The sequence below is a fragment of the Tinamus guttatus genome, unplaced genomic scaffold (assembly GCF_059628265.1).
Source record: "Tinamus guttatus ecotype Peru unplaced genomic scaffold, ASM5962826v1 Tinamus_guttatus_pri_ptg000207l, whole genome shotgun sequence".
NCBI lineage: Eukaryota > Metazoa > Chordata > Aves > Tinamiformes > Tinamidae > Tinamus > Tinamus guttatus.
This window is the reverse complement of record NW_028288741.1, coordinates 581,643-725,821: the sequence shown is the minus strand read 5'-3', so window position 1 is coordinate 725,821 and position 144,179 is coordinate 581,643.

Below are 144,179 nucleotides of genomic sequence, written 5' to 3'. Positions count from 1 at the left end.
ACCCATAGGATAATATATCTTTAACAGCACTAGTAACCCTTAGTCTTTATTATTTTCTATACCCCAGTGAAGTACCGAGAGAATTCTGCCTCTAACTTCTTGCTAAACCACAGAGACAACCCATCTTTTTCTTACTAAGAATCAAGAGATCTTTTTTTAAAAAGATGTTTGGCCAACCAAGCCTTAGTGCACCTGATAGTGCTAACATAATAAAGTGCAGAAAAATAAACTATTACAGTCCAAATGGAATTTAGGCCAAGGTCCCTAAATTCTCCATTCCTACTGGCTTATAATGCTATGTGAGGACTGAACCTATTGGTAAATGATGTTTTGTTTCCAAAATGCATCGTCAGCAACTGAAAAATGTGACATCCATGAGAACAGAGCACCCTCCATCTGCCAATGCCAAGGAGTTTACTCACTGTAAACTTAGCAGCTCACAAATATCGTAAGTGAAATATATAGCATTATCTTCCCCTTTGAAAGTTGGCTCATTCTGATCAACAAACTACCACAGATAAGATGCCCTGAAAAATTTCTCCTGAGGAGGCAATACCATAAGGTGCTAGATTCTTTTAAGACCTCATCCCATTTCTTCATGACTCACTATAAAGACAAAGGCAAATGCTGATACCACAAGCAATTTGGACACACAATGACCTGGCTGGATGGCAGAGCTCAGAGGGTGGTGATCAGCGGTGGAGAGTCTGGTTGGAGGCCTGTCGCTAGCGGGGTCCCCCAGGGGTCAGTCCTTGGTCCAGTCCTGTTCAATTTATTCATCAATGACCTGGATGAAGGCACAGAGTGCTCCCTCAGCAAGTTTGCTGATGATACCAAACTGGGAGGAGTAGCCGATACCCCAGAGGGCTGCACTGCCATCCAGAGGGGCCTGGACAGACTGGACAACTGGGCGGCGAAAAACCTCATGAAATTCAACAAGGCCAAGTGCAAGGTCCTGCACCTGGGGAGGAATAACCCCAGACACCAGTACAGGCTGGGGACTGACCTTCTGGAGAGCAGCTCTGCAGAGAAAGACTTGGGTGTCATCGTGGACTACAAGTTGACCATGAGGCAGCAGGGTGCCCTCGTGGCCAAGAAGGCCAATGGGATCCTGGGGTGCATTAAGAAGAGAGTCTCCAGCAGGTCGAGGGAGGTGATCCTGCCCCTCTACTCAGCCCTGGTGAGGCCGCATCTGGAGTATTGTGTCCAGTTCTGGGCTCCACAGGACAAGAGGGATGTGGAGCTGCTGGAGAGAGTCCAGCGCAGGGCTACGAGGATGATCAGGGGCCTGGAACATCTGCCCTGTGAGGAGAGGCTGAGGGAGCTGAGCCTGTTCAGCCTGGAGAAGAGAAGGCTGAGAGGGGACCTGAGCAGTGTCTAGAAGTACCTCAAGGGAGAGAGTGAGGAGGATGGTGCTGGCCTCTTTTCAGTGGTGGCCACCGACAGAACTAGAGGAAACGGTCACAAACTGAAGCACCAAAAGTTCCACAGGAACTTAAGGAAAAATTTCTTGGCAGTGAGGGTGATACCACTAGAAATTTAAACACACTCTTTCCTTTTGAAAGTCAAATGCAAAGGATTCCCATTTGGAGTGTGCTAAGGTGCTTGGAGTTATTAGGGGGCCTTCAGTCTTAGGTGCTCAGCTTCAGAGAGTTAATAAGTGGTTTTCAGAATCCAGACTCCCCACATTATCTAAAGCCAGACCACCAAAACCCAGAGACATTCAAAATCCCTGGTGCCCCCAGTCTGCCTCCTCTTCCCATATGAAGAGAAATGTGGCATTCTGCATTACATTGTCACTTCAGGTCTTTGTGCAAGGAGACGAGCAAAGTGACTACGGGTGTAAGTGGCAGGGGCAGTGCAAGCAGGAGAAATTGTCCCCCTTGGATTTTTTAGTGCTCTGCTTTCAGCCTGAGGAAGAGGGCACATATCAAAGACCCCAGCAGAGCCAAACACGTGGTTTTGATGACGCACCACTGATGAGCAGCAGGACTTGGGCTCTATCCTCCCTTTGGTATTCACATACAGCTCAGCTCTGTGTCGAGCTCTGAGAAGGAAGCACTGGCCTCTGCCAAACATGCAGGTGTGGGAGCAGAAGCACTTCTGCACCGATGGCTCTGGACACCATGTCAAGGCCAAAACAGAGTCCACAGCTGCAGTCTGGTAAGAATTAAGTATGAATTAAGAACCTAGTTTGTTGGTTCCTCAGTGCAGTAGAAGCAGCATAGTCCTCATGTAAGGCCACTGCATGAGCTCATGGGTCATCTGCTCTTGGTCTCCTGAAGACAACGAGGCAATTTATGTACTGAGCCATGAACCACAGGCCAAGCTTCATTTATCTTCTCTTGTGCCTGTGGTTGATTCTGGATCCTTGCAGCCACACAAGATACCACCTAGCCTAGAAGTTTTTGCTACAAAGAGAATCACAGAGGACTCCAGTCTAGTACCATATTTCTACCCATTTTAGACAAGCTGATTATCCTTTTTGTGCCTCCTTTTCTCCTTCTCTGCTTCCTGTCATTTAGCAAGGCCATGAACTCTTCATATGCAGAATACCTTTTCATTTGTTGGTACGGCAACAAACAAATCAAATTTCAGTTGTCTTTTTTTTCCCTTCCAGAATAGCTAGCACTCAAAGGTTGGTTGATTGACTGCAGAAAACCACAGGCTACCTCTCTTTCACCTACAGACATCCTAAATCCCATGCAAATGAGGGACGGATATATTTGTTTATCTGCACAAGCAAGGACTTTAAATTCAAAGAAAGTGACAGCAATTCAGATAATACACAACCACCGTGCAAAATTATGTGCTGGGCTGCTGCCATTACTCTTTTACTAATCTGCAAGATGCAGAAACTTGGAATTTAATGAGCTTCATCACAATTTTGTTCTCCAAAATCCTTACTTTTTGGTAATGTCATTACTTGAAATGGTAATTTTTACACAATTTACCTAGTCAACATGTCAATTTTCTGAAAGATGTACCTAAATATCCGGAGCTATTCTGAAAATATCAGGAGGAGGAGAGGTTGATTTATCTTAAGGACTTTGCACCTTAAATAGACAGTAAAATATTAAACATACCTATCAATAACAGGTGGACCATATTATAAGCTTCCTTGTAACTTGAGTTCTTAGGAATAAAATGACATCTTCCCGAAAAGGTGTCAAGAATTTCATTTTGTCCTTTTTATAGTGGGTACTATCAATCCATCTTAATGTCTATTGGAGAGAAAATAATTGTCTTTTTTTGTGGCAATGGTATTTCAGTACATGCAGTGGGATAAATAGCCGCAGTTCATTGCAAAACAAGATGAAAATGCGCCTTTATTTTTTCCTGAGATTTCTTTTCTTCTTAATGATAAAGAATTATAATTAAATTAATCTTGATTCTGCTTTGAATGCTCCTCTTCAAGTGAAAGCAGAGAAATGATCTTAGTTTTCAAAGTTGTTATATCCCAATTGATCTTCCGCACATTGGCATTATTATCTGATTGTGAAGATATATGCATTTATCAAAACCTAGAGCCATCTGTCTCAATTCTATGTAATTTCATTACGTATTCATCATTTATCTAGTCTGAGTATGTGACATGGGATCCTACTGACTAGCAATTCTGTGCTTATTATCACTTCACACCGCGTGTGGATGGACACAAGGCTGTCGACTTCCATTAATCTACTTCTGATGTAAAAATCATCATCCTGGGATAAGCCTCAGAGCTTCTGAATAATCAGGCAGCACTGCTACGTAAATAGGGAGGCACTCACATTTTTATAAGGAAGCCTGCAGCATTTATTGCTGCTTGTCTTTCACCATCTGCAGATAGATGTCACCCTGAAGATGCATCTGGGGAGTGGAAGGATAAATGCGTGCAGGGTTGCACATCTGGATTTGCAGACGCCTTTTCCAAAGGCTGTTGTTACAGGGGCAAGTATGACCCTCCTGAAAGTGCATGTGAGGTAACACACGTAAGGGAAAGTTCTCTAACTTGGGGAAAGGCACAGTGGCTGGAAGCACTAGAGTAATTTAAGAGTAGGGGCTGCACTGGCCCATTGCAAGACTCTGGTTTAATGTTTTCAAACTGCTGATCTGCTTCAGAACAGAGTATGCAAAAACCTAACACTATTCCAAAGTGCTCCTGGTCCCTCTATTCCCATAACGCAGCCATCCCTTTTGCTCCACGTGTGTTTCCAAGGGAAGAGGCTTCAAGCCAGATCCTCCCGGAGCACCAGGGGCTGTCAGAGCTCCAGTCAGGGCTCCAAACACTTCCCTCGCTCATGAATTATCCACTGCATTGAAACAAAGGAGATGGGGCTGACAAAGGCTGGTTCATTATTCATGTGCAACCTAGCTCTGCTTTTGAAAACAAAGTGATGGCATCTCCTGAACAGAATTATTTGTATGCTTCAAATGAGTTCTCTTCAGCTGCGACGAATGCCACGCTGCGACCCCCTGTTGCGAACAAGAGTACAAGCTTAAACTTAAGGCTATTGAGGAATACTTACAGAGATAGAATTTGGTTTGGTGAACATGCATATTCACACTGGAAATCTCATTTTAGACTCATCTCTGGAAACACAAAGGTAGGTTGTCAAAAGGATATATAACAAAACGTTTCCAGCTGCACATCATGCACGCTTGAAATTTAGGTAGCATCTGTAAGAAAGTTAAGAGATGGGATTTTACTTGTGTTCAAGTACTAGTCTGAATAACTAAATTTCTCCCCCTCCCCCCCCCCCCTTTTTTTTCTGTAAAGGGAAATTGTTCCTTTATGTACTTTTTCCTGCCTCATACCATTCCACCAAATGGCACTATGCTGCCCAATAATGGCATTCTTTACCTCAATTATTTGGCCAGATTTTCACGGCTGACCAACTTATTCTGTGCCTATTCAAAGGTGCTGCCCTTACTGAACCTGCAAAGTGCTTTGGACTTGGAAAATAACAAAACATATTTTAGCAAATGGAATATTTGAGATATTTAAGTCGAAGATTTGCTTCACTTGTGCCGGGGAACACACATATGCCTTTACCTAAATCAAGGCTCTGGCAATGAACCTGCTGTTGCTATCGTGTTTAGACACATGCAGGCCCCGATTAGGAGGGCAGCAGTGCTGGTCACTCGTAACCACTGGCTCTCATCTTTAATGACACGGCTAAGATTTCTTTAACCTCTTTGCCAAGTTTTCCTGTTAGTTCTGATAATTATAGCAAATGCTCACTAAAAATTAAGCTACCTACACAAATCTGTCCCCCAAAATAAGTACTGGGAGCAAATTATAACATCTCCCTGTCATTTCATGGATATCTGTATTGTCACTAGATTTATGTTCTAATGCTACATTATTACCTATTACCATAGTTGTTAAAACCTTACTTTTCATGCTAATGAAAATGATGAAAGACAGGGGTTTTGACATAAATACTGTAATAAGAACCATATTAACGTGACAGATGATTGCTCCTCTGTGACAGGCTATGAAATCCCATGCAAGAGTTACAGGAGGATCATTTACATGCCTGCTCATCCATCTCTCCCTGCAGGGAAGCACAGGATTCATGTTCAAGATTGTGGAGGGATGGGAATCAAAAATAAGATTACAGAGAGGCACAGACAGCATCCTAGAAAGAAACATCTTCTGAGGTGCAGCTCTCTGCAGTGCCTAGAGGCAAAAACTGTTAATTATATGACCTAAGCACAGAATGGTTGAGGCTGGAAGGGACCTCTGCACATCACCTTGTGCAACCTCCCTGCACAAGCCCATTGCACAGTACCACATACAGGTGCCCCTTTGCTCCAAAACCACAACTTGGCAGCCCCTGTCAGCTCTGGAACCACCCAAGTGACCATGCCTGAGTTTAGGGGTCTAAGTTTAGGCTTCATTTTCTAATACAAGGCCAATTCTGACCTTGGATCCAACTGATTAAGCTGGGGTTTTTCTGTCGGTGCTGACCGGTTTTGCAGTATCTCAGTCAAAAAAGGTGGATCAGGAAAAGGTGCATCATTAAGGAAAACAGAGAAGACAAGTGACAGGCTCTGGAGTAAGAAGGTAACTTCTCTGGCATGAGAGGAAGAACATTCCTCCCTGGAAGCAAAGGAAAAGGAACAGTGCCTGCTTCAGACAGGAAGAAACGGGATCCCATGCTATCCCCTTTTAATGAGAAAATTCTTACCAGTTCTGCATCAGCTGTTACCCCACTGATTTCAATCCAATGAATAAATTGGATTACAGACTATAGACTATATAGAATCACAGAATTTAAGTAAGAAAGAGAGCAGATATAAATATACTTGCTTTTTACTAGTAAAGTAACTAGTTGACTGTTAAAATAACTGTTACAGCAGCATTTCAAGAGTTTTTCACCTTGCAAAGAGAAAGAAGAGAGCAAAAGAAAAGAGCAACCACATATATAACTAATAAAATCCTGATTTACTACCTGCATTTGTAAGAGAGCGGTTCCCCCTTTTTAAAAACATAAAAGCAACACCTGCTGGAGGGACTTGCTGGAGGTTGCTTGCCTTTTCCATTCTCTGCAGTCTTGCTTTTGGTCCCTTGTCCCTATTTTTGATTGCCTTTCTGCAATGCTACAATAACACAAGCAAACTTTCTAAAGATCTGTTGCGCTCATTTCTTTGCTCTTGGGCTTTCTTGAAAAAGTCACTAGAACTGGATTATAATTCATCTTCAAAGGTGAGTTTATTATTTTCCTCAGTAGGTGAGAAAATCAACTATAAAAGAAGTTCTCTCTCATCAGCTTCTTATCCTTGTAATAGCAAATAAGTGAAAATTCCCAGGGTGCCGGTGGCATCACCTTCACTCTGCAGTTTAGCACATTCTCCTTTAGCAGCAGTTCAGAAGTTCACTAAACGAGAACTGATGCCTTCAGCTTGTGACAAATATTTGTGGCACAGTGTGAAGTTAAAGAGGTTAAATAATTACAGCATGCAGCAACCCACAGAATCCATAAAGTTAAGCACTAGCTTGAAACAGCAGCATACAAGAAGTCAGCAAGCATTGATAAAGCTGTGAAGTGAGGAGCTGTGCACCACCACGGGGTTAGCTTGGGACCCACAACTCCAGCACACCGGGGAACGCAGCCCTGACAATGATTTATTTGTCAGTGCATACACTGACAGCCAAACCAGCCGGAGAGCAAACAAGAAATAAAAGGGCAGAGGGAAAATATTTGGGTTAGAAATTGTTCTGAAATTTTCTAATAAAAAAAATCAATTACAAAACAAAGAAGTGGTGTGCAGTGTCTAAGGCTATGCACGTTGGCCTGCGGCGAGGAGCAAAGTCATTTATCTTCAAGGCAGTGATGCCCGACAAAACAGGAGAGCCGGCTTTGCTCTCTACTTGAAAACCCTAGGCAAATTGGGTTGCTAATTTCATTGTGCCACTTGCGAGAAGCCATTTCAGTTATTGGTGCTGTGGGTTTGCAGTACCAACTGTCCAACCACTTTCAACGTTTGTTTCTTAGAAAATCGCTGTGTCCTAAGATGAGAGCTAACAAGAGTGCTCAAAAGTAATAATAAAGCAGTGGAGAGGAGCAGTGCTGCTTGTGGAAAGACAACAACCTAAGCCTCAGCAGATTAAGGTTCGACTTCTCCATCTAAAGTGTTTAGCAAAGCACTTGTTCAATGTTCAACCACTTCAAGATAGCAACTTTTGACGAGGTCTGCATTAACCATATGCTCTTTTGGACGCAGACCTGAGCGCTTGTTACAGCACAGAAAGGCACAAAAGCCACAGGATTGTATCTTAGGTTGCAAGGCTGAACTCCCAACGGCTCTGCGATGTTTTCCTCCACTCAGCAACACAGTAAAGGGACGTTTTTGCTCCACTTAGTGTGCTGCACTTCACCATCTATTTGTTTCTTGAACAAAATACATCACCAACATAATTTTAGTTTATTATAATAATTTATAATAATTATTTCAATAGTTTTTGCTACTCTTCAGTCTTAAGAAGAAGAAAAAAATATCTTCAGGGCTTTAGTCTAAAGATGTTTATGGTGTGTAACTCGAAACAGCATTTGCTCTTGCACTAACTAGAAAAACAAAATTAGACTTCCCATTATCAGACCTTTTTAAACTATGTATTCAAACAGCAAGAGAGGTGATTCTCCGTTCATCCTTCCAAAGCAAAGATAGAGGCAGCCACCACTTACACGTGAATCTTGCAAGATTCGTCCTGAGAGGTGGTCATATAAAAACATGATCTTATTCAACAGAATAACTCTGCTTGTGTATTCAGACACACTTGCTTATTTTCTTATGGGAAAAAGAAAAAAAAGCATTCGTGACCTATATTTTCTGACAACTACTGGAACAAACTAAAGCCTATTCTGTCCTGAAGCTCATGAACCATCTTTCTACCCCTCCTTGTGTGGCCATTCTAAGTATCTACCAATTACAAGTTAGGCTGTGCAATTAGGAGATGTCCTAATATGCTTTTTTTATCCTAATATGCTTTAGGATATGCTTTTTGGATACTTCCAGGAGCATAGATATTAAAAGTGGTGGGAAGCAAAAGGAAACAAAATCACCATGTAAGGTAAAGTGAATTGCAAGCACCTCTTTTTGGCTAGAGACTGTCTTGATGCAGAAAGATGAAATGAAAGGAAAAAAAGTATCACAAGAACCATGATAAATTCCCAAGAGATGGAAGGGCAGCACTTGGAGCAGGGCAGACCCAAACATGCTCTGACCTGCAGCTCTGGCCTATGAAAATCATCCAACAAACTGTGAGTGCTTTCCAGCTCGAGTAGCTCAGGAAAGGGGAGAAATACAGGTGGGATGGCATCTAGCCGCCTTGCTTTGCAAGCAGCCATGGTGAAATCCACTGCAGTCACCGCAGCTGGGAGCTTACCTTTCACAGCAGGCACTGCTGTGCATATAAATACTGTAAAACACACCTTTGTTTTTGATGTGAAAGCTGTTTATGTAAAAGCTAAAATGACTGTGCCTATATCCAGGTCACAGCAGAATGAAGTATGCGACTAAAAGAGAAGCGTGAGCCGTCTTTCCATTCATATTTATGAACTTCAGCACGGAAACGAAGCTGCAAGTGATCCGAACAGATGTGATGTTGATGGGACCCTGCTCTTCCTCTAATATCACATCGGGCTATCATAGGCAGCTGGGAGACTGCAGAAACTGCCTTCACAAAACTCCCTCAGCAGCCCTGTGTGCAGCATGTGAGATACACAGGCCTCATGTCACATTTTGCTTTTTTTCTTTAAATAGCAAATTGTTTATAACACACACACACACACACATAAAAAGGCCCCAGAGATACAAAGCTTTAAAAAGATAAGTATAAAATAGCTTCTGCCTAAAGGATCAATGAGCAATCTGCGATTTCCATCATCCTAACATAAAACCAGGAAAAAGTGCGCTCCCACTGGGTACAAATATGGAAATGCCCCATTTAGCGGTGACATAGCTGCAGCGGTATTATCCTGAGACAGAAGGGAGCTTTCGCACGATGTTTTAGCATTTTAATTAAGATAAGTTAGCTGCTTCTGTAACCTTTATGGTATGCGGCACTACCGTTTGCAAGAGGCAGTCCAGGGCCGGCAGCGCGGCCCTCGCGTGCTAGTAAAACCCGTAACAACAGCTACATCGTGAAGGGCCGTCTCACAAGTTTGCTGCCAATTAATTGGGTGGTAATAAATAGAAACAAGCTCCACAAAGACTCAGAATATTAAACTCTCTGAAAAATTATCTGCTCTATCAAGCAGCACAACGTCCCAGATGAAATTCTGCAAGAACTGTACTTTGGCCTGGAAACCCTTATTGTGGTGAGGTTGGGAGGCCTTCTCCATCTTAACATGTAATTGAACTTAATGGGAAACGTTAATTAAATGAAGGAACATGAGAAAAATCCCCGCAGGCGACCAAGAGTTCTGATTAGAGCGCTGTGGTAAGCCTAAACACAGCATAACAGACCGTAGGGCGCAGAGGGCCAAATCTTCTGGTCTATATTTGAACGGTTACTGTTTTTAAACAGGCAATTAGAAGTCGGAAGTGTTAAACGCGCTCGTGCCAGGTTCACAGGGGGAATCTCGTCAAGTCCTAACTGAAGGGCTCCCACCGTGTGCGCACGCTCCGTGCTAGGGAAACGCCGAGCCCCACGGCTAACATCTGGTGTCAGGTTTTGGGAGCTGGGGCACCAAGAACCAAAGACCGGGCTTGACGTTGTGTCCAAAACGGACCCAAATCAAGGTCCACTTCTCTCCTAACGCTCGGGTCTACCTCTTCATACTGAAAGGCAGGACGTGCTGCCTGAACGCCAGAGGTAAAAGTGCCCAATAAAAGGAAAATGAGAAATTCCTTGGAAAAGCAGGCCAAGATTCAACAGCAAAAGGAGTTTTAAAATTCCCACGGTGGGGAAAAATTAAAAAGCAGATTATAAACAAAAGGAAGTGTAAGAAAACCAATAATGAACACAAAGCTTAGAGAGGACTTAAGGATCTGGGCAAAAATTCATGTAAGACAACAGGACTCTACTGGGGTCAAACAGGAAAGGTCTCTCTGATTTAAGTGGCTCCACTGACACTCCAATATTTTTGCAGGAAGTTTCTGTGAATTCCATACAAGCATTATCTAATCTTATTTTCACCCTGAAATACCTGAAAGTCACTAGTGAGCCACTAATTTCTGGCACAACTCCACTGAAACAGAGAAAGCCAAGTCACTTCTTGCCCTTGGATTTTCTAAATATTCCAGCACCAACATTACCAAGGTTTTCATGTAACGTTCAGAGGAGGGGGAATGTAAGAAAAACACTTATTTGATGACACTAAAACATTTCATAAATTCAAGTGAGCTTGCTAAATTGTTTAGGTTCACTTATATTTTATATTCTCCCCATTTTTTTCAGCTGTACTTTTTGTTACAGTAAGTTTGATACCAGAAGTCTAAATAATTTTTTTTACTCATATAGATATACATTCAGCTCAAAGGTAATCACAGCTTTGAATGTCAGCGGAAGACTTTGTGTTTTAGAACTGTACAAACTGGAAAACTATTGCAAGCAAAATTATCATTTTTGAATCCCATGGTCTTCTCAGGGTAATCGCTCACCACTTCTTTCACCAAAATTCTGCTTCCTCTGTCATTTCAGAAGCACTCATAAATCATCGCTACATCAAACAAAACCCCTGCTGTACTAAAAGCAAGTATAATAAAGAGAAGAGCATTTTAATGAGACACACAATTATGCTATACTGTACAATGCCTGAATGGCTTCTTTTGATTTTTTTCATTAGCTCATCTTATCCCTCAAAATGATTTTTCCTTTTGGCTGCTCCCCCCAAGCAGCGTGTTTGAAGAGCCTCGCAATTGCTGGGAGCCCCTCTCACTCCAAGAGCATATTTAGGCCCACTTTCTAAGCATGCAGCAACTTGCATGAAGATCCATAACTCAAATGGATGCAGTCCCTGCCTACTTTTTTCTGATGTGCAGTAGGTAAGCAAACAAGCAAAAAATGTTCCAGTGTTAAGGAGAAATTCAGGTATCGGAAGACATTTTTGTTAATCCACCCTACATTGGTGATCGTGGTGGGAAAAGTTATCCAGTATCTTCAAATAAGAGTTTGCGAACACTGCACAGGGTTAAATCCTTACAGGCAAGACTGATCTGAATGTAGACTATGCAGGTGCAATTATTTTGTATAGAAAAAAAAGAAGGAGAATTAGATTTAAATCCCATGTCTGGCAAAAAGATCTGAAAGTTGCCTAATTTTCCACAGAATTACAGTTGAAGCACGAGCTATACTATTTGGAACACTTTTCACTTCTTTAAAAAAGTTTTAATTAGAAGCATAATTATTTGCATCTTCACAGGGACAGAGACTGTTCTAGTAAAGCCTCTGTCGCCATCCTACGCTCGTCAAGCAAGAGGAAAGGAAAAGTATGAACACCCCTTGAATTTGGGGCTTTAAAACACCAAGAGCTCAGGAGGTGCTGCAAAAAAAAAGCTTAATTTGAACCTGCACTGTACATAATTCCTCTATATATGAAGAATTCTGAAGGAGCAAATATAATTAAGCAGCACATCAAGGGTCTTGGGCGTGTTTGGCATCTCCAGATCCTTTTATTTGCTTTTTTTTTTTCCCTCGGGTGTAGTCAGAGCACCTGGCAGTGCATTTAAGTATGTTGGGGTTTTGTGGCATACGACGCAGGGCCAACAAGCACAACACAACCCTGGCAAGACATGGATGGAAAGGGATGAGAGAATTATCCACAGGAAGACGGAGCTCAGTTCACATGTCCTTCCTGGACCTGTCATCTACACGCACAAGCAAAGCCTGACGGCTGAGACATCATCCTAATATCTCAAGAAACTGCCAAATTATTCTAGAGAAACAGCGCAAAGCTGTAAAAGGAACTGGATAAATGGTTCTGGAGACCTTCGGGGGCATCGCACTGCCTGGGAAATCACAACTGACTCCAGCTTCAAAAACATTTCACCCCTGCATTAGTGAGCTTCAAACACGCTTACTCCTCCAACTGGAGTCAAGAAGTGAAACTGGTTCCTTTCTGCCACACACACTCCAAGGGCTGTAAGTAATGATATAGTATAGCCCGAATATGCACTTCATTAAAATGCTCTTCTTTCTATATACCTTCAGTAGAGATTAGATTTGCTCGAGTGAGGGATCCTGTCTCATGACAGCACAACTCCTGAGGGCTCCTGAAAGGACAGCAAAAGGAAGCGGCATCTCTCTTTGTTTTTTTTTTAAAAAAAAAAAAAGGGAGGAAAAAAAAAAAGAAAAAAAAAAGAGGTCTGAGTGTCTTGCCTTGTAAAACCTCGGGCTTCTAAAATATTAACTTTACTTGACAGTAGATTTCCAGTTTGTGCAGCTTTAAGCTTAACTGTCTGTCAGAAAATTATATAAATCTGATTGCCCCTGTCAGAGCCAGATATGCTTTAGCTCTCAGACTTCCCAGAAACGACATTACTTATCCTTTAGAGACGGAAGTGGTGTGCTGCCAGCACAACCAGCATCTCATTATGGACCCTGAAGTCATTAGTGCTGTTCTTGCACAGAGCTGCGTTCATTTGAGATGGCAACAAGGGCAGTAAAAGCCACCACCCAGCACCCAGAGAAGGCCACCAGCGACTGCTCTGCCTGGTGCCACCTAAGGTAGGGGTGGGAGGTTGCAGAAAACCCTGATTCTGCACAACAACTTTGGCCAGGAACTCAAATAGAAGTAACAGCTAGAGAGGAATCAGTTGGTCCAAAAAGGAGCAGGATTCTGGGCTCAACTGTTTAGGTCAGGATAACGTGGTTAATACTCCTGTCTTTGCCTCTGAGCTGAACGTATTTATTTTCACGTATCCTCTCCCAGAAAACTAGAAGAATTTCTGTGGTCTCTAGTTGGGAACGAACCCACTCATGGGGCAAAATATATTCAAGAGCGCAAAGCAAGTTCCAGACAGACTTGTGGGAATTTTTCCATTTGGATCACTGAATTAAATAGACAATTGTTCCCACTCAGCTTTAAACAAATCTTCCTCCCATGCAGTCGTAGTTAGGTTCCGTTGCACATATGCATTTTGACAGCCTTTAATTAAAGAACCATATGTTCCATTTCTACAGGGTCTCAAAATATTAGCTTACATAGACCCCACAGATTGAAAAGACTGAGGGACCTCCATAAGCTGAAAGAGTTGCTTGAGCTGAGAGACTTTTGACTGACTGATCTGTTCGGTCTGTACGTTGGTGGTTCACGTCGTTAATGCTAAAGGGACCATCACATCTGAGAATAGCACTTTAAACAAATCAGCAAGAAATTAGAAGAGCAACACTAATAACCGTTCCATGGAAGCCTACTCCTTAGAATAAAAATAACATTAGCTCTGATCAGGTTCTGTGTTTTTCTAGCGTCGTTTTCCATCTTTGAGTAACGACTTTGGTATAAAACAAAGCTGCTAATTTGCGACGCTCGAGTTTTCACTCTCACAACTGCTGTGCTTTAAGCTGTGTGCACTGAAACCTGTATTTTGCATATGCCTTAGCAAGGTATTACTGTACCACTTCTGAGAGCTTTAAAAGTGCTCAAAAAAAAAGGTTAAGGTCCCCCAATGCCAAGCCATACTGCACGAATTCTCCACTTACTGGTAGAGAAGCTGCTAAAACCCTTTGGGTCATTATTCAGTTTCTCAATTTTTCTTTAAAGATGGGATAAAATTACAAACCTTTAAAGTTTTTCAGACAATGCTACTAAAGCTAGTCCTTATAATATATGCGCCCAGTGAATTTATTAATGGAAAGAGGCCTATCAACAACACCTCTGCCTTAACACAAAGGTCTATAAGTTAAAGATTAATGTAGTTTGGAGAATATTGTGAAACTCAAGACTACTTTATTCATTTTTAAAAAATTCTCTGACCTATCTCAGGTGGTATTTAATCTTGCAATTCCTAGTGCATTCTAGTGTATACATCGTGAAACCTTGATAGTTATCTGCATTCCATCACTTAGTTTAGGTCTAAAAATAGAAGGTTTGGAGCTATAACAGCTTTCAGATATTTCCCCATTAGCAAAAAGCTAATTTCTGAGCTCATTCCAGGGCCAATTAAGTTCAAAAGGCAATTAAGGCTTCAGAAATCCCTGATGGTAGGAAAGGTTCCACCTAATATCCACGAGCACTTTGAAACAAAACATATTTTAGGATTATTAGGAAAATGTGGCCTCAGACTGTGGCCAAGAGCTCGCAAGAGCAGGGTTATTAATAATCTTGTTGTGTGAAGCACGTTTCCACAGCAGGGGGCACACAGGTCTCGTGAAGCAAATTGGCAGCTCAGTGCTGCATCACTCCATGCCATGAGGAAAGCTCAACAAAATCTCTTGCAAGAGGACAGACATCACCTAGGCCTTCCATTTAGCCAAAGTTCTGCTACTTTCTGAGAGCTCCTATCTTCTGCGAAGCCACTGAGGTGCTTCCCAGCTTCAAAAGGCCCTGTTAAGCCAGGCGGTTTCTCCAGCATCTGTAACAGCAGCAGCTTTGGTTGCCTCTGCTTTCACAGTCCTGCCATTGGGAACTGAGCTTTGCAGTGCACAGCCACTCTGTGAGCAATGCCCATTCCTCCCCACTCTCTGTCATATGATCGCAGAATCACAGAATTATAGAATCATTATGGCTGGAAAAGACCTTCAAGATCATCAAGTCCAACCGTAAACACTTCAACACCCTGTCTGCTAAACCATGTTCTTAAGTGCCTTGTCTACATGTTTCTTGAACACTGCCAGGGATGGTGACTCCACCACTTCCCTGGGCAGCCTGTTCCAATGCTTCACTACTCTTTCCATGTAGAAATTCTTCCTAATGTCTAACCTGAACATCCTCTGGTGCAACTTGAAGCCATCTCCTCTTCTCGTATCAGTAGTTATTCTGGAGAAGAGATCAACCCCACCTCACTACAACCTCCTTTCAGGTAGTTGTAGAGAATGGTAAGGTCTCCCTGAGGCTCCTCTCTTCCAGACTAAACAACCCCAGCACCCTCAGCTGCTCCTCATAAGGTCTTTAACCAGCTTTGTTGCCCTTCTTTGGACACACTCCAGCTCCTCCATATCCTTGCAGTGAGGGGCCCAAAGTCGAACACAGCGTTCGAGACGCAGCCTCACCAGCACTCACTACAGGGGAATGACCCCTTCCCTGCTCCCGCTGGCTGCACTGTTCCTGGTACAAGCCAGGAGGCCGTGGCCTTCCTGGCCACTTGGGCCACTGCTGGCTTATGTTCAGCCGGCTGCCACCCAACACCCCAGATCCTTTTCTGCCACACAGCTCTCCAGCCGCTCTGTCCCCGGCCTGTCGCACTGCATGGGGTTGTTGTGACTGAAGTGCAGGACCTGCCCATTGGCCTTGTTGAACCTCATACAGTTGGCCTCAACCCATCGATCCAGCCTGTCCAGATCTCTCTGTAGAGCCTTCCTACCCTCAGGCAGATCAAGTTTTCCTCCCAGCTTGGTGTCATCTGCCAGTTTGCTGAAGGTGCACTCTATCCCCTCATCCAGATCATCAATCAAGATATTAAAGAGGACCAGCCCCAACACTGACCCTTGAGGAACACCACTTGTGACCCTTTGCCAGATGGATTTAACTCTATTCACCACCCCTCTCCGGGCCCAGCCATCCAGCCAGTTTTTCACGCAGCAAAGAGACCACCTGGCTAAGCCATGAGCTGCCAGCTCCAGGAGAAGGCAGTGGGGACTGTGTCAAAGGCCTCACTAAAGTCTAAGTAGACCACGTCCACAGCCTTTCCCTCATCCACTAGGCAAGTCACCTGGTCATAGCAGGAGATCAGGTTAGTGAGGCAGGACTTGCCTTTCATGAACCCGTGTTGGCTGGGCCTGATCCCCTGGTTGTCACACACATGCTGTGTGATCGCCCTCAAGATAATCTACTCCATAACTTTTCCCGATGTTGAGGTCAGGCTGACAGGTCTGTAGTTCCCCGGATTCGCCATCCAACCCTTCTTGTAGATGGGCGTCACACTGGCAAGTCTGCAGTTGTCTGGGATATTCCTCTTTACACAAGTCTAAGAAGGATGGAGAGGAAGACAATTCATTTTTAATGCACAAGGTAACTGACGGCCTGCGAAGGGAGCCTGGGGAGAAGGCTGGGAAGAAGAGCACATGAAAGAGCAACTTGTGTGCAAAGAATGTAAGTTATGTTCATGCAGGGACTAAAAGATGCAGAGCAGAAATATAGGCTTTAGTCTGAAAGCCCTTGGATATCTTCCACATGAAAGTGCAGAGCGACTCCATCTCTTTGAATATGTACACATGCAGGAACCAGGCTTCAAACTTGCGTGAGCTTCCTCCCCACACAGCTTAAGTAAGTTTAGAGATTCAGCCAATCCTTTTCCTTGAACCTTTTAGTCAGCGTGAATTTCCAAGGGAGACTGAGACAACCTCACGCACAAGCTTTCTTGTGAAAGTGCCAGTATTTCCCAGCAGCTGCCAAATTGTGAAACAGTAAAATATGCTCCATCACAGTGCTTGGGTCCTGGAACAGGTCCCAGCTGGCACCTGGAAGCACAGATGCAAACACCAACAGATCAGAACTAGAAGAAGAAGGGCCCAAGTTGGCAGAACTACTGTAACAGCACAGGCTACACAGCACCTAAGATCCAGGCCTCTTCATAACAAACACCTGAATTTCACAAATACAGAGAAGAAATGTCTCCCTAGCCAAATTGCTCAGCAGTGCTTTTATTTGGCTGAAGGGAAGGAAGCAACAACAGTGTGTGTGGGAAGAGGATAATACATGCTAAGGAGGACACATAATAAAAACATTTGCCAGTGTCAATAACTGATGCTGGCTCTCTCTGATCAGAACCTGGCCTAAGCCTACCAACACATTTCCTATGTATTAAGCAGCCACAATCTATATGTTATTGTAGCCATAAACTATGCATGTTTTATTGGCTGCAAGACTGTTAACCCCCCTTCAGAATTAGACAGTTATCATCTAATAAATGCTTTAATCGTCACTCTCACACACCCATGCATCGAGCTGTGTCACAGTCTAACACTTCAGCGAAGAGACGCCATCTGTGAACCCAAGCCAGTGTATGTCAGCTGAACCTCCAACACAACTGTGATTCCCTGTCCCAGAACGTGCGACCCTTGGCACTCCGCACTGTAGGGTTTCTCTGCAGCACTCAGTAAAATGAAATGCTCACAGCCTCGCTGATAGCATAGAGCAAATTAGTTATGCTTCGCATCTTCTTTATGTATTTTTTTTATGCTGGAATTTCTTGGCATAGTGGCCTACAGATTTGAAACACATCAACAAATGCACAAGCTCTCAACTAGTCTTGCACCCAGCTAAACTGCACATTCCCATACCAATCAGTCCCAATAGCGTGCTCAGTACAGGAGAACCTCCACCCTCTTCTCACATGGATGAAGGCGTTTGACTGAACACCTTCTGGATATGCCTGGGCAAGCAAGAAATGCAGATCATGTTGTCACTTTCTGCTCCAGTCAAGTTCCATAGAAATGACCTGAATGAAGATACCAGTCTGCCTGGTAAGGATAATAAAGTTGATGAATAATGATACATCTTCTGTGATAGCAATTTCATTCACTGAACAGATTTGACAGTACAGTGAGGTTATTATGCATTATTTTTAGTACTAGAAATCAATGGCACTATTGTCCTTTTCAGTTCAGTTTGATTTAGATGAAGCTCAGTGTGCAGAGAGAATAATGAGGAGCACTACCTCACATTAAATGGAAACAGAAATCATGTTCTTAGCAGGGTGTGTTTTATGATAAGGTGATTGTTCTGCAAGCAGCTTCTTATTTCAATATTTTGGATGTTTAAATAAAGTGTGAGCTCAAGACAGATGGGAGTCTTGCAGGAAATATAATTCACCATCAGAAAAATGTCTTTTTTTTTTTTTGGTGAGGAGAGTTGTTGTCGACATAACCCTCTGTGGTCCACAGTAGATTGTACATCCGCAGAGGGACACTGGGCTCATAAGAGAGAAAGACCCCAGGGAATACTAATCAATTGATTTGGGCATTTCCCCAAATTGCAGAAAGCCGGGGTTCATGTTTCTTGCTGTAACAAGAGCTTGAACCTGGGTCTTCAATCTTCTGAACGAGTACCCCAACCTATCTTACTGCCTGCTATGCTTGCTGAAAAACTCTGTAGAGTCCTGGTTTTATCTTAGTGCAGAACTGATCTTTTTATTTCTCAAACTTTTCTGCAAGTCAGAAGAAACATTTCCTGCCAACCAAGGGAAGAGGCAAGGCAAGGTTTCCTTACTGAGTTCTGTCAGAAAACCTCAGTTCTCAGCTGTTGATGCAAATGAATGAAAAGTTCAAGCTTCTTGCCTCCACAAGAACTAAATTACCTCATCTTCTCTTCCAAGGAAGAAAAAAGAAAAAGAAAAGAAAAAAAGAAAAAGAAAAATGCAGCTGCTTTTCCCTATGACCCTGGGCATCAAATTCCCCAGCCATACTCTGCCTTTCCCAAGTGCCAGGAGACACAGCTGTCTCATACTCAAGTTGCCCCCCAGCTGTAAGTTAAAACTGCAACTGTGCTTCACAGAACTGAAAAATGATTCTGGGGCAGCAGCAGGAAACAAAGTGAATTTAATAGAATGAATGAGGAACCTGGTGCTCATTACATTAACACAGCTTCTGCTTCATTAAATACATTTATTTTTACTTAAAAAATATCCTCCTGGCTTGTACTCCTTTGAAAAGGCAACTGGATCTACTCCCTACTCTGTTGGAGTATTAAAATCCCCAAGAGGAGCTTCCTGATACATGACGCCACACGGAGCAGTGACAGCACAAGCAATACCTGTGGCAGAGCCAAGGGCACACAGTGTTGGAGATGACGGGTGAAACAGGGCCTCCCAAAACCACCCATCGACCTCCTTCGCACGAGATCTGCCACACGAGATTTCCACAGACTTTGCAAGCACTGGAAAAGGACTAAACTCTGTGACATGCTGGAGAGCTGCAGCTAGGCAGGTTCCCTGTATGCAGGGCTCGCCTGGAAGCCACTTGGTGCGAGCTGCAGCTAGTCCTTGCTGGGCCCGAAGATGCAGCCCTCGGCACACCGTGTGCCAGTAGATGGCACTCTATTAATGACCTACACGCAGTTGGAGCCGCTCGCTGTTCCTTAAGGATATAGAGAGCCCACAGTTCTGTGTCTGCGGCCCGCAAGAGGCAGCATTTTGAGAGCAGAGGCCCAGCCTGTCACCAAAGCTCCCAGGAGCAAAGCAGAATGCCACAGTGCTTGAAGTGCATGTGGATGTGAGCTAACCGCAGCACATCCTGATGACCTCTGCTTCTAGCAGAAACCCAGGCGCTATGGACCCATGACACAGCACCCTGGCAAAGACGCTTTCTCATCATACCCATCATCACCACAGATTACAAGCAGCACTCAGGTCTGCTGCAGGGATTCATTGCAAAATAGGTTAACGGATTCTTCTGAAAACATGATACCTCATGTTTTGTCTCATGACACCTCATGAGTCTGTAAAACTCAAGAATTTCGCAGCCATTTTGCTCTTCGGCACAATCGGTTCTACTGAGGCTCGTCTCAAAATTGCGATGAGGTCGAGTGTTTTAAGTCAGCAGGGCACTAAAACAGCAGCATTATTTTATCCTTGTTAGCCTCACCCTAGTTTAAACCACTTCTGTCCTCTTACGTGACAATCTTGACTCTGTGGGCAACACTAGATGCCACCAAACAGATTATCTTCTGCCAAAGCAACACTCTTGTGGCACTAAATAAGACGAGAGACACAGCTGTCTCATACTCAAGTTGCCATCTTTCTCTTATCCCATCTTTCCCTTCTTGGTTCCTTATCCCATCTTCCTCTTATCCCATCTTTCCTTATGGGAAAGGAGATCCCATCTTTCTCTTCTTGGTTAGAAAGTAGCAAATAATTCTCCTTCATTTTGAGCCTACTTGGCAAAACTATGATCCTTTACTGGCCTTCGTATTATTACGTATGGAGGGCAAAAAATAACAACTACCAAAAAAAAAAAGGAATTACAGAAGGCTCTTAGAAAGATAGGATACAGCAAGTGCATCCGCTAAAATGAATATAAACTAGAGGGTGACAATTTCCACATGCTCATGCCTTTTTGTTTATTCCAAAAAACTGCCTCAACTTTGATGATCTGCCCAAATTCTAGTGCTCAATAGCACGCTAAAAGCTGGCACTCGATCAAATCTTATGGTTACATTCCCATTTCTCCTTTATGAAGCTGAATTTCCAGGTCTGTTATAAAAAGGGGATGTAATTTATTGCCCTCTCAGTTTGGAAACATCAGAGAAATTCAGTTCTGCAGTTCATGTGTTTGGCACATTTTTCCCTGCAACTAGAAAGCTGTTTTCCTCTACTACAGCCTGAAAACAAACACTTCTGGTAGCAGGAAAGCTTTCAAGTAATGAGGCTTCAGGCTGCATTACCAATCAAAATCCATTAACTGGTCTATTTAATGTAGCAGAAAAAAAAAGCACAAATATGCAAATCAAGCTTAATAAAAATACAAACATTTCTGGATAAATAACTTCCATTTCTAAGTATCGGCAAAGACTCTCACCCAATCTGCCTTCCTTCTGTGCATGAAGATAAAATGCGCTCTGGTAAATCCAGGTTAGATCTCAAGCTGAGCTTGTGCCAGTAACATCTTGCTACTGCAAACAGGTAATGGTTTAAGTCATACATAAAGAAGCAGCGAGCCTATCTGATAGGTAAACTCATTCTTTGCCTTGTTCCACATTGGCCTTAGCTCACTTTAGGTACTTGTGCTCCAAGAAAGCTACTGACTAATATCAAGGAACCCAGAAGAGATTAAGAAAATCATCAAGTACAGAAAAAACACGACTTCTAAGGAAAATCTGCATAACAAGCCAACTGTCAGCAAAATCATCTCCATGTGTATTTTAGTATAAAGCCTGAAAATATTTTTGCCCAGGCATTTCCTCTAAGCATAAGCACTAAAAGTGATCATCTCCAAAGGCCAACCATGTTTTTACATATAAAAGCGAGCTCATTAGAAATATATATATGCAAAACCCCTGAAGCTGCCCATAAACATATGAATGCTTGAGCTCGGTTTGCAAGTAAATACACAAATGTGAGGGGAACACCACTACAAATCCCTGCAGTAACCATATTACCATTTAAGGTACACGGAGCTAATATATAAGAACTGCTTCTAACAGACAAACTGGATTTTTTTATTTTCAGTGCCCATTTCTGGGGTGAATTGCTACTTCTGCTGTGTAACTTTTTGCTGTCCTTAGTGTATTTGTCAGGGCAGAGATTTTGCAAACCCAACAAAGAGTATAAAACCTAGGTATTTTTCACACCTGCTTCAGTGGTGTAGAATGAAATATTGTACCCACAATCACTAGGCAGGAGTTATTGGTCAAACCTGGGCTTCTAGAGCAATTTCAACTGCTTTTCTTCTAAGATTTTCTTTTCACCTTTTACTTGCTACTGATTTTCAAGTCTCCTTAGTGTCCATTTGTGAGAGAGCAATGATGCCCCATATACCTTTGGAAAGGCTGCCACCAGCCTTATACAACTGCTTGTGAGGCAGATGCATAGCTGTGCACGTGTATTTATAAGGGTCATGCATTCAATCATGCGACTTCTTGTAGCTTCAGAAGGGACTGTTTCTCTGGCCGTAGAAATACCCACCCTGTATACAGCTAAGCTCTTTTAGGTACCAGATTGCAGAGTTAAACTTCATGGATGAAAGTTGGTCTCAGAAGCCACCAACTTGTCATCTCCTTTACTGAAGGTTTTTTGTGCCCATTGAATGCAAAGTCCATGCTGCAAAACTTGACAGATGAAACCTGGACTGTTGACTTTTTAAAACGAATTTTCCTGAAGAGGATGAGCAAGCAAAGAGGCACTTAAATTACCACATCGCTGAGCTGATATACTACAATTTTACAAAGCTAATTAAAGGTGGAAGAATGTGATGATCAAATTAAGGTCATGATTAAGATCAAATCAATAAATCACTAAGTTCAAGTGACAAAAATCGCCAATACATCAGAATGTAAAAATAAGGCAAAGCAATTTAGAATAAAAATTAATTCTGTTTCTCAAGCCCACCTTTAGAACATGGCACAAAAAACACACTTTATTTCCAATCCACTTACAGAAGTGCACTGACCTATCTGGGGAAAGGCAGAGATGGATGGCCCTGTCCTACAACATAGGTTCATTCTGGTCTAACGTGCTCGCCAAACTACAGCAGACTCTGTAGAGCCCTTTAGGTTCGAGCAAACATTACCTTATCTCTGCTGCGCCTCCAAGAGACTTTCCTGTCTCCTCTTGCCCCCCAATCTGATTCCATCTGCTCAGGGGCTGGGGAGCTGTATGCTTGGAGGTTCCTTCTTCTACTACTTGTAATTTTAGCACAGCCAAGAAGATGCCTTGTCATTAGCCATGTACAATTGTACCAAACTTCAGGTACCTGAAAATATAGTCACATTCATTCAAACATGTAAAATAGCAAAATTGCAAAGACATCAGAGATGAAATGAAGAACAGCCACGCTCAAGCTGCTTATGTTAACTCAGAAGACTCTCTCCCTTTTAACCAGCTGATCTGTTGTCCTAACAGCTGGCCTATCAAAGCATTCTTCACACACACTTATGTTTTGGGTGAAACCCTAGCAGGAGTTCACTTAAGGAGCACTATAGCCCTCCGACACAATCTCTTTTTCCTTCTTTCCCAAGGGATCAAGATAGGCTTGGAGACACAAACAACTCATTTTATCTCCCCTTTCTAACTCCTCGGACAGTCTATACATTTATTGTAATTAAAATGAATGTGCTTTCCTTTCCTTGGGAAAACTGATACACTTTTTTTTAGGCTGGGCATTATCTATACTTGAGTAGCGAATCAGTAATTGACTCATCAAAAGAAAAACTTTTTTCCTTTAGTTATATAACTCATTGGCCTATTTCAGTGTTAAGTGTCTACCACTGCATCTTCCACATATATCCTACACTCCACAGTACAAGAGGGATGTGGAGCTTCTGGAGAGAGTCCAGCGCAGGGCCACAAGGATGATCAGGGGCCTGGAACATCTTCCCTATGAGGAGAGGCTGAGGGAGCTGGGCCTGTTCAGCCTGGAGAAGAGAAGGCTGAGAGGGGATCTAATCAGTGTATATAAATACCTCAAGGGAGGGAGTGCAGAGGACGGTGATGGTCTCTTTTCAGTGGTGGCCACTGATAGGACTAGAGGAAATGGCTGGAAACTGAAGCACCAAAAATTCCATAGGAACTTAAGGAAAAATTTCTTAACAGTGAGGGTGACAGAGCACTGGAACAGGCTGTCCAGAGAGGTTGTGGAGTCTCCTGGAGATCTTCAAAACCCGCTTGGATGCAGCCCTGTGCCACGTGCTCTAGGTGACCCTGCGTGTGCAGGGGCTTGGACTAGATGATCTCTAGAGGTCCCTTCCAACCCTAAGCATTCTATGATTCTATGATTCTATGAGGCCAGTTCTATCCTGTCTTGGAAAGACCAAGTATGACTGTATTTTGTGTCAGTCTCTGCATTAACAAATAGTTAAGAAATGTAGAATCATAGAATGCTTAGGGTTGGAAGGGACCTCTAGAGATCATCTAGTCCAAGCCCCTGCACACGCAGGGTCACCTAGAGCACGTGGCACAGGGCTGCATCCAAGCGGGTTTTGAAGATCTCCAGGAGACTCCACAACCTCTCTGGACAGCCTGTTCCAGTGCTCTGTCACCCTCACTGTTAAGAAATTTTTCCTTAAGTTCCTATGGAATTTTTGGTGCTTCAGTTTCCAGCCATTTCCTCTAGTCCTATCAGTGGCCACCACTGAAAAGAGACCATCACCGTCCTCTGCACTCCCTCCCTTGAGGTATTTATATACACTGATTAGATCCCCTCTCAGCCTTCTCTTCTCCAGGCTGAACAGGCCCAGCTCCCTCAGCCTCTCCTCATAGGGAAGATGTTCCAGGCCCCTGATCATCCTTGTGGCCCTGCGCTGGACTCTCTCCAGCAGCTCCACATCCCTCTTGTACTGTGGAGCCCAGAACTGGACACAATACTCCAGATGCGGCCTCACCAGGGCTGAGTAGAGGGGCAGGATCACCTCCCTCGACCTGCTAGAGATGCTCTTCTTAATGCAGCCCAGGATTCCATTGGCCTTCTTGGCCACGAGGACACACTGCTGCCTCATGGTCAACTTATCATCCACCATGACACCCAGGTCTTTCTCTGCAGAGCTGCTCTCCACAAGGTCGGTCCCCAGCCTGTACTGGTGTCTGGGGTTATTCATCCCCAGGTGCAGGACCTTGCACTTGGCCTTGTTGAATTGCATGAGGTTTTTCACCGCCCAGTTGTCCAGTCTGTCCAGGTCCCTCTGGATGGCAGCGCAGCCCTCTGGGGTATCGGCTACTCCTCCCAGTTTCGTGTCATCAGCAAACTTGCTGAGGGAGCACTCTGTGCCTTCATCCAGGTCATTGATGAATAAATTGAACAGGACTGGACCAAGGACTGACCCCTGGGGGACCCCACTAGCCACAGGCCTCCAACTGGACTTTGCACCGCTGATCACCACTCTCTGGGCCCTGCCATCCAGCCAGTTCCTAATCCATCTCACTGTCCACTCATCTATCCCACACTTCCGGAGCTTGCCCAGGAGGATGTTGTGAGGGACGGTGTCAAAAGCCTTGGTGAAGTCGAGATAGACGACATCCACCGCTCTCCCCTCGTCTATCCAGCCGGTCTATCCAGCCTCCCCAAGGGCTGCTCTCCAGCCACTCTCTAAGTATTCTTCCAGTGCAAGTTAGGTTCTCCAAACAGATTATAAACTCTATCTTGGTTCCGCTTAGGAGGTTATGCAGTTATGTGTATCTAGCTTTATAACCTCCTGCTTTAATTTCACTGTTCCAAGTCACATATTGAGTGTTTGTTGTTTTCTGTCTTTAACACAGCAACACAGAAACTTAAATCATCCACAAGTACAGTTTCAGCATAGCACTGGTTTTTAACCCAGGAAAAATCAAAAAAGAATACCACCACCACCACCCTACCATTAAATAGTTACAGGTCATTATTTGTTTGCATAAGTCAATTTAAGGTGCCAGCCCCTGAAATGCAGACCTTACTCATGCGTTGCTTTGCCCTCTCTGTCTATGCAATTCAGCAACTTGATAGGAGAGGGCTTGATAGGGTCCCACATCCCAGGAACTGGCAAAAAGCAGTAAATGCATTCATGAACGCATTTTCACACAAAGGATGGCTAGTTGACATACCCTATCTGTTACAAAAGCATTGTTGTCTGCTACAAATATGCTGCAAATTAACATTTCTGGGTAGAAAATGAGAAATTAATTCGATCAGTGTCAAGTTTGGTTCACGCCACGATGCTCCTGGCGTCATGATCCATCATGAGCAGATTAGCAGTAGCGTTGTGTGGATCAGATTCATTTTTGTCAGAAACAAAAATGCAAATTTTTCACGGAATATATTTACTCCGCCTAGGATGAAGTAGCTTTCTACAATTAGATGTATGCTGTGGTCATGGCTGCATTTTCTTTTTCCTGATCCAATCGGAACTGGCTGTGGCTGCATGGTTACCAGACAAAGCAATTGCTATACACCTCCCGTTGACTACAGAAATAACCAGGCATTTGAACAAATCAAACACAAAGCTACAGATATTAACCCTGGAAATCTCCAGCAGAAGCATTTTTTAATCTAAGGTAGGACAGGCTCATAAATAATTTACAGGGAGTTATGACTTTATATTATCCAAGTAGTATATCTGGGAGGCAAGACTAGAATCCGTGGTGTGGGCTATTCCCCTTTGAGATCCGCAATAAATTTCTTACATTATAATCTGTTGTGAAAAAATATTCAGGTTGTCACGCTCCATACACTGGAGGCATTCTAAGTGGCCTGCCACTCCGTCCCCACTGGATGATAATACTGCCCAAATTTCTCATCATTTTACACTTTCGCTCCATGGCTGTGTGCTTGTTACAGCTCGCTGCTATAAAAATGATTTTTAATGGAAAAAGATCTGACAGGAACTTTATGCTTCCTTGACAAAATTTTTATTGGGCTGAATACTGGAATATTACTGACGTAGCTTTGGACAGGCAGCTCTGAGCTGAGGAATTGCTCTGGGAGGAGGGTAGCAAGGAAGTCTTTATTGCTGTACTTACACCTCCAAAATGAAATGCCCTCAGAGCAGAGGAGGCAGCTATCAGAGAACAGTATAATCCCTTGAGGCTTATCACCACGCTTACACCATCAGGTGCAAAGACTCCAGTTTTTCCACTTAAGTTTAACACACACCCCAAACCTTATGCCCACTTACTGCTATTGTACTTAAATGCCTCCCAGTCTTGTGCTTATCCACAGCTGACAACTATGAAACTCAAAACTGAGGTATTTGAAACCTTTGCTCCCACAGCAGCATCAGTTGATCCACTTAGTGATGGCCCCAGTCCCAACTCATCTTTGTCCTCCCCCCAAGCAGCATGTCTTTGGTGCCAACAGAGCTGTTTCGGAGCAATAAAAAAAAAGTTAATGCAGTCTAAAATCCAGAAATATCCTAAAGATGTTAGGTCTGGATTTACAAAGATATTTAAGGGCTTAAACATGCAGATACATACAGTAGCTGGCTTCTGGAAAATGCCTAAGTACCTAATATTACAAAATTTCTTTGAAACTCTCACTAGTTTCATCTCTGTATTTTGAAATGCTTAATGCTGAAAAGTTCCCAGTCCCCCAAAACTTAAGAAACACTGCTAAAAGATCTGGCCTTAAAGAACCAGGGGCTTTTAAAAAGACTTAAGGAGTTTGGCTCAGACCCTGAAAAGGATTTACATGCCTTGAAACACGTAGACACTTTCCTGTCTTAAATCTGGCCTTTGGTCTACATGTTGCTGTCTCCCTGCTTTTTATGGTGCTATTTTTTTTTCCAGGCAGTATAGTGGAGTATGAAAATTCCAGTGCTTCTTTGCTGGCATCTTCAAGGTAAACACATAGGAGAGCTTTTTGATAAAGCCAAATGCATGGGAATTGAAATTATATGCTTAATCAGAAGTATTGCACCAGGCTATATAAAGGCCTCTTACTGCTCCCTGAGTGTATGTTGACCTTGTAGGAATAAGCACCTATTAACTAAAGATTAATTAAAACTTATAAACAGATTTTACAACCATTAGATGTCTCTCAAAGTGCTCTGAAAAACATCATTCACTAGTAAAAAGTATTTTAGAAACTTCAGCTAAGAAATAAAGAATACATGGCTCCATGACTTACTTCAGGATACAACCTTTTGGTCTAAAGATTTCTAGCATAGGTCATAAGACTTAAATTTGTAAAAATTCATGCTTTTTGCATTCCATGTGACTGACTCACCTTTACAAGACCAGCACAACCCGCAGTCATTTGGTGCACTTTATGTAGTGAGAATGGCAGGATGCGAGTTATTTATCCAAGAATTATGTGATGGCCACAGCTTCCTCAAAACACACTTACTAAAAACGTTATCTCCTTGCTTTATGAGCAAAGCCAGAGGCACATTTACTTCACTTGCTTCCCAGATTGTGGAAGATAGCAAGATAATGTGGTTGGTTACTATTAGAAGCACATATATATATATACACATATACATATATATATATAAAAACGGGGGGGTTCTTATTTAGTAGCAACAGTAAACATGGGTGTGTTATTGTATTGAAGCAGATTAAAAAGGAAGTTAAGCATCAACTGCACACTACCCACAGGGAGTGCTAAGCACTGAACGCTTGAACCTGGCCCTTCCTCCTCGGAATACCACTAGCAGCTATGACAACACCATCCCAATGGCACTGGCTACAAGACTTCTTGCTGGGGTTGCAATGGTGAAACTGGGAGAGCTTTAACATCTGGCAATACGTGCTCTTTGCCCCGTGGTATTCATGTTGTACATGCTCAGCTGGCTGCAGAGACTCTTTGACACAAGTGCATTTTGTCTTGCTGTAAATAGGACCATGATAGAGTTAGGCACTGGCCACCAGCTGCCAGCAGACCCGAGCAGAGAAAATCCAGGGCCTGGATTTACTTTCTGGGCAAGCGCTATTCACAACAACAGATTTGCAGTGCCAGCAATTTTTGGTCATCAGTTCTTGTCTTCCAGATGGGCCTGCTGTATTTCATTAGAAATGCTGAGACTTTGACGCTTGGTCTTGTTCCACAAACAGGAGGGTATTGAGAACTTTCAAGCAAAAATTACAAAGCAACATGCAAGCTGAACACATCTTTGCAGAGTGGCCAAAAGCAATCACCTGGGTTATGAGAGAGAAGAAAAATGCACAGAGCTGCAAATGTAGCTGAACACAGCCCTGCTGAATGCCCCCAAGCTATTGAATCACTCTCTCTCTCTCTGCATAAATGCCTATTTGGTGTGTCCATGAAGAAGAAACCCAACACGAGAGCCTGCAGAAAAGCAGTATTTGAGTCCCTATTCCCAATTATGCTAATCAGGTCTTTATGCCTTGCAACCATAGGCAGGAACACTAACAAATTAGCTGTACAGAGGGGCCTGCTTTTGCTTAACAGCTCTAGCCAGAAATCTCTCAAGTCTGCAGTAAACTTGTCTTGGGGGAAAACAAACACACGCACCTCTGATACACAACCTCATCAACCCCCTGGATCCGAGAGAGGATTCTCTCTCTTTCACAACACCAACAGGAACCATTAAGAAGTTGCATTATTTAGACTGAAAACTGGGCAGGAAGAAAAACCAAGGCTAGCCAAAAAAAAAAAAAACCCACAGAAATAAACACCAGCCTCAGCCAGCATTATAAAAACTGAGGGAAGAAAAGCACAGCAATTCAAAAGAATTTATGTTTTCATTTATTATCGCAGTACCTTTCTTTTCTCACAGGGCGATTGAAAATAAATGATGTGCTCAAGTGAAATACTGAATGGATCAGGTTTTTGTGTTGCAAATATAAAATTGCGTCTGCTTTAAAGTGCTCTGAGAGAATGGAAGGTTGAGATGAAATTCAGTGTTTTCATTTTCCGATAAAGATTCCTTTGCAATAGCAACGGGATGTACACAATGGAGATCGAAGTGGACAGGTCAGGGACAGTTTGCTTTGGCTCACTTGTCCCCTCCTCAGCAGCACCCTTGCTGGTCCCCAGGCTGAGAAGTTCACTGCTTTAGTGTCCTGCATTGACAGGTTCAAGCCATAGAGCAGAGAGTTGCAGTCCACATTTTAATGCACAGAAATCTCAAACTGCTTAAAAACATACAAACAGCCATGTGGGTTTAGAGTTGGCACCTAACCCAGGATCTCATCTTTGCCAATGGCCAGGACCAATGCTTAGGAAGCAAGTGCTGACAGAACACCGATTATGTTTGAGAGAGGTTTCTCCTAATATTGGCCATTGACAGGATTTAGAAATCCTGGCTGAGCAGGGAAAGAGATCAGATAATGCCTCTGGTGGTTAATAACAAGGTAATACCACTGGTGGGATTCCTCCTCCTCTCTGCTGGCTAGCTGACGTGAAAAGCTCATGATTCTGTTGCTGTCTGGGGATAACAAGTCTCCTTTCATGGCTCACTAATGCTCGTAAGTTCCTCACTTCAAACCCTGCTGTCGATCTGAGCAAGATGAGTTAGCAAAGCTGACCCAAATAGGCTGAATTCGATGGTCCTCTGCAAAAGCCACTTGCCCAGGGAGCTGATAGGTTCCCAGAGACAGCTCATTAGTGTGATGATAATTTGCGTGTGTAGCAGAGTCACTGGCTGACCAACTGCATCTTCTGCAAACAACTGCTTTCCAAAGCTGCTGAGATTATATTAAAGGACCTTTCTGGTACATGTCAGCATGCCAAGAGCTCCAGGGCCAGCATCATGTGAGAATATGAAAGGGAACAGTGCAGAAACAACAACTGACACAGGAATCCAACCTCCAGGCCTATGAATTAAGTCTGTAACTCTCCCAGGAGAAATTAGCCCGTATTGGCTCTGTGTTGCTTCGACATGACAGCAACTAAAACCCCCCAAACTCACCAGCTGGGGATCTGTGCCCTTCTTTCACCCACTGCTAGATGGGAAAACCGCAGGAAAGACTAACAATCCCTGAGGTGCTGATTCCTACCTCACAAGGTCCATGCTCTTGGCTTATGTCCCATAAACTTGGCAGCCACGCTTGCTGAAAAGGACAGCCAACAGACACTGTGAACCTTAACACCACAGTGCGTACAGGCAAAATGTTGTCCTACAACGTGGGAAGCCCCACATGGCTTTTAACACACGCTTTCAAGGTCAACTTTAAAACATTTCTACTCTCTACTAATTCCCCCTAAAAAAAAAAACCTCAGCAAGTTTCTTTTCCTAACACACAGACCTATGACTTAGAGACATCATATTTTTATATACCCAAACGCATTCTGAGATGTAAACAGATGCAGAGGGAGACAGGGGATTATGTGATGATGCCTCATGGTCCTTCCCAGCGCGCGAGGCCAGCGGAGGTGCGTTGCCCGAGGCAATACTGCAAGGGCATGGCACGCTTCCCACGCCTTGCCCATCCAGAAATGCTCGCAGCACCCCTTCCTCTCCGACTATGTGTCTTCTTAACATGCCCAGTGACGTTCAGTAACTCTGGAGGGTGAATGATGCTTTTTACTTGGACATTGCATGCTGCACTCAAGAGATACCCGCCAGGCAGAGTAATAGTGACCTTTACAGAAAGGTCTACATGAGCCTATGTTCTAATGTAAGGTCTGGATTCTCTTCCAGCAGTCCAGGCCCATATGGTTCAGGCAATACAGGCAAGCTCCGTTCATATCCATTTGTTTCCTGATTAGATTTGGAAACTTCCATGCTATCAATCTAAATAACTGCTATCAATCTGAGCAATGCCTTTCACAGGATTTATATTCCTTTCAAACTCAGACACTAAAACAATTAAATACTCATTTAAGGGGAACAATGTTTCCCCTGTAATTCCTTCTGATATTACCATTTCCATACAGCATAGCAATGGCTTAAAAAACTCTACCAGTCTATAAAGAATTCACACTGTTTCACACCTGCATTAAGGTGTCTTTGCAGGTGACTTAATTGTGTACTACACTCAACTCATCAGGTCAAAAGGGGTGTATGACTGGGGCTTTTGAGACGTTGATTTAATGCTCGTACGCTTGACACATCAAGTAACAGTGACTGGAAAAAAAAATAAAGAGTATTTTGAGCCACTTGACCTATACCTGTGCTTGTAATGTCTGTGCAGATATACTTGTTAAATGACAAGGAGAACATGTTCCTGCCTTGCTTACTGCCAGCTAAGCAGAACTTGCTGTTCCTTAGTTATAAATAAGGCCTGCTACATATCAGCATGGGACATGGATGTACTAGTTTAGTAGGTTTGGTGATGTACCTCCAAATACTTTCTTATTACATTAAAGTATACAAAGCTGGAATATACAGCTAACAGTATTTGCCTTTGATAAGATTGCTTTGTCTAAAGTAAGGAATAGTTTCTTAATTTCAAAACCCTGAAAATGAAACTGCAAACTCCTGTGAATACATCTCCTGCTATTAGAAAAGTATGCATTATTTGCACAGTATACATGTGTAGTCACACATCTGGCAAGAAAATTTCAGTATCCAGGTGTAATTGACAACACCATCCAAAATAAGTCCAAATTTTCAATATAGTTCAATACATGGTATGAACTAAGCTAAAATTCACTAAAACATGTGTTATGTATTGTTGAATTCTCAAACATGGAGAAAAGTAGCCTGAGCTAACAAAGAACTGGTTGGAAAACAAAGTGATCATTTCAGTCTGGGCAGATCTCATCCTGTGTTGTCCATAAGGCAGCCAACCACATGCTCCTTGTCTTTGCAAGGGATCATGCAAGGTGCATGTACTGCCTGCTAGGCAGCAGAACCAATCTGATCCCCATCTGCAAGGCCAGAGCCCCGTGCAAGCCATCCTAAACTCGCACCAAGCCTCCAGCTCCAGCCCCTGTCCGGACACAGGATTTTAATGAAACCTGAACTCCTTTCTACAAGGCAGCATCTTTCCACATCCAACAGCCAGGATCGCTTCCAGCGCCTTGTAAACGGCTTGTGCTGCTCAAGAGCAGACGACAGAGGAGGGAGATGGTCACGCTTGCCAATGTCTGTATGTACATTCAGCTCAATCCCACTTCTTTCAAAACCCCTTGTTCTGAAGGCAAAGAGAAGAACCTGAGCACTGTGAACATCCCTTTGCTTGGCATGACTATTTGCAGCGTGAGGGACAGGGGGAACCCACAATAAAACAAGAAAAAAAAAACACACACACACACACACAACTGATGAAATTCATTCCAATTTTGGGTAGCCAGGTAATGTACGTGAAGAAAGCCTTTATTCTAAATCCTGAAGTTCCACGCATGTCATTACACTGGAGTTGCACCTCCTATCCCCCTGACTCTTCACTCAAAAACAGCATTTGTTGTGGCTGCACTCACATTCTTTTTGTGCTCCCTTCTCCTACAGATATTTCTGGCAAGTGAATTTCCTGGCAGGGATGTTAATGGAAGCAGCAAGTTTTAATTTAACATTGCAAAACGCTGTCAGAAAGTGGGTTTTAGAACTCACGAAGACAACTATTCATAGAAGAAACTTGCTTTTAAAAATTACTCTCATTATAATTTGGACTCAGGAAAGTACTTGGGAACATTCTTACCTTTAAGCATTTTCTGAAGTCCCTTTGAAATCACTTTCGTATTATTTCCCTGAACTGGAACCTCCATCAGGGAGAGAAACAATACCTTGTTATAAGTGATGCGTTTAATAAAAATGAATCAGCACAGCTTGCATTTTGATTGCCAATTACTTGCAATCAACTGCTCGGAAAAACTTGCTGATCAAGAAGATACTTCTAGAGGTATTCATTAAAAATATATATATTTGTGAAAAACAAAGTGAATACAGGAAAATGTACAGCTACAGCTATTGACTATAAAAAACAAAATGTAAATATACTGCCACATAAACCATAAAATGAAGTTTCATATACTTTACTGAACTCTTTTCTATCAATGATGTACCAAGTTGTTATTTTAAGCCTATTCAAACTAAAAAATAATTTCATTGTTTGAATCATTATCAGTGCAATTAATACTGACTAGTTTTGGAAAAATGTTAGAATAAAATGATTTATTTTAATAAATCTATGTTCACCAAAAAATCATTAATTCTCCATTACAACTGTTCCTCAGAAATAAAGTTAAAAGGAATATATATCATAAATGCTGAACTAAAGATTAAACCTATAAAAAGTATCAAAAGTAATAAGAATGGGAAGCAAGATGAATATTCAAATGCACTTCAATTTCTTTCTCACTTCTGAATAACTATTAGAGTGGAAAGTATCAAAAAGGCTAAAATGGCCATTAAAAAAATATCTCTGCCCTAAAAAGTGGCCCCAAATTGAGCTGAAATACGCTTGTTCAGCATCTCTGTTATGGAAGAAAGTTTAAAAGATTCCAAGATAGAAACATTCAGGTCCCAGTGAAAACTAAAAGGCTTTTGCAAACCTAACAGTCATTTGGATCTTAAGGTCCTCCCCCTACTTCTTTAGAAGATGGATAAAACATCAAATACAAATTAAAAGTTAAATTGTTCAGTTGTTCCAGACACTTCTTTTTTGAAAAGGAGAAAGTGGAAATTTCTAAAGGGAAATTTGTTATTTTAACAGAAATATTTGAAGCTTTTGATTAAGGCAAAAGAATAAATTAGACATTTTGTTGAATTTATCAAGTTCTGAAAAAAAAAAAAAAGGTTTTTGTTTATCTGGGGGAAATAAATACTGCTCTGGTGAGAGACACTCGATCGTCTATTAAAAATGCCACTTAACCAGTGACTAGTTCTAGGTTTAATTCAGTGTTCAGGATCCCATTAAAGGTTATGCCATCAGCTAGATCAGTTCCATCCAGGTTCACTGTCTTCTGAAGTATCTGATAGCTGCACAATATACTAAATGGTCATGGCACATTATAGTAGTCCACTGCCACAGCAAAATCACGGCAAAATTCACAGCACATTTTAATTGCTAAAGACAAAAGGCTTGTACCACTGCTCCTACTGACTTTTCTGCTGCTGTCTTACAGTTTGGCACCATTTACCCTTCTATTATTTCCTTCGTAAGAGCAAAATATCATTTGTATTAAGTAGGTGACAAAAGCTTTAACTTCCTTTAAGAAGGGGAATGAAATTAGGAAGGGGAATTGGATAATGACTGTATTATTCATAGGAACACATACCTAATTTATATAGTGCTGCTACTATGCCATCTAAAATTGCTATAACTCCAATTAAGCCCATTTAAGTAATGAAAAGGACTACTCTACTGTGTCTGAATATTAATTTCATGATCCGTTTTACAGATCAGGAAGTAAAGACATATTCTTAACTGACATAGCCATTTTACAATAATTACCAACAAAACTTTCCAAGGTGCAAAGGTCCTTCCAACCAGTATCATTCCAAGACCCTACAGCTGAGAGTTCCAAATCCTAGACAACCCAAGTGGACATAAATATCACAGATATATTAAATCTCCATAAAGGTAGTTCAATATCTTATGTTGGGAGGAGGGGCAATTTTTAATGCACATTAAGTAGCCCCCAAAGGCCTAGAATTATCTGCAAAATCAGACAATAGCTTTGAATAAAGTGGGCATTAGAGACTCTTTAGAAAAAGCAACATGGGATAGCAAGTACAGAAGAGCTTAGTCCTCTCAGTTTTTATAGAGTTATATTTTTCTCTAAAACAAGAGATAACCTCCGTGTTTCTGAAGTACAGGATAAAAAGAAGGAAATTCATTAAAGAATGTGTTAAGCAAATGTTTAATTCTGCCTTTTACCTTGCTCCAGAATGTGTACCCCATTACTCTTAATAGCCTTGATGCTCTGCAGAGCAGTGTGCATGCTCTACTTTAAGCAAACAACTTTGACACTCGTGACACAATTAAGTGTATGCATGAGCCTTTGCAGGATGGGGTCCAGTATCACCAAGGAAACAGAAGAACTGAAGAAAGGAAAAATTGCAGAAGGAGCCATAAAGAACCGCAAGCAACTCTTTAGCTAGCTAATGATTCCCACTGGTGTACATCCGATTCGACTCAAGTAGGAACTCAAGCATCCACTATTTGTTTCTGTAGTATTCACAAACTTAAAAGCATTTGCGCCTCTTTTTCCAATCCATTAGTTCCCTCTTGGTAAGTAACAGGGCAAGTCATTTTCCTTTATTTGTTCCCTTTCTTATCCTTAAGGCTACCTCTAACAGGCCATTTCTCCTTCTATTTCTTGCTAGGAATAGAGCAAAGCAAGCTATGAGGCACAGAGATCATGGCATTTTGGAAGACAGAAACTTACTCTACTGAGCATAACACAACAGCAAAACGTGGCACCCAGCAAGCCAAGGGAAAAAGAAGCTGAGGGCAAGACTGCTGTACTCCTTACCGCTATTTTCACAATAGCCAAAAGTAGGAGAATCTAAAGCAAAAAGTTGGGGGCTTCATCAGTTATGTTGCTAGTGAATCACAAAAACCTTTGGTATCCCTCAGTTTGCACTTTCAACTGATGGCCAGACTACCAAACACGTAAAACTTGTGTGCGCGACTGGAAGAGGCAGAGTCACTTTCTGCAAAATCCTGGTATCCCAAAAGATACCCCAAAACTTCTGTGCTTCACATTCTGATATCAGAAAGAAACAGACAGAAAAGCAAAGGAAAAGCTTGCCTTAGCATACCAGGCCATAAAAACAGATGATCTGCAGGACGAGCTCTAGACACAGAAGGCTTAAGGGGGAATGAAGATGGCGGAGTTGAATGCCTGCAACATTTTTCTAGAGCTTTGAGTGACACAAGCGTTGAATGTACCACCTTTAGCACAAGGCACACAATTCCCAGCTCACTGTCACTACACCATCAGGTTCCCTGTGGTCAGCCCAGCCCACATTAACTCAGAGCCCCCTGAAACAGCCCCACAGTGATGCCCAGCCTAGGCCTTAGAAGATACCCTCAGACCCTGCACAGGGCCTGTCTCCCCAACCCAGATGCTTCATGTTCACCCTCTCCTGTCCTCTGCCATTAGTGCCTATGGACAGACTTGATTCTCCTCGTGTTTCACATGGGATTAGGGAAAATCCGTTTTTCTATTTGCACAGTCATTTTTCTCCCATTTTTCAGTACGGGAGCTGGCACACCCAACCACGAATTCCTGTTCCAATTTATTCTTCTTGAAGCAAAGGGGAGCCTCTGATAGCCCACCTGTACCTGAGAGTGAGGATGAAGAGGGTTCCTCCAACCCTGGTTTCATCTCCCAGACATCAGCCAGGCCCCAGCACAGGGAGACTGGCAGCAGCCAAAGCAACCACCTGGGCTGTCCCAATTTCGAGCACACCAGCAGCACATGAAGCTGGCTACTTTTCTGCCCATGACCAGGTTTCTGAGGGCCACACTAGAGGCTGCTCGCTGAACCAGGATGGCTACGAGCTGCCTCCAGCAGATCAGATCCCCACCTTCACCCCTGGGAGCCAACAGCTGCTCTGAAGAAACAGGGCCCATGCCCTCCTCCCCTTCCTGCTTGCCCGCTGGCTGCCACAACCAGCCGAGCCAGCATTGGAGCGAACAGGGCAAGCAAACATGTTTTGCAGGCACAACCTGAGGAAAATAAACAAATAAATAAATGTATTCATGCCTGAACACTATTCATTCATGAACACGGTCACAGGCTTGAATCACCCCATGGCTCTGGGGGGTCAGCCAAGAAGGATGATTGCAGCCAACACACTACAAGAAGGAACCGGGTGGTCTACTGTTCCTCCCTAATAGCCATTATTTCTACAAAGTTGTTAATGCCTGAGAGTTGGATGCCACGTAAGCGCATCAAACTCGTTTCAGGGATCTCCCCCCCACTCTCTGACGCTGGGGCTACAGCTTTTCTTCAAGGTAGGCTTGCCTGCACGGTGGCCGTGGATGCAGCTGCTTTCAACACCGGCAACTCCAGGCTAGCTAAGACACTACCATACAGCAGCACAGGCCACAGTGCGAGCGTAGAGTAGAGGCATCACTGCAGAGTCAACCAGTGCTACAGGAGACACCAGATAAAGAGCACGTAGAACAGCAGGCACAGGCATGACCACATGGCCATTCAATGCCTGATTTTACGCACCTGAACACAGAAAACAGCAACGAGTTACCTCGAAGAGCGAATTTGCAGGATTCTGTCCTTATTCCAAGCTTTCCGAGCGCTCCCACTTATTTTCCAGACAATGCGGCTCAGTACAAGTGAAAAGTGGGGATGGCTGAGACATGGAGAGGAAAAAAAAAAGTAACAGAAAATAATTACATATTAAGTATCCATTAATACTCACATTTTATAAGTACTGAATTGAACAGTTAAGGTCACTCAAGCTGTTAAAAAATGTGATTGTCTCACATTTGTGCCAAGAAAACTTTAAACTAAGCAACACTGCTTTGTAGAGTATTAAAGAGAGGTCAAGAATTAGATGCACACATTCATCTTGTGATGAATGGATTATAAATAGACTTTTAAGATGGCAATAAAATCATCATTACAGTCTTTAAATGAAAAGTTGGAGTCAAAAAAGCAGTCAGAGCAATAATTGCTATGAATAGCCACAGCTGGCAAGCAGCTGGATTTCAAATGGGCTTTCTTTCCCAAATGCCAAAAGCACTAATTCATTGCTGTGGCTCTGCCTTTGTGAGTTACAACTTTTGCAAACACTGTCTATTGGCAAGATATACACAGCCCCCTATGTGTTCTGCACAGAGGTATCTGTGCACCGTATTAATCTGTAAGATGGCAAAATACAGGGGAAGAGTATGAAGATCAAAGCCATCTCCATAAGATTGGCACTGACAAAACTTCATAGCCCAGATAAGCCCGTTTCTGAGATCGTCCTGCTGGAAGCAGAAGTTTCTGAAAGAGAAGGTAGCCCCCTCCAGTAAAATTAAAACCTTTCACCTGCACTCTTGAGAAAAATACTCCACTCCTGAAGGCTATGATTTTTCAGACTTATACAGCAGTGGAATCATACACAGAAGCCCAGACTCCCAGGCAGCTAAAGAGAACATAATTGATCCAAACTAGCAGAGTAACAATGATTTACACTGAGGTTTTCTCCCCTTGCATTAAGCACCTTTCTCCGATGACCGCTGGGAGTATTTATCAAGCGTTCATCACTGTGCAAGTGAGTGGTACCCAAAATGTATCACCTCTTCTGCTCTAATTGCACAAAATGAACTATGGGTGCCTGCTGGCAAAGGTCAAGGTCTTCAAATATTCTGGAAAAGCCATGGAAGAGATTGCTTTGGGAGTCTCCAGACCTACGTGTTCTTTAGGCACAGCACAGATGAGCATCTGTCATAAATAAGGTAACAATAATGTTGCTGTAGCTTCTGAAGTCCAAAAATACAAGAATAGGATAAAAGTTTGTAATCACAGATTTTAAGATCTATGTCTATTCTTTCCCCCACCAAAAAAGCTAATATATTATTTTCACTATATGTGATAATGTATTTAGTTGGTCCTGCTTTGCATTAATGCAAAGCCTAAAGAGAGGACCTCTTCAGGTCCCTTCCAGTCCCCAATTTCTATGAATCTTTGAGATCCCAATACAGAATACATCCTTATCATTCAAGTTGGAAGGAATTAATAAAGAGTACAATTCAGAGGCCGTGAGGAAAAATTCCAGATTAATTGGCTTTTGTGTTTGCCTTCTTCTAAGCAGAATGTAGGGGTACAGAAAGCAATCCCAATGCAAGGAGGGAGATCAACGAGTAATACAAGAAAATAAGATTTCCCAGCAATGGAAAAAAATGCAACACTGCAGCATGGCAGCAGCACAGGCACGACGTTAGTCCAGGAGGCAGATGGCGTGGCAAAGCTTTCCCGGGACTGGCAGCTTCTACTCCTTGCTTCTTTCCCGACTCTCTCCCACTCTGCCTCCTCGTGCTTCCCACCCACTGCACATGGAGTGCAAGCTCTTCCATGCACTGCTCAGATTGCTGTTCATTTGGAATTGGCTCTCAGCTCCTTGGCCTAAATCAAAGAAGCAAACAGAGCAAATGAAAACTTGAACCTTCCCCAGAAGAGTTTAGCCTTCCCTAGAGCTGGAGGAGGGCTGCAGATCTTGCATATGAAGAATGTGTAACAAATAAATTCCTTATCCGCATTAGAAAACAGAGCCAAGAGCCCTCAGATCTCCTGCTTTCCATCATTAACTGTGTGAATAAATCAGGCAACATCACTGAGAATTCATTTGAATCCATGTCCCCCAAAATCATACCCCCTGCATTACAAGGGGAGTCCATTTCTCCATACTGGCTCCTCATTGGAAACGAATTTAAGCAGACCTTGGGTCCTGAGCTAGAGCTCAGTCAGGGAGGTCAGAAATACTTGCACAGCACAGACTGTGGGCCAGGGCTAACACCTGCTCTTTCAGGCAGTGAGATGAAAGGAACCTTCCAGAGTTGAGCAGCCCCTTCTTGGTACTCTTGCCCTAGCAAGCACAGGGCCTTGCAGTCTCTCCCCAAGCCACTGAAAACAGAGCTGCTGGCTCCACTCTGTGACACGATGCAATGCGTGTGCTCCTTCTCCAGCCCATCTGATCTGTCACACCACCAGTGGCATTATCTGGTCACGAAGGCTGCCTCCCTGAGCTCTTTCCCTACTCAGAAAATAACCATTTTCTAACCATTTGCAGCCACGGCTGCATTCTGCTGGGGGACATTCTGATGGACCCCGAGGAAACAAGGGCTAGGCGAGCATGAGCCATCCTTAATTTGGCTCCCGTGCAAAATGGCTCTAAGTCAATCTTATCCCATAAGCATGCGGATAGGCCGAGAGCCTGCTGAGCTCTCCCTGCAAGGAAGCGCCGTGCACCAGGACCTGCCCTTGAGCAGGAATGCCTCCCAGGCTACTCACCAAGGCAGAGAGATCCCTTGGGAGCGACACATCTGCAGTAAAGGAACATGACAGGCTAAAGCTTTCCAAAGCTTTGCAAGCTTTGCTGAACTGTATCCAGGATTTACTGTGCGCACAATCCCGTGGGGCTGAACTGCTGACCGAGTCTGGGACTAAGGCTGGGTCCAGCCACACTCAGGCTCCTCTCAAGAAGGGTTTGGAAAGCAAAGGGGTCCGATGCGAACCTCCAATGTGAACCTCAACGCGAGGATCTGCTTGGTAATTATGTAGAAACCTGCCCTCCATGCAGTAAATAAAAGTGATCTTGCCACTGAATATTGTTAAAACATATCAATAAATCATAATATGATTTCTCTCATACAATTGAAGTGCATTGCATCACTCCCCCACACCCCTTGTTCCAGGGCACATGAACATTATGTATTTAAAACCTTAAGAAACAAAAGTACAATGCATACCCTAAACAAAGTCCCTGTACACAAAATTCTGCTCAGGGAATCATTAAGCCCTTGGAGATAGAGATTAGATACATTACTTAATATAGTATCCAAATTTTCTGAAGTATATGATTTGAGAGGAAAGAGCAAACATACACAGAAACCAAGGAGAAGCACATAATTGCTTAAGAGAGCACCTGAGCACAATATTAAGAGTACTTCACCACCATATACACTGTGAATACTTTTTTCCACTTTGAACCTCCCAAAACCCATGTTATTCTACAGCAGAAGGAGGGGGAAACAGTGTGGGATTCCTGAAGGCCAGTGGTCATGCTGTGAGCAAGCCAGATAAGGGCAGAAGGGCGCCAGACCTAGATGAAAGGGCAGAAGGGCACCAGGCCTAGCTGAAAGGGTGGAAGGACTGCTGACTAAGACATAAGGAGATCTCGCTGAGAGTCAGATAAGGAGTCAAAGAGCTGAGACAAACATGAAGAGGGGGACGGTCGTTAAATGTGAGGACATGTGGGCACTGTCAGTTAGCCCCTGTTAGTTAGCCTATCACGCTGTATAGTTAGTCGCATGGACGTGGGGTCTTGACCAATCACTGTAAAGAAGCGCTCGCGTGTACGGGGAAGTCTTGCATATAAGCGCGATTGGAACCCTGAATAAACTGGCACTGCTTGATCACATTGATCGTGTGAGCGGTGTCCGAGACCCCCGCATCGACAAAGTGGCGCCCGAACAGGGACCCTCGCGCCGAAGGCTTCCAGGAGCGCTTACCAGCGGCGGTATCCGAGGGTGCGGGAGGATCCAGCCGAAACAGGCGCTGCCCCGGCGCCTGGAAAATCGCCGGCGTAAAGACGAATTTGCAATCTCACCCAGGACAGGTGAGCAGCTGGGGAGGAGATGGGGTCCACGCTAAGTTCTGAGGAAGAAGCAGTGGTTAAGCTCCTCCAACATATCCTTTCTACGAGAGGACTAAGATATGATAAGGCCTTACTCGAGAAATTATTTGAGATGCCCACATGGGACCGGATCGAGTCAGAGTTGTGGGAAGAAGTGAGTAAGGGGTCAAAAGATGCTGTCAAATTAGCCAGTGGGTGGCAGTTGGTACGACAGGTATTAAAGGAAATGAAGGCCGAATGCGCTGCTGCAACGGCGGTGCTTGTGGCTACCATGTCACCAAGTTCAGAGAGAGGGCCGACGAAAGCGGCTACCTCCTCTCAGGAGGTGTTCATGGGCCCAGTGTTACCATCTGACAAACCGTGAAAGCAGGGGAGTTCTGAGTCCCCCCATCGCCCAAAGGACATCACAGGGCCACCGACGGATCGTGAGTCTCCCGAAGCTGCGAGCAGTGTACCTGTAAAAGCCTCTGTGAGCACTTCAGGACCAGGACCACCACCCCACCGAAAACTGTTGGTGTTTGGAGATCCATCGCCAAAACCCCCCGACCTGCACCTGCAGCACCTGCACCGTCTGTGCCCCCCCTGTCGAGCCTGAGGAACAGCCCGGCTGGGTCCAGGACTTGTTGAATCGCCTTGAAAAATTAGAGAAGGGGGCCAGGGAAGAAAAGGCGAATGAAATCAAGGAGACTGATGTTGCTGAGGGCTTGACATAGCCAGGGGGGAGGTGCAGGGAGATCTGATCTGTCTTTTAAAGTGGGGGTTGGAGAATTGTAATGCGTTAAGTAAGGGCAGAAACCGTTATTAGGGCTATTATTTCTGTTTGCTATGTTCGTCTTTATTATGTGTTGTGTCCTTTGTATAATGATGCTGACACGAGGTATGGTTGAAAGGAGGAAATTTGTGTGATCTGTAAAGTCATAATGGGATCTTGAGAAAGAAGATGTTTGCCTGCCCGGGAACTGCAAACATCCTCTAAACTAGTTTGAAGGTCAAACATCCGAGCGGGAGGAAGATGAGGAAAGCAGGACCCTCAGACTGACGGTTGAGACCACTTACTGGTATGTGCACTTGTGCACCCAGGAGGGAAGGTTATGTGACTGAAGGCGGAGTTTGTCCGCCCCCCGGTCTGCCTGCTGGCACGTACTGGCCCTACGTGGCAGGATGCACCGGGCATAAACAGTGCAGAGAGAGGAGGGGTGAAACTCCTAACACTGAGACCCACGTTGTCTCTGCGGGGACGCCTGCTGAGTTAGGAGCCTGTCAGCACCCCTCTAATCTGCCAACTCGAGAGAATGTTCAGTCTCAGTATCCTGCCGACAAGTATTACCTCAAGAGTAGTTATTCATACATTGCTTATTAAAGGTGCTTTCACCTGAATAGAGGCTCGCAGTAGCCACATTGTTTTGGGTGATTATCGCCAAATCCCAGGCCCATTCGCACCTGATTGGCGACGAGGATGGGCTTTGGCAATTGAGACAGTGGAACTCACTAATGAAGTGCACAGCTAAGTGAGGTCGTGCCATTCGATAGAAACTGTGTTTGTGCTGTTTGTGTGTGTGGTCTTTAGATGTTTATTGTGTAATATGTATCAGCAGAGAGGGCTGAATAAGCACAACAAGAAAGTGCAGAATTTGAAAGCGGGAAAGCCAGAAATAACTCAAGACTACGGCATCCCCCCCACCACCACACCCCCACCAGTGGAGGAATGGGAGCTGTACTCTGACTTGTGTCCTTGGAAAGAGACTAGGGAAATACTTCAGCACAGGAAGTTAGAATGAAGAACCAAACGCTGAAATACTGTCAAAAAAAAAAAAAAAAAAAAAAAAAAAAAAAAAAAGGGAGAATTGGGAATTATGACTGCAGAGAGATTGGCAAAAGCAGTATATGTTTTAAATTTTTTGAGATTACACCCGGGCAGCCTAGTCCCTCCGATGGTCAAACACGGGGCTGGGCTAAAGGGAGCCCTGATAGAAGTAACGTCAGGTCCGTGTAAGGTGATGTTGAGAGACTGGAACCAGATGGGTGCCAGCGAAATGGCTGAGACCTTGGCTGGAAGCAAACTCACCTAGATCAGATGTAGCAGGCAAGCAACTGGTACCCTAGCTATGGAAAATGTGAGCCTGCAGAAGGAAAACATGGGAGGAATAAGTGTTACTGTTATTAGCTGTATATTGTAGCTTTTAGGAGGTAGTATTGCTTTTAACCCTACTATAGGGGTTAATGCTGTTTTAGTGCTAATGGATATGTTATGCTTTTTAGGCAGATTGTTAATTATAACCAAATCAAGAGTTGTTGGCTTTGTGGAACAGCAGATCAACTCGATGCACAAGTGTTAGGTATTCAGTGTTGGGATGGTGTTGTTGATTCTATGTTGCATTCTACTAGTTGTGCCTTGCTTATTGAAATGTGTATCCAATATGATTGAGAATGCTGTAAAGAAGGTTTGGTTGGCTACAATCACTGATCAAAACGGGTTTGATGATTCTACTGATTTTCTTATGCATTTTGGTTGTCCTTCCCTGCCTGATTAAGTGTCTGAGACAGACGGTAGACAAGGCGATCAAAGACATATTTTGGGTGAACCATCAAGAATCCTGGCTTGCTCAAAAACAAGAAGGGGGAATTGTGGGATTCCTGAAGGCCAGTGGTCATGCTGTGAGCAAGCCAGATAAGGGCAGAAGGGTGCCAGGCCTAGCTGAAAGGGTGGAAGGACTGCTGACTAAGAGATAAGGAGATCTCGCTGAGAGTCAGATAAGGAGTCAAAGAGCTGAGACAAACATGAAGAGGGGGACGGTCATTAAATGTGAGGACACGTGGGCACTGTTAGTTAGCCTATCACGCTGTATAGTTAGTCGCATGGACGTGGGGTCTTGACCAATCACTGTAAAGAAGCGCTCGCGTGTACCGGGAAGTCTTGCATATAAGCGCGATTGGAACCCTGAATAAACTGGCACTGCTTGATCACATTGATCATGGGAGCGGTGTCCGAGACCCCTGCGTCGACAAAACAGTACATATCATTGCCAAGCATTAGACAACTAAGCATTAGATCTAGGAAATTAGACTCCCAGAGCTTTCCAGCCAGTCAGTGAAGACTGATTTCTGCAGAAAACAATACAGAGCATGTTTCCCAAGGCTCCCTTTACAGTCAATGGAGAAAGATTAACCTAATTTCTGTACAAGACAACTAAACTAGGTGCTTTAGATTAGGAGGTATGAATCTCCTTTTGCAGCATAACACTCTAGCCAAGTGTTTCAATAGGAAGACACATCTGGGAAGATAATAAACTTGCTAAAATATCTCCTGAAAGCGGTAAGGAAGATGTTCCAAGTGAGAAGCATCGATACAACATGAACTGCCACTTGCTGCATTGAGTATAACTGCCTGTCTTTCCACCAAGTAATACTCCCCTCTCCTCCTTTCTAGAGGGGAGAAAACAGGCTAATGTGTACAATTCTGCTGGTCTCCAGCTGAAGATCATAATTCTGTGCTCCAGATCACACAACATCCAGCTCTAATGCCTGGCATATAATACGCAATTGCCACTTCACATTCATAGCAACCATTCAAGGAGAGAGACATTATCTGTGCTTAGGGGCTGGAGTGAAATCATCAGGGAAGTGATTTTATTTCCCAAATGTGCATCATTTATCGCTCCTTACTTCTTTTCCCTTGTCTGTTCCGATTTCCAATTTACTCCTTGCATCTGTCGCAGAGAGCAGACCAGATTTCTTTGCCTTGCACGAAGCTCTGCAGACTCCCTTCCACGGCGCAGGAGGGGCTGCCTTGGGTGGGCACAGCACACAGAACGGGTGCACTGCTCTGCAGCTGTGCAGGGCACTCTGTGGTACCTCTAAAAGATCAAATCCAACCACCCTCGGGAAGCTGCACCACAAAAAGCTTAGTCAGCAACAGCACAGTGCTTAACTCCAGAACATGCCAAACGAGCCGGCTCCTGCTGAACAATGTGTGCACTTAACTTGAAGCAAACTTGCTCAAACCTAAATGTTGGAAGGACCTTGAAAGGCTTTTTTTCCTAGGGATTTGAATGCCATTTGGTACAATTGCTCCATTAGCAAGGGACTTCTTGCAGGGGTGACTGTTTGCATAAGTAAGAATGCTGAGGTTTCCACCCTGAAAGAGAATAGCCACTTAACTCCTGGGGGGAAGAGTCTTCTCCTCCTAAAAGGCAGATAACTATAAGCCCTCTAGTTAAAGCAGAGAAAATATTTGTCTAGTCGCTGCTGCCCGCCATGTTGTCCGCGCGCCCCCCGCGCCGCCGGGGCCGCTCCCCGCCGGGGCCTGGGCCGCTGCCCTGGGGCGCCGCCACCCGGGACGGCGCTCTGGCCTTCTACGTGCTCTGCGCGCTGCGGGAGCCGCCGCGCAGGCTGCTCAGGTGCGCCCGGCCAGGCCCGGTCCGGCCCGAGGGGGCGGCGGGGCGGCCCCGCCGACGGGCCCGGTCCCTGCTGCTGCCGCTGCTCCTCCTCTGAGCGAGGAGGGCGCCCATCCCCTCCTTAAATGCAGCAGGGTCGTATCATGCCCCCTGATTATGAAAAAAAAAAAAGTTTTTTAACCCCCCCCCCCTTTTTTTTTTCTTCCCCAAACCTTCACCTCTTCACTATTTCCTGTGAGTCTTTTTTGTCCTCCCTCAGCCTCTCCAGCAAGATGGGTTACCAGGCATGGCTGCCTGTACCACTGCCAAACCAGCTGGTGGTTTTTGGACTGGGAGACTGGAGCTGTTATTCCCCGGACACAAGCATCGCTGTGGATGTACAGGTGGCAGGGGACATCAAACCCCAGAGGATTGGCAGGCTGGAGCCCACCCGCAGGTAGCAGCTGGGCCCTGATGCTCTTGCGGTGTCAGCATGGCAATGGCGGGTCTTGGGAAGCGTTGCGTGCTGCGATAGTCCTTGGTTTTGGCACTGTCTTTCCTAAAGCGCTCGCATCTATTAATCCTTCTGCTAGTGAAGGGCTAGCGGAGCCAGTGCAAAACATCCACTTTTGTGGAAGATGAAATGATTTTGTGGAGGACAAGTTGACCATGAGGCAGCAGTGTGCCCTCGTGGCCAAGAAGGCCAATGGGATCCTGGCTTGTGTTGAGAAGAGCGTCTCCAGCAGGTTGAGGGAGGTGATCCTGCCCCTCTACTCAGCCCTGGGGAGGCCACATCTGGAGTATTGTGTCCAGTTCTGGGCTCCACAGTACAAGAGGGACGTGGAGCTGCTGGAGAGAGTCCAGCGCAGGGCTACAAGGATGATCAGGGGCCTGGAACATCTGCCCTATGAGGAGAGGCTGAGGGAGGTGGGCCTGTTCAGCCTGGAGAAGAGAAGGCTGAGAGGGGATCTAATCAGTGTAATTAAGTACCTCAAGGAAGGGAGTGAAGAGGATGAGGCAGGCCTCTTTTCAGAGGTAGCCAACGATAGAACTAGAGGTAATGGCCACAAACTGAAACACTAAAAGTTCCACAGGAATTTAAGAAAAAAAATTCTTAACAGTGAGGGTGATGGGGCACTAGAACAGGTTGCCCAGAGAGGTTGTGGAGTCTCCTTCTCTGGCGATCGTCAAAACCCACTTGGACGCAGTGCTGTGCTATGTGCTCTAGGTGACCCTGCGTGTGCAGGGGGGTTGAACTAGATGATCTCTAGAGGTCCCTTCCAACCTTAATGATTCTGTGATTCTGTGATTCTACCTCGTTCTTTCTGAATGAGCCATCATCTAAATTCAGCTTTTCTGAGCCAACTATCAACGAGCAATCTCAGTGATTGCTCTGAGCAGTCTACAAGACACCTGCCCAGTTTTCAAAAACCTTATTTGCTGCTGCAGCCTGTGGACAGGTCACAGGAATCACATTATTACCCCACCACAGCTGACTACATTCATGTCCTGACAGCATCAAGAGCCCATTATCTTCAACACACTCTCAAATCCCTCCACAGGGCTTTAATATTTACCTTTTTTTTTTCCCTTTACTTTTTTTTTTTAATTCACATTAATGAGAAATTGCCCTTCTTACCCCTCCTTTAATCAGTACAGTAAGGACCAGGTCCTCTTCCTTCTGTCACCTACACTGAACTAACAAAACATACTCAGCTTCCAAGGTAAAGGGCTTAAAAGGATTTAGGGTTAAAAGGAGAAAATAAAAGGACATTTTTCAGCTTATTCAGGAAGGGTACTTGAAATAAGGGAATATTAATATCATATCAGTTATGCAGAGCAAATTAATAACATTTTATGCAGCTTTATTAAATGAAACACTTCAGAATACACCGATTGCTCCAACCAGATGGACTGTTACTTCATGGAACAGAAGTGAGAGCAAAGTCACAGCAACCTATTCAACAACAGCGCATTAGGCACCAAAGGAAAATTCTAGATAAAAAAGGAAGGAAAATCGTTCCTGCAGCCATCCTTGATTTTCTCACTTGAGGAGAAGTAAGAGGGAAAAAAAAGAAAACATCAGGAAGAGATGCTGCCTCTCAGATAAGACAGGACAGTGGGACAGGAGCTGTGGATCCCTCCAAACTGCCTGCACGCTGGTGAGGAGTTGAAGAGGGGCATCTGGCAGAGAAGAGGATTGCCCAAGATCAGCAGTACCTGAAAAATACTCTTTTAACTCCACATCATAAACACAACTGAAACTATCCTACAATAAGAATTACCACAAAGAGATGGTGCTTTGCTTTAAAGCAAAATCTTGTTTCCTTCTTAAGAGGCTATTACCAAAAGACATTTGACAAGTACTCATTTCACTTTGCCCATTTAATCAAGCAGCCACGATGTACCTGATTTTTTTGTGCCCACTTCAACATCAAACACCAGCGCCCCTTTTCCAACAGGGAACAGTGGTGGGAAGAGTGTGGTGCACTAACAAAGCCAGGTCTCATGGGCATCAGTGATAGTGAGCTGGTTCTTACCATGAGTTGCACATTAGAAACTGGCATCTCCTAGTGCCTGGGTTCAGCCCGTAACACTATCACTTCCATTCTGGAAACCAGAGAAATACCGGATCAGAGGGGATGCTCAAGAACCACCGGGGTGAGCTTTACCTCCAGATAGGAACATGCCCTCTCCACCATTTCACAGAAACCTGCCAGTTTTGCCCTCTTCCTTTATTGCAGTTTTTTCCTTGTGAAGGTTAAATGGCTGGCAAAGATGATTAGCTTGATTTTTCACTGCCTTCGCAGCTTGTAGAGTTTTTTCATTGCCTGGATCATCCAGGTATTCTGGAAACAGGTAAGATCCTTCTTACCTCAGGGCTCCAGGCTGCAGCCATTGCCCATACACTCTTTATTTACTATTTTATTGAGTTATATGGCTTTCTGTTGGCAGAAGCATAGCAAGAAGGCATCCGGACCCTTTTGGATCCCAAGTCTTTAGTGAGGGGCCCACACGATGAAGAGCCCACAAAGCAGGCAAGTCTGTTATTCTGTCCTTCCTCTTAACATCTGCAAACTTCTTAAAACGCATACAGAAAAGAGTGAGTAATGACATTCCACATAAAAAACTATTATATTCTCCTCCTGCCTTTGAGAGGGTGGTGAGCTTAGCAGAATTCAATTAAAGTTTATAGTGTGTTTTACCAGGAGGGCAATTTTGATGTAATCATAGAGAAAAATCAGATACGAAGGTTGTCATAATGGCATTGAAGTATTGAGAGACACCGTGGCTAAAGGTGGACCTTTGCTGTGCACTCCAGGCCTAAAATATATTTCAAGTCCTCCCTGAAGGCCTCTGCTTTAGCCTGATAAAGACCATCTCAAGCACAGGAGGAAGAACTCACCGAGACCCACACTTTGAATGCTTTGCCATAAACAAGAAGAATTAGCAGAGATGCTATTTCAGTTTAATGTTTCCCATGAGGTCCCCTGAATGAGTGTCAGGAATCTGAGGTTAACATTTTTAATTAATGAAGTACAAATTAAAATCTAACAATTCACTATCATTTGTGATAGATCTCATTAAAAGTGTGAAGCTGCCCTTTGCCCCCATTACCTTCCTTCAGAGTTACTACCAGAGAAGAAGAGAAGAATCCCTCAACATTTTTCCCTCTACAGCAAGGTTTAAAATACATATTCAGCTCTTTCCAGGGACTTCTCCAGGCACAAAGATAGCGAGATCAACGTCACATGCAAATGGTGAACACAAACCTATCAAGAGAAGCTAAAACACTATGGAGATTTACTGAGTATATTCAAAAGCCAAAGGCCACCTCTCTTTTCTGTTTTTTCTTTTTTCCCCCTCCCAAAAAAAGAAGGGTAAAGCATACAGGAAGGATTTTTAGGATGGCTGGTGACATTGCCTCCTTTGGTAACACTGCATCACCTCAAGAGCAATGCTGGGAGCCAAGGGCCCACAGATAGACATCTCCTACCATCTACCTAAACAGGCAGGAGTTGCACATCCACTTAAGGTGTGCTCTCATACAAGAGATCTTTACCCATGTTCTAAGCCAATTTCAGCTTTCCAACTCGAATCAGGCTCCAGAAAGTCCCCTACAAAGGAGCTGATCAATCTCCCATCAGAGTTAAAATAGATCTAAGAGAGAGACTCAGAGACACACAGAGAATATCACGATGGAGTGAGAAGAGCCTCACCAAGCCATGCAGAGAGAGAGAAAGGAGAATATGGAATGGTTTCTTCCTCGGTTTCTTAGGCAGTAAGATTTTCCCCCAAAATATTTGAAAGATAAGGTGGCTTATCTTCCCAAAATCTGTAAGTAACACATTGGGTCAGGCCAGAGGTCCATTTAGGCCAGTATGTTCTTGCTGACAGCTGCCAAAAGCAGGTGCCTAGGGAAAAGGTTAAGAACAGATCAAACTTATTTGGAACTTTCCTCAAGAACCTTTCCAGGATGTAGGGGAACCATTTATCCTCCAGAAACTTCCTGAAGCAGGAGCCTTTTCTATTTAATAAGCCTTACTTAATTTCTCCTGCATGAATTCATCATGTCTTTCACAGAAACCATATAATTTTTAGGCTCCATGACAACTTACTGCAACGACTTCTCCAGTGTAATTCAACATCGCAAGGAGACTATTTTTGTATCTTTGGATTCAAACTCATATTTCCTGTATTGAAAGAGACAATAAATAACTTATTCCTGTCTGCTTCCTCCATATCACTCGGGCATCGCATCCCCTCATGGTTGTCTTTCCAGATCAGAGTCCTGACATGGGAGCTATTTCACACCATTGCTGGACCACTCGCATTCCCTGAACCTTTTCCAACTTCTATCTCCACCCTTCTGAGATGAGGACACCAGAGCTGCACACGGGTTAAGATGCATACAGGCCAAAGACCTGCACACAACCATGATGATGGTTTTGTATTGCTAGTCCAACATCCCCAACACAGTTTTCTGCTGTTTTGATCTCTTGGGTTTTTTCCAGAGGCCTCTGTCTTAACCCCAGATGCATCTCCCAGCTGCTAACAGCCAGACCAGAACCCAATACATGAAGCCAGAATTGTTTCCTCTCATGCATCACTTAACATTTATCTACATTTAATGTGATCTGCTCTTCTATTGCCCGGTTGCTGAGTCTCATAAGGTTCTTCCATAATCTCTCAGTCAGCCTTCACCTTTACTGTCATGAATAATGCTTGCTGATGGTACTAATGTATGTCCTTAATAGCAATTCAACCCCTTTTACAGCTCACTTATGAGTATATTGAGAATAAACAGATTAGTATTAATGAATATATGGAAGCACTGATCCTAGTATATACCTTTCAAAGTCCGCTAGCAACCTTCTACTGAGGAAACTGAAAGATCTCTGCTTCCTCCTCCTTGAAGTTTTCTCTGCGAGGCTAAATAAATGCTTGCTTGTGCAACACTCATGTCATAGCCACTCCATTTCCTTAAAATATCCTGGATTGGAGAGGGCATTAGGAGTCTACAAAGTTTCTCCTGTCCTCCAAGTTCATTAAGAAAGGCATGTGCATTTCAGCAAGAGATAGAGCAGTTTCTAATCTCCAGATGCATGAAGAGCTATGAATTATGTTTTGAGCTGTGCAAGTGTGGTGACTTCTTTCAAGTCATTTCCTAAACAATTAGATCTAAGAGAACAATTAGATCTAAGGAAACATGCTCTAATCCATCAAAAATGAACTTTAACTCACTTAACCTTCTTCCAGAGGTTTTTAAAAAAGAAATCAAATTCACAAAGTCACACACTGAAGTCTCACAGCACACCCTAATCTTCTAAGAATAAACTCAAAAAAAAGACTGATACTGTCTGCAACTTCAGCAAAGACATTATGTCTCCGCCGCAGAAATGGAGCTACTTCTTCCATCATGCTTGAAGATGTTTCAAAATGCAGCGTCTGTTTGGATGTTGGTTAGCAAATTTAAAAAACAGGCTGAAAACAGCATTATCTCGAAAGCAGTTAAACACTGATTTTCATTTGTCACAATGTTTTAGTGAAGCAGAAATGGCACTGAACAAGACCCAGAAGGCCAGCAGACCCTTGACCTGCCTCCTGTCTCCCAGGAGGGATGACAGAGCTCTAGCTGTATAAACACCCAGGGCTACAGAGGCATTGCTCTCAATTCCCGATTTAAAGCCAGCATTCCTGACCTGCTATTATACAGTAGTTGTGTCTTGTCCACATTGGAAGTGCATGTTTTCTAGAGATGACATTTCACTCCTTTCCACCCAAAACATCATGCCCTTTCATTCTGAAATTTTGACAATAAGACTAGAAAAAATGCATATGACTTTTCGTATAAAATAAAGTTTGCGACTGATATATGCAACTGCAATTTCATAATTGAAATCTGAAAAAATGCTGATTCTGAAAGTCTCCTGCACTTGCTTCCCCTAAGAAAATTGGGTTCAATTGTCCTCTCACTGACACTAATACCAAGTGTCAAGGAACTCTATTAAAGTCAATGGAGCTGTACTTAAATATAGCCTCTGGGAACAGATTAGATCTGCAATTTTCATAGCATGCAGATTTCCAATCTATTTCTACATGATTGATCATATTTTTGACATCTGCAGAGGATTTGTTTCTACTAAAATGACCATCTTTCCATTGGCAAACCCCTTCAACAAATACCTGATCAACCTGGGAGACCAATATATTACTCACTCCCCAGAAAGTGAAGTCTTGAATCTCTAGACTGAAAATTACACACTGAAAAGAGTATCTTAAAGTTATGAAAAGCAGCAGCAATTCTCTTGAAGTTCTTTTGCAGTCATCACTGGGAGTTGTTAGTATTTCAAAAGGAACAACATATCATTTCAAATCACTTCTCAAAACTGTAATTAACAGATAATATTTTGGGTATTTATAGTCAGCTAATTCTCATTTAGCAGGCTATATTAATTTACTATTACACCAATCTCTTTATTACTGGGAAGGAAAAGAGAAAGGTAATCTTGGTTAGAGTGCTATCAGATGCAGAGAAAACAAATAATTAGGATACCTGCAGCTCTGAAGACAGAAATAATATTCAACACAGCTATGCAAACCCACAGAGAAAATTGAAGTTTTCTGGCTACCTTCAGCCCAGCAAGGCTGTCAACTTTTCCATGCTCAGGTTGTGCAACTTGCAATCTAGTTAAAGCCTTCAAGAAAGCTTTGCTTTGATTAAGAGCACCCTTTCAAAAGCCTGAATAATCTCTCATTTTGAATTGCACCACTCCCTTGAAAAACATCCAAGAGCAAACAAAGAACCCACAAACTACTTTTTTTTTTTTTTTTTTTTTTTTTTTTTTTTTTGCTCTAAAAGCACTGAATAGTAATTCCTCCTCCCTCCACTTACAGCTCTTCTGCTGTCACAGCTGAGCTTAATACCCCCCTAATCCTTAGGTAAAAACGGCAGAAGAGCCAGGCTCACAGCATGTCCATGCACCTCTTCCCTTCCTCCTCCTGCACAGAGGCAGCAGCAGAGACAGAAAAAGGCCTGAGATTAAGTCTTATCATTAGCCCTGCAGGGCTGTGATTTTAGGGGCTTCTGAAGAGATTTCTTTTGACTCTTCTTCCTGTATACATTAGGGGTGCTGACAGAGAAGGGGGAAAACTAAAGCTTATCCACCAAACAGCAATTAAATTTGAAGTGGCAGCACCTGCCTTGACTTGCAGCACCTGGAAGCAAAAGCTGAAAGACTGCAGCAGGACACAGTTTGGCTTTCCAGCTCCTAATTGCTCTCTGCAAGCCCTTGATTGAGTGACAGAAGACAGGGCAGGGACTTGCACCTTAACCCCTTCTTTCTAATTGATTTTTTCTGCTTGTTGCCTTTTCCCAAGTCTTCCACTTCTTTTTGTGCTGCTTTCCCTGTGTGCACAGCTTATCCCTCGATCCCATCCTGGAACTGGGTCTGGAACTGGCTATCTTGGAAAATGAGGTTCTTTGCCAAGTCTGATCCCAAGTCCTCGTGGAAATTCATCCGGAGCCTAGAGATACCTCCACTGAGGCAAAAATCTGGATCTCTTGGCACAAGGAGCAGTTCAAACTTCCTGTGTTTAAGATTTAATGTTACTCCAGCTGCCCAAATGCTTTTGCCATTAACATCTCCAGAATTTCCAGTGCCTCCCACCACCATGCTGGCTCCATGTGAAGAACACACTGTGCTGAGGCCTAAACTATAGGCCTCAACAGAAGACAGATGCCATCACTTTTTAATGCCCTAGACAGTTTCAAGAGGGTAGAGACCTGAAGCACAAGGTGGAGTTGCCCCAAATCCATGATGCTGAGAAAGCATCTGCCTCTGGCAGCCCTCTCCTGGCTCCTACCTTGCTGCTGATCAGGCACCTGGTGCAGGCCACATTTGAGACCAGTGAAAGCCAGCTACGAGCCTGATGAAAGAGAGCAATGTGCTGAATGCCTGTCGTAGATTCATTTGGTTTCAGTAAAAAACAAGCTGACAACCTGGCCTGGAGTTCTTATGGATGTTTGGCTTCAAAAGTGAACAAACAGAGAAAAACAGAAAAATCTTGTCTGTGAGGACAAAGTCAGGCAGGCAGCAATCAGCCAGCACTGTAGTGCACACACACACAACTCTTGAGATATATATAATCCATCTGTAATATATATTTTGGAGAAACAGAGCCAAAATAAAAAAGTGAGAACATTTGCATTGGACACTCTTACTGACAAGGCCAATCCTGGGGAAGCGATAGGCAGGCAGGTCACATTCAGCATTTGGGATCCTCACCACCATGAGGTATCTGCTCAGTAAAGACTGCCTTGTTTAGGGAATACTTCGAAACATGACGGGGACGCATTCAAAAGAAAATCCACATTAAGGGAAGACAGGACTTCAAGCGAGCCCTGGGCATGGCAGTGAGACAGAACCACAACTGGGAACCTCCAAAAGAAGTTTTCTTACATCAATGTATCAAGCAACCAGCCATACCCTCAGTTCCAGAACATCAAAACAGGTACAAGCAAATGCTTAACACAACTTATTTTTGGAGAGACTTTCTTAGCATCAAGATGAACTTCCAGACACTCTTCTTTACTTTGCTGGTACTTCTGAGCAGCACACTCCAGCTCAAACTCTGGTTTCTAATCACAGGCAAAAAAAAAAAAATCTGTCACATGCGGCTCTTTTGCTTTCTCAGCAAAGAAAATTTCTCTTAGCATTACCAGTACTGTCAAATCAGACTGAAAGATATTTTAAACTATGTAGTAAAATTCTCACTCTATGTCAAAGTATTTTTAAGTTTTCCATCACTTCAAAAACATACGAGTAGCTCATATGCCACTTTGAAAGTTTAAAGGAATAGGAGAGTTTGAAACATCTTCAATTTCTTTTATTTCAGCTTATCTCCTCTATCATCATTTCTGCAATGGCTTTGAAATCCCCCTGGCATTCAGCAAGCACTCGAAAGGCCAGGCAGTGTTTTAAGACACCACTCCCTGAAAATCAATGCAAGCAAGTGAACAAATGCCTTCTTTTCTTCTTGGACAGAGCTTCCAAAAATTTCTGGTCACGACACTACTTACAGATTTACATGTCACTGTCTTCCCAAGCATAAGCAGCTGCTGAAATGAGATTCATCAAACTCATGGTCCCACTTCTCCTTGTGACGCCGCCTCTTGGCCATGACCCCTAGGCTAGATGCCGCAGCCCTCACTCAGAGGAACCATCTGAACCCTGCACGTTGATATACAGGACTTGATCCTTTCGAATTTATAAGCCAGCAGAAAGTAACCTTGTGCCATCCGCTTCTCTTATTCCTCCAGTCTCTGGCAGAAGTGTTTAGATAAGAATATTCCCCTTCTAGGGACCATATAAGCAGAATTCAGTAAGCTTCTGAATAAAAAGACTCAGGTCCTAATGGGTCACTTACTGGCAAAATTGCAGCAGGTGTAACCTTCTTCACAGATCTCTGTCATTTGCAATGATCATCACTGGAAAAGCAACAAAACCTGCAAGACAGGTGAATCCTAATTCTCTGGGGAAATCTCCAGGGGAATATTAAAGATATCTCTACATAGGTGCAGAGGTAGGCACAGAAAAGAATATACCTGCAACCGCTTATGACTGAGACAGATGTGTGCATGTTCCACAGATTAAAAAAAAACAGAGCATCTTAACAATTTGAGGTAACCACCAAACAACTGAAAATCATAAGCACACATAGCCAATTCATTAAAATAAGCCATTACAGCCAAGCATTTCCTAATCAGATAATTAGCAGCCTCTAATGCAATTAAGTTTACACAGCTAGCTAGCATAATCAAAAGACATCACTAAAATAGAACCATTATCAAAGAATAAGGGTCTTTTGTCTGATTTTTTCTTCTTTAGAAAGCTCTAGCTAAAACTGTATGTCCAAGGGAAACAAGCAGCTCCCATTTAAATGCTGTATGCATTTCCACAGAAGATCAGAGGTTATTCTCAAAGTGCAGGATGAAAAAAATCCCTTCAAGTGATAGAAGAATATTTTAAAATGTTATTATAATTAGCATACTCTGCAGCTTTGTCAGGGCTATGGGCTGAATTTACCAACTAACTACCAGCTCTCCCAAGAGCTGGCACCTGCTTTCAGGTCACACACCAGGAAAAGGCTCACAGTTTTCGAGGCTGCAGAAGAGGATTTAAAGAGAACCTTCTTCAGCTCTACCACGTACCCACCACTTTGACTGTAGTTGAGGCTTAGCAAATTAAAACATCAGATCTCTCCTGCCCCTTACAGCTTAGGTTGGAACCAGCTTCAAGAACACTTCTGTTTCAGTTCTGTATTTCCTGCTGTTTTCTGAGCACAGAGAGCACGAGTGTTTTCAGGCACCACTGCAACCTTCCAGCTCAGAGGTTGTGTCTTGTTGCACCAGGACAAGCCACTTAACTGACTGAGGAAATGAAGGGAAATACACTTAAAAAAGAAAAAAAAAAAGGCAGTATATGAGATTGTGTATGCTTTACAAAACATTTTTTTTGAAAGACAGATCCTTCAAGATCCCAAGTGCAGCTGGAGGAATAGTCATATCCCGCTTTTTACTGACAGGGCATGAAACACTCCCAGACTCCACCATTCAGGAGGTTCTTTTTGCTTGTTTTAAAGATCTACACCTGAACCTGAGCTCACCTGCCCAGCATACAAAACTAGCAAACCTAAGATGAGGCGAGATGGATCCCATCCTATTTGCTAACCTTGGTGGAAAATAATCTGGCCTACACTCAAAGATCCAGTTCTTCCAGTTTTCAAGACAGCGCAGGGTTAAATCCATCGCTTGACTTCCAAGCTGTCCACGGTCTCTATAACAGAGACCACCAAAAGATGGGATTATCTCTTCCTAACCCTCAAGCCAAGGCAACTAGCTTACAATAGATGCCAAACTCACAAGTGGTTGAAGTTGGTTGCCTTTCACTCTATGCTTCAACACAGAAGGCATCAAAAATGAATGAGCATAATGAAGCGGACTGGATGGAAGAGCACATGTTGAATTGGAAATGTGTACTGTTATCATTGCATTCTTCTCGCCTGTTTGTGAATAATAGCAATACATTTTTTAGTCTATTGAAATATGGAGGATTATTTACATTCCCCCTAGAATTGAATGAGGCCCAGCTGCCACCTATGATAGTACAATTTAAAACTGCAATGCACTGTGAAATGCAAAGGGAAATAAAAGGGACATCAATAAATATGTGCTGCTCAAAAGAAATCACAAATGCTATGAATCCTAACCAGAAGAAAAGGAATCTGGGGAAAAAAGTCATTTCTAAGTCACTCGCACTAGCAATGAGGTTTACCAAAACTCCAAAGAGGCAGAACTGAGGGAATGAGGAGTGCCACATTTCAGGTTGGTTTTGATACCTGTGTAGCTGGTGCACTAAAAAGGGAGGGTTTCCAAAGCACCAACTGCATGGCGTCACAGCCGGAGATGCAACAAGAGTCCAAGAGACTTAAATGCCAATAAACTTTTAAGCCTATGCCAAACTGAAATAGATTAAGCCATGCAGAATGTTATTCAGTAATTTTTAGATAAGGGGCAAAATAGCATGTGGAGGTAAACCAAGCACTCAAAAGGTGCAGGGCACTAGTAAGATTTAATTTCCTTAGTCTTGTTTTGGCCTCCTCAGTAAGAGCCAGGGAAGATGGTGAAATGCCAGCAACTTTTCCACTTCATAAGCAAGAACAGGGGCTCTCACACGGCACCATTTCTGCAGCTGGGAAGGTTTTTCCTAGGCTTTTACCCAGGGATATTAAGCCTTGACACCAGATGCACATCTCACCTGGCGAACTGAGTAACACAGACCTTACAGTTTTATCCGGAAAAGCCTTCACCAAATCCTCCAAATCTAGAGAAACTGATGCACCTTATGGAAAACATCCAGTCTCAATTTAAAGATTAAACAGAGTGATTCCAGGGGAGAGAAAGCAGCGGAGCAGGTGACTGGCGAGAGCTGTGCTCTGCCTCCCGGGCAGTGTATGCATCCACTGCAAGGGGAGCGTGGGCGGTTTGGAGCTGCTTCCCCACTTCCCACCTTTCCCAGCACAAACCTGGGAGCAGTGAGCGGGGGAGCAGCCCTCCCTCCCTTGTTAGCAGGGATTTTCGGAGCTGTTATTTCCTGCACGGTTTCCTCACTTCGCAGCCCTCTGCACAGAGCAGTGGTGTTCTACATTTTTCCCTGCTGTCGAAGCAGTGACATTTACTTCTCCTTTTTAATTACTTCTTTCTGCTAAGCAGCTTTCTCTAGTCTCATACAGCACAATCTACCACTGAAGAGCTCCTTAGAGCCTGGCTTGTGACTTCTAACGCAGTTTTGCAAATCGTATTATGTTTAGCCAAAGTATCCTAGCACTAACATTGTTAGCAGAGCTCTGAAGCTCGTTCGATCCATCTATTTAAATTGGGGAGTAGGAGACTGCAAACTTAAGGATTCAGTGGGTGTCAGTCAGTCCTCTGCCTATAGCATTTGCTTCCTTGCATCCGACAACGAATTTTTAAAATCTGTTTTCTTTTTTTCTGCAGGCTCAGCATATGGCAAACTCCGAAAAGAGCACCTGAAGTTTTATGTGCAGAAGTGTAAGAAATGTCTCAAATACGCATGCTATGCTGACACCTTTCTGTGTCTTGGTAAACCTGGACAAAGAGGCTTGATGCAAATCACCTCTCAAGCAGCTGAAAAAACTCTTAATACATTGCCTGCAGTGCAGGGCTTCTTGCTTTTGTAAATACAGATTTGTTATGCTGTGGTTTACTGCGTGCTTCAGAGTGTGCCCACACACCTGTCAGATAAATTCAATTGCTTCTGCATATACAGACATTGAGAGAATAAATTTAATTTTGATTCATCCAACAGGATCACTTCGGAACTGTGAACACACATTCAAATCCCCAGTTCAGGCCTGATTTTTTAACCAAAAGTTGGCAGGATCTTTCACCTATGGTGGGGTTTAGGGATGGGCTTTTTGACCCATCCTGTCAGATTTGTTATTCAAAGGTTCTCAAGCAGGAGGTGCTGGCTCATTTTGATGAAACAGCTGGATAAATAAACTGTGTTCATCAGCGTGTGGGACCTGCTGAGCACAGCAGTTCAGTGTCAGAGACGAGGCAAACCCCCGAGTGCAGGTGAGGCCTGGAGGAGAACGGGTGCTAAGCTCTGGAGTCCCCTTTGAGTTCCCAATAGCCCCAGCCAAGAGTTAGCTCTGCTTTCCAAAGCCCAGCCAGCCTCCCTTGGCAGCGAGCGAGCGGGGAGAATGTGCTGCATCACAAACCAGCCCTTGCTGCCAGCCCAGAGCCCTGCAGCCTCCCTGGTAATAACACGGAGCCCCAGACCCCTGCAGCCTGCTTTCCCATGGCGCTCTGCCCTACGGATCCTCCGGCACCTCATTAAGGTGGCTGGACTCCCACGGCACTCTTTTCCACTCATGGAGGCATCAATTTGGATGTCATCCTCCCCTATCCCCATCACCAGTTCTCAGGGCTGCTTTAGTAACGTTTATCCAACAGGTCCCTGCCCTTCCTCTGAATTTGGGTCTAAATTCAGCTGCTGCAGCAGCAGTGACGCGAGCAGCCACATGAACCCCAGATCAAAACAGATGGTCCTACATGGCACAAGGCCCTAGAGGAGCAGACACCGGTTAGCAATCAGAACGGTGTCATAGGTAACCAATACTCCCCAAATACTTTTGTTTTCAATCATGCAGCATCTTTTTGTTCAGTGCTTTTATCATGAGCCAGAGACCTGGCTCTGTGATCTTGTGTCCACCCTCTGAATGACAACACGGCTTAATGGGAAAAGTGAAGCCCACGCTCCCCAGCAGTGAACAGGCCTGCATCTTATTCTTTACTTGTGGTTTTATACGTGAAATTGCATGCACAGGAACAGGCTTAAGACACTTTCAAAACAAAGACCTTATGGTTTTAACAACCTGCTTTTCACAGAAATGTTGTTTCTGTGCCCACAAGTTAAGGCTTGCAATTCTCAAGAAAGCAGGGCTCCAAAAAATGGAAAGCTGGGTTTTTTTTTTTCCTTTTTTTTTCCCCCCTACCTGGCAGATTTTTATGTATTTATTTGTTATCAAGCCTGGAAAGCATACGTGTACTTACCTGAATGATCAGAGCAACCCAGGCCACTGCCCACACTGGACTTGAAAGCTTCCTTCAGCCCAGCTTAGCACAAGCATGTTTCTGCCTTGGAGTCATTAGTCCACAGCTAAGGGTGTCTAGGCCTACACGAAGTGTTGCAGTACAGTTACAAGGGTGCTTTGTACCGGCCGTAATTTCACATCCCCAAATGCGCCTCTCCTCTCATTAAATAGAAATCACTCTGTCATTGCAAGCAGTGACAGGAAATAAACAGGAGATGATCAAATCAACTTGATTTGTTCTTTCCCCTGCAGCTGCATGTGGTATTCATCAAAAAAAAAAAAGGAAAAAAACAAGGATACAAACCAATATGATTAAATTACCTGTGGCTGAAAGGCTGTGCCTGTAGCCCTATGGCTCTGTGCTGTCCAGCCTTTTAATTGTAGTGGAAAAAATCCTCTTGATTTCAATAGCAACCAGCACCACACGGATCCTGCACAACACTGATCTTGCCCCAGATGTTGTGATAGGACCACTGCAAATCACCTGTGATCTGTAAATACAACTCAAGAGAGACCACACTGCACGGCACAGGCTTTTATGCCACCTTTGCAGTAGCAAATGCAAAGTATCATTACTATATTACACACAGGAGGTTTGCTAACCTCTTCGAGTTCTATGACATAAAATCATTACTTAGAAATCACATAGCAATTTGACACAGATAGGAGGGGGCCCAGTGTCCGCCTAATGATCTCCAACAGCATGAACAAGGCTGGATGAATAGGAGTTGTTAGCTTATTATTTACACAGCATTTCTTAAAACGCCAAGAAACTACCAAATAAATGAATAGTGTAGACTGTAACACAAGGGAAGGGAAATAATGAGTTTTCAGAAGAAATCTAAATAATTCATAGAAATCTCAATCCTGCTTACAGCAGAGAGTACCAATTACTACGATTTTGCATGCATGCAGTGCACACATTCTTTTACTGTAAACAAATAAAAAACTCAGAATCATTTCCCTAGAACCTTGAAACTATCTGCAAAGTTTGCCCTTTTTTTTTCAGTCAACACCTCCCATCTTTATAACACCTCATTATGACCTTGAAATCACAGGCAAGCTGAAATGCTTCGCTGTGCAGGGATGCAGTTCAGCTCGGACAAGCTTTCACAACCCTACGTGGGGCAGAAACGTAACAGCCCAAACCCTCTGCCAGCCTGACACGTGGGATCCACGGCACCCGTAGCAGGAACTGCCCTCAGAGGTGCACATCAGACTTGGAGCAAGAGCAGGAGGAGGAGGGAAGCCACGAGAGGATCCATTTCCTGGTGCCTCCAAGCAAAAGCTCTGCTAATAGTTAACTTCTTTGGTTCACTAGCTAGACCTGGAACCCAGACTACGTTGGTGTGTACAAGTGTGTCTAGAGATGCCGACTGTAAACAAAACTGTTCCATTTTTGCACCAAAATATTTTCCCTCGCTATTACATACAAAAAGTAACAAAATATTGTGGTCCGCCCACAATACTCAACTTATTTACTTACTTTTTAATTTAAATATAAATACATTAAACTGAAAACTTTTTTTTGGAAAAAAAAGGCACATTTTGTTTCAAAAATACCCAAGCAGTCTAGGCTTTTTCCAATTTATGATTGCAGGTTGTGGGAGATGCAGGGATGCAGCACGGGGTCCCCTAAGCCCATACACCGCTGTTCCACGTAGCTGCCCGGGTACAGATCCCAGTCTGTTCACCCATGCTCCTTGCAAAACTGGCATTTCTAATGCAGCCACGATAATAACTCTGATGCAGGTGCAACCTGGCCAGTCTAGGGGAGAATATTAATTACAAGCATAAATAGTTTGGAGCATCTAAGTAAATCTGAGCATGTGCTTGTGCTCATGGCCTTGATGCATCTGCCGTTCTGACTTCTCATAAATAGCCTAAGCACTTTCTTTCTCGGAAATGTATCCAAGACTGTAAAATAAGGTGCTAGAACACTTACCTGCTAGCACCCAAGCAAACAGTATCATTACAGTGTATATAAAAGTCTCCTGGGGGACAGGCTGGGCATAAAAATTCAGCTGGATCATTAGAAGCCAATGATTTAACTGAGAAAGCAATATAATTCTCCAAGTTGGCAACAGAAAGACATAAACTGAGTTGGAGGAATTATTTAATGACTAGCAGACCAGTAAGGGAGGTATTTCATTGCACTGTAAGATACTCCACATCGTGGCAAAACTGTAATTTATTAAATACAAGTTGTGAGAGTTTTTCTTCCCCTGCAGCTAACTCCTGTCATGTCAGTGACATCTGCAATCTAAAAATCCCAGGACAACCAAGCATGAGCAAGAAAGACAGTGGAAGCCAAGTGCTGCGAGTCCTGAACCTCCCATGCAACAGGCCAAGTGGTACCGGCAAGGAGATGGGGCAGGAGACCGTGGGGCCTGGATGTGCCCTGGACCGTTTTGTGGACGTGGGGAAGCACCTCGTTGCTTACGCCGCTGTGTGGAAGGAGCACACCACAAGCAATGAGGCCGAGCAAAGGGTTTAGGAGCTGGATGTCATCGCTGTGGAGCTACCGCACCAGTGTCCCCGGTTTGGAGCCCACGGGAGGGAGCATCACTGGGATTTCATGCTGCTGGGAATGCTCTGAGATGGGTCTGTGGCCCGTCTTGGGACAGGTCAGGGTCTACAGGTACTTTTGTGACGTGCAGCAACGGGAGACGCTCTGTGGGAGCTAAACGTCACCTAGTGGTGCGAGCGGGAAGGTTTAGAGATGCCCAGCGCGGCGGCACTGTGTAAAGCTGGTCACAATCTCAGGAGCAACTTCTGGGGAGAGGAATCCAGAAGGATGAAATGGCACTCGGGAAGGAGGAAACCTAAGCACAGCGCTGTGAGCCTACGTTCAGCCATTTCGGAGCCACAGGATGCTACTGGAGTTATTGGAGAGAGAATAAAATGTTTCTAAAGAAATGTAAAACTATTCTCTCTGCAAAATACATTTGGTTTACTTTCTTTCGGCCATGTAAACATTTGAAGAGCTCAGTGCAACCTTTATTTTTGTCACCTCAAGGCCAGCAGAAACTTACAATATTGGTAACTGAATTACAGTTTAGATTCCCAGAAGTCTGTGTTCAAATGGAAATTATAAGCATTAGAAAGACCAATAATATCGGTAAGTACACACACCACATACTTCATTATCAAAATAATACCAGCAATAAAACCGTGACAAATACAAATCTTGGAAGACTGAATGCAAGCATTTCTGTTGTTCATGTGCAGTAAAGTGTTGACAAGCCTAAGTTAAAAGGCTCATTTCCAACATGGTATCTAATGCTAAATGCATGTGGGTTTTGGTTTGCTTAAGGCTTGTTCTTCCTAGAGCTTCCCTCCCAGACTGTGAGCTTAACATATCTCACCACGAGTCCCTGTATGGTTTCCATTATCTGCTCAGCACTAATATTCAGTTTACTGACATTCAAAAACACAGATGAGCTAAGGCAAGAACTGACAGGAATTTGATTTTGCGGGAACAGTGAACACCCATCTAACAACAATAACACCAACAAAGTGCTTCTGTAACAACATTTCAGGATATTTACCCCTTGAAGGGTGGGCATGGGGCTGTCCATCACTGATTCCGGGGTGCATTCTGCCAGGGAGCTTTCCCCCTTGCTACAACAAATATTGTTATCAATGAATATATGCACAGTTAAAAGTTACCAGTGCTACGAATTTCTCCTTACGAACATGAATATATAAGAAAATTTTATTTCCTAGGGAAAATACAGAGATTAGCACTTGCATTTGAGTCCTGTCAGAATACTGAAAATTTTGAAAAAAAAATTGCTACAGAAACCAAAACTTTTTCTCTGCCTCTTGGATGCAATCCCCTCTGGGTTTGCAGGTTGTTTATATATATATATATATATATATATATATATATATATATACACACATGCAAGTATATACTTTATTTCTATTAAAAAAGGTGCAATTTCAGGCTGGTTTTTCCGAAACATGCATCTATAGATCAGTACCTTTGATCAGATTTCTTCAGCCTTTCAGGCACCTAAGCCTAGCACTTTTCACTGTTTCCCTTTCTTATTAGCTGATTTGGGAGGATAAGAAAGGTTGTGTTGCCTTCCTGTCTCACTATTTACTGTACCCTGACCACCTTCGCATTAGTTTTCAACATTCTCCCTTAGTGTTTTAGATCAAGTCCTAGCAAATATTCCTCTTTTCCTCTACCTCTATTTGCCCTGAATATTCTTTTCTTTTTCCCTTCTTTTCCTCTCTTCTCTCTTCTCTTCTCAAAGATTAGGCACCCCAGAGCAAGATTTTGTTGTTACTGCTATATATATATCCAAATACCTATATCCAATTGTATATTGCTACATATATCCAGGTCACGCTTCTTTTGCTCTTTAGGTGTCCTTTAAAATCCCAGCCTTGATCTCTACTGTGAATCGCACTAATGAACAAAACCAAAGTCTTCCCACAAGTTAGTCTACAAGAACAAGTGTATGGAGAAAAAACAGTGAAACATGAACAGTGACCAGACATGAAAACGCATGGCGCACAAGCCTTAGAGAAGGACAGTTTGTTCTCATATATTCTTTTTCTACGTAAAAAATAGGATTGAAATTCTATTAGACAGTAGACAGTAGTCTAGACAGTAGATTGACTAGAATGGGTAAATGATAGGAAAGCGCAAGCAAAAACTAGAAAGAAGGGGCTTGTTCTGATGAACATCTATACTGAGCACCTTCCATCTTACAACTCTAATCATTTCCATGATGAAGATTTATCAGTGAGGTAAATAGCCAAAGAAAAAAAGCAATCTATGAAAAACTTGAGAGGGAAATCTGAAAACTACTTTTTTTTTCCCCCAGTTCCCCAAACCTACAGATAGGGAATTCAATCACTTATCATATTAGTTGTTATAGCTAATTTGGAAAATACAATCCTTGTTGTTCTATCCCAAATATATGTTCTTGCGGTGGACAACGGACTTGCAATGAGTTTTTGAGATTTTCTACATATTTTATGGTTGCATTGTGCTATATTGTCTCATGTAGAGAGCCAGAGAGCACCATTTAAATATAACATCCATTAACTTCTCCTGAGTCAAATATCTTGCCTTTCTTTCCTCAATAAAGGTCAATTTGGTAGGCTCTGACACTCAACAAGCACAACCATTTCCACGTGTCTCTGTTTAGTTTCAATACCCAACTACCTTTAATTGGTCCTACTTTTTCAGTAAACCATTATGTGCCCCACAAAAGAAACAAGAAATACAAGCTTGCTATTTCTTCAGGGACAATTTTTTTTTTCCCCTTGAGAAAACATAGTATTTAAAAGACCTCAGGAAAAGAGCGAGATGAAATTTAGAACATTGTCCAGTATTTTCTCTTCAATTTTGTTTGGTTCAATGGTATTGGAGCTCACAGCACTGGCTTAATGCTGCCTGCTGAGAGCTGTCTGTCAGTGGCACACCAACACTAGCTAATCTGGAAGACTCAAAACACTTCTGCTATACTTCAGTTATTGTTTTTTTTTTCCCTCAATATAACTTTTTGGATTTAATTGGCTCAAAGTGTAAAATTCAAAAAATCTTGAACAAAGTAGAAGCTGCTCGTATTGATGTTGCAAAACGGACTTTCTGCACTAACTTTAGCTGCAGAATGAAACCCAGGAATTACCACTCAGTAAGTGCCAGGATACCAGAGAGTGAGGATGGTGACCACCAAGTCTCCCTTAGGTGTCCCTGGCGCCCTTGGTTACCCCTGGGACAAGGATTCCTTGCCCCAAGTGGCAGGCCTCAAACCTCTTGCTTCTGATCCAGCAAAATTGCAGTGTCTGCAGACCACTTTGAAGTCCAAAAATCAACCCTTGACCACAAAACTTAGTTTTGCCACAGAGAATCTCGGCCCTTGTGATGGTGGCAGAAGAAGATCTAGGTGGCACTTCTGCCTGAAACCACTGAAGACAGTGCTTCAAACCTTGAGCCCAAGAACTGACTAGGAGGCCCACCAGCTTAATGCCTCTCTTTCCTTCGCAGATTGCTGCCATAGTGCAGCAGCCACGCTATCCTCACTTGCCCAAGTCCACGCCATCTCTGCCTAATCCTATATTCCCAGTTTATTCCTAATCCTTCATTACAAGCTCGAGTCAGCAAGTCTGTTGTTCCACAGCTTCCTCCAGACAGGGAAGGTTTGGGGGAGGAGGCCTTTTCTCTCTCTCCGCCTGTATTTTTTTCTTTACAGTGTTGTAAACCCAACCGCGGTGGGCTGTGTATTCATTTTCTATCTGTCATTTAAGCACTCCTCCTCCTCCCCATGCCAAGCACTGCTGCCCCGATCATAAAGCAAAGAGCTGCTGCTCCAGCGCAGGTCACTAACCCCAAGCACAAGGCACTCCATATCTACACCAGGACTGTAGGTTGTCCCTTTAAGCAATATTCCAAAATGGCATTGGGACATGCTTCGGAGATGCACTGATTAGATTATCACTAAAGAATATGGATATTTAGATTGGGAGGTTTTTCTGGCCTTTTTTTTTTTTTTTTTTATGATAGCAGTTAAGAGTCCAAATCATGGACTGGGAGCCTGTGGTGATTATACAGAAAGAAGGAGAAAAAAAAATCCCCACCCAGGGAGTTTACATTCTAAATGATACTCAGGTACACTAATTATTAGGTTGCCTGACATTTAATCAATCTCTGAACAATTTATATGCTTGATAGAAATGAAGTAACTCCTTTTTATTTATGTATGAGCAGGTTTCTAGCAGCAAAAATTTAAAACCCTATAAACCAATTATTATTCCCATTACCTCATCCTGAGTGACTCTCTGGGATGATAAAGCCCATCTTATTTGGACTTATTGCTGAGAAATAGACTTCTAAGGCATAAAGTTCTCCAGATGGATGCTTTTGGGGAATTAGTTGAATAAGAGAGATTTAATCCACCCAAAAGTCAGTATACTTAAATACATGATGAACATAAAAAACTCCTTGCTAATCCAAAGTGACAGGTACTAATAGAGTACTTAGTGGATTAATAGCTAGCATGCTATGTTGCTAGGACCATGCTGTTTATTTCAATCGTGTGCTTGAACAGATACAGAAAATAAACTCAGTCCCTTAGGCGTATTTAATTCAAGTGGACAAAATGCATGATTGTACATCTAAGCAGGCAATTGAACCTGTAAGTTTATCTTTAAGATGCCATATTACTTCCAGCTCTTGAGGAAAGAGACAGAAACCAATTTTAGAAGAACTAGCAGACTGCTACGTGTGAGGTTTTTGCTGGTTTTCATAGTACCTCTTGCACGACAAAGTGAATTTTTCAGTTTTATAGCATTGTCTCCCTGGGTCTTAATTAAGACCATGCACAGGTGGCATGCAGGATAACCACAGTAAATCACACTAAGGGTTATGAGCCTTTGAAGAACCATTATTAGAGATAGGCACACAATAAAACAAGAGGCTAGGAGGAAGAAACTGTCTCGCACTGCCCATTTCACTAGGCGCTTTTCACGTCTGCAATTTTGCCTCTACAGAATGAATTAAAGGGATGGAGCCAGGGGCCCAACCCAAGGCAAAATTGGAAAGTCAGGCAAAAACACTTGAGAAGACTCACTAATGCCTGCCATGACTCAAAGTGTTGTGAGCAGTTTATTTGATTAAATAGATGGTATCTCTCAAGCTTCTGGCATATTTTGGCAGTTGCTGTTTCAGTGAAGGCAGAGTCAGGCTGATAGCACCAGATGTTGCATGGGCCTCAGAAACAGGAATCAGAAGGCAAAATTATTCTCCGTTTTGAGCTAAGGACAACCTCCCGTCTTTCTCTGGCTGCATGGGCTTCCAAGTCTATCCCTGATGATTGAGGAAAGGATTTTTTGTTGTTTTTATTTTTTTTCCTATATGGTGCAGGTCTCTTGGTGGCCCAGGAGACAAGCACAATGTTCATGAGCCCTGGTGTGAGCAGGCAGGGAGCTGATCCTGATCTATGATTCCATAGATCTTTCTGTTGTGAATTTTTTTAGTCATTCAGAATGTTTTAGTTTGCACTGAAGGAAATGAAAGGTAAGAACTAAAGGCTGTATCTGCTGTTGTGTTTCTTTGTGGTCATCTCTATTACCTCCCTCATACTCTACCACTGGTACCTTCCTAATTAATATCCTTAGATGCGAGTTTCACAAAGCCTTCTGGAAGGCTGCAACTCGATATAGCTACACAAGAGGCTTCCCAAATACACCCAACATTTTTTTGACTTGCCAAGAGTCATACAAGAAATTTATGGCAGATTATGGAATTAAACATTTTTTTTCTTAAGCACTAGTATGCTGCATTAACTGACAAAGCACCTCTCCTTTACATCTGTAATTGAAATTAGACGTGCAGCACCCTACACAAAACCGTGAGAAAATGGAAGATCAGTACAGTTACTGAAAGGAGTGTGGAGATGACTTGGCTTCAGCACGCAGAAACAAAGCAATTATAGCTAAACCAGGTAGCAAGGGCCTCATTAGCTGTCAAGTATGCAATCTTCTTGGGCTTGAATTCATCTCACTCCCATTTTTATTAAAAAAAAGAAAAAAAAAGTAAAAGAAAGCAAAACTTCTAACATATCTGCAAGCTTCATGGTATGGAAGCTAGCTGCTCTCTTCCCTTACAGTGAGGAAACCGGACTTGTGCTACAAATCAGAAGGTAACTAATTGGGCAGAAAAGAGTGGTGAGAGGCAGTCATCAGAGCTCAGGTACAAGCAAAAGAAAAGCAATTTCCCTTTTGAGACAGCGGAGAGAAAGGATTGCTCACAACAAGAGGCACAACGATGTAACACTACTACAGAAGACATCGGGGAGAAGGCTGTCAGCAAACATTAATGTACCAAGATGACAAAAGCAAAGGTGTTTAGGGAAGCATCCGTATCGGCTGGTCATAAGGCTGATAGAAAAGCAGCAGAAATCGCTACTTACAGGAAAAATTACCAGTCAAAAATCTCTAAGACAGAAAACCTCTTTAACTGAGAGGGAAAACTGTCTACAGTTTTACAATCTTTGCAAATGCCATTATTTTGCTCCTCATTCCAGAAAGAAACCGATTTCAGAAACAATTTTGGAGCAGAAACAAATATGTGGCTAAACATATGTTCAGAGAAAAATGCTCAGATATTTATTACCAAAGGATTTTGGAAAAAATCTCTGGTGTTTAAAGTACTAGATACAAAATCTCACTTCTACTGCAGGTTTTATAATATCACTGGGCCTTGGTTGATTTTCTCTACAGTGAAGATAAAGGTTATCTAACCCAGTGGTCAATATCTAAAAGCTGAGTTGATGAAATCCAGTTTTCCTCTTCTTGAGGGCTAATTAATACCATTTTGCCAAGAAATTTGGCATTTGCATCAGCAAAACAAGAGCCACCAAAACAAAATATCGTTTTCAGAACTTATTGACTGGAATTTTGCAGGCAAAACTGTATAAATTGAGCCAAGCACTTTAAAAAAAATTCCCACCACCTGGATTTTGTAATTTCTTGTTAATAAACCAAAACTTCATATTCTTGGAATAGTCTTGCCAACTTTTACAAAGGCATAAAATCCTTTGGTGTTATTTGTGCTTCTATTTCAATTCCTTCCGCAGAGACAAAGCAGTAGTTCTAGCAGTACCACCAAAGTACATGTGAAAACACCTGCAGGAAACTGGAAGATGTTTCTTGTAGCACCAATACACAAAACAGAGGACTAAACTACTTGGCATTAAGTCCTCCAGGACTTAATAGGACATAATCCAGGAGTTGAGCGCATTGCAGCAGTGGACATAACCCCAGTGTCCAGAGCACAATAAACACAATCCTTTTCCCACTCCGATGTCATCTTCAGGCACAATCAGAAGAGGAAAATATGGAAGGAAAATCTGTAGTTTGAACTGGTGTCTGTCTTTGCAAATCTAATCTTGCTGCAGCTGCTTAGCAAGATTTTTCTCTATTTTTACAGTTGCTCCCTATGCAAACTCAGAAAAAGAAGAGGTTTTCCTCTGCCCTGCTGATATTCTATCTTGTATTTATGTGTACATTTTAGAAATATACGCACACGAACATCCCTTTACTAGAAGTTCTGGACAGATATTAAGAGCAAAAGCAGCCAAAGTGCCCTAAAAGGAGTAAAATGCTCTTCTTGCTGAATTTGTCCTACATGAGCATTCATTATCTCAGTTACTCACCTTCTCCCCAATAACCATCTCAAAATATTGAACATCTATTACTGATTCCCACAGAGAAAAGGCAAACACTGGATTTACAGCCCCTAAAGGTTAGGTAATGCTAACAACTCTGACACAAAAAAGAGCAGTCTGCTCACAAAGCTGAGAGATCCAGTATTGAGATTTCACAGTTTCAGGCATAGGGAGCTCTTTAGGTTTCCATTCTGAGGAACATGGGAGTGATTTCACCCATCGAACCCACACCCTGTCAGCTATTTCAAGACAGATGCTCCAGCAAGATCTCTGACCTTGATTTGTAAGATCAGCAGAGAATCCTTCACCATCCTTTCATAAGCCATTCTGTCACCAAACACCTTCACTCCTCAGATTGGCTCCTTCTTTAACCTGGAATTCTCCAACATGAGCTTTTAGATCCCAGGCATTGTCGGGCCCGTGTCCATGCAACTCCAGGGCTACCTGCACTCAGCAACACTTTGAGGAACACCATCAGCAGCTCTGCAAGCTGAACCTCATCCTACTCCCCTCTTCTGCCACGCTTAGAAAAACTGGTAATGGACCAGAACCTGGATTGATGCAAAACACTTCAAATCCTGGCATATGGAAATAGCAAATGTTAATTAGATTGCAGTAGTTTAAATGTTCCTTTTACCAAACTGTAAATTTGTTTATCGTTTGACTTATTACAGACAATTTGCTGAGGAAAGATTCAATTCCTGAATGTTCAGTGAACCTCGGATGCTGATTAAGGTTATCTGCTAATTCCTTTCACTGTTGTCTGTTACACTGCGTTTGTCTCATCTACAAAATTAAATACCTCTAATAAAGTATCAATTTCTATTAAAAATTGTCAGGTTGTTAGTCACTGCAAAACATCCTGGAAACCATGCCTGTGTGAATGCCATGGTGGGACCTGAAGTTACAGAACAGTAAGGCACATCCTCAGCAATCCAGCTCCCCATTAAAACATACATAAGAGAGGATATAGAAGATTTTTGTTAATCATGGTCATATTCTAGTGCTCAGTGCATCTACACCCTTTACTGAAGGTTGGAAGGAAGCATGGGACCTCCTGTTGAATTTAATGAGACCCTCTTGTTTACAGTGAGATTTCTGATCCGAAATTCAAGGCTAGATTCTTGAAACCCATTCAGCATCCCATTCCCAAATACGGGATTTATTTATTAGATTTATATGCCTGACAATGAAAGACTCCTCAGAAACCCTAAATGTGAATAAACTTCATGTTTCCTACTTACTGTATCTTAGGTGTAAATATTTGTTTTCCAGCTCCTCCCTATTTCCCTTCATGTCCATTCTTCTCAGACTTCAGTAACATTCCATGTTATTAGCTGTGCTAATCCGATCCAGATACAAACTCCATAGGCTCAAGGGGTTGTTGAGATGCTGGTTTGGACTCTTCTCCCCTAACAGATCGCATGTCTAGAGACACTTGTTTCCTAGTTCAGAGCTTTTACGGACAGAAGAAATAAGAAAAAAATTCCTTACTAAAAGAAAAAAAAATACGATGAAGTTGTTATTCTGTGCATGCACTAAATGATCAGTGTCATGAATGCATTCCGAAGCATGTTTTCTATGCTCGAGTCCTGAATTTGTCAGGATTTGTCAAGAACTAAGACACATTTATGGATCTCTGATGAGTAGTTTTAGGCTCATCCCCAGAAAATCAGAAACATCCCACTGGCTAAAATCCAGGGTTTATTCCATGACACACTTTACATTCCCAAAGACAGCCTTGCACAGAAATCACTGCTAGTTGAAAAGTAATGCTCTGATTCAAAATAGTTTCCAGAGTGATTATTTCTCTTTTTTAATTGCAAAACTACAGCCATAAATCTTACCAAGGTCACCTTGGTTTAATTATACATGTGCCTGACACAAAAAACATAAAAAACTAACTGGAATAGCTCACAAAAACTGTGCAAGGGCTCAATCTGCCTGAGACAGTGTAATCAGAGCCAGGAGCTTGGCCATCTCGGAAGGCAGAAAAATAATAGAGTCTGAAGGGAGAGACTCAGCTAAACAGAAACTGGCAGGTGACACCAGCCTCATTATACAAGCTGTTAAATTGTATGCATCAGTGTCAATAGAAATTATACGAATGAAATGTCCTCCAAAATGTCATTTAGTAGACCAGCGATGGGAAGGTTTGCATGCAATTTCCTGAACTGGCTTCATGCTTGCAGTTTGATACACTCAGGTGTTCTGCACCATTCGGGCTGTCTTTCTAATGATTTCCTCCTACAAGAGCATATATAATAAAGAAAAAAATAATAAGAAGAAAATGCAGAAAACACACTGAAAGCCTTTCTTTCTGCATGGGACTGCACCTCTTTGGAATGACTGGAAACAAGATGTGTGAAAGTAGTGTGAAAAAGATGTGAATATATTCCAGAAAACTAACACGCTGCTTTTGCACAGACAAATAACATCACTGTTAATCAAAAAAGACAATTCCTCGAAAGTTTGAAAGCACGGAGAGCACAGATAACTTATTCTCTCAAAACACAGCTGGAACGGCATGACGTGTGTGTACTCAGCATTTGCGTTTCTGGGAAGAAATCTTTATTTTAGGTTCCTGATAGGATAATATCTCGGAAAAAGCATTGTTCTACATACCCAGGACCCATATGGCTCTCGACTTTAAAAAAAAAAAAAAAAAAAGTCAAGGAGAACCATTATGCTTATTTCCAAAGAACAGTGGATACACCTACATGCAGTAATAGACCTTAAATTGTCCATTGCTTGTGGTCCATAAAAGCTGAAATCTCGTTTTTGACAGATAAAAGCATTTTAAGCATTTTGTAGAATAAATATCTCACTTATCCACCAGGATCTCACAATATCTCACTTTCCACCAGGATTCCAAGGTGATGACTTCTGTGAATAAATAAATAAATAAAGTAAGTAAGTAAAGCTCCATCCCTGAAACAGGGCAGTTTCCAAGCAGCTGCTGCAATGAATCCTTTCCTGATGGGAGAATCGGGTACAGTGTGAATCACTTCTCAGTACTCTCACGCTACATCTCAAACAGACACACACAGAAAATACATGTATGGTTTCTGTAGAGAATCCTTTTTTTGGGTGTCGTGGTTTGGAAAACAGCTGGTCTCAGCCCAGATCTAACTCCTTCCTAATTCAGCTTCTCACCTTGCTTTAGCTCAAGCCAATTTAGGCCCAGGCCAGAGCACTTGGGAACCACTCCAGCACGATCATACCTTGCTCACATCACATATATTCAGTTTATGTGCCTTATGTGTTCATCTTGTTCTCTGCTGTACTGAGCCTGGTTGCCCTCTGGGGACATCCCATGAGCTGCAAAAGAAAACCAATTTTCCCTGGAATGGCAGTGGCACCACTTGGTTCCTACCTCCCCCAACTAAATAAACAAATAAATATTAATTGTATTTGTATAAATATTATAAGCATAATCAGACATTAAGTAATATTTTGTAATGAACAGAGCAAAACCCTTCACGCTTATCCCTGCTGAAGGAAAGGGGATTGCCTTACAAATGGGACTAGCCTGATCCTCGGGTCATTAGGGTTGTCTGAAAGAAGCCTCCTTTGCACTTCTCACTGCAAATCCAGTTTTGAGTGTGTGAGTGTCTTAAGGACACTTGTAATTAAAACAATAACCAAACAATATGTCATCACTTTGGTCTTGCAAAAAAATAAATAAATAAATAAAGGAGGGAAGAAAACCAAGTGGGAAGCACATCTGGTTTTCCAGACCTATGCCACTTTCAACACCCACTTTTGCAATAGTAACCCATAGCAAAGGAGCATGTGTTCAGTGACATTAGAAAATGACTGGATTTGATTTCACAAAGCTGTCAGCTTTGCAGCATACTTGTGAAAGCCCATTGAAGCCAGCGGGCTCTAGTGGGATTACTGGAAGATGTTCCAGCCTCACAAGAGATTAAGGCTTCTTAGGCTACAGCTCCATAAACAGAGGAAGAGACCTTCTCTGATGCACCAATGAAGGAGGCGGACGAGATGAATAAAGTTGTGAAGCTCCTAACAACATTTTTCCGCGTTTCCAAGATACCCCTGCAATGCTCAGGCTCTCCCTGGAAGTTGGATAGTGAAGACAACTTGGCTCATTGTGCAGTCCATAGCCACGTCCAGCACGACATTCCCAGCTGTCTTCTCACTGCTCAGCTCCAGCTTGCCAAGCTGCAGGGAAGTGCATCCACCCAGCACGTGGCATTGCCTCTGCTCCAGCAGACAGAGTTTGGACTCAGTGGCAGTATCTGTGCCACTTAGAAGAAGCAAGAGAGCTCTGGCCCAGTTTATTTAGTAGAGACAAGCAATTATCACAGTAATTTGTGACGAGTTGTAGCTCCTAAGTGCTTGCCCAAAAGCAAGCCCATGAAACATGCCTGAATTTGGCTGATTTGTGCATGGATAGCAGCCCTTGCTTGTGCCCAATTGGACCTAGACATCCCAAGCACAATATGTGCTGCCATATAAACCACATTTGGAGCACTTGCCAACGGCCTCCTCCAGGCTGAACAGACTGCATTCCCCGAGCATCGACATCTGGCTTGCTCTATATGGCATCTCAGGAAGGAGTCCAGAGAGGGCTGGGTTTGTGTGACTGCGGACATATGGCGAGGAACAGCCATCTGCACCCACAAGTTCTCCATCCTGGTATGAAGCAGGTCTCACACTTTCCCTAGGGCAACTGAGAGGTCCATGAACCACTCCGGTGACTTCCCTACCCTTTCTCACACTCCTGGACCCTGCAATTTCAGCTCTGCAGCCAGCTCTCACTCATCACTTCACTTGCAAACGCAACACTTGCATCCACACACTCTGCTGTAGGGATGGCAGGGCCAAGGATCATTCCTGAGCCACGTTTCTTTTTCCTCAGGAAAATACCAGAGCACAAACATCATCCAGCAAGAGTAGTCTTGCCTTTCCATGAAGAGGTGTCGAGGGTCACTCGAATGTTGAGGATCACTCCACAAATCAGAGTGAGCAGCACTTTAATATGAAGGTGGTTTAACTCGTGGCGAGTGCCGAAGCCTTCTCCACAAGCCGGAGTGAACAACACCTCTATGGGAAGTGAAGTCAACTCCACTCTGCTGTTGTCTGTAGCAGGGCTTTATACCGGTGCAGGTGGGCATGCGCTAGGGAGCGGCGTTCTCATTGGCCAGCTACAGATTCCCAGCTGGTTAGTGCTCCTCCAGGTGCTTGTTTGCTAGGCATCGGTCCAGTTCCCCACAAACTCCACTTTCTTATATATTCTTACTAAGGCCCCAACATCTCCCCCTCTTTTTTCCAAAAAAGAAAACTTAGCAATAAACATTGCAACATTTACAAAAAACAAATTAACATAGCTGTAATCCTCAGCATTTCCCCTCTTTTTACAAAAAACAAAAATTGGCAATATCATGCATCAAAATATTATAAACAAAAACAAAGCAACATAGTTGCAAACACAAGTATGATCATTCTGGTCACACTTTTATGATAATGTTTCATTTTTAAATTCCCAAGACAAAAGAAAATGGTCCCAAAGGAATACACAATTTCATTTTGCTTACAACCACAGAAATTCTTCTTGGAAAGGTAATTGTGCTCTTCATTTCAGCAACAGGAGAAGGAAAAAATCTTGCCCTTTGGAGCTGGGGAGGATGGGGGTCCAAGTTAGTATGGTCAGACTGGATATGCTATCATTTTTAGTTTTCAACCGTTGGAAGGTTCTTCCAGTCACGGAGTCCGCTGCTCTTTTCAGTTCCAGATCTTGAGGAAGCTGTCCCACGATCCTGTTGCCACTGCCATTCCATCATCAGTCACACCTAAGCAACTGACACGGTTATCATGACCGGCAAGGACACCTGCTCTATCAGCTTTCAGTGTATCCCAGACATTGCAGTTGAAGTCGTCATAACCAGCTAGGAGGAGACGTAGCTGTCCCAGATTATAAGCTTGCCATCCTGGGAGGCACTGACTAGAAGCCTGGAATCAGTCCCCCAGTGCATTGCTTAAATTTTAGCCAAGTGTCCCCAGAGTGTTCTTCTAGTACACATTTGAATTCTCCCCACGGGGTCAATGTTGGCTGTGATCTGAGTCAAGGTGGCGTTGGCACATGCTTTCCTAGCATCCCTGATTTCATTTTTCAGTTGCTCGGCCTCCTGGCATAACTGGTCAAGCTCAATCATTTTCCCGTGCTAAAGTTGCACTTCACTGCCACCTCCGAGAGGACGACAAATCTGCCCTTCCGTCCGCTGCTCATTAACCTGCCCGGTTCGTCCGCCCGCCCTGGCCTGCTCCCGGCGACACTGCAGCTTGGGGGGGCGGGAGAAGGAGAAGAGGGTGGCGGTTGGGGGGGGGGGTCGCTGGCTCTCAGCTCCTCCCCAGGGGACCAGTGCACATCAATTCTAATATGTGCACATCAGTCTCTAATCACTGTGGATTTTGCCACAGAGAGGTTGACTCCTGTGCTTCCGCGGGTTGCAGCGGAGAGTTCACAGAGGCAGCCATCATCTGGGGATACTTGTTCGCCGCGTCCCTCACAACGCGGCAGCTCCCGTTTCCCTGTATCGGCATGCCGTTCTTGCGGAACCATGATCGGCACTCCGCTGCCTTATGCCCGAACCTTTGACATCTCGTACAGGTCCCATTAAATCCTCTCGGGGCCATACCTTCCATCCTGAATCTGTTAGGACACTTCCTCCTCATGTGTCCTAATCGACCACATAGGAAGCATGTTCCATGAAATCTCTTGTCTCCCTTTCTAGACATTCTTTCTCCTTTAATTGCTGCGGCCAAAGCCGCACCATGTATTTTTGCCTTTTGTTCTTCCTCCATCATTGGCGCTCGGGCACAGGTCTCTATCATTTGGACAATTGAAGCTCCTGGTGGCAAAGTAGCTAATAGTTGCTTGCAAGTTTGGTTTGCGTTTTGAACTGCTAAATCTTTTGCCAATATTGCTTTCATTTCCGAAGGCACATTAGGTGCCATATCCAGGGCTTCCTTCAGCCGATCAACAAAGTTGAAAAAAGACTCATTCGGCTTTTGTATTATTTTTGTGTATGGTAACTGTGGCGTTCCTATTTGTGGTAGGGCAAGGAAAGTGGCTAGCGCTGCATTTTTTGATTGCTGTAGTATCCTGGGGCGGAACGCTGCCTGGGCCTCGGTTGCCCAGTAACGCCCATTCCCCATCAGTTGATCAAGGGTGGCAACCCTTAATGGATCATCCATACTGCGATTTAGATTCTCCAATTGTTTTTCCTCTAATCTTTCCTGCCATTTTGCTAACCAAAGCATATAAGCGGTAGAGGAAAGCAGAAGCTCCATTATCGCTCTGCTATCCGCAGGTACCATATGGGAATATTTAAACAGGGCAGAGACCTGATTTCTCACCAACTTATTGTCATGCCCATACTGCATTATTGTTTTTTGTAAGCCTTGAACTAGTTTCCAATCGAGAGGTTCCCACCTAGGGCCCTGGGCTCCCGTTACTACAGGAGCTGCTAGTGGTGTTAATACAAATTCTCCTTGTAATTGAGCATTCTCTATGAGTCCTTTATACCGTGCTCCCGCATTAAATGTTGGATCAACAGGTGGCATTCCCTCATCATTACTTCCACCTGCAGTGGCTGGGAGCTCCAACAACAATCCTTCTTCAGCTGGGTCACTTCCTCCAGCTGCTTTCTTTTGAATCTTAGGAGTATCTTTTCGAGCCTCCCACTGCTCCAATTGTTTATCTACATTTTCCAATCCCTCCACTATAGCCCTATGGGCAGCCTTATATGCTGCCTTCACATCTCTGGCCTTGGACCCGCAGTCTAATCGCCGCATTTGTTCTAATAAATCTGTCATTCTCTCTGCTTGTCCCCGAAGTTCTTGTCGCATTTTTTGAACCACGGCATTATCATCGTCCGATCCATCTGGGATCGGTACTTTAATTGGGTCCACTTCCATTTTGGGCGCTGTGGGGGTTGGTCGCTTTTCCCCCTCCCATTCGGGCGCTGTGGGAGGTGGTCGCTTTTCCCATTCAGGTGCTGTGGGGGGTGGTCGCTCCTCCCCCTCCCACGGGGGGAGATACTCATCCACTCCCCCCCATACTTCTTGTTCGGCCAAAGTTACCGGACATGCCTGTTTAGGTGAGGTTACCTTTTTCTTATTATCTATTTTCTCACACTGATTTGGCTCAGTATTGTTAGTACATTCAGAACTTTCAGACCCATTTTCCTCTTCTCCATGGAGCGCTTCCCAGAACGCAATAGCGACTAACCGCTCAAACATAGGCCATATGAGACGATATGTTTTTGTGAGGCGCCACGCTTCCTCCGAGCCTAATTGTACACTGTCCCATAGTTCTTTTCCTACTCGCTCCCATGATTCAAATTTACATGCCTGGGAGGCTTCTTCTATGATTTTTCTCTTCTTACAAAATAGCAACAAATCGGTTAACTCGGTTTTCGAGACCTCAGTCTTAGTTTTTTGAGCAAGCCTTACGAAGCGTTCAACAGTATCATGTTCCATTGCTGTTGCAGCAACTTCCACTCTAGATGCGCCAATTCCCATTCTGACTCACCAGGTCATGGTCACAATCCGGTTTTCTCCAGCAAGATCCCTCGCGTTCTCGCACTATCACGTCGGGGTCACCAGATGTCGAGGGTCACTCGAATGTTGAGGATCACTCCACAAATCAGAGTGAGCAGCACTTTAATATGAAGGTGGTTTAACTCGTGGCGAGTGCCGAAGCCTTCTCCACAAGCCAGAGTGAACAACACCTCTATGGGAAGTGAAGTCAACTCCACTCTGCTGTTGTATGTAGCAGGGCTTTATACCAGTGCAGGTGGGCATGCGCTAGGGAGCGGCGTTCTCATTGGCCAGCTACAGATTCCCAGCTGGTTAGTGCTCCTCCAGGTGCTTGTTTGCTAGGCATCGGTCCAGTTCCCCACAAACTCCACTTTCTTATATATTCTTACTAAGGCCCCAACAAGAGGCAATTAGCTAGGCTTGGCAGAAGGAGGCGAGTCTCTGGGAAGACATTATCCTGACAACAAACATTGGTGGCTGACACTGTGTGTGTGAATGCCTGTGTTTGGCAAGCTCTAGATGCTAAATAAATACGGGTTATTAATAAAGTGCTAGCTGGAGATGGAAAGCAAGATTGAACGCCTCATCTTCCCAGAGCTGTTTCAGAAGATCTTAGGGGGCAAATAAAGAACCAAGACAATGGAAAATGGAGCGTCATGGGGGAATGGTGGGAGGGGAGGGAATCAAATAAGGAGGAAAATAGCAGCAAGAAGGAAGCAGTAAATTTGCCTGGCTGTGAAAGAGACTCAGGCATACAAGGGCTAAGAAAATAGCAATGGTAAAATCAAAACTAAGCAACCCCTTCTGCCTGCCATTTCCCTCCCCGAGATGGAAACCAGGATGTGAAACTAGGATGTGAAAAGTGAATAACTTAGCCAAGAACACTTACTGGAAACTGAAAAGTTACAAGAGACAAGCAAATAATCTGAAAAAGAAAGGCAAGAAAACAGGACCTTAATGTGCATTCAGAGAAGGATCCCTGATGCCATCCAAAGGGCTTTCTGAAGTGCTGCAGGGCTCTACACGAATGGTCCTGAGACCACGGGACTGTGGCTCTGATCTTTCGTTTCTCCACGCTGCCCTCCCTGGGCTCTGCCTGCTGCTTTGTGCCTGAGGCCAGAGCTTGCTCTTGAGAGTGCACTGCAGCTACATTACCTTTCACCTTGCCATTTTCACAACCTTTCCGTGTTCATACACTAAACACACACCTTTTGTAACCTTCCTGCTATGAACTCGTCATTCACCACATGCAGTATTTCTGGGCCAGCATCAGAGTGTCACAAGTGGCAATAGAGTAACTGGGCAAAGATCTTATAAAACATTGAGCACCATAACAATCTTTAAACTTAGACTATGGGTATTTTAGACGTAAGCCTTTAGATCTTTACAATTCCCAATTAACTTCATCAAATGGAAATCATGCTTAATCAATCTGATAGCCTTCTATGATGGAATGACTGACTGGTTAGATGACGTGAGAGCAGTGGATGTTGTCTACCTTGACTTCAGCAAGGCTTTGACATTTTCTTCCATAATATCCCCATAGGCAAGCTCCAAAAGTGCGGTTTACATGAGTGGACACTGAGGTGGATTGAGAATTGGAAGAGGATTGGATGAGGATTGTGATTGGGGTGCAAAGAACTGGGAGGGGTGGCTGATACACAGGATGAATGTGCTGCCATTCAGAGGGACTTGGGCAGGCTAGAGGGATGGGCAGAGAGGAACCTCATGAAGTTCAACAAAGGTAGGTGCAAATTCAACAGAGACAAATGCAGGGTGCTGCACCTAGGAAGGAATACCCAGCAGTCAGTACTGGGGCTGGTCCTCCTTAATATCTTTATTGATGAGGGGATTGAGTGCACCTTCAGCAAACTGGCAGATGACACCAAGCTGGGAGGAAAACCTGATCTGCCTGAGGGTAGGAAGGCTCTACAGAGAGATCTGGACAGGCTGGATTGATGGTTTGAGGCCAACTGTATGAGGTTCAACAAGGCCAATGGGCAGGTCCCGCACTTCAGTCACAACAACCCCATGCAGTGCGACAGGCCGGGGGCAGAGCGGCTGGAGAGCTGTGTGGCAGAAAAGGATATGGGGTGTTGGGTGACAGCCGGCTGAACATGAGCCAGCAGTGGCCCAGGTGGCCAGGAAGGCCACGGCCTCCTGGCTTGTACCAGGAACAGTGCAGCCAGCGGGAGCAGGGAAGGGGTCATTCCCTTGTAGTGAGTGCTGGTGAGGCTGCGTCTCGAACACTGTGTTCGACTTTGGGCCCCTCACTACAAGAGAGACATTGAGGTGCTGAGCGTGTCCAAAGAAGGGCAACAAAGCTGGTGCAGGGTCTGGAGCACAGACCTTATGAGGAGCGGTGGCTGAGGGAGCAGGGGCTGTTTAGTCTGGAGGAGGCTCAGGAGGGACCTTATCGCTCTCAACAACTACCTGAAAGGAGGTTGTAGTGAGGCAGGGGTCAATCTCTTCTCCAGACTATTTGTTCTTTGATTCTGTGACGGTATAACAGAGGCCTACGTTTCTGCATAAAGCAACAAATTGCTGCATGTAATTTCACAGACTAACAATGCATTTATTTTTGCCAAGCAAAGACACCTAGTTAACCAGGCCTAGTTCTTTTCCATAGTACTAGTTCTTTTCTATTGTACTACAACATTACTAAATCTGCCATACGATTTATAAAGGCTACAGCTTAGAGTTACTCTCATATTTTTGGCCAAGGCTACAAAGTGCTCCAAATTCGCGTGCCTGGAATTAAGCTCCAAATTGCTTAAGCAGAAATACCAGGAAGCAGTGAGAACCTTGTTTTTGCTGACATAAATGATTCAGAATTTGGATTTTGGGTAATTAACATTTATATGGGAGTCCCTCACGTCTCAGGACTTCTGAAGCGTAACCTGCTGATTTTTTGTGCTGATTTTACTGAACTGTGTGATTTTGTACATCTTTTGATAAGTAAAGCTACTGAAATAAATTGTACTGATAAGAGCAGCACTCATTATCCACTGTCAGCTAATTAAGGGGAGGTCATGTATATCTTCAACTATTCGTACATACTATGCACTACGCACACATCAGTCTTCTCCATCAGCTCTGCTTTGAAGGTGACTTCAAAAGGCAGAAATCAAGGGCCCATTTCACACAATGTGAGGACAACAATGAAAATTCCTCTTCGTTTTATTATTCAAAAGAAAGAATTTCTAATAAAAATGCCAGTGGAGACCAAAACACCAGTAGATACATCTAAGGTATGAAAACTCAATCTAATGGATGCTAAGAGGGACTGAAAAAATAACAGTTAATTGCAAAGCCTTTTTCTTTTTTTTTTTTTTCAGGCAAAAGACTGAAAACACCTTTTCCACCGAAAAAAAAAAATAATAATCAAAACCACTTGCTGACTAAGGATCTCTACTGCAAATGTTACACTCCCTTCTTTATTTCCTTCCATCCATCCTCCAAAACCAGGCAATTTTCTTTTTGGTGAATGAATGAAGAGCAGCTCAAAGCCCAGGAAACTGCTAACGACTTACCCTCTCCTCAGATAATTAACTCTCAGCATATTTAAGCTCCATTTTTGAGCCCCTCTGACAAACAGTCGATATGAAGGATTTCAGCTATTATTTGCATAACAGCCTTCCTTTCCTTGGAGTCTCTCCCTAAGGCGTCTTCATTTCCCAAAGCAAGAAGCAGCCAACTGCTTTTCTCCACAACTGATCTCGGGGCAAATACATCAAGTGAAGGGCCTGATCCAGGCTTGCAGGATAAACCCTGGTGAAACTAAGGGATTACTCACATGAGAAAAGACTATTCCAGTGCCAAAGAGCTGATACAATAGAGCATGAAAAAAGAAGGACCATGATAAAGAGCACTTGGCTCACAGGCATTCTCAACCACACACACAGCGGAAGAGATACTGCTCCCATCAACCAAATCATGTCCCCCAGAGTGACATGCAAGAACAATTAAGAAAACTGCTGATGAATTCCTGAGACACCTTTCTGCTAGATGTTCAGCTCCCTTGCAATGAAAATTTCTTCAGTCATGGAGCCAGTGCTGCTGACAATAGAGAGCAGACCTGCAGATCACTCGTGGCTGGCATTTCTAGGTACCACTGCTCGTTGCTGTAACGCTCACAACAGCTTATAAGCTTGCTGATTGCAAGAAATAACTCCTAAGCCCATTTCATCCGTATAATTTCTACTTTGATTTCATGAAGAAGTAGAATCTATTGCAAAAGACATCAAACACACCGTAACTTTCAGTGCACTTTAGCAAAAGTCCAAATCAGCTAGAATTAGTGAGGCATTAAGTACAACGTGATGATGGTTGTCCAAAAGGCCTCCTTGGCTCTGTGGGGTTTGGATTTTGGTCTCTCAAATGCAAGCCAGTAGTCCAGTACTGTTCTTACTCATTAGTATAGTGATTTTACAATGTGTGCTGATGTGAAAAAGTCCTGCCTATGCTGGTCAAGGAAATAACGGCTGAACAGCAAAGCTTGGGGCAGAAACTTGGAAGGGAGGGTCACGCCTAATGCAGAAGTCCCAGTACAGCTGAAGTTTAAATCTGTGATTCGAGTTGTAGTCTGCAAGTGGCTCTACAGAGATCCATAGGTTGCTGCAAAATTGCACTCACAGGAGCACATGAGTCAGAAGCTTAAATGAGGAAGTATGTTAATGCTAGGTTTCAAGCAGAATGGAGAAACTGGAGGAGATTTGAATTTTGTAATTTCTATTTAACCTATTTGCAATCATTTTGGGGTCAGTCACACGTCCTGCAGAGCCGAACACTTGCATAATAGTTTAAGCTCTTAGTACGGGCTCTTTGTTGACACTGAGAAGGCCTAATTTAAAGGAGAAGGCTTTTTCCCTCAAACAAACGGGCACACAGACTCCTCCGAGCGCACCTACCACTGGCCCCGGGGGGTGGCCAGAAATCCAGCACCAGGCGCGCCGGGCAAGGCCACGGCAGATGGAAGAGCCCAGGAGAGCCGGCGTTCGAAACAACCCGTCCCCCTTGGGGAGGCCTTGCCCCAAAGATCCACGAGTGACATGGCTCTGCACATCCGAGGAATCTGACCAAAGCAACTCGGGAAGCAAAGGTGCATCCAGTACCTCTGGAGAGTGCTGTTATTGGAACCCCTTTTGGGGAAGGATGTTTTTATCCTCTAGGTGCTGATCAGTAGATAACTCTGTATGGATGCAGCTGCTTCTGTTTCTGCCTTCACTCCTCCAGATACACTGAAGTCTCTCCAAGCACCTGGCTGCTCTTTGATGAAGGGAATATTCATTTGTTGGGAAACGTATTTTACAAAGCCAACGCTGGAGAAGAGAGGCAGCACTTCAAAACAACTCCTGGAGAGAAGAGCACCTACAGAGAGCTGTGCACATGCAGAAGGCTCTGCATGAAGTTCTACCCTGCAATAAAGAAAGTCTTGGGGATACAAAGACCATCTGCTCCAAACTAGTCAGACGTTAGGGTAGACACCAGGGCAAACAAATTGTTATCCCCATCACCCAGCTAATAAACCTTCTCTTTTGATGGGAGGAATCAGTTGCTTTGAGACCTCTGCTTGGGCCTGAAATGGCAAAACTCACAAAAACACTGCATCAAATCCCCACCATAACACTTTCCAGTGCGAAGAGGTACAAAACCAGCACCCAGTGACTTCAATAAAGTATTTGGGTACTATTACCAGGATGTGAAACTGCTGCTTGTTGTGCAGCAAATACACATCATCCAATGAACAATATCAGCAGAAGAGTCTGGCAAATATACTCCCTCTCAAAGCAATAACAGCAGCACTTTGTACAAGAGATTAGATAAGTTGAAAAGAATGTGTTTATTGTGTGCACTTCCAATCTCAGTCTCGGGGTTTATATCTGCATTATCTGATTAAGTGACTGTTAAATAACCCAAGTTGACAATATAGGCTCTGGAGGATGCTTTATCTTGATCTGCAAGCGTTGAAGTAATCTCTGAATATGTATTTCAACAATGAAGGGCATACGCCAAATACAAACCTATTATTCAGGGCACCAACAGATCTTGCCACTAAATCAGGCCTACTTGTATCTGATGAATACCAGGACCAAATGCTTTAGAGGAAGATGCAGCACGCTCACTTTTACGCATCTTAAAACAGCTGACAAAATGCAGTCCGGTCTATATTACAGACGGAAACCAAAGCATAGGGAAAGCAAAATGGTTTGTAAGCAGGAGAAGCAACTAACTCTTCTGAACTACCCTCGTCACAGTCAACTGCTTTCTGCACCCGGATGCTTCACCTCTTAGGAAAAGACTGTGTCTACATTTGATGTCTTCTTCCACGAACAGCAGAAAGAGAAAAAAATAATCCTCAAACACTCTAAAGCACAGTCCTTAAAAAATACGATAAATATGCTCATAATGCAAGTCAAAACATTCTTATTACACACAGAAGTGCAATCCCTTTTGAAATAGCATGCGATGATAGAAGAGTACTAAAATATTAATAGGGCACTAATCAGGAAAACAGCTTCATTAGGTAAAAAGAACAGTTGCAAAGAAAATAAACAGAAGGTTTCTCCATAGTGTAGCTTTGCATAGGGGAAGTCTCCACCTCCAAAGACATAGGGAAGCATTTGCTGTGTTTGTGGAATGGGATCAAGGCTTTTTGCCACACATTTTGGCAACTGCATAGGGCTGCATATTTCCATATGTTTCTTGCATCTAAACAAGATCAAATCAGTATGGTACCAACTGGTTCTGTTTACATTATGATTTAGCCATGACGTTTGTTTTTGTGGAAAGCAGGTTTGGCAGCAGCAACCTAGTGCTTTTCAAAATACCTTTCACTCTCTGACATCAAAATCAAAGGCACTGCCAGTAGGAAAGGGAAAAATCTGGATTCATTAAAAAAAGAGCAAGGTCAAAACAGCATGAGGAAAACACACGATTATATAGATGGAAATCACAGTAATACTGACATTTAAAGCTGTCTGACATGTTTCATTATTAGAACTTGTTTTCAATTATTTACAGCTTTGCAAAATGTACTGATTTGCCAGCAAGATCCTTTGCTGGGGGTCTATCTCAGGCTGGTATTTGGGAGGGGAAACCCTGCAATGGGGCTTCAAAGCACATTGTTCCATTGTTCCAATGGAAAATTGGAAACAGACTTTATCAGAGAAAAGACATTTGTTTCCACTTTTATAAATAAATAATTTGCACTACTTTTTCCCTGAGCAGCTGTGCTGTTTCCTAAGTGGATCTTACAATTTAGCAAGGAATGGCTTTGAAAATCCGGAAGAAGTTTTTCTTGTCGGCAGAGAAAAAAAAAATTCCTGTGACCCAAAATGCTAGATTGAGACTTCCAGGAAATAAGTTGTAGCTGCATTTTGCAAAAGAGAAGAACCAGGACTGCAATTCAGGAGGGAGAGGAAAAGCTGAAATCAGGACCTGCAGTAGGAAGAGCCTGAAGACATGAAAGGATGTCCTCAAAGACTGAAGCTAGATGACAGGAAAACTGGTGCTATCAGCTGGAAAACAAACAAACAAAAAGAACAAAAAATAAATAAAAAGGAGAATTGAAGAATGAGTTAGGATCATGAGAAGAAATCAAGGATTTAAGTTTATCCTCGCAATTTTAATATGGCCTTTTACAACACCTGCTGTTGCTGTGCAAGATAATACTAGGACTGACTTCTATCCCGCGGCCCTTCTGGGCGCACCGCAGCCCGTGTGCACCACCATGGCAAATACTGGGAGTTCTAGTCGAGCCAGGAGCAGACCTGAGGAAGAAATGGGAGCTCTAAGGGCTAAAGCTTAATGGTTCCACAACAGCTCAGGTCCCCAAGGACATTTTCTAAGCTAAAACAAAATGATTCCTTTGTTTTAATTTTCCCTGAAGAGAGCATCACCTAACAGGACTTTTTTCCCGCAGAGAACATACTTAGTTATAAAACTCTCCTTATCAGCAAGAAAGTAGAGGCGATTCTCAGCACTAACAAGCACGTCCAGTCCTTTAAGATCCAAGTCTAAACACAAGAACAGACCCAGGAGCTAAGAAGTGTGTGACTGAGAGGTAATGGATGACACCAGGGGTATGGGGAGGGAGTAGAAAAATAAAAGATGAGTGTAAGGCTTGGAGTTCCTACAGACAACATTGGCACGGCCATCTCTCTCAGAGGGACCCAGAAAACATGTTGTTTATGTAAATCTGCATGATGCAGGTCAGAGAATATCCTCCTCCCACCATCTTAAGATTCTTAACAAAACAGAGCTTCATCTACAGAAGTCTTAAGATCCTGCTTATAAAAAGCAAGAAAGACCAAGTGTATCACACAGGCATCCAAGGCAGTGCAACACCAGACTTGTGATGTGAAAATGACCAGATGATCATCCCAAACTGGCAGAGATTTCAAGCAGTGTTGAAAACTCAGGAATAAGGTATGGAGAGGCTCCGAATGCTGTTGTGTTTCCTCCAATTTCCCAGCCAGCCAGTATGACTGTGGCAGCACAGGCGTCTCGCGCTCAACTGAGCACCCTGTCATGGAGAAGACCTGGAAATAAGCAGGTACCGCTGCAGATTAACTCCCCACCTATGATCTGCTTTGTTATCACCACCAGCAGAACTCCCAGGAAGCCGTAGAAGTGTTTGCTAAATGTTTCACACCTCTTGGCATCCGTTTCCTGCAGCAGCTCTTGAGTTACAAGACGGAATAATCATAAACCTAAGTTCCTACAGCTTCTCAGAGAACATGTTTTTCAGTTAGGAAAGGGAAGATGAAGTTTAGATAGAACCAAATATGCCTGTATTCTCTTTAGAAGGGTAGTGTAACACTTGTAATTCAGTTCTCAGCACTGTGCTTAAAGCAGCATACTGAATCCAGCACTACTAGTGCTGGGAACTGTGCAAACATTTAGGGTTTTTACTACCACCCAAGCAGAAATGCTTAATTATGGCAGCAGAGGTAATGAAGAAAAGCAAGCTTGTTATTAGAAAGCTGGCATTTACTCATCTGGGGTCCTCACCTGCACTGGGAAGTTTCCAGAAATCTGCAGATTGGGAAGGTTGCAAATAAACAGTCTAGGGAAGGGGAAAAAAAAAAAGGCAAAAAAACCCACCTTGAATTTAAAAGTTAGAATCATTATGGTTGGAAAAAACTTTTAAGATCATCGAGTCCAACCATAAGCCCTTCAACACCTGCTAAACCATGTCCCTAAGCACCTCGTCCACATGCTTCTTGAACACTGCCAGGAACAGCAGATTTTAAGCATCACTGCGGTATCAGAGCTGAACAGTACAGGTCTAGATTACGGGTTGGTCCATAATTGCGTTTTGCAGCAGGACAGACAACTTTCCCTCAAGTATGTGGTGCCAGCCACTGCCACAAAGACCCTGAGTAGAGAGGTCCACTCCTTCGCTCCACACTTATCTATGTTCTTACTCTACTAGGAGCAGCAACTACTAGTTTTGTCTTTGCTCTCTTGGTTACACCATTCAGTAGTTTCCCTCCACTAAAAACACATGCAACTAGCTTTTATAACAAGAAATGAACTCACCCATAAGAACATAAGGCAACGTTGGTCCCTTCTGGTTGCTGCACCTGAGAGAAAGAGACTGCTGGAGTCCGCGTGATGCTCTGTGAGGTTCAGCTTCAGGGAGCATCTGCAGGAGGCTGCTGTGCTGCCTTCACGTCAGGGCTGGACACCAAATGCTTCACATCTACCTGCTCAGAAGTCCCATAGGGGCAACTGTGTCATGCTGTGAACTGAAGTTCAATGCTCTGCTTTACCACTCGGAAAGACCCCCAAATCCTGTTCAACATCAAGGGTTTTTTTTTGAACTTCAGTATTTCCATAAGTCAAATAATGGCTAAAACATGAACCTTCAGCAGTTTTAAAAGGGAACTGCCTCCTTGCCTCCCCACAGAAGTCTTGCAGTGTGCAGAAACAGTAGCACTCAATACCACATTTAATAAGCATAGGGTCCAGAAATCTGTAGGCCAAGCTTGGATAACCACTAACATTTCATTTATTTGTCCATTGACCTGTTTTCATCTAGAAAACATCTTCTGAGGAGAGAATTTGCTGTGATTTTTATGTGACATGTACTGTTCCTACCTCCCAAGAGAATAAAATCAACCACTACATTGCTTGGTTTCCTGTTGATTCATGATCAAACTAGAGCACTTATATTCTTTTTTATTTTCTACAAAAGAGAAACTAAACTCCAATGAGAAGCAACCTAAAAAATCCCTGCTGTCAACAAGAAAAATCAAGCTCAAGCACATCCATTTGTCCAAACCTGCAGGCTCTACTGAGGCTCCCACAGCCCTCAGGATCCCAGTCTCAGCTGCTTGGCTGATTGTCATTAGGGCTGATGATTCAGTGCCAGACACGCAGTTGCTAAGTTCGTTAGCTGGTCTCCCCAAAATCAACGACAACCTTTCTCTGAAAGCAATGGAAAACATAGTCTATTTTAGGGGACTTGGAGGTGTCCCTTCATTAACTATAGTTTAGGAAGATCTGTTCCTCTGGGCTTAAAGGAGAGTCATTTTAGGGTACAACAGCCTAACTGTAGCCTCTGTGGGCTCTCCCATCCCACTTTCTTATTCAAGGTTGCAAATAGCTTTGATTCACAGAAGCAAATGTAACATTGGAGAAAGACATGCAGGTAGAGACCTAGTTTATTTAGTTTAACTTTGATAGAAAAATAAGCAAATACAGGCTTTTCAACATGGAAAGGGTTCACTTTAAGAACGAACAAAATAAACCGGAGAAGTCAACTGGACAGTCAAACATGACGATTGAAATGTGAAGGCAACTCTGAATTCATTTCTTTTAAAACACCTCTCACGCAAGGCAGAAAATCTGTAGGACTAGGCTGCAGACTTGAGCAGATTTAAGTGTATTAAAAGTAAGCAGTGAGCCTGCTAAAAGAAGGAAAATGGACTGACAGGCAAAGTGGGGGGCTTATGTGAATATTACTGAAACTGAACTTGAGCTGGCTCTTGAATAGAAACTGAAAGAAAAATAGCAAAAGTTGATCTAGTGTAGAAAGCAAGAAAAGAAAAAGGGGAAGAGGACATTTGTCCAGAAAAAGACTGAATCATGATTAAACATCCCTCCCAAAATGAAACAAACGCTGCCCCAGATCTCAGTAAGAACAGTGGTATTGAGTAAGAGAAAGAGGATGAGCAGGAGAGAAATCAGGAGAAAATCTCTAGCCAAGCAGGGAACCTATTTAAGAGTAGGAGTCAAGGGAATAAGAAACAGAACTCGTTTCTGGAGGGAGGTAAAAGGATATGGGAACAGAGCCAGGCTATGACATGACTACTGCAGCAGAAGAAAGCTAGAGTCTAAGGTCCAGTAAGTTTTTTTTTCAGTTACTCCATACAAAATTTTTGTACCTGAAGTCTTCCTTAAAATTAGTCTGGTGCCCAAAGGCTTTTGTAAATAATGCAAAATGGCAAAATTTAAGTAAAGTTATTTTTCTTTGCATTTCTCCTCCCTTTACTTGGGCTACAGAAACATGTTCCTGCAGAAGAAATTCTTTGTACCTTTTGGGACTTCGAAAGATCGCTTGCAGAGCAAGAGAGATGGGCAGCTTACTGCAGCCGAATCATTAGCTAGTGCAGGAGGACCAAAAACCAAAAGGAGGTGATTTAAAGGTGCCCCTCTGTATCGTAGCATGGAATCAGAGGAAACCTAGACCAGATCTGTACATGAACAGAACATCTATGCATCTTCCATGAACCTTTAAACAGATGCTTAGCAAAATTGTTGCTTCCCTTACAGCTCAAGACCTCCTCTTGCTTTCCAAGCTCTCAAAGTAATTCACTTAAAGCAAAGTCCTGGACTTGCTCTCACTTTCTTATCTCCATATAAGCAATCACAGTTTGACGACATGGACATTGATCTGGAGAACTAAGTAATACCACTCCCTGTAAAAGGTAATGCACAGATTTGACTTCGTTGGGAATACCTGAATCATTGCTACTTAGGAATTTCTGATGTTTCATTATGAAGAGGGTGAAAAAGGTGAGGAAGAGAGCTCACATACTGATAAATATCTAGGAGAAACAGCTTTCAGTGCTGTGTATCGCAGACTCTGGTACTGCTGAGGGCCTCTCCCAAAGGGATGTTGTCTCACACTGTTCTTCAGACACTATTTTTTAAGACACAGACGGACAAGGTGTCCAATACCACCTGGGCCAGCCTTGTCTGACACTGAGGAACAACGTGGTCTCCTAAAGAGATTCCACTGGGCTTCTCCTGCATTGTGTCTCTTTCCTACCCCGCAAAACTATCCAACCTTAAATGCATCAGGCTCTCAAATTTAAGCCCTTTAAGGAGATTACAGAGACAGGAACAGAACTCAGCCCCTCTCCCTTCTACAGAAACCTAATTAAATGCATGAAATTTCCTTCTCATCTCTCATGGCAATAGCAGAGCATTTTAGACTAAGAGTTCAAAGTTTCAAAACCTTTTAAAACCACTTTTTAGCAGTGGATGCTAATTTAGTTTCACAAAATCAGGGATAACTGTAAAACATGATTGCATTTTTCCAACAAGTTATCATGGTTGAAAAGAGGCAATTTTCTAATAAAAATGTACATTTAAAATGCTTCTCCACATTTGATTTCCAGAAAACATGACAGTAAGGGGAGAAAGCTAAAAAAAAGTCCTTTTTCCCATCAGAGCCTAGAAATGGTGTTAAAGTTTACCTCCTGAGTGTTGGAGCACAGAAAAGCACACCCAGCAAGGAAAGGTTTTTTTCACTAATTTGTACCATGTCCTGTGAATGCAATTATTTTTCTTGGTGAAGACAGTTCACATTTATCCTCAGTGGTTGAAGAGGTTGGATAGAGGACCCATAATCAAATTGTTCTATGAACAGTGCTCAGTGCTTTTAGGGCCTCTAATAAGAAATAAGCAGAAAAGACTTCATATGCCATAGAAACTCTTCTGCTTTTATCATCCAGAACTCAATAGAAGAGTGTTTTCATTGTTCTTTTGTTTCAACTAATATGAAAAAATGGTTTGTGAAATTACATAATCCATTAAAAGGTTTGTTTTTTCCTACCTTTGCTTGGGTATCAAGACTGTATTTGCAATTCAAAACATTTTCATTTGTACTTCGGTAAAAGAGAGAGGCTGATCAGTAACTCCAGACTAACTATTTTGTAGGAATTCAGTTGGACACTACTTCATGTGTAAACATCCACTTTCCTAAACACACACACAAATATATATATACATATACATAAAATTTTAGGCATATCATGACATAAAAACTTTCAGTTTTATAAGAGCAAACAAAAACTACACCAAAATAATTTCCACATTTTTTTCAGTTCAGTGAATCTTAAGTATTTTCCATAAAACATGGACTCATAGAATCACAGAATGCTTAAGGTGGGAAGGGACCTCTAGAGGTCATCTAGTCCAACCTCTGCACATGCAAGGTCACCTAGAGCACGTGGCACAGGACTGCGTCCAAGCGGGTTTGGAAGATCTCCAGAGAAGGAGACTCCACAACCTCTCTGGGCAGCCTGTTCCAGTGCTCTGGCACCCTCACTGTCAAGAAATTTTTCCTTAAGTTTCTGTGGAACTTTTGGGGCTTCAGTTTGTGGCCACCAGTGAGAAGAGTCCAGCACCATCTTCCTCACTGCCTCCCTTGAGGTACTTCTAGGCACTGCTCAGGTCCCCTCTCAGCCTTCTCTTCTCCAGGCTGAACAGGCCCAGCTCCCTCAGCCTCTCCTCACAGGGCAGATGTTCCAGGCCCCTGATCATCCTTGTAGCCCTGCGCTGGACTCTCTCCAGCAGCTCCACAACCCTCTTGTACTGTGGAGCCCAGAACTGGACACAATACTGCAGATGTGGCCTCACCAGGGCTGAGTAGAGGGGCAGGATCACCTCCCTCGACCTGCTGGAGACGCTCTTCTTAACGCACCCCAGGATCCCATTGGCCTTCTTGGCCATGAGGGCACCCTGCTGCCTCATGGTCAACTTGTCGTCCACCATGATCTACCTTATGGTTTTCTCTATTTGTGAATGTGCAGCACCTCAAGGATCAGGAAAACACTGCGCACTTCCCAGAGAAACAACTCAATAGTCCCATTCTCAGTCAACATAATTCCCACGCCTCTCAGGTAACTTCCCCAAACTAGAAGAGAAATGATTTTTTTCCTGAAGAGGTTCAAGTTCAAATGCTGAGTATCTGTGCAGAGCTCTCCAAAGCAGAATGTTATTGCGTTCAAGGCCACGGTGTTGAAACTCTCCATTTCTTCCCAACCAGTACATGACTTTGCATAATGGTTTCTGATTTTCTGCTTTGTAGGTGAAACTGTGAATAGTATCGCTGCATACTTGAAAAAAGCTGGACTTTTCAAGTGATGCATTTTCCCTTCACTTATTCATTTTCTTTGTGTAAACTTAAACTTTCAGGTTTAGAAGTGCTTCATAACTTTGAGGTTTACAGTGTATTTTTCATACAGGCAGATGGAGAGATGATTTCAAAGCTCAGGCTGTACTCTGCACCCTGCTCACTCTGGGGTCCGTTATCCCTCAAGGGATTTTTCAAAATCCTCTCTTCAGTGGCTGACTTCGTCCACATAACACTACAGTTCTGGACCCGCCATCATAAGCCGACTAAACCAGGCATGACAAAGAGCAATTGCTGACACCAAGTGCCTCATTCTTGTACTTATTATAAAGTGATTGAAGATTTCGGAAAAAGTGTTGCTTGGTTCCATTTACTTCAATAAGAGTATTTTAGGAAGTTCAGCAAAAGCGTTTACCTGGTTTGGTTTTCATTTTGTTTTGAAAGACTGCACATCACATTGTATCTATCTTGGCGTTAATAAAGAACCTACCTTTACAAAGCCTGAAGCTATTTGGGAGTATATGTTTCATTTTCAAAAATGACTGCAAATCACCTTTCAAGGTGAATTTAAACAGCACCATGCGAGCAAATACCTAGTCAGATGTGTCAAAAGCCTGAAAGTCAAGATACAAAGAAATCTGAATGCAAAACCCCCAATGCTTAGACATCCCTGAAATCCCTAAAAGAAAAAGAAAAAAAAAGACAACAAGCTAGTTAGGGAAACTTTAGCAAGTTTAGTGAACTGATCCAATTGCAGAGGGAAAGGTTCTGCACTTTGACAGCAATGATCCAATGCCCTGGTCAATCCTGTAGGACCAGCTGGCAAAGGAGTAGTACTGCAGAAAATTATCAGGAGTCATACGCTAACATAAGGTGACTCCAAACTAGCTCTGAATAAGTCGAAATATAGGAGTTGTCACAGATAAGGCAAATACTAAAACAGGAGAAAGGAAGAGAGTGTTAGCTGAACACCATCAGAACACCCCCACTCTCAACAGCAGCCAGGCTGCACAAGAAATGCTGTATCCAGCTTCAGAATGGTTTGGCAGTAATTTAGGCAATCACTAGACAGGACAAAATTTTCTGCATGGGGTTCATTCCATTATGACACATTATAATATTTCCTAAATGGCAGGCTTCGAGGTCTGATTTGCTCACACAGAGGTGCATCCAGGCAGATATGGGAAGCAGGGTACTAGATGGCTCGGTATACATATTCAGCAAGCTTCTCCTGCTGGAGTAATGTAAATTGCAGTGACAGTCTATGGTAGCGATGTTAGAAACAAGGTATGAAAGGCCCAGAAAAAGTGAAAATGTTCAGGTCCTGATGCTTGATGACATGAATACCTGCAACTTCTTCCATTACTGCAGAAGAAGCCTCTTCTCCACAAAACCCAGCATCAGGGTAAAATTTGACGAAACGCCAGATGGAATGATTCAGACTTCTGATTTAGTTAGCTGCATGTGTTAAAATCTCAAAAATAAAATAAAATAAAATAAGCTTATTTAGCAACATGGAAAAGTCATCCGAATCCAAATTGGGGCCCTTAGGGACCATATTCAGATGCCACCTTATTTAAATTCTCAAACCTGCTCCTTTGAAGCCTACAGGGACAGTGAGCTTACTTCACTGACCATGCAAAAAGAATTGGGCTATCTGAATATGACTTGCAGCTTTCATACCCTGGCCTTTCTCTGCCTCATTTGGTGATAAGAAAAAGGGATACAGTGAAAACTCCAAGCTCCATGTAACATCCAATGCTGTACTTACTTAAAGAGCGAATACAGCAATTATCTCAAATTACATCTTTCAAGGAAACAGGCTCTGTGGGTGACAATCCAGATATATTCTCTTCAGTAGCCTCTGATCTTTACCCTGTGGAAAATATACTAAAAAACAGTGAGTTCTACTTCCAGCTCTACTTTTCTTTATGCAAAACATGCCTGGAGAAACAGCCAAAATCCTTGCCTCATCTTAGAGGACTGCAACATTTATTAAGATATTTCTCAACAGCCTGGTGGCACTTAATTTGTAAGGGTCATTCCCTTGCAATACAACAGGCGTAAATCGCCTACTCCAACTTCATCGTGTTCAGAAAAATCACAGCTGGGTAAAGCCCTCGGCTGCTTAAAGCTCTTCTGCAACAAGATGCTAATTGCTTTATTTGTTGAGTGGTGAAAGCTTAGTAATTGTAACCCTCTGCTTGGCAATTCCAAACAGGGTTTGGAGCATTTCTTTCAATCGTTGGGGAGTCAGTCCGTGTCCCACACAGGGGGTAGCAGAATACAAAGGCATAATCCTGGTTACACCACGTTGCAAGACACGCGAAGGTGGGAAAGGCAGGGCAGAAAACACCGTGGGCAGGCAGCACTTTCCTCAGAATTCTTTCCCCTCTCTCATGGAGAAACAAGAACAAAACCCAACACACGCAGATTCGGATGGCACCTCCCATAAACAGGAATGAGCCTATCCTCACTGAATTTGAACAGAATCGAGCCAGCGTTCATCCATTCCGGAGCTAAATGAAATAATATCATCAAGTATTGCCTTTATCTTCCCAGGGTATGAAGTCTTCCCTTCACCTGTAAAAACATCCTCTAAGAGAACAGACCAGGAAACCTTCTTATTCTAAAAATGTGGTTCATTTTCCTTGATTTACAGTAGTCTCTTAAATGCTCCATCAGTGGTCAAGCAGCAGGTTGCTGTTATCAAGCAAACAGATCTCAGTGGGGGATTGTTGGGTATGATCATGCCATATAAAACCTCATGGATCAGCTCTGGATGAAGCCCTAGCAATTTCCTTACTGGATTTAACTGTAATCTTTACATGCACTCTTCTTCATGTCTTTAGTGTAAGACAAGGCAAGAAAAGGAGAATGCAAAGTAAAAAAACATGAAACAGAAGATAACTGTTTTCTGGACTCAAAGTGAAGAATTTTCATGCAAGGCATCAACCTCAGCGGGGAAAAGATATTTATTGGTCAAACTACTTGCAAATGTTTTTGCTGATCCCTAAGACCCCCAAACCACGTGAGTCATCAAAACTAAAACACGGCCAACATGGTGAACATGGCTGGTCCAAAGTGCTGCAGAACATGTATCAGAGTGTAGCTGTGCTACATCTAGACAATCCAGCAAGGCCAGAACTGCGTTATTTTCACCTTGGAAGCCTGCTAATTGTGTTTGCAGAATTTATCTCATCTTTAATGCTAAACTGCCTACGCAAAATCTTATTTTAATTTGCTGCTTTATTGTCTCTAAGGGTTTCTGCTTCTCCATGTGGGAAAACAATGTTGTACCTCAAGATAATGATCATGGAGGGAATAGAGATTTGACCCATGCAGAAGGGCAGCCTTATTTCCTCTTACCTGAGTCTGGGTTTACACAAGTTCAGGCCCTATAGGAATCCTTGGTAGTAACAAGAGAGGAAATTTTCTCTTTCCGTACTGAAATAAGTCTAGTGAGTGGGACCAAGTGATGTGGAGAGGAGAGACAGAAGTACTGACCAAGTGCCCTGTTCTTTTTGTTACTCAAGGATTTTACAGAGAAGGGTTCCTACCATTCCCTAGAGAAACTAACAAAGCTCATTACTAGGGAGCCCTCCCTGACATTTTCTTTAATTTACTTTCATCCTATTCCTCTTACTTATTTTGCATTACCGCAGACCAAAAAACAATTCTTGACCTTTCCTCCATGTTAAACCCTGGAAACTCATTTTAGAAAAACTTTTTTTTTTTTCTTAGCAAAAGAGTTGACCTCTGGCAGTGCACATATACACACACAGTCCAAACTAAAAACCTTCCAGAAAACAAACAGTCACTTCAGGTTAAAGCATGGCATGTGTGTGAACTGTGAGTGCAGACCTCCAAGTCTCCATCCTCACCAGCAGCTCAGATCTCCAAATGCCCCATGGCCCTTTCCCACCCAAGCATGTGGCAGCACATCAGCTAAGGGGCTGCAGGGGGAGCTCGAAAACATACACATCCTTTGGAAGTAGTATATTCACTGTTAAAAAAAAAAAAGTATTTTGAGAAATTAGGTGGAGAAACTCAAAACAGCACTGGTGAGCATAACAGCTTTTATGTTTGACTAGCTTATTTAGGAAAAAGGCAGCTGGATGGCTGCCTGAACTGACTGAACCCGATGAGAATTGCTGTGTTATACCAATTAGCATGGGAAGAACTAACATCTACAAAATGTGAGAGACAGTCGGTCCCTTTCATTTCAAGGGTCCCTTTTCCTCAAGTCTTTTGTCCTTTCATTGCAAGCGACAATTTTATCAGGTTAGTTTCACACTGAATAGAACATTCTAAGCTACATCACGAGACAGAAAAGGCAACCCAGCAAGTACTTCTGAGCATGACCTTTTTCCTACAGGTACAGTTTGTGATGTGTATACAATTTATAAAGTTTTGTGGAACTCATGCTTCGAAAAGCAAAGGTGAAAAGCGTTACCATGGCTAGCAATTCTGTTATTTTTAAAGGATATGTTTTCCTGTGACAGCTATATTCCACCCTCACTGAACCCTGCACAAGCTCCAGTTTCACCCCCATTTTCCTTTGATTTAGAAAAATGCTTCTCAAAAATACCCTATATTTCCTGACATTCTGCGCTTGGGAGTATTGACTTAATAGGATGGATGCAGTCTTTTTGTGTGTGTATTAATATACAGGGCCTGCTAAGAGGTCACTCACTAAGCCTACTAAAGAATACAATAATGTAAACAGCGGAAAAGTCTCACGCTCTAATATTTGCTTTACTTGTGTCTGATGCGACTACTCCTCTGGATATAAGGAGAGGAAATTCTTCACACAGGCCCAAGTAAATCACGCAGTCTGCCTCAAATCTTAGGTTATCAGAGCAGTATGTTACAGTAGTGCTTTTATGTCCTAGGAGGCAACATCCTGTAGTGAACATTTTTCCACAAAAATAAAGCCTCAGACCCTCTGAACAGACAAAAAAACCCAAACAAACAACAAAAAAAAAAACACTCTACTACTACTCAACTACTGTTCAACTTTTAAAAGAACTGAGAAAGCTCATCACAAGAAAATTTTCAGCTATTGTCTCAAAAGAACTTTTATTTTAGGGCATCTCTCTTGCAATTTCCCCACACAATTTTCTAATGAATATGATGTTCTTCTGCTCTGCCATTTTCTCTTCAGCCATGACGTGAGATTCTCCAGCTCCATCTGTTTTGGCCTGTGGCACTGGTGGCATTTCAGACAATTTCAGACATTCAACTCCTATTCTCAAATTCACTAAGACTATACTGTCCTTCCAGTAACTTATCCATCTTTTTCCCTGCCACGTGATGGAAAATCGCGCTGAGAGGATAACCAGCAGCTCTTCCACAACATGGCACAAAGGCTGTGCCTGCCATTCTCACACAGGTCAGGGCAGTCCCTGCACAGCCCATACGGACACCACAGATCCTGCTGCCCAATGGTCTCCTCGAATTCCCAGTGCAACAGGCTCTGAAGGTCACACCACGGGAGGTTTGGACTCCTCAGTGATGCCTTCAAGCATCCTCCACAGATCTATTTCTTTGAGCTTCTCTATTTCACCCCATCTGAAAGGGTTGAAACACTCTAATAGCCTAATGGCCATGAGCTGCTAAGCACTGGCTTAATGCATATCCCCATCCAGCCACACGGCCAGGTGCAACACTCTGAAGGTGGCAGTCACTCATTGTCCTGGATGAACCAACCCTGTCACCATCTCTTTACAAAGCGGCTTCACTGGGTATAGGTAGACCCAAAGGGGCAGTTCACCCGTTGTGCTTTTCAACAGACTTGTGACTGGCAGGTCTTGTTATTTTCCACGTGCCATAAGCCCTGTTCCTCTCTCACAGGGCTTGGTCCTTGCATGGAGGCGGCCGTTCCTAACACCATCTCTTTGAAGGTGGAAACCAGACCAGAGCTAAATGATAATTTCTGAGCTTTATCCATTCCTAGTCTCCACAGAAATAAAGTAGACAGATCTGTGCCCCCTGCTGTATTTCAAAAGCAAGACATAAATAGTGTTTGAATAATACAGGGTGGGCTGTTGAAGCAACAACCAGACAGCCTTTTAGTTTGAAATCAATAGTCCCTTTACCGTCTTTCTTTAGAAAAAAAAGTGTTACCAATGGCGATAGTGAAGGGAAAAAAAAAAAAAAAGCCTTTCCTCTGGTTTAACAACCACTCTATTCACTCTGAGGCATGAATACCACTCTTCTATAAGGGATAAGATATCCTGGCAATACAAGCCCTTTCTTACATCCATCAGGACTCTCCAAAGAAGAGAGCTTTACAAGTTTAGCTTATCTCACCTTGTATTTTCAAATAAATAAGTACACTAACACTGATCATTTTAAAGTACATAATGGATTATGTCGCATGAAAAGGAAAAACATTTATTTTGAGAAGGAAATGGGATGGGGTTCTTATGACCCAAGTCCATCCCTTTGGAGCTGGGGTGGGGGTAGAATAACAAATAAATAAATAAATAAAATCTGTTCACCAGAGAGATGCTCTACAAAATGTTTTTGATCTCCTTATTCTGTCCTTATTTTGATCTCTTCCTTATTCACTAAAACAGTGGGTTTTGCAGCTTATAGCAGCATAGAAGGATAAGACTGAACATATATGCAATTATGAGATGTGAGATATGTATTAAAGTGGTGGATGGAATCATAAGGACCTCTCTGACCCACATTTCAGTCACCCTTCCAGATATGCTGATGCAACTGTTTGCTTTTCCTAAAGGAGGCGCTCCGTTCTCAGAAATTTGGGAACATTGTCCTTGGGCTGCCTCAGGTTGGCCAATCAAAGCACGCAAAAGAACCCCCAAATCGATCTTTCCTCTAGCAATGCAGATTTTAGACACCAAAGCCATGTCAATAGTCGATCAGGCATACCGTGCAAGTGCACTGGCTGATTTCACAGTTAGCAGACACACAAAGAGATCATTGCGTGTAACAGAGAACGCTTCGAAATTATCCTGTTCAGACATCAACAGCACTACTGCAGGGCCTTGCTAATCTCTCCCTCCCAAAATCACAGCCACCTATTTTAGATCATTGCAATTAGCGCCAGCGCCAGATGTTCATTTACACCTTCAGAGATGCAGGTTTGTAAACGGAATGCTACTGTGTTATGCTGATGTGATTTTAACACCCTCAACAGGCTGCTGCTTTACCCCTACCTACCTTGAAATCCGATGACAGTTTGAATCCAGGATTATTACACCTGGAGGTCTAGAATGAATTTCAGTCTTGCTGTCACTTGTTGGGTGCTTCAAGAACAGCTACACACTGCTGACAAACACAACGCAGGAGCTATGGGAGACCTGCATGTTTCTGGATAAGAAAGGGGTATTTCAATGGCACCCAATATCTCTGTTCCATATCTCCACCACTCCCTTAGTGTCTTTGATAACTGCAAGGCTAAATCACATTCATTTCTTCAAGTGATAGGTAACAAGCTGGAATCTAAGCATAAAGCTAGGAAGCAATTTTGCAGCACAGGGCATTAGGATATTCCCCACAGGCGTACCAAGTTTTTAATAAGTCTTTTCCAAAAGTTTGTTTTCCCTTCTCCTTTGGACATTCTCTAACACAAAAATCCCCTGGCTACTCTCAGCTATCTTGGTTTAACTCAGGAGAAGCTAATGCTGGGAAGCATAGAGGAGACACAAGCCCCTTCTAGTTCAATACCAAGTCTAAGATTATTGGCAAAAAGTTAAGTCCTTTGGCAGAGACCTAGGAAAATGTCACCCTGACACATTGCTCAGATCAGCATGTATAATGATGAACAATTCTATGAAAGCTTTAGGCCATGAGTGGCCACCTTCCTGACCTTACAAAATCCGTGACTCAGGGTGCCATCACACAAGCCAACCTCATACATCCAAGAAGAGACTTTGGAGAATTGCTCACAGATGAGCACGACACGATTCTCAATAGTCTCAGCTTGGAACTGAAATCTGTGGTTGGCTCATTCAGCTGAGCCTGAGGACATCTCAGTAGATTTTGATTCAAGCTACTTCTATATGTTTCAGGAACAACTGCTCTCAGACATGGATAGGAAATGAACCATTCCTGGAAAACAAGCAAGCAGAAAGCCCCAGACCATTACCAACTTGGTTTGCCATGTAAGATGCTAAACAGAATGGAGTATTTCCAACTTAGAGAAGAGAGACAAAAGTGCAAGAAGAGGAGAGGGAGGATAGCCAGCAGCACTGTTGCAAAGGAATAAGTCCCAGACAGCTAAAGGAAAGATTTAGTGTAATATAAAGACTTTCACTAGAAATAATGGCTGATATTAAGGAAGTGAAAATGCAAGCTGAATATCACACTTGAAAACTAATGCTATGAAACAATTTCAAAAGGGAAATAGAAAATAACTTTCATTGACTGACAGGACCTAAAATTAGACCAGATCAAACTTTACAAAAGATCAGCTCTTCAAACAAGCTCAGCATCAAGAAGCTCAAAGGTAATCTCCTGAAGCTGGGAAAGCTAATTCTGAAAACTCAGGCACTTTATTTGCTTAGCTCTGTCAGCAAGACTCGTAGGGCAGAAACCTGGCCTTGAAGTTAGAACATGATGTAAGACTCACTTCTCCACCCAGTGCTTTACCCTTAAAACAATTAAAAAAGGAAAAGAAAAACTCAGTGAATTCTTCATGGAGGCTTTCTTCTGTTTTTCCTGTCAAAATGTTGGTATGAAGATATGAAGAATCAAAATGATATGAAGAATCAAAATGATGTGATGGAGAAAACAGCTGCCATTATTTTAGATTGCCTTTAGAAACACCTGTTCAGTTGCAAGTTGATTGTGATGAATTAGATAATTAAATTGCAATGGATATATAATTGCAAATATCTTTTTGTTTACAGCAACACCCTGTATTCTTGAAAGCTGCTTGTTTCTTCTTTCATGATTTACACTGATGACAATCTACAGGATACTCCTTCTTGGCAAGATGTTTGGGTGCGTTAGACACTGCCCTTTTGGCTAAACATGCAAAGGGACGTAGAATGGATGATTATTATAGCTGACATATCTCAAAGGCTTAGGCGAAATTACTGGCCACCAGAGTTAAACCCGCAAGCACCAAGTTTCATATCCCACCTCCGGAGTAGCCAGTACTACGTACATCAGGGTGACATCCTTCCAGCTTCCAAAGGACAGATGGTGATTCCTGTTGCAGAAGAGGTGGTTTTCTCTCTCCTGTTATGTCCTTTGTTTATTTTTTTTGCTCTTTTTTTTTTCTTACAGTAATTAGTAAAGCTATTGTCTCCTTTGTTTAGAGATTTTTTTTCTTGCAGTAAATAGTGAAGCTACCCCTGTAATATCCAATTCCACCTTTAAGATTTTCAGCTAACAGTTTGCCAAGGCAAAATGGGAGCATTTTGACCTTCAAAGAAGCTGAGATTGAGCAGCTCCTGAACTCACCAGCTTTTCTGAGGGAAGTTTTCTCCACAGCTGGGAGAAACAAGATGGTTTCATGCGCAACCAGGCCCATGATTTTGGATCACAAAAGGCCTGAGAACAGCTTGCCACCAAATATGTATTATATAAATGCTGATTAAAAAAAGAGCAGCAGAAAGCCCAGGCCTTCTTCAGATAAATATTTAGCCGTATCAAATAGCAAACCCCAAAAACAATTAAACGGCTTTGGCAATAAATGCTTAGCAGATGATGCATGGACAAACCACTACAATTGCAAAACATACATTCAGCAGAATACAGTAAACATATGTACTCCGCATGCATTAATATATTACAAGGCTGCTGTAAATCACTTATCAATTATTGAACCACAATAAAATATTAATAAATGGGCCCTTAATATCAAATGTGACTGTGGTATTTTCAAACCAGAGCAAATACAGGGGAATGTGCTTATCTTTTCATTAACAGAACCTTGCAGACTGTGAAAAAAGGGCTTTGCTTTGACTCATACTTTGCTTGCTTAATATCATTGGTAGTTTTTTCTTCTGAGGATGTAATAGCCTCAGTTTTACCACATTTTGTGGACTGAAGTAACCCATTTAGCAAAGTATTTGGAAACTGTTGAGTGTTGTGAGATAGAGCTACTACTGGGGAAAGAAAATATGTAGTTTTAAGAGATTCTTGATTTGAAGACTAGTGGAATTAAAGGTATATGAGGTAAAGTTGTCAGGTGATTGCTTGCAAACTCTTTTTGGATTTGTTATTTGCATTACAAATGGGTCTGAAACTGCTGCATTTTTCATTTAATTTTGCAGCAATTAAAGAACAGCTCAGAACAAATGAAGAGGGTGAAATTGTGAAAATCCAATTTCATTTCAAAAAGAAAAATTTGGGCACAAGTCCATTTTCCAAAGAGCCTTTTCAAAGGTTCTGCTTCAATTCCAATGAAAATGGAAACCACAAGGGAAGCCTCAAGAGTCATCATTGTCCAGTGACAATCAAAATGATCATCAAGTGAAAATAATAATAGTAACAGTTAATCAGAATTTGTCTCTTGGGTCTCTGAAAGGAAATCATATGTCCTCTTTTTAATTTTACAAGGTTAAAATTTCCAAATATTCCAGAATAATATTGCAGCTTGCAAGGGACTGTGAAATGGAAACCATCTAAGCACAACCTATTTGCACAGTCCAAACATAATCTAGAAACACTGGACAAGTTGGTGTGAAAATTCTACATTTCCAACAATCAAGAGTGTGCTATCTCACAAAAGCAGGCTCTGGAATTGCTCAGAAAAAGAATGGGATATGCTCTGTCACTAATTTATGCCCATTTGGCAAGTCAAAAGAAGAGATTATTGATTTTTCTGAGCACTGTTAGGGGTTTTCAGCAGCTCTTCCGAGAAGAGCACCTCAGGAAACCACGCTGGCCATAAACCACATACCTAATGTCCATCCCAATCTAGTTCCCCATTCCGGAGAAACGGTACTTTAGAGCTACCAATACCCACGTTCCACAACACACAACTTGCTTTCCTGAAGGCCTTCCCAGAGTTGACCTTGTTGTAATCTATCAAAGTGAAGGTCTTGGGGTGGGAGAGAGGACACATCTCTTAGAGTACAGTTGCTGCAAGCCCTGTCCTGCAAGGACTTCAGCAGAGTATCACTAAGCCAGAAAGAGGTGAGCTCAAGGGTTAAGGACAGCCACTTCAGTACAAGCAAAACAGCCTGATCCTGGCAGAATCCACAGGATGACTTTTCCTTCCAGCTTCTGGAAGGACAGCCAAGGTACGGGGTATGTCTTGCATCTGGAAGCATGCAGATGTGCTGGGCGGGTCACACCTCCTGGAGCTTTTTTTTTTTTTTTTAATCCTCTGGGAAGATTTCTCCTGATCTTGTCTGGGTCCAATTTCACCTAAGGATACAACTGACATTTTAAGGGAGAGAAGTAAAGGAGGAGTAGAAAATACATTTATGGTCACTTCAGCTCATCCCTTGAGCACATGGGCTGGCCCAATGTTTTTTGTTTTTTATTTTATTTTATTTACAATGGGCAATAGGGTGTTTTTCAGAACATCCCCCATCCTGGTTGAAAAAATTGGGTGATGGAGACAAATCCTGCTCCCAGGAATGTTGTTCCAACAGATAATTACTTTTGCACGTAACACAGCACACTTATTTTCAGCCTAACCACGTTTAGCTTTAGTTTCTCTCCTCTGAACTAGACACCATTTTCATAACCACAGCAAATTTAGCGGAGTGACAGGCAGATTCTCCTCGTGACAGTTGCTGACCCTCTTCCGAGAGGTTATGGCTCCCAGAGATTTCTGGGCTTCTTGTGCAGAAGCTCCACAGCGGCCTGCAGACCAGCACATTATGGTAAACTAAAGTGAGTGCTGGTTTTGCTACGGGCACTAAGCAGCACACAGCAGCCTTTCAAGGTGGCTTTGCAACAGCTCCAGCTTCTCTGCAGCAGCACAACAGCCTCACGGTGAGGGCCGTAATAGCCAGAGACAGGGAGTCAAGTACAATACGGACATGTAGCCAGTCCAGCTGTGCCCTGCCACTCCGCATAACTACTCTCACACAACCTGACAGCCCAGCAGATCTATAAAAAGTCCAGCTCAGCCACGTGCATTGTCTGCCCTCTTGCAATAAACGGGCAGAGACTTTGAAACATGTCAGTGCACATGAAGGGTCTACAGCGTAGGAGAGATGCTTTCAGGATGCTCTTGCAGCTGGTGCTGCCTCCCTTGACCCTGTTTTCACTACCGGTGTGTGGCACTGCACTGGGGGAAGATGTGCTACTTGGCAGAGTCAATGGCTGGGTGGTCCTGTACCCCAAGAAAAGCTTCCCCATAATCTTTATTAGCTACCTGGCTGCCTGGGTGTCTCAGGGCTGTTTGTGGAACAAGCAGGATGGCAGGCAGTAAACTGCCTATTGCTGCAAGGCCACCAACTGTAAAGGCTTGATCCCTTAAAAAGGAGAAGGTTTCTTTTAGGAGCTGAAAAGTTGGAAAGTGTTTACCGGTGCAAATTCATCTCCTTATCTATTTTTTAATTAAAACTCTATAGACTGAGATTCACTTCTTTGCTAATGGCTTATTATGTTTCAGGGGCATCCCAAACGTAGCTGTGTGCAATTTCTTAAGTGGAACAAAGGCTTCTTTGATTTCCCTTTGGCCACTGCTGCAACCTTTGCTGAAGAACTTCCAAAATGAATGACAGCACCTAATGATATTCCTCTTACAGCAGCAATACACAAGTGGGACTATTTTACCTAGTTTTTCTGCAATGGCAGAGCATCCTGGCCCCAAAGTTATGCTAACTCAGGTTGTTCTCCCCTCCTCTAGTTATTACAGCGACACTTAAAATGCAGGTCTTAAATAGGTCTAGCAATTATCTGCACTTTACCTAACAACGAGCACATGATAGTTACGCTACACAGCAGAGATTTGGCACTCCTTACATTGCAGGATCTCCAGCTCACTAGACAGTAATTAAACTGAAAACAGCCCTTGTAGAGCTAATGAAACTACAGGAGAACAAACTGGTCATGCCTGGCATTAAAATGACCCCTGCCTAATGACTGCTCGGTAGATAGTTTCTTAGTTTGCTTTTGTTTTTCAAAGTAAAATCTGAAAAATTATTTTCACTGAAAACAGCTTTTGAAATTAAGTTACTCCCTGCCCCTAAATCCTTGAAATTTAGAGAAAAAAAAAGGGTTACCACAGTGCTCCAGGTTTTTTAAAATCCCTGCAACAGCAGGCATTTAAAACCAGATGCAATTCAGGGTGTAGGGGGTTGTGCCATCATCACCCTACATTCTCTGTGAGAGTGATGTGAAAAGAAGACAACTAATAGGAAAGTTAAACAAATTTCCTTTCCTTTCCTCTCCTCTCCTCTTTTCTATCACTTCTGCATTGGTATGATATGATATTCATTAAAATCACCGTGACCGATGTTCAGCAGCAGACGGCAGAATCAAAAACACTACACACCAACTGTGGAAAACGAAACACTGCTTCACTAAATTTACCTAAGTCGATGCAAAACAGGAAATTGAGAAAACTCATGAAGCATAGCCATTTTTTATACTCTAAGATCTTTTCCATGGCTTAGAAGCCATGCATAGCTTCTAAGAGCTATGCAGTTCTGCGAGGTACATGTTCCTCATCGCCGCAGAGCCAGAGCACTCTACAGTCACTACATGAGAAGACGAGGAAGTTGACTCTGAAGGGTTGTCTGCATGGGTTAACACCGAGTCCAGAACCAGGAGTCATTTTGAGGCCTGCAGAGCTCAAGGAGATCATCTGAACGTATGATTTCACCAGAGTAATGCGGGACACAAAAACATCCCGCAGTGCTTGCAGGAGCACAGTACTTATAGTCACATCCAACCTGGGGCAGCCCACGGCTCATTCTGAAACACCAAAGCCCCAGCTGTAATTCTCCCTCTGCTGAGATTGTTTCTAATCAGATTGTAGAACAAGCTGTTAATTTTATACTTTTCACTATAACTGTTTGTTAGCTGGAGCATGCTCTTTCTGAGTCTGGCTTTATGTTAAGTATGAATATATTCTGCCCATATTTTTAAGCATATGGTTTGTTGGATTGCAGTATGTCCCAGAATGTGTCTGGTGGTCATTCGGTGGTGGAAAACATGTATTTAGAGGCTGTTAAAATGCACAACCCTGATTTGAAAGGAGATCTGTGAAAGCATTCTATCTAAAACAATTCTATGGAAAATAATTTCAGCATGGAATTAACTTTTATTTCTTCTCTATGACACTTTTTTTTTGTCATTTTGATGTATAAATTGACTCGGTGGCTACTACATATTTATATTGTTCTGTGTTCTGCAAAACATTTCATTCCTGAGCCTGTGTAAATCTCTAGGTCGGTTTTTTCGAGATGCAAATCTCATCCAAGACACGAGAACCTAATGGCTTGTTTTGTGTGGATTTGCTATGCAAACGGAATCCAATCCCCTCTCCTAGACGTTAAGTACCCCAGCAGTACTTATGATCACTTCTGAATCTGCTTAATGGAGAAGGCTAATGAAGGACAAACGTTTCTTCTGTTGTAGTGGGTGCTGAGTAAACTGAAGGAACACCAGCTCAGAGACACCTTCAGCTCTTCTGGAATGAAACGTATCCATCCAGTCACCTCAGGCTACATGAATGCAACAAATAGGAACTGCAGTGAACAAATCCAAAGAGGGAGACTCCGCAACCTCTCCAGACAGCCTGTTCCAGCGCTGTCACCCTCGCACTAAGGAAGTTCTTTCTTATATAGAAATGAAACCTCCTGGGTTTCAGTCTGTACCCAGTACCCCTTGTTCTGTCACTGGTCACCACCGAGAAGACTTTGGTCCCATCCTCTCTACATCCTCCCCTCAGGTATGAGCTCACACAGTCCTTCAGGGCAATCCTGCAACGGGGCACAGAAATGATGGCATGCATTCTTAAGGCACTTTAAGAGCAGCAGTTGAACCAATCATACATAACAGGTATACAATTCTCTGTCAGATAACTGAAGAAGAGGTTGTAATCAGTCCATCATCTATAGAAACAAAACTGCTACAGAAGGTGGGGGAAAAAGATTGCTAGAAGAGCACAGAGATCCACAGTGCACTTTTGGGGGCTTTTTTTTTCAAGAATTTTTGTATGCAAACAAACCAAAAAAAAAAAAAAAAAACCCGCACAACTTTTTCAAGACTTTCTTCTTGGCCCTTTTCCTTTTAACCAATTCAACAATATTGCAGATACAGAGAATACGTCTTTAAGGTCAAGTTGACAAACTTTGATAGGAGATCAGTTTGGACATTCAAAAGCAAAGGGATATCTACAAACAACCAAAACCAAACCAACATATTTTCAAAGTAGAGAATAAAAGAAAAGGCTGCAGGCAAATGGATATTGCCAAAGCATAAGGCAAATTTCCTCTTGCACCTTTGAGCTACACTCCAAAGAAAAAAAAACTTAACAATCTCTAGAGAAATTGTCCTTAGTCTCTTCCGAAACGTACACAAGAAAGCAAAAAAAGAGGCTTAATCAAAGGAGGAAAAATGCCAGAGGTGACATCCTAGATACTCATCTTCTTCCCGATCCCGTATTCCTTTTTTGTTGTTATCATTATTAAAATAAAAACAGAGTTCAATAAAAAAAGAATACTACAAAGATTTCATTTCACTCACAAAGTTCTCGTTAAACTGTCTGCGATCTCACAGCAAGTTTATTTTCATGCAAATGCAAAACGCAGGACTTGTGGTGACGCAAAGGGTATTTATTTCTGAAGAGTTTCCAGTACTGTTTCACACTGGAAACAAATAATATAAACAAGAAGAAACCATCCTATCGCTTTCCTCTAATCCATGAGCTAGATTCTCATTTCAGATAAACAGACACAAATTTACCAAGGCAGTGGAGCTGAACCCACTTAAACTACCTTGATACTCGGTTCCTTGTATACATCCACACACCCTAACGGCACACAATTTAAAATGTATGCCTTGAAGTGCCACTTAGAAGGAAATATGCCTATTTGGTAAAGTCAGATTTGCCAGAGCAGTAATACTTCTCCCTCTTCTGATATTCTATTATTAAATGGGGTGTCTTCTCTGACCCGTTCCTCTGCAGGCTGGGTTATAGCCAGTGTAAACCACAGGAACTCCACGTACACTGTTGATCTACACCATCTGAGTATCCAAACAGTAAACTCAAAACTGTGTTATCTTCCAACATTGTTTAAATATTTCAAATATTTTTTCCTGAACTTCAACCTCACAAACCTATTCCAGAATTTAAGAGGCAAGTCCTGTTTCTACAAACGTATTCCAGAAATTGAGACAAATCCCTTTTCTACAAATCAATGCCAGTAACAATTATTTAACAAGTCAAACTTCTACGTCACTTTCGCTTGTCTAACCATCTTTGAGTGTCATTCTGAGCTACAACAAAGACCCCTCACTACATTTATCAGCGCCAAGTGCGCAGGGAGAGAATAGTGTTCCCAGCTCTGCTCACAAACTCCATGGAGGATGAGATTTAGTGTATGCCCATGGGATGGACATCACAGAAGAGGGGAGAAATAAGAGCTTTACAGAGGATCTTAACTTGTTTTCAGTCCCAAAGGCAATGTTTTCATGTATAAGAAAGGATATAAATGTATGTATGCCTATAAATATATATATATTTATATATGTTAAATCATGGCAGCTAAATATAGAGGTTCCTAGTTACTAGGATATATGACTTTATTTTTATCAAAAAAGGCAAACTTTGTGGTTAGATACAGAGATTCCTGTATCTGTCACAAGCTCCATGTGTAGCCACAGAATAGAGGGCATCATCTTGGATATGACTGTTTAAGTGAAAGCATGAGATAAATAAATTAAGAGGTGCCGAGGACTCTCAGAGGATGTCAGTGATGCAAACTGACATTTATAAATTAGGCCAAACCTTATCCTGAAGCATAAACATAGCAGGGAGCCAAGAAGTGCAAGGCATTAAGAACTCAGGTTTCTGGATTGTTAAGCAGCAAGAACTGCAGACGTGACCAAACAGCAAGGTCTGCAACAAAACATTGTGGTGGGAAAAGAATAGGACACCGAGGAACTAGATTCACCAGTTTACCACACAGAAGCTGCAATAGGGAAACCATACCATGCTGGTAGGATGTGGCAAACAGAAGGTAATCTGATGCAGCTTCCTCCTATTGCAAGCAAACCACAGGACACCCTGGAGCTGCATTTGCTGTGTCCTAGAGTGCGTTTTCAGTAGCCCAGCTCAAATGCTAGTTGAGCTGCACCTGACTACCTACAGTTACTGAAGTCTGGACATGGACTGTGTTTTAATGCACGTGGATTTGAGAATATTATTGTAAACACAGCCCAGGGATTCTCCTTCTTGGGCTGTCCTAACAAAAAAATAATAATCATCATCATCATCATTCTGTAACATCTTACTGTAGGGAGAAAAATGCAAGAAAAGTCTGAAATATAAACATCGCTTGTTTATTGAAGTAAGACAAAGGATTGTATTTGTTCTATGCTATCTGAAGGAAAAAATAATAGTTCATAAATTCTCATGAAAATTTATGATCCCATAATGGCTATTAGCTTACACATCACAAGCCTTATTGCCTCAGACCCCCTTAACAGCAGACATAAGGCTGGGAGTTAGACCCACATTTCCCCGGGTTTGGATGTCGTTTTATACACCAAATAACCAGATCTGCTGGAAGGCATCTGCCAAGGATGGTCCCTGATTCTCACAGAATGTCACACCTTTTCCTTCTACATAAATATTGTGTAACTTTTATTTACTTCTGTTCTAGCTGCTCTGTTCTTGCTCGGTGCTGATGTGTGCTATCCACCTAAACCTTTCCCATTAGGTTGATCAAGCTTCTACTTACACGGTAAATGCCTTGTTTACATTGTGGAGGAAGCAAGATGCTTGCTGAAACATTGACACACAAATAAAATCCTGATTACGCTTTTGGAGAAGCCTGAAGAGGGTTATTTCTTCCTGAAGGAGCACTGCTGCCCCTTGTCGAGTTCAACTGGTATTTTGAGTAAATACAATCATATGACTAGAATTATCTGCTATGATCACATTTGCTTCAGGGGTCTCACAGCCAGCAGCTGGTATCAGTAGTGCTGAAAGCTATCCAGTCTAATTACAGTGTCCTGAGAGTCAGCACAAGGAGCTACCCTGGCATTTTTCTATAGCTAATCAAAGTATTACTCTTTACTCCTGAGTTTGGGGATCTTTTGTTGCATACCTAGACAGCATGGGCATTTTTGAAACAGTGTTTTGGGAAATCCTGGCTTTGCTGGGAAGTTTTATTGAGGAAGAAGAAAAGGAGAAAGGATAAAACACAAAGAAAAGGAGGAGAAAAAAATGGTGAAAAAGGAGCTATTTCTCAGAAGAGCAGATATGTCAGCTGCACTGAAACACTCCTCTGGAAAGCCTGAGGGAAATTCCAATGAGCTGCAATCCCCAAGAACACATCACTTTGCTTTCCACACCACCACAAGCTACTTTGCTTCTCATCCATTCACACTTTCCAGTTTTGGCTTTTAACTCTATCCACAACTTGAGAAACCTTTTCTACCAAAAGCATCCTCCAAAGTGATACCTTCTGGTTTCAATTTTAAACCATCTCATTGGAAAAAATCCCGATCCGTTGTAATTCTACCCACTAATGATCCCGAAAAGCCATGATGCAGATATTATTATTGAGATCAATTTTGTGAGATTAAAGTGTCTTTTTATTGCCTGTTCTCTTCTTCCCGTAAAGGTCCTCCACGTCTGCAATCAGGTCACCTCCCAGTCTTACTTTTGACAAGCTGAGCAGATGGAGTTCTTTAAATCTCTCACCACCGGGCATTTTCTACAGCCCTCAGTCCATTTTTGTGGTTGCTTCCTGCATCTTCTCCAATTTATTAACAATTTTCCTGATATATACTTAGGTATAGGTACATAAATAAAAACTTGAAAGTCTAACTCCTAGGCATCTCTCAGTAGAGAAACTTAACCAAGTCTATCTTTATACGACCATAAATAATGGACAACTTTGCATTATGTACAGCTCAAGTTAAGCGTTCCAATACGTAATGCAGTACATTTTTTAGCCAACAAATATTTCTTTACAGTTTTCAACCTTGACTGGCTATTTTCATTGCCCCATCACTGCCTTTTATTAGCTTTCATGGGTGCTCTTGCCAATGTCCTTTAACTACAGCTATAAGTAACATTAACGGCTTTACTTTTTGTCTGCCCGCTTCCTCCAGATCTTAACTTCAGTTTGCTTTTCAGGACATGCTCTATTTTTCTCTTAAGTGGCATCTTTGCGCTTGTCTTCCCAGGAAATATTGGGAGCCCTATCTTTTGTTCCTGAAGTCAATAAATGATGAGGAACATGATACAGGAAAGAGAAAGAGAAGTTGTCACTGGTAATATGCGCTTATATAAAATGCAGGAAGAATCAGCATCAACCATCAGGAACCAGCCAACGGTCAGTGTCACTAGCTCCTCTTCTCAGATCACATCCAGAACAGCAAAAGGACTTCTGGGGTCTTTCCCTGGGGTCTTTCATTTGCTACTAAAAGATTTGAGAGCAACTACTTTCATCTGGGCACAGCTTTCAGCAATGCAAATCAGACAGATGAACCCTGTTTGCAGAATTTCTGCACTTAAAATTCCCCATCTCATAGGCACATTAAGGAATAAATACGCTGATAAAACCACCAGCTTATATTGGCCAGTCTAACAGTACAGGATGAGGATCTGGGTAAATACCATGCATTGCTCTTTAGCACTTGTATTACAGAAATTTGGGGGTTTGGTACCAGCAGTGACTATACAAAATGAGAGTTTCCAGCTTTGTTGCACATGTTTGGTTCTCTGTGCTCTTATGATGCATCTTGAAAAAATTAAGTGCTTGCAGTTTAAGACTTCACTGATGAGAGGCAAATAATATTGCCTTTTACCAAACGGTCTATCCTTCACAGCTCAGTCAAAGCAATATCCACTATTGATTTCTCATTCATTGCACCTCAGTACAAATCGCATAGAGCTTAGCAAATGACTTGGATCATTCAGGAAAGCACAAACCCTCAAAATAACAGGAAGACGAGGAATTCAAATAATGTCTTTGGTCTAAGTTTCTAGGTCTGCTTCTCTGCTACAATTCTTCACTCTTTGTCTTAAAAAAAAAAAAAGAGACGAAAGGAAGGGGGAAGCACTCCCAGCACCAGCTAAACTGCTCCCATTTCAGCACACAGGATTATGTTGAAGAAGGCCGGGCTACCAGCACAACCCACGGCTAGGCTCTGCCTACCTCCAAGCATCTCTATCAAGATGAGAGCAGAGAGGAATTAAATAGCAGGGCCTATGAAATGCAAAAGAATCAGCCTTATAGCCCAGGGGAAAAAAAAAAAAGGCTTAAGATATTTACAGGAAGACATGGATTCTCAGAGCAGCCACACAGTATGATGGAGGCTCAACGAATTTATCTTCCACAGCTTGAGAGCACAGTTTCAGAGGGGCCCATTAAGTCTATTCCTTCTCATTTTCTCCACTGCTGCAATAAATGGCTGTGGGAAGTTAAGTACAAATGGTAAGGTCTTCTTCTGTGCTTACTCAACCAACAGCATGTCTCCTTACGAAAACAGAAACTTGCTTTGACATCTGCAGCCAAAATCTTAGCATCTTTCTTCTCTCATTCACAGTACGAGATTGGGGGCATACGAGAGGGAAAGAGCTTATGAGATGTGACTATGGAGGGTCCCCTTGAATCCCTCCTGGGATACCCACAGGGTTGATCCCCTCCCTGAAATGCCTGTACACCAATGCATGCAACAGAGGGAATAAACAGGAGGCACTGGAGATCCGTGTGCAGGCACAGGGCCATGAGCTCATCGCAATTACAGAGACACGGTGGGTAATTCCCATGACTGGAATGCTCTCATGGATGGCTGAGTGCTTTTTGGGAAAGACAGGCCAGGAAAATGAGGTGGTGGAGGTGCTCTTCATGCAAAAGAACAACTGGAATGTATTGAACTCTGCCTAGGGGTGGATGAAGAGTGAGTCAAGAGTGTATGAGTAAAGATTAAAGGCTCACATGGGAGACGTTGTCCTGAGTGTTTTCTGTGGTGACTAGAAACAGGACAAGAGGCAGTGGCTACAAGCTGAAAGGCAGCAAATTCTGCCTGGATTTGAGGAAAAACCTCTTAACTTTGCAGGTGACACAGCGCTACAACAGGTTGCTTAGAGAGGCTGCAGATTCTCCTTCTCTGGAGATATACAGAACCCAACTGGACGCGACCCCGTGCCACATGCTCTAGCTGACCCTGCTTTGCAGGGGGTTGGACTAGATAATCTCCAAAGGTCCCTTCCAACCTCAACCATTCTGTGTTTCTGTAACAGAGGCCTACATTTCTACATAAAGCAACAAGTTGCTGCATGTATCTTCATAGACTAATAATGCTTGTATTTTATTTAAGCACCTAGTTGGCTAGCTCTCCTGGGCTTAGTTCTTTTCTATTAGCACTACAACATTACTAAATCTGTCATGTGGTTTATAAAGTAGAGTTACTTAGAATTATTGTCATATGTGTGAAGAGCCTTGTAACCTTTAAACGGATTGCAAATGGACTTCACTGTGTAAGTCTCATCTTCACGCACGGAGGAGGATGCAGACCACAGCATCAGGATGAAATGACCTCTGAAATCATCTTATGCTGTAGCAGAAATAGGCCTGATGTCCTAAGGCAGGGCTGAGAGTCCTGTGAATACAGCCAACAGCTCCAACTGTCCAGTCAAAGCAGGGTGAGCTTTGGCATGAAATCCGGCTGCCCACGGGTCTGCCCAGCAAACCTTGGAATACGGAGCGCCCGCAGCTTGCCTGGGCCGTCCAGCACCCACGGGTACAGCTGAGAACTCACCAGCTCACACCACACGCCTGCCGCCAAGAGCCTGCCTTCAGGTCAGGTAAGCGCTTGAGACGAAAGAAGCCCTTGGCTACCGCTGAGTTCTTGTACACAAATGAGATATGCAAAAGGCTCGGGGAGAAGGCTTGTGATTTTAAAGCACAGTAACTAGAGAAAGTTAAAATCCACGCTTACACAGTCTCATCTTCCCCCTTGCTCTTGCTGCTTATCACCCCACTGTTTGCTTTCTGTATGGCTGAAGCTTAAAACAACAACAACAAAACAGGCAGCACAGTTTATTCATAACAGCATCTTCCCGAGCAACAAAGATCACCCCCTCAAGCTGAGAAAGAATTGACTGAGGTCCCCCTGTCCCCTTGTGAGTGCTCTGCACACAACATCTTAACGTTTTATGAACCCTAGGGTTTGTTTAAGCAAGAATCTAATAAAGCTAAGTGGGAAGGAAGGACAGTTACCGGGGGAAAAAGTCACAGCTCTTCTTCCCTTAAGGCCTTACATTCGCAGGGAAAAGAAAGGCAAAACTTAAAGAGGCAGCATTTCTGATGCTTGCTGACAGCCAGCAACTTCTTCTAAAGGCATTTTTGACTCTGATCCCTGAGGTGCTGTGAAGTTCTACACATACGTGGGGCTATTCTTGAGACACAGAGCAGCTCATGACTCCATGAAGGACATGAAGACTTTGGATTGCTTGTACAGAAATCACTTTTTAACATAGGGCACGGGCCAGTAAATCACCCTGGGCAATCAGAAAGTTTGAGACACTATACACATTCTTCATACCAAGTCCTCAGTAAAGGTTCCAATCAGCAGAAACCAAGGTTCAGTGAAGGGCTGAACCAATGGCCTAGCCCTTTAAAGAGTCAGTTTAATGCCATGAAAGATGACATTTATTGAACTCCTATTTCTGTCCAAGCAATCCCATGGTGCATGAATCTTCATCTGTTTCGCAACGGCGGATTGGAGCAAGTCTGAAATAAAATGTTTGAATAAAACAGAACTATCAGTCATAAAATCTGCTTTTAGGCTTTCTGGCAGCCAGTCCAACCACAATAAAGCACAGAATGATGTGAAAGTACATTGCAATGGTGAAGGATATTTGCTGCAGCCAAGCCAACTGTAAGCAGAGCACTCCTAGGAAAGCTGAACAAGGATAAATATGTAAGTTTCTTTTTTCTTTTTCCTTTTTTTTTTTTTCCTCACATCACAGAGGGTAGTTCAGAGGATTATTGCAGTAAAGGTAGCTTTCAGTTCCCTTCCTAGTGCAAAACCCCATTCATAACAACTACACATATGGTCAGAACACGCACTCACCCAGTGCTTTCACTTTGATATTGAGATGTAACCAAACCTCTAAAGGTTGGCAGTCTATATAGCATCTGTTTCCCCAAGTGAAACTGGTAGAAACTGGTCCAAAAACACTAAACAGCCGTGGTACGAAATGATTAGATAGAGATGTATAGGGGGTTCTACTGGGGTATGCAATACCCTTTCAACTACAGAGCACCTACAGTATTGGTTGTACAGAGGCATCATATAATACATATATAATGTATGTTCCTCACAGTGTGCCTGCCAACCAGCTTCAAAGTCAATTTACAGGTAAGGTTGTTCATCCTGTCCCATCAAAACCAAATACCCATAGAGCTGTAACGCCGGGAAGGATTTCCAGAGACCGTGAAATCCCATCCTCTTGATGCAGAATTTGGGATGCCAAGGGCCAGAGGAGTTTGAGAGATGGGAAAACACAACGTCTTGCACATCTGAAGCCAAAGAGAGACCACGGTAGCCCCAGGAGGGTCACTGAGGTTCTACCTCAGTGCACATTGATGGGCAAGAATTTGAGCGGCTCATCCTGAGGCCTAACGTAGGCCCGTCAGGTTAAGAACAGAGCTCGGGTGTGCATCTGATCACACCAGCAGTGCCAGCCGGGCCTTTTACAGGCACACGTTTGCGCATCATATGTGATGTCAAGCCGTTAAGAGAGCTGCTGTTGCTGCATCCCCCTACAATCCACGGCATATGTTGCCAAACCGCAGCATACCCAAACAGGCATTTCTTTAGCACCACCAGGTACCCCTGCATGCCGTCACGCACCCCTGCACGCTGCCAGAACCTCCTACGGAGACAGAGCCCTCTGAAACGGCCTCTGCCAACAAACAGCAAAACCCTCTCTTTGAACTCCCTTAAGCATATGAAGCTTCAAACTCTGCAGGTAGGAATGACCTAGCAAAGCCCAGTCTTTTCTTGAGTTGCTCAGTGCCCAAAGAAGCATCCCAAGGCACAACTCCTGTACTATTCTCATGAAGGTAGGATGCTGCAAGAGCTCCCACACTGCCAGAACCATGTGCATTCCCCCAAGACTGCAGAGGAGCAAGACTCTACAGCAACTATCATTTTGCATAAGCTCAATGGCAGCAACTGCCCTGTCAACACACAAAATGGCACATACATATCTTTCCCAGCCATGCAGCAAGATAGCAGGGAAGCATTTCAGGAAAGCCAACGGCAGTTATCCGTTTGACATCAGATATTTAATATTTGCAATTACATAAACCTTTTGTGTATCATTAACAATCTGCAAGCTATTAATCTACCTAACTGCGGCAGCAGTTGAGTGTCTGAGGACAGGCCTTAGATCGCTAATACTTGACAAGCCCAGCTTTCTAATTATTCTAATTATTTTTTGAAGGTAAATGTAAGCGTTAAAAATTGACAGGCAACTCTCGAGATATCTGTTTCACTGCCAAAAGACAACTGTTTTTCTATCATCCGATCTGAATATTCTGTCTCCTGTTTCTTACAGAGGAGCAGCACCCCTGGACTAAGCAGAGATCAGTATTACAGTAATCGGTCCTGCCATTCACATGCACACACGAGGCCACTTAGATTTCTATTATCAAAGTATTTGTTATGAGGAAATTAGTAAAGTGATCAATCCTGAGCATGTGTTAAGGTCCAGTTGGTTCACGTTCTTTACGAAGGTCTGGGGGAGGATATTCATCAGCTAGATCTAAGCATTTGGGGGAAGAGGGCAGTGAATTTCTATTTACTAATTGGAAGTTCACAGCGTGACGCCTGCTCACTGTACCGCGCTGGCAGCACGCACCGGGGAGCGCACCGAGGCACCAGCTCAAACACGGGCACAAAACACGCTGAGAAACATCAGCAACCATCACAAAACCACAGGCAGGGGGATGCAAACATGATCTTAACCTTCCTTCCTTGAATGCCGGAGGCAGCTGACTTCCAGTTTGGTTGAAAGGACCATTACTTTCTGCATTTATTGTCTTTTTTTTAAAAAAAACTTTATTGCACCACCCGGCTGCACACATAATTAAGGATTTAAAAATGAATGGATATTAACAATATGTAAATCATCATAATTTTCCATTAATGGAAACCAGTGGTAACTGTCAGTGAATCGCAAGCACTACAAGTCATCCAGACATACATTTTTAAATTTGAAGCTACATGCCTGTTATAAATTACAATCAGAGCAAATCTTTTGACTACTTTTAGACTGTTCCCAACTCAATCTGCTGCACATCTGTTAGCAAAACTTTACATCCAAGGCTCTGAAGAGAATGTGGTATATATTAGTGTCTCAAATTAAGACAGCATAGAATTTCCAAACCATGATTATCCCGACCAAAATTAAATCCTTGGAGTTAACATCATATATGTCTATCCAAATCACATTTAGCTAAGGTCAGTTATGAAAAACAATTGTCATCTCACCGCTTACTGCTCTCATCCATCTTTTTTAATAAACTCATTACTGAGTTATAATTGGAGAGGCTCGTTTAGACTAAGGCTGGAAAGTGCAGCTTTTCTTAAATAATTTTGTACTTCTTCTGTCTACTTCCCCTGTGGCTTGGGGCTTAGTCCACTGGCACCCCAAGTAATGAGTTCAACAGACAGGCAGGACAATAGAATCTGTTCTGAACAGTAGCCTGCACAATTTTCTTCTTCTGCATGAACATGTTCTAACTACCAATTTTAAATATCTTCAATCAGCAACAGAGGCTAACTGCTACACCTCTACCCAACTTTGGAGTTCTCAGCAGTCAGTGATGAAGTTCATTATGGGGGGTTGGACTAGTTACCTCTAGAGGTCCCTTCCAGCCTTCAGCATTCTGTAATGCTATGATTCTATTATTATGCTAACTGTGCAACAATCTATGTGCAAGCCACACGATTAATGATAAATGTGGTTCTTAATGCAAAGACCTTGGAAAATCCAGTGCTAAGAAGGCTAGACCACTGAAGAGAGGATTTTGAAATCAGACTCCAGAGCTGACTTCTGGAGCCTCATTTAGGGACTTCTTCCATCTCTGCTGCTTTAGCTGCTCCTATCGGGGAAAAAGAATAGGGAGCTTTCCTGTTATCTTAGTTAAGGACTGAAGGTAGAACAAGGTAGACTGCTAGGAGAAGCTGCATATACCATCTACCTGCAGATGTGGCTCCTTCATGGCCACTTCACTCTAATATTAGACTGCACAGAGCTCCTTCATATTCCTCACTTAACCCTGCCACATTTCCCTTGACAACCCTGCTCCCTGGTATTCAACCCAGCTTTGCAGATCAAATACCAGGACCTGAATCTGACTGAGATGCACAGGTCATGCACATAAGTCAGTAAGTAGGCTAGTAGGACTTCCAAAACAGTGTTTTTCTAAAACAGTCCAACAACCCATTCTGTTGAGAATGGGAATGAAATGGAGATGGTAGCTTGGAGCACTATGGCAAGGGCAACTCAACCGCACTGCCCATGGTACATATTGCCTGGCAGAAGACTAGCATATGCAAAGAGAATTAAAGAAATCAGTTGTTTAGTTGCCTGCAGATGTTTGGTGCCTTTTCTCTCTCAAGCACCTCTGAAAATCCCGGACTGAACAAGTAAGAACTTCTTTGGCAGGCCGGTCCACAACTCTGTGGTCTGCATGAAGAAGCTCCTCTTATTTGGTTTGTGTGAGCCTACCCCCGAGCAGCTCCATTTGACAGCCTCAGCTCTTGCAAGGCAAGAAATAAAGAACAGGATCCCTATTCCCCCTTAAGCTACCTATGATTATGTTATGCTCCAGGACATCCTGAGAAATTTTGTTTTCCAGGAATAAATACATCCTGTTTAGTGAGTTGTTCCTTACACAGAATCCTGTCCGTTCCTTGACCTTTGTTGTCTTTCCCTGAACCTTTTCTAGCTCTCAAAGATCCTTTCCAAAACAGGGTGGCAAGAACTGCATGCACTCCTCCAGGTGTAGAAGCACAGGGATGTTTTCTCTTTTGCTCTCTATTTCTTTCCTCATTCTTCCTGATTCATACTCTGAAATGCTGCCATCCCTAAGCTGATAAACGTCATGCAGTTATGTTTGACAGCCACAAGACTGTTGTCAGCAGTAATGGTCAACTAGGAGGCCAATCTATAAATTATACTGTTTTCCACCAGTCCACTATTTTGCTTTTGTCCACACTGCATTTCTCCTGTTGTTTTAATACCCATTTAGTCTTACAAGACTAGCTGACAGGCAACCCCAAATCTACAGGGATATGGTTGAGTAAAGCCCCATAAAGCTCCAGCACTGGAGTTCTGCACAAGGGTCACAGATTCAGTTACAGCCCTTTAAAATGAGTTTGCAGTTTTCCACCACAGGTTACCATCCAAGGAGTCACTTTATAAACAGAACATATAAGCTGATAGCCCTCTTAGACAGACTTCTCAGAGTGGGCATAAGCACTGGGGTAAAGATTGATTTCCACCACATTTCCTAAACAGAAATACAGGTAGTGTAGTAGATCTAGCTTAACTAAACTGTATCTGAACTATTCCTCATGTAGATATTCCAGATTCATGTTCACCCTATCTCTGACTGGTCCTGCAAATACTGAGGAGCTCACGTTTTCTGCACAGGCACTGTAGGACTCATTTCCAGAGGCACAGTGACCATTTTTCTTCTCATAGTCCTCAATCCAGGAAAAGCTACTGCCTGGCCCAGGCTGTCCAACATGCAGGATCTGTAAGCAAATACTCTGAGTTCTTTTCTGCCTCAAGGGCACAAGATTTCTGGTTATGTTTGTGGAAAACTAGACACATTGAGGCTCTACACCGAAATGGTCACTCTATCTGAGTCTCGTAAGGTCTTGTCTTTACTTAAAACAGGGACACAGTGCTTCAATAAAGTAGGGTAGCATTTTTCAATGAAGCCCATGAGAACAGATGAGACAGCACTGCCTGCTTCCTGTGTATTATCTATTCATACGGAAACTCTTGTCCAGCAGCCCAGATGGTATTGGTAGCATCTGGCTGGACAGATTCAGCAACAGCACATCAGAAGAAGAACTAACACCCTAAGAAATTCTCAGGCAGACCTTAACCACTGTCTCGCCATTTAGACACTATTTCCTTTCCTGGCAGATATCCCATAGACGCAGCACAGCAAAGCACCAAAGGGAGGTTGGGTGATCACGTCCCAAATTTCACACAGGCTTGACTGCCAATAATATGCTAATTCTAATTAGGAATATCAAAAAAAAAAAAAAAGGAAAAACATCATTCAATGAGTCAGAATGCCGTAAGCCCCTGCAGGTTGTCAGAAGCTACAGAGTTAAAATCAAACCTTCAGAATGTTTCTGCCTCGTCTTGATCACTCTGGGAAAGAATATCAGAAAAAGTCTACACTGGCCCAGAAAACAGTCGCCTTTAGGTATGGGACATTTTTGTCCCCTTTATGTCCATTTCAGAAGCATAGTTTTACTGAACAGGAATTCCCTCAAGACAAAAAGTGAAATCATTGTCACCCGTTTGCAAAGTAATGGAGTGAGGAACGCTGCGTCTCTGGTTTCCACAGATGGAAGTGGCTGAAATGTCACCAAATTCCTGACAGAAGTGTGTTTCACAGGAGCCTTGTCCTTCAAGATCAGTGAGATCAATAAGCAGGCAGTCTTTTCAAAACGGTGCTTTGGGGATCAGCCTTTGCCCCTGGAGCTACTGCCAAATGAATCAGAGATTCTGCCCACTCCAAACCAAATTTAAAGGACGCTTCAGCTCCAGAGGAAGACAAAAAAAAGTCACTATCAGGGTGGTCACAGAAACACAGAGAGTTTAGAAAGCTCTACTTACTTCTAAAGAAAGGAAAAGGAAAGCAATTTCCTACCATATTCCTACTAGAAGAAATTTCCCATTTCTACTTCTGGTCCTGGAAGGAATCCATGAAAACAGAGATGGAGAATGCAGTGCTGGGAAAGCTGTCATGAACACAAAATGCTTTACTGAGTGCAGGGATTCCCACAGCAGCAGTGACAGCCCTCCTTCTGCCCAGCACCATATAACAAACCTGGGACCTTTCACACCTACAAGTAAGACCCCAAGATCTACGGCATCCAGCAGAAGAGAAGAGGTCAAAAATATCCACCAGTGTTAACACCCCTGAAATAGCATGAGAGTGGTTAAATGAAAATGCCCAAGTAATCCTCACAAGTAGACTGAGATACTGCTATATGGAGAAAGAAAAAAAAAAAGTGTTTTGACACTTTAGCAACACTAAGTGAAACCAATAACTTTCTCCAATAATTTTTTTTAGTATTCCCTCTGGAATTCTTTAATGGAAAGAAAAAAATATGAGGTTTCGTTTTGTTTTAATGTAAGCAAAATTCCTGCTTTCAGAAAAAGGTTCTGAAAGGTTTCTGACCTTTTCGGCAGAAAATAAAAAACTGTTTAGGGTATTCTAATTTGTACTATCGTACTGCCTCTAATCCCCAGTTTCAAAAATAGTGCGCTCAGAACAAAGTGATCAGTTTAGAGACGAAGAAACCCTGGCCCAAATCTGATTTGTTAGGTAGGAAATGGACAGGCAATAAAATGCAAGGAACTGAGCACATCGAGGAGAACACTTACACTTCTTCATTTTAAGGTTAGGTGCTTGGATAAGCACAACGGCAAAGACAATGGTATTTAAGTGCTTTCGAGCAGGAAGTTTAGGATATAACCAGAAGAGAAATTAACTGACAAGAACTTTCCTTCCATTGCCCAGCTACTGCAAAACAACTAAAATGAGTATAAACCCAGATTTGGACAGAAAGATTAACTTGCTACTTCAAAATTTAAACAATATAATTGTTCATGAGGTCAGAAAATTCAACTGCAAGGTCCTATCATATGCAAGACAACATGGCAGACAATAAGATGAATATTTGACCAGAGTTCTTTGTCTTGAATACAGGCACCACTGGTGGGTGACGAGTTCCCAGGGAAGAACTCAAGTTCTTAAAACATCAGAGGAAGAACCTCAGCTCAGTAAACGGTGCTACTTAATGCCAGGGGAGCTCAGTAAACGGTGCTACTTAATGCCAGGGGAGCATTTTGGTTCTAATTCCAGCTCACACTCTGGGCCTTTGAGTCTGAGCAAGCGGATTTGAAGTGAAGCATCACTCAGTTTCACAAATGATGACTCAGGTGATTGCTGCACAGAGTCCAAAAATTGAGTCGTATTGCAGTCACTCCTCAGTGTCCACGAATCCCTGGGATCCTTTTCAACCTCTGAAAGCTCATGGACAGGGGAATGAACACACGGCAGCCTAGGGAGAAGGTGAACATAGGAACAGCACTTCCTTCACATTTCAGCTCCCCTCTCCTGCTGTGCTCCTGATGAGAGGAAAACGATGAGTGGGGCCTACATAACAAAGGGTCAGTGTGCTACTGGTTGCAGTTTGCACAAATCAGCCACACAGAATTTAATCTGAGGATGCAAAGCATTTGTGGAAAGCTGCTTTTAACTGAATTGACAGAACTCAAGGCACAGGACTTATATTCCATCTCTCAGACAGCACATGATTGCTCCATTTACCAAAAAGGTTGGAACCAGTAACCAGATTAAGGGCTAGGTGTCTTTTTAAAGGTTAAGCACTGATGAAAGCAAACATCCTTTATTTTTAATTAGCTTTCAAAATTTTATTTAATTTCCTTCCAAGCACAGCACAAGCACAGTGTTCTTCCTGCACCTCCTTAGTTCAAGCAAAAAAAAAAAAAAAAAAACAAAAAAACATCTTTTTCACCAAAAACAAGACACTGTTCAAGCTGTGAAGATTATCTGCATTTTTTGCTTACATCTCCTTCTGGAAAGGACCACTTTTTATATTCTTCTCCAACAGCACCACATTGTGCCTTGAACCCAGACACTCAGCAGCAGGGCTGCAAAACACAAATACTTAATCTGGATGTACAGACCTAAGTACAAGCACACAGCTTTGCCTAAATGCTCCTCCAAATGGCTTTTGCTAAGTTAATGCCCTTGTGAAGAAAGGGGAAATTCGCTGCAGTCTTAAAGCATTAATTTTTAGCCACAAATCCCCGCTTATGACTCTTGTCATGGAAACACAATGCTGCCTTTTGAAAACTTAAATGCTGTTTTCCCTCCGTTCCTAAAATCATCCGAAAGAACAACGCTGAATGTGGGTTCTGAGCCACAAGCTAAAAAGCCAGCTGTGACTTAGCTTCTTTATTCATTAAGAAGATATTTTAGTTAAGCCTAACATTCTTAAGAAAGGGTCTAATTTTTGAAGCGCTACCTCTTGAAATTTCATAGGACCAGGCGCCTTCTCATGGATCAACATGAACGGAAGGGGCACTTCACATCCCATGAAGCATAAGGGAGCAATCCAAATCAAGAGAGCTAGTCCTTCTGTAAGAATATGTGCTTGGGTTCAGGCAATTCTCTCTCTGATCTTCCCGGGTCACTCACACCTCTGAAATAAACAGAGAGAACAGCTCACAAAAACCGCAGCCAGATAATTACTCAGTTGTAAATCTGATTAAATGTGTCCTGGACATATTTTGTCATGGCCTGTATTAAATTTTAAACATTTTTCTCTAAACAGACCTTATTTCCTCAATCCCCTCCCCTTTTTTAATTAAAGCTTCTTAAAGATTTTTTTTTTCCAGATGATTCTACTAGTATTCCCCAGTGACATGTTACTACTGACGTATAAATTCCTTTTGGTGCTTTCCTATATCTCTCATCAATGCAACCATGGGACCTTGCCAGCTGCTGCAACATCTTGGGGAATTTTGTCTCTCTTTCGCCAGCAATAACACAATCATTATCCCAGAAAGGAATCTGCAATGGCTGCAGGATTTTTTTTTTTTGTCATTTGTATCTGCAGCATTTGCTAAAACTGTGTGTGTTATTCCAACTATTGAGTTTATCCTTACTATTAAATAACAGTATTAGTTGTTTACATGACAATAGCATAGTTCATAGAAGCATGGTTCAACCACGGTGCCAAGAGAAAAAGTGAACTGATGAGCAAAAGAAGCCACAGTTTGCTTAGACCCTAGTTGTGAAGCATTTGATTCTTGCTGCTACTGCCACCTCACTAATCTTCCCACCTCATAGTGAGGAAGCCAAAAGGATTCTCCGCTTCCAAGTCCTTTCCTTCCTGCTTCCTTTCTTGTCAACCTCCTCTTTCCTTTATATATTAGTGACACGGCCTGCCCCTGAAAAGGCAGACTTCTGCTGCATTGCAACACATTGATAGCCAAAAGCAAAGTGAAAAGCAAAGCTGAACGCAATCGAAGCAGTAAAGCTAGCCACATCGCTGTGTGATGACTGAGACCATGAGCTCTGCCCATCTCTGCAGTAGCAAGGTTACTAGTACGCCAAAACCATGTCCAGAAGATCTGTTTGCTTACTTTGCTGTTTCCCTACCTTTTGGGAGAGACGTTTGTTTATTATACTCCTTTCAAGGAAGCCTGATCACACTTCCTGAACAAGAGCTCCAGCAGTTTTAGATCATCTCACAGATTTTGTGCTCTTTTTCAATCTTCAATACCAACAAAAGCTTCAAAAGCATTCTTCCTCTCAGAGACTCTTGAAGGAAGAGATAAAGTGAACAAAAAACACTGGCTAAAAAGTCTTATTTAACCCTTTCTATTTCAAAAGCCCTAAGTATTGCTTAGTTTCTCCCGCTGCGTTTCTAGACCAAAGATACTGTCTATTTTTAAAAAGGACCATTGTCAATATCGATCCCATACTATGTTGTTCAGAGGCCTGCAATGCCTCTTCACAGCCCCAAAGCATGTGGCACATTTGACACGCGTTACAGGTAGCAGAACACTTGCTAGAGCTCTCCATTGACTTTCACAGTATGTGGAGATAGCCATTTACAGCTAGTTTTATGGAGTAAGTTTGGAATCCATTCCAATAGGAGACATACAGTGCACGTGCTTTTACTGACATGCCATAATGATGTAGAGCTGCCCAACTTGCATCTCTTGTTCTACTTCAAAGCTCTCCGAGGAATCCGAGGCATATCTGTTAAGCGCAGAGCAGCTTGTTAAGCATGGTTGATCTCTGCTGAAGTAGCTACTTCCATTTTATTAAGATATACTTGTCAGTCAAGAAGGGAGGGAGATGCTTTGCCTTTTTCTCTGAAAGCTTATGAGGAGACTCAATAATAACAGCACAGACAGATCCACATTTTTAGTAGCAAAGCATATGATCAATTTATTAGGGAAAAGCGCTGACATTTCTGGTGTGAGCAGGCCTTCCAGGTGAATTAGTCAATGCACTCGACACACAACAGCAGATCCCAAAAGTTTCAAGTTAGCTGCCCCCGTCCCAAGCTTCTCATCTTCCCAACCATCGTTGCACCCGCTATCATTTAGATGCCATGAGCGAGCCTGCCTGCTAATCTGCCATACATATTAGACAAAATGATTTTGTTTTATTTCAGACCCCGAACAGACTGGAATCATTGGAAGCTGTTGGAACAGATTCCAACTGATAGAAACAACAAGGTTCAGGGTGAGGAAAAGCCTCATACTACAAGTCTGCACATGGTTGTCACAATGGAGGACAGCAGGTGAACGTCTTCCTGAAAGTTCAGTCATGCAAAGGAGATTGTATAGCCCTGCAGGGAAAAGGAGATGTGTACCTCACCCTGGAGGGAGAAAGAGAAACATTCACAGACGAGGGATAGGTCAAAGGGATGAGCAGAATAAGGATCAATCACCTGGAGCAAAAGACTGAATGAATCCCAACTCAAGTTCCTACTCCAATAGAAGCATGGGAAAATTCACGGGAAACAGAAGACAGAAGGTACAAGAGAGCGAATTTCCTGCCCTGTGCAGTGTGGAATTCTCTCCAAATTGTCAAGGGCTTACGGAGCGGCAGGGATGCACGCAGACACCTTTCAGAGGCATGCAGTATGTGCATTAAACAATTCTCTATCTGCCCTACGAGGAGAGGCTGAGGGAGCTGGGCCTGTTCAGTCTGGAGAAGAGAAGGCTGAGAGGGGATCTAATCAGTGTCTAGAAGTACCTCAAGGGAGGCAGTGAGGAGGATGGTGCTGGCCTCTTTTCACTGGTGGCCACTGACAGAACTAGAGCAAACGGCCACAAACTGAAGCCCCAAACGTTCCACAGGAACTTAAGGAAAAATTTCTTGACAGTGAGGGTGACAGAGCCCTGGAACAGGCTGCCCAGAGAGGTTGTGGAGTCTCCTTCCCTGGACATCTTCAAAACCCGCTTGGACGCAGTCCTGTGCCACGTGCTCTAGGTGACCCTGCGTGTGCAGGGGGTTGGACTAGATGATCTCTAGAGGTCCCTTCCAACCCTAAGCATTCTATGATTCTATGATTCTCCTTTCCCCTCGTTTTTTCCCCCCTTGTGTCACTCTAAACCTCAGCTGTATTGATGTTGTCTCCTTTGCATTTTGTACCTGCTTTTTAGTTTGACTTGGCTTGAGCTAAAAGTGATGTGAGGGTGAGCTGCCCAACGTCAGGACACTCCGCTGCTCTGCATGCAGCATCCCTTCAGACCACATACGCAATTCCAGCAGAATTTAGCTCCCCAACACACAGCCTCAGGACACTGAAGGTAACAGACTCGACCCTAGCATAGGTGTATCAGCCATTCCAAGCCAATAAGACAGACGACTACATGAAGAAAAATCTTCTGGTGAGCTGTATTAACCAGGGAATTTCTCTGGAAGAGAGCAGGGCAGTAGGCAGAACACCTTACAACTGAGAGCCCTGGGGAAATACGTTAACACCCCGCGACCATGAACTTGATTTTAGTGTAGAGGATGAAGGTTACACTTTCACTACAAAACAAACACAAAAAGAAGGGGGGGGAAAAAAAAAAAAGACAGAAAGACAGGTCTTCTTAACTCCAGATAGGTATCTTGGATTTGAAGGATACCAAGTTACTCCAGTTTTCACAAGTGTTAGCTATGAAAGTAAACACTTCATCTTTATTTTATCCTATTAATCCATGCTCCGGCATGACTAAGATTTTAACTGAAGTTCGTCAGCTTGAATTGAGAACCCCCTTTCTTCTCCACTGTTCCTCATATTTCTTATGGTAAAACTGAAAAGAAGAACAAAAATCAAAGCAGTTCTACTTGGAGAACATGTTTAAATGGGCTTCTCAAAATGCTCATTAGCATCTTGCCACAACTGCCAATCCCAACAATTTCAGTGACAGGACATCAAGGCCAAGGCTGAGCACTTCTAAAAATCCTTCCTAATCTGAGTTCAAAATGTATCAAGTTGTTCATTTATTATTAAGATAAATTGGCACCTTCCATGTTGCCAGAGTATCCTAGAAGTGGCCCTTATCCCTCAGGATTTTAGTACAACATAGGAAGTTTTTCTCCTCAGCTCACATACACCACTGACTCCACCTGGAGAGAAAAGAATTAAGACCTAGAGCTAGGTTACAATGTTTAACTTATTTTTGTTTTCCTGATGAAAATGACAACTGGAAGATGACAACATGTTTCAAAATGTGCTTGAGCCAAAAAAAAAAAAGGGGAAAAAAGGAATCTGAAGGAAGTGAGAGTAACCATTTCAGATTTCAAAGACTTGTCATCTCAAATATCCTTTCATTTTGATTTTGAAGAGTTTTAAAGATGTACATAATTTCATTTCTGGTTGTGCTAAAACAAAATAATTTGTTCAGAAGATGATAACTCCACTACATTTCCATTCAATTCAGAGCCTTTTTTTTTTTCTGGATGAGTATAGACATTCCAATGAAAGACACTTTTTGTTTTCCTCCCTACTGCCCATCAGTAGAGTTTGTATCAACGACCCAAGGCCATCCGAGCTTCCTTTAGATAAGCAGCAAATACGTAAAACATTTTCATTAATCAGAAGAGCTTTATTTTATTTGAACTTCAAGATGAATTACTGATCAAACTTCAAGAGGAAGAAGCAGAACTGAGCACCGGATTACTAGCAAAGGGCAGACACCACTGGAAACTGCATCCCGAAAGAATCAGTACTGTCTTTTTTATTTTTTTTGGCACAGTCCTGTTTTTAGATCGCTTTGGACAACACGGCCTCCAGGTGATTATTGCTGAATTGACAGCAAATGAACCCGCTGGAAGCTCGGTTCAATTTCCAATCCTATTTCCTACCTGTAGGCTTTCCCCCAGCGACTGCTGACTCTAAACACTACAGCACCTCAGTTTAATGGCACTCTAGTTTAGCAAAACTCATCATGGTCATTAAGAGAAAACGACTGAATTAATTCAGAAACTCAAGAGCATTCAGCTGAGCTGATATTAAACCTCAAGAATACATGAGCCAAAGTCCATTTAGGAAAAGGAAGGTAAAAAAGAAATAGCCACAATTCCCTTTTAATCAAACCAAAGCATCTTAAGAAAAAAAAAAACACTCTAATGAAGCACTTAATGACTACTTAAATTATTTTAACAACTTACAACTTCAAAGCAAAGCTAGAAGATAATTTTCCATCAGAAAGCTTTATGCAAAGTTACACATACCCATTAAGTCTATGAGTTAGCATTGAGTGATTTTGCATAGCTATGTCATACAGAAGACACATGCATGTTTTTCCATATGCAGATGGTGTATTCTTATACACACACACTGCAGAGACAGGATTACATAGGAATATAAAATCATGGCACCTAGAAAAGCAAAGTCAGTACCTCACAAATATTGGCATAATGTTTCCAGTAAGGCCCACAAAACAGTCTAAATTTCCCCTTTTCCTGTCCAAATCTCACAAGACAGAAAAATTCTCTCAACACAATGCAAAAATTAAGTGCTTCAGTAGGAAACGCACTTAGACCACAAAAATTGGAACATGGTGTGGAAGGAGCGAAGAACTGAAAATACTGAAGTGACAAGGATTTTATTGGATGGAAATCCCAAGCTAAGCCTAGAAATGGCACAAGGTTCATGTTACAGAGGAAGATGGGAAGAGCCCCTGCTTACAAAACAAACTCCTTCCCACCTCCAAATGTGTCCAATTTAAATCACTGCTCACAGCAGCAGAGGGGTTTCTGAGCACGCAGGGGGCTACCAGAGCCTCCCTCCAGGCCCACTCTGCCTTTTCTAGGTGGTGTCAACATGCAACGCTCCCCGGGAAGGTGAAAACCAGAACCTCCGCACAGCTCTAACCAGGCTCCTCAGAGGCGGCTGCAATGAGTCCGATCCATCAGTTCATCGGCTCAAATAAACACACATCCTCTTACTCAGCTCCAAACCTTGCTAGCAACATCAAGTTTATTCCCTCCCATTCCTGTGTCAGCTTAGAAAGGTAAAATGAAGACAAGTCACTGGCTGAGGTCCTCTGCAACAGCAAATGCTCTCTGCTACCAGACCCAATGAGATCTGGAACCCCAAACAACTGCTCCAAATTTATCTCCCTCAACCTAAATGAGGGGCAACTTGCTCATTAGTCCTAACCCTCACATTTTTGTCACACTGCAGCTTACTCTCTTTCGTGTTACTCCTAAAAACAGGTAATACTATCAGTCCTCAAGGGCAAAGGCCCTGCTTCCTCCTCCTGACTCTTGAACTTAGACTCTTCATAAGTCATCCTCTCAATAACCACAGAGCTTTGAGTTTTGGTGCATGCAGGGAGCTCTGCTTGGGTAAGCATCCAAGAATTGGACCCTGGGCATCATAAAACTGGTCCTCAGCTAATGTGTTTGCATTAGAATTGTATTACTTCACAATATGAGAAATGCAGCTCAGCGATTCAGCTTTTCATCTAAGCTATTCCTGTACTGAAAAGGCAATTCTTATACCTGATTCTCAGCAAGACAATTTCTTTACAGATGTTTTCATGGCAAAATGATTTCCCTCGTGTTTCACGGTAGTTACAGTCAGCACTGTTAATTTATTTTTCCTTCTACAAGGCAATAAACTGTTGCACATTTTTCCTGGAAGAAAGATCTTATTGATTTATGTTGCATAACAGGAGCGCCAGGTATCCACCAAAGATACAGATGAGCAAAGTCCACTGCAGAATCTTGATGGAATCAACTCTACCCAATTCAAAATACCATCAGGTGAACACGTGACAGCAGGGACAGCAGGCTGCTTAGAGGAGATGCAGTCTTCACTGCCTCTTACGTGACTTCACTGCCTACCTGGGGAGGCTCTATTTGAGGCTTGGACATCTCAGAATAAGTCATGTGACTCCAGATTCTCCCTCCTTTTACTCTCCTTCAGTTTTACTATCCCATGAGCTCCCATATAGTAGTGCAGGCATAACTGAGGAGGGACTATATAACTCTTCTGTAGGCCATATAACTCTTCCATGACTTCGCTGTAGCAGAACAGCACACAGCACCAAGGATGTGGGGCCCTTCCCCACGTAGTCTATGAGAGGAGCTTGCTGGAAATGGTTGTACATGATGACACTGGGTTAATTCTCTGCATTAACAACATGCTTTAGCTCATCCTCTTCTTGCTAGCAGGCAGCCAAGAAGCTAATACAACAGTTTCAGACAAAATACCTCCTGATAAGCAGTGCCAGAGGCTGGCAAACAGTGCTTGTAGCCAGACACTGTTTCCCATTTCCCCTCAGATTCGCACCATTTTTATACAAAGCTTTGAAAAGACCAGATCCACAGGACCTAATTCTTTGGAATAGGTACCTGCTCAGGCATGTCTTCCAGCAGACCAGGGATAAGACAAGTTATCTTGCTTGCAACAACTTGCGTGCTTACCCTTGTTTTTAGGGCATAGCAAAGCTTGGGACAAATGAAGACGCACGTTTCTGCAACCCGTCTTGCTTCCCATATTTCCCTGCTCTCAGGAATTCGCAGTACTTCAGTTCAACTAAACGGCCCAACTGCACAGTAACCAGCTGTGGCTCTTTGCGGAACGCCTGGGTATCCCCAGCTCATCCCCACAACATGTGGTTCTGCAGAGGGATCAAGCACAGGGCTCGAGGGAAGGGCTGCCGTTCAGCACTGCTGCATGCAGAAAGCAGGCGCGCAAAGACGTCTTGCTTATCACATAACAAAAACATTTCGGGTTTCGAGAATGTAAAAGAGATTTCATTAACAGACCAGTTATAAATCTTTAAAACCCTTATTTAAAAATAATCCAGTTGTTAATAACAGTTAATATGTTGATCAAAAAAGGTTATTGTTTTGTGAAAAATTACAAGGAATATTTTATTCAGACTTTCCCTTTTCGTTCATTTTCAATAACAAAGTAACAACAGCAAGGAAAGCGAGAGCAGAGGCGACAGATGACTGAAGCCAAAACATTTATCTGCCAGAATGTATTGCTTTGTCAAACTGCTTTGTTTAAAAAGTCTAACAGAAAAATCCAGTGCCTGACAAATTCAACCTCCTACAGAAATGAGTTCTCAAATGAGAGTGCTTCACCTCTAGGGCAAGATGCCATATCCTGCAGCAGATGGCAAAACTGGAATTATTCATTTGGATGAACAGAGATTGTATACTGATACTGCAGAATTCAGTGCCTGAAAGACAATCAGCAAACAGGGGTCTGAACACCAAACCCACCTGGAAAACACATGGCAATCTCCATCAAAAGGTGCTTACGCCTCCTCAGACGCCCCATGCGAGCAGTGAAGTGAGCCACGTTACATCAGCCAAAGCTCTGATGCTCAGTGTGCTTCTTTGCTACCTTTTCAACACTAGACATTTAGGCATCTCCTCCACGGCTCCAGGAGAATGAGGAAAATTAATATAAAATTGGATGCCTCTTAGGAATTAACATCACGAAAACCACCTCATCATAAAAGCAGTAGGCAATGAAAAAAGTAAGTTTTCTTATTTTTCCTTTTACGGTTTTATAACACAAACAATTGAAAACTGGTTTTGTAAAGTTACTCTTAGCACACACTGTCCTCCGTTGAGGAAAAGGGGGTCCATAAAGAGGAGAACGAGGGGACACTACGTTTCACTCATTTGCCGCTCAGCTGGCGGCTCCTGCAGTAGCATCTAGACTTAGACACCAAAAAAAAATTCTGCACCTAGAAATAAAGTGGTGTTTTCAAAAGAGCTTGATGACTAGGTTTAGGGCTATTTATTTATTTATTTTCTGTAGTTTTTGGAAGGCTTTGCCTGTTCATTTTAAGAAATGTGGGTTTCTTTCTCTTGAATATGAGGCTTCCTTTTAGATTCTTAGAGACGGGAGAAATCTTCTTCTCCTGTCTCAGAAATCTGAAGACGACCTCAACACCAAAACGGGGCACTATGGCCACAAATACCTAGTCCACAGTGGCCCCAAACGCAGGTTAAGGATTTCACTCCACCAGTATTTCATACAGTAGTAGTGACGGAGAGAGGGGAACAATGTCTACAGCTGTATGTTTCCCTGGTTACACAGGGAAATGACAGCAGAAAGGCACAAGATAAATAAATAATCCTGAGAGATGTATTTAATGCAGGAAGAGGGCAGAAATCCTGTGTTCCTCATCAGGAACATGCCAGAGTATCTCCATAGGACAAAACTTCTACTCCCTAGGTCTCCTTCCTACAGAAATAGGCACATGGAGACTCTGTAGCAAGTAAGGAGGGACCACTATGTGTTTTCTTCTCTATGAAAATATTTAGGGGCTGTGGCTCATGCACAGAATACTTTACAGAGATGAAATTTTATGTAGAATACATAGTCAAGATCTTCAGATGCCTCCACACCGCTTCTCACATGACTTTGCACTGTAGTTGAATATTTGCCCAAGTAATTTCTTTTTTTTTTTTCTTTTTTCCCCTACGGAAACTATGCTGGATTGGAGTTTACCGAATTTTTATGAGTCCATAGCTCAGTCAGGGGACCAAGTTTTATGCAGTGGTGGGAACACAATCAAACGGTTGTTAATAGCCTGGGAGACGGCTTGGTGAGTAAGAAGCTATGAGATTGGGAAGCTCCCCTCTGTTCTGGTGGTTGTTACTCAGCTGGTTCACCACCATCTTACACTGCTGCTGCTACTTGTGCTGCTTCTACTTGTTCAAGTACAGTACTTGTACAGTACTTCTGCAGGCCTGACTGCTGTACATAGCTTCTAAGAGCACCTAGGAAAAATAAGCAAAAAACAAGTCTACAGATTTTCTCCTATGATAGAACATGGTGACAGCAGGATTAGCTTTCATAAACTATGCAAGGCAAGCAGTAGCCTCAATGATTCTAGGTATAACTAGGTGAAATAAAAAGGATTCTTTCCTCCAAATAAATCAATGTCCTTCTATTTTTTTTTCCCTGAAAACAGGGTCAGCTTGAGAACAAGCCGAGTTCTCCTCAATCATGTATGTCTACATCACTAGTTCAGTGCCCAGTGTAGACTCCTGTCCTTTGTGCACCCAGAATTTAACAAACTGCTCTGTGATGGGGGCATTCTTCATATATTGAGCCGAAGGAAAAAGACTGCCATTTTGCCAGGCTTATGACACTAGGTTTAGTGCTCTGCTAACATGGTTATACTGTCTCCAGAGCTGATGATGGGTCTGTCAAATCTGACTTACTATTTCTGTTTCTCAACCTTTGCCCAGAGCAGATGCATTCAGTGTTTGTCTGCAAACTCATTTGGATTTTTATAGTTGATGAAGTGTTCAATGAAGTGTGTGCAAAGAAAAAAAAAGGGAGAGAAAAAAAAAGAAAATGAGAATAAAAGTAGGTGTCCAGGTACAATTCACAAATCGGCTCAGAATGTTTCTTCTGAACACAAACAGGCTGCTTTTAACCAGCATAAATGTGCAGACACGCTACCCTCAGCTGGTTTAAATGCACCGATTGAGTTAAGGCAGCGTGTGGGTCTCAGGAATTTTTATGTCCCAACCATAGGACAGCCCTGCGTGACTTGCTCTACTTCATGAAGAGTTCATATTCCTCCAAATCACAAGTAAGTGAGAAAAAACAACAGAAGACAGCACAGACCTATCTATCTATCACTAGATAGTGATGCTGTTGTGAATCTTGTCACCTTCAGTGTTTGTACTGAAGACTTAAGTTCCTGGAACTCAGTGATTACATGAGCTTTTCCAGAAAAAGAATTTTCTAGTCTAAATAACAGCAGGCAAAAACTTGTAAACACATAACTAATCCTCAAAACCTCAGATGTCCTAAAGAAAATAAATTCGTGGGCAGATCAGAGAGCTCCCGAGCACAGAGGTTTGCCTGGGAGCATCATCTTGTTGGCACAGTGGCTAGCAGCCAAGGTCGATATCCTAAAGCCAGCAAAAGGTGAAGCCAGAGTGGCTATTGTTCATAATGAAGAAACAAAAAGGTTTTTTTTTTTTTCCTGAAAAATGTATCTCACCCCTCCTCATTAATCAATTGACTTTCCTTTTTGAAATAAAGGTCCAAGAAAGAATTTCAGTGGTGTATTCACCTTTATCAACACGCTGCCTGTAGCTGCATTACCAGCTTCATCAGTACTACGTTAACCGTGAACCCTCTTGGCTCTTCAGTGAGCTGCAGTTCATGATTCACTGCCCAGGCCCGTTTGGCACTTGCAACCTCAGCTCATTGCTGGAGACAGCAGCTGGGATTCCACAGCTGTTCTGGTCAAGGCAGCCTGGCCACATTTACTTTGGCAGTTAACATAGGTTTAGTTCTTTTCATTCACCAACCTGATAAAAACAGCCTGATTTTACAGAAATACCTAATTCATCAACCCCCACTGAAGCAGCTGAATGTTATGGATTAAGACAGTCAAGAAATTTCTTCATTTCCCTCTATATATTTAAAAAAAATTCTTCAAGGAAAAAAAATAAGATAAACCATTACAGATTCTATTGTCTCTAAATCACAAAAATGTCAAGGAAGAGTAATTTTATTGTAAATTAATTTTGTCCCTAAGAACTTTGCTTTTGAGGAAATCGCATGTCCAGCACAAAAATAATCTCTGACCTACAGCTTGCTCAAAAGGACTCAGGATTGCCTCAAATCCAGTCTTCATCTCCAGGAGAAAGTGGCAACAACTGCACTTGTAAAGAACGAGGAAGAGTTAAAAAATATGCACTGGTTGGTGAGGAAAAAAGCCTAACATTTCTTTAGAGAAAGACGAAGCATAATCGCTGGGCATTGATGAATTGTGTGAGAAACACTATTGATGATTCATACCAGCAGAACTTGCTGCTCAGTAAACTCTGACCTTGCTACTCGAGAGACCCACTTAGAACATCCTGGAAGACAATGATGTATCTCTCCCCACTAACCTTTGTGAGCAGTCTGCCTCTTCAGCTCCTTGAAACAAGCTCGGGCCAATTAAAGAGGAGAAGTGGAACCGTTTCATACATTTGTTTTCGTGACAGGATGCACAGGGGTTATGATGTCATCGTGCCAAGAATACTGCACAGGAAAAGCTGGCTTAGGACTTTCTTTCCAAAGATTTCAAACGTGTATTATTGCAACACTGCAGAAAGTATTTCCTCCCTTAGAAATAAATAAAAAATAATGATAATAATAATAAAAGGCTGAGCTGTTACATACAATGAAATGGTCTAGAAGCTCAGGTTTAGAGCAGAAAGGAAGGTGGTGTGTGTCCACATTCCTGGCCCATTTCCACTGTGCAGAAACAGGTAAGTTTTTCCATGTTCCCCTAGTTCAGCTGTTCAACAGCAAGGTGGAGAGAAAAATAAAAACTTTCTCCAACTTCTGCCTTGTTGCATTCTTAACTTCTGCATGGGGTGTTCACTTGCAGCACAGCTTGCGGTTTCTCCTGCTATAGGGGTAACTTTTTCCCAGGAAAGCAGCAGCCAACAGAGAAGACAACCACGAGATGGCAGAATCTTCAAGGACAACTCTCTCACTGAGGACACTCAAGTCCCTTCTGCTACAGGCAACAGAGAGACTAAGGAGAATGGGAACAGAAAGATGCTCATAGGCCCTGGCTTTCTCTTGCAAACACTGTCCACCACAGAATAAATGCATCCAAGAAGGTGACCAAAATCCCACACCCAAAAACCAACCAACCATGATCACCACCACCACAAACACTTCACAATGTGGATGACAGATGAAATGTACTCATGGAAATGAAGTGCTAAAGCTATGTGCCATGGCACAGTTTGCTCGAGAAGCTCAAACACAGAAGGAAGCAGAAACAAGAGAAGAGGTGAGAGTGATGGAAGCAGACAGGACGTAGAGAAAGTGTCATAAGGGAACTTGAGAGACACATTAGCATGTTTGAAAGGAAAAGGAAGAGTGACAGATGCAGAGGAACAGCGAGGGGATACAGGAAACAGCGAGACTGGTGAGGAGAACGAGCAAGTAGAGTCAAGGGACTTGTTCCCATCCTGATGCATGCCCGAAGGAAGTCTCCAAGCATTAAGCTTCTCCTGGGATGGAAACCCTATTCACCAATCATGCCCGAAAGGAAAAACAACCCTCGTGAGGGCTGAGATGTGAACTTCCCCAGCAGGCAAGGCGGTTTGCTGCAGCCTTGCTTCCCTTTGCTTCTACAGCCTGGAACTACCGAGCCCTCAGTAAGGGAAAGGAACCCCTTGTGCCAAGGTGCTTCCTTTAGGATCCCTCACGGTCTGCAAATCAGCATTTCTCGCCGTGCTCCCCAAGAACAGCAAATCATTAGTATTTCTGATTCTTTAACGCAGTGGCACACAAACAGAAACAGGAAAAAGCCAGGGCCTTCCCCGAGCTTTAGAAATATATATTTAAACATACAGTTAACCAAAAAGTATTTTTCTAGTCATCATGGTATTTATTTCTAAGATCCAGCCTGTTGCACCATTAAAAGCAAAACAGTTTCAATGTTTTCAGAGGATCCCACTGCTACTTGTCCAGGTAAAGTTAATGATCCACTCTCCTCCTTTCAAGCACTCAGTGATGAAAAAGACCATTAGAAAAAACACATATTGCTTATTTCGCCAAGTAGAAATGCAGTGCATGTAAACAGTAGGAGCAGTAAATAAAATTTTCTTCCTTGCTCAGCCTTTAATTCCCTTGAAAAAAATAACTTTGGCAGGTTGAATCCTGGCTATCTCTCCTCCACCATACAAGCTTCGTGCTTGTTCAAGACGCTGCAGGAAACTTCATTATTAAATGAAGTTGGTAAATGCGAGTCCAAGCTATTAGTTTCCCCAGAAGATGAATAGTCCCACTGATCTCTTTGAACCTAAAAGGCTGTTGTTACAGACACTAATTGTTAGAGGCTGCTCTCTCCTGCTTTCCAGGACTGCTTGCTACCGTTCTGTGAAGTTTCAAATTAATTCACCTGATTTGTCACTAGCCCTTCTTGGAAAAGGCATTTATACATTGCTGATGCTTTAAAAGCTGTTGTAACAGTTGCCTCCAGTGACTTTTGCATCTTTAAATGCAGCCCTGCACTTGAACAGAAGTCCATATAAGAGAAAGACATGTTAAGTCTCGGCTTTTGGGCAGTGTACTTAAAGGACTCCCAAATTTTCTATTCTGTTTTAGTTCTTATAAACTCAAAGCTTTTGGACTCAGGCATAAAAGAGAGCAGACTGCCTTACATTCCAAATCTAGAACTATGCAGAGGTGAACATGTCTCTAGCTCTCACCATGGTATTTTTTAGAAACCCCATGTTCTGCTAAGACACAGTGTGAAAAGCTGCCCTTTTTCTTTGTTTATAAAAGGGCATAAATTACATTCCTATTTTTATAATAATGATACAGTCTCCACTTTGCTTCCTCCTTCGTCTTATATAATATTAACAACCCACACGATTTGGGCTTGATCCATGGAAGTTAATGGAAGTTCTTCCCACTAATTCCATGAGTTTTGGAGATGAATGCAATGAAAATCAGAGAAGAAAATGACTTATTTTTAAATTGAAAATTCAATGGGCAAATATTTTATGTGCAACAGTAAAAGTTTAATAAGAAAATGATAAAGTAGGAAAAAGATGAGACTTGATACCTGAAAATCAGTGTGGTATAGGAAAGAGTATACAGAAAGAAGAAAAAACAAAAGTTGCGAAAGAAAATTATTACTGTCACTTTCCAGCACAATCATTACAGCTAAACCTGTTCAGAAAGCAGAAATCTTTTCCCACTAGATATTTCAGGGTTTATATACTATAGCTGTAGCCTCCCCAAAAGCTATAGCCTCCCCAGCTGGAGCCTCCTCCATTTCCCATAGGACAGGGTTTTCCAGCAATTCCATCAGAAATACCTGGGAGCTTGATGGCCCAAGAAGTCTACACTGGCTTCCTCACAGCACGTAGTGATAGAAACCAGCCAATTATGTCCTTTCTGTGCCTGTGCATCTAGCAGGTCTCAGCTACTAAAGCAGTCCCTATTTTTGTGGAAAGAAACCACAGAGATATGGCTGTCTTCAAACACAGATTCCTCGTTAACACATGAGGAATTTTTGTAGATGAGGAATTTCTTATGGAAAAAAATTCATTCCTTTGGAAAATGTCAAAAGGAGGCCAAATAAGTACAGGGGAAAGGTTGAAAATGAACTTCCTTTAAAATAATTTCAGCTATATGGCAGGTGGAGCTTTCAAAGTCATATGCCTGACCCAGATTAAAAATAAGTCTATTTGTGCCGCCTTAGCACACTGATGCGATAGGCACCACACGTACACAAATATATTTCAACTTAAATCTTAAGAATTTGCTCTGAACTTCCACCTTAATTCTGTCTCTAAACTAAGAGTAGGTTAGAAACTTTGGGACATTGACTACATCTCTGTTTTTCAAAACGATAACACAGATCAGCACTGGCTACATCCAAGATGAGGTAGTTCCACAGATTCCCCACCAAGTACCTGCCTTGTGTTGCTATTGCATAAAAGCAATAACTGTTGTGCACTGGACTCCAGTAGAAACACCATAACAAAAGCAATTTTAATATATAGCTGCAACTGTCCTCCTCCATTCAGACCCCTAACGCAAGGACTGGGTATGAAGTGAAGGCTGATGCGCTCAGACGCGTGCAGAGATAAGCGTTCCAGCGTCAAAACGTAGAACCACAGCCATCTTTCAGGCCGTATCTGTGTCTTTGTGCAAAGCAAAGAAGTTTGCTAACACAAACCCAGCAGGTTGCAGGAGTAAGGGCAGCTCCAGATAACTAGGAAGATACAGGGGAAGCCCTGTCTCTGAGGAAACCGTAACCATCGTTCTGAAGAATCTGCATAAAGGAGATGTGCGAGCCACTGTGATGCCATCCAAGTATTTTCAAGGGCAGACTTCTTTCATATGCTTCCACTGACACCGCATTTCGTTCCACTGGATAGTCTGTCTCTTCATAGAACAAAATGCAGAATCTCTGAGGCAGCAAACACCCTCATATCCTCTATTTTGGGGGCATATAACATTGCCGGACCTCTTTGAGAGTTAATTTAATACAGCATAAAAATGATTACAGCAACAACAAGAATCTGCACAGATGAAATAACAGAGCATGATACAGTGGATTACAGGCATTATGTTAATAGTGTTGACATTATTGACAGCAATGCTGTAATATGCTATTCACAACACTGCGCCCTAGATTGTTTCAACAGAAAAGGGAGTCTAATGAAAGCAAACGAACTCTCCCTGGACCTGGAAGTATTTTTCATATTCCCAAGCAGCACTTCAACCCTTCAAATCTCGGCTTTATGGGCCGATCAAAATCCTCCAGCTGAGCTCGCCAAACCAGTGTTGACAGCCAAGGAACATCAGGGCCTTGCGGTGCTGGGAGGTTCAGTAGACTTTGGGTTTTTGAGTTTGTTTTCAGCCTGAGTTGAACCAAAACGTTTCCCTTCTGTTTTTCCCCTCAGAAAATGATGTCAGGATTGCTCTACATTCTGCGTGCATGCACAGACTGTTCGGAGACACTCTGCCCCAGCTATATTACCTTCACAGAGGCGTGATGTCATCTCCCAATTCCCCTCCCCTCTCCCCGGGGAACCCTGCAAGCCTGGAAACAGAACGGAGCTGCTCCAGAGCAAAAGGCTCTAGCGTTTTCTTGTGTTACCTCGTTTCACTGGGAGAGAAGGCAGAGGGGGATTTGTAGTTGCCCCACTCCTCTGAAGAGTCAATATAGGGGAAATGCAATATGGTGCAATGCCTTGACTCTCCCTAATGGTCTGAAGGTCAGAAACATGAAGGTTCACCCAAGCATCTCAAGGGTAAGAGGAAGAGAGACAGAAAATCTGGTGGGTCTGATAACACAAGCAATGGCCACAAGCCTGAACCAGCAGAAGACAGTAGTGCATTTGGTTGCACACATTCTCAGCTTGTAGGTCAAGGAGTCTTAGTTTTTAAGTGTGAAACAGAGGAACAGACCTCAAAGACACCTCCAAAATCTATCACGGAAGCAACATTTCAGCAACACCACACTGAAAGACGGGCTTGTGTGAATCTTAAATACACATGCATGGCCTAAAGTAAATGCACTGCGCCTCTTCCAAAGAGAGTTCAACAGGCTCTGATCTCTGACCCCCAGGTTCAGGCCCGTTACCTTTAGGTCTTAACACAAAGGTTCTCCACACCTCAAAGGTATACAACCTCCTTTGCACAAAGGAAACACAATCTAAGGCGGCATCCGTGTAAGGTCATGGACGACAATAAGCACCCATGGGACCATCAGCAGATGTTCCTTCAAGAGCGCCCCCTCCACAAACAGGGTTCTACTCATATATTGCACCAGAGCACTAACATTGCTAAATTAAGCAACAAAATTAACTTGAAGGGAGTGCCAAACTTGTGACCACTATTCCTCTTATGGAACATAATCTAGTTTCAAGTAGATATCCCTCAGGCAGCAGTAAGAATTACAATAATCATCACTAAAGTTAAAGAAGACAAAAGATGATGCTTTTATTTTTATTTTTTTATCAGAAGCCAGGAAATGGGGAAAAATGCTACACTGGCTATAACACAGAAGGAAAAATTGCACCTAGGAAGAAGAAAAGGTTAAAAGTTGATGTAGCATCATCTGGTGGGCTTCCTTTGTCAGTCATAATCACTTGTCTTCTACCTGGCTAAAGGCATTTATTTTCATTCATTACAGAAACAACAGAGAAGACTCCACAATTATTCATTAGACACAAATGTAGAATAAATTGATCTTTGCACATCCTTTTATCTCAGCCTTTAAATACGTGGAGACATGTAGTTAAATCAATATTCTCAAAGGAGACAACATTCTCTAATAGCTGGCTTTAAGAATCATAATTTCATGACCCACTGTGTTTTAAACACAGGAATGAATTAACCATGGTAAAGCCAAGCCTCCCCAGGAAAAAAGGTCAGCTCCAGTAATATCATAATCTTTTTTTGGCTGGGGAAATTGAGGCTGAGGGGTGACAGAGCTTACAACAGAAAGAGGCACTTAAGTATTGAGATCCCACTGGCTTTTAGTCTATACTGGCAAGCCTAAATGCCTAAGTCATTGTGAAACTGAGTTTAGAAAGTGATTTCATTTAATAGCTCCATTTTTAGGAAGATGGTTATGCCCCTTCAAGATGCAGGAAGTCATCAAGAAGGAAATTAGCACATACCTTAGGCAATCAGCTGCTATCAGGAATCCTACTGGCTGCCCCATCTATATATACCTGACTTCCAAGACTGGTTTTGCACCTATTTCTGAAAACATCACTTATTCTGTATTTCACCTGCACTGCAGTATCACCGCATGGTCTCCAGAGAGCCCAGGGAAGCAAAGGCAGCCCTGGATGGAGCCCCTGAGTTCAGATACACGTTGCAGACAACTGGCCAACCTCGCCAGTGCAATCTCCCTAATGCAAAGAGTTAGGTGCATCTAAGAGGTACCCTTCCTTCTTGCCTCAAACACTTGCCCCTTCCTCTTGAATCTGCCATCTCTTGGTGAGTATGTAGCTAAGAGAAACTTCACTGCATGCCCAGCAACAAGGACAAGGCCAGGCTGTTCTCAGTATTTAAGGCTTGAAAGAGAAGAAAGGTGACGATGAAAGTGTCCTGCTCAAGCTTACTCAGCAAATCAGACAGTCAAGGTTACAAAGGGGAGGCTGGGATT